The sequence below is a fragment of the Bos javanicus genome, chromosome 4 (genome assembly GCF_032452875.1).
Source record: "Bos javanicus breed banteng chromosome 4, ARS-OSU_banteng_1.0, whole genome shotgun sequence".
Lineage (NCBI taxonomy): Eukaryota > Metazoa > Chordata > Mammalia > Artiodactyla > Bovidae > Bos > Bos javanicus.
In genome coordinates, this window is record NC_083871.1 from 113,677,604 (window position 1) to 113,798,671 (window position 121,068).

The 121,068-nt window shown below is 43.0% G+C and overlaps 3 protein-coding genes, 1 long non-coding RNA gene and 2 pseudogenes across 16 annotated transcripts; 1 reads left to right on the forward strand and 5 right to left on the reverse strand.

Annotated features, from left to right (window-relative positions):
• Positions 1–1,340: 1,340 nt before the first annotated feature.
• Positions 1,341–8,482, reverse strand: LOC133246618 (GTPase IMAP family member 5-like). 8 transcript variants are annotated; one of them, XM_061415101.1, is made up of 5 exons: positions 7,663–8,329; positions 5,811–5,866; positions 3,102–3,149; positions 1,734–2,238; positions 1,501–1,597 (listed from the first exon to the last, which is right to left on the reverse strand). In XM_061415101.1, exons 1-5 carry the CDS (start codon positions 7,914–7,916, stop codon positions 1,582–1,584), a joined length of 879 nt encoding a protein of 292 aa, XP_061271085.1. In that variant the 5' UTR covers positions 7,917–8,329; the 3' UTR covers positions 1,501–1,581. The 8 variants fall into 8 exon arrangements, with proteins under 8 accessions (XP_061271077.1, XP_061271082.1, XP_061271081.1 ...); XM_061415093.1 differs by having other exon boundaries at positions 1,341–2,238; positions 7,663–8,328; XM_061415098.1 differs by lacking the exon at positions 7,663–8,329 and adding an exon at positions 6,531–7,656 and having other exon boundaries at positions 1,341–2,238.
• Positions 8,483–17,448: 8,966 nt separating this feature from the next.
• LOC133246619 (GTPase IMAP family member 7-like) lies at positions 17,449–56,469 on the reverse strand. Of its 6 annotated transcripts, none has more exons than XM_061415106.1 (3): positions 51,993–52,046; positions 20,425–20,464; positions 17,449–19,684 (listed from the first exon to the last, which is right to left on the reverse strand). In XM_061415106.1, the coding sequence occupies exon 3, from the start codon at positions 19,645–19,647 to the stop codon at positions 18,754–18,756; it is 894 nt and encodes a 297-aa protein (XP_061271090.1). In that variant the 5' UTR covers positions 19,648–19,684; positions 20,425–20,464; positions 51,993–52,046; the 3' UTR covers positions 17,449–18,753. The 6 variants fall into 6 exon arrangements, with proteins under 6 accessions (XP_061271090.1, XP_061271088.1, XP_061271091.1 ...); XM_061415104.1 differs by lacking the exon at positions 51,993–52,046 and adding an exon at positions 27,292–27,518; XM_061415107.1 differs by lacking the exons at positions 20,425–20,464; positions 51,993–52,046 and adding an exon at positions 56,386–56,469.
• A 13,895-nt stretch (positions 56,470–70,364) lies between these two features.
• LOC133246882 (asparagine synthetase domain-containing protein 1-like) lies at positions 70,365–72,321 on the reverse strand (annotated as a pseudogene).
• Positions 72,227–72,631, reverse strand: LOC133246883 (ASNSD1 upstream open reading frame protein-like; annotated as a pseudogene).
• Positions 72,632–73,618: 987 nt separating this feature from the next.
• On the forward strand, positions 73,619–77,132 carry LOC133246628 (uncharacterized). Its single transcript, XR_009736092.1, has 2 exons — positions 73,619–75,023; positions 76,487–77,132. It is a non-coding gene; the product is annotated as an uncharacterized LOC133246628 (long non-coding RNA).
• Positions 77,133–82,173: 5,041 nt separating this feature from the next.
• On the reverse strand, positions 82,174–84,320 carry GIMAP6 (GTPase, IMAP family member 6). The gene has a single exon (XM_061415130.1). It carries the CDS (start codon positions 83,963–83,965, stop codon positions 83,186–83,188), a length of 780 nt encoding a protein of 259 aa, XP_061271114.1. The 5' UTR covers positions 83,966–84,320; the 3' UTR covers positions 82,174–83,185.
• Positions 84,321–121,068: the final 36,748 nt, after the last annotated feature.

The following is a 121,068-nucleotide window of genomic DNA, read 5'->3' on the forward strand; positions in this document are numbered from 1 at the left end:
TAAACAAGGCTGAGCGCCAAAGAATTGATGCATTTGAACTATGGTGTTGGAGAAGACTCTTGAGAGTCCCTTGGATTGCAAGGAGATCAAACCAGTCAGTCCTAAAGGAAAGCAGTCCTGAATATTCTTTGGAAGGACTGATTCTGAAGCTGAAGCTCCAATACTTTGGCTACCTAAGAGCTGACTCATTAGAAGAGACTGAAAAAAATCTTTCAAAAAATCTTTGCTGGGAAAGATTGAAGGCAGGAGAATTCAGAGATGACAGAGAATGAGATGGTTGGATGACATCACCAACTCAATGGACATGAGTTTGAGCAAGCTCCTGGAGATGGTGAATGACAGGGAAACCTGGTGTGCTGCAGTCCATGGGGTTGCAAACAGCCAGACAGGACTGAGTGACTGAACAACAACACGGGTCAAAAAATAAAGAGAAGCATAATGTTTCATCACCACATATGAAAAGTCCATGCAATTCAAATTTCATAAACTTGTAGGGAATGCAGTCTTGCAGGTCACTTCCTTCTTCTCCAGGGTGGCTTTCATGCTACAAGGAGATGGTTGAATGTTGAAGGAGACCAGATGGCCGGCTAAGCCTGAATTCCTACACTCACCATCTGGCTCTTGTCTAGCCCTGCTCTAAGGATTAAGGTTCTCTAATTTCCCAGTGGCTGACTATGCAGAGATTTTCCTCCCCACCCCGTCTCTAGGGCCTTCCTCCTTTCTCCCCCAGCCTCTTCACACCCCAGAGATATCCCAGAACACCCTAGTCTTTCTCTTTTGTGTGGTGTCTTATTATTACTATTTTTTTTAAACCTACAAGGAAGTCAGAGTATGTTTCTGAATAAAATAAGGAATTCCAACTGTAAAAAGGGGGTCCCCGGTGAGACGCTCGCTCACACAGCATGTCAGTCCATTCACTTTCCTCTCTGCAAGCTCCACAATATTTCTTGATGGTGTGCAGTTAGTTTATTATTTGTCTTCACCATTTTTTTGAAAAGATTTTGCTCTTAAATTTATTTATTTGCTTTAATTTTTGGCTGCACAGCATATGGGATCTTAGTTTCTCAGCCAGGGATTGAACCTGCACCCTTTGCATTGAAAGCACAATCTTAACCACTGGACTGCCAGGGAAGTTTCCACCTTCACCATTTTTAACACAACAGAAAGCGGAAATTTTTTTTCCTTTTGGATTTTATTCCTAAAAAGGAACCAAAGAAAAGGGATGGTGTGTCTGATGCAAGGAAGCAAAATTGAAAATGAAATTATGTAAAAAGCAAATAAAGTTTCTGACCAACACAGACAGGTATGCCGACTGAAAAAATGGAAGCCAAGGACAGGTGTCATCTGAAAATGCTCAATGTTGATGCGTACTATACAAGCTAATTACAATGGCAAGAAAAATCAAAAGGCATAGGACAAGAACAAATATTTTGGCATGAGAAACGATCCAGGCTTTGAGTCGGAGGAGCGCCTTGAAGGCAGAGTTTCTCTCCACCTCTTTCAGGTCTTGCTTTTGCTTTGCAACCTGCAGCCGTACCTTGTCCAGGTAGCGCCTCTGACCTTCTCCATGGGCGCCACCCCTCATCTGCTGGAGCATCTGTGCATCAAAGAAGAGCTCGTTGGTGAGGAAGGCACCCTGGTGCTCCCGCTCCAGCCCCTCAATCACAGCCATCAGCTGGGCCAGCTGCCCTCTCTGCTCGTCCCCAGAGGCCCAGTTGTTGAAGGCGCAGTACCTCCGCCTGCACTTCTGGACCAGGCTCCTCAGCCTGAGGTTGTCTGTGTTTGCCATGTACTCATCCAAGGATCCGCCCGCCAAGTCCTCCTTGTGGGTGAAGAGGATGACCATGTATCTCTCAGCTCCTGCCCCAAAGACCTCCTTCACCCTGGTCACGGCCACTGCATCCTGCTTGGTGAAGTGCCCCAGCTGGGTCACCAGCAGCAGCACGTGGGGCCCTGGCACTGACAGCAGGTAACAGGCTCCGATATTCTCATACACCTCTTGATCCTGGGCTCTGGACTCAAAGATGGGGGGCATGTCCACCACCAGGATGCTCCTCCCATTCCACGTGCCTGTTGCCCTCTGACACTTCCTGGTCACCGACTGGGCCCCCAGCTTGGATTCAAACATGGGCTGGGAGAGGATGCTGTTCCTGGTGGCACTCTCCCTGCTGCCTGTTTTGCCTACCAGGATGATCCTCAAGGAGGAGGAGGGTTCAAAGCCCTGATGTTCTATCCTGCCTGTAAAAAAAAAAAAAAAAGAATTTTTCCGGTTTTACTAAGTTTGTGATTCTTTTTTAAAAGTTTTTATTTTATCTTGGAGTATAGTTGATGATAGGCTTCCCAGGTGGTGCTAGTGGGAAAGAACCCACCTGCCAATGCCGGAGACATGGAACACAGGTTTGATCTCTGGGTTGGGAAGATTCCCTGGAGGAGGACATGGCAAGCTGATGCAGTATTCTTGCCAGGAAAAGCCCATGGACAGAGGAGCCTGGTAGGCTGCTGTCCATGGGGTTGCAAAGAGTTGGACATGACATAGTGACTAAACAACAACAGACAACAACAAGAGTTGGCAAGGGTGACACTGTGCCAAGAGCTAAAATTTTCAAGAGATGGAGTGAGAATCCAAGGACTTCTGGAGTTCTAATGAGCCCATGTGAATTAGGTTCATTCCAGGCTCCTAAAATCTGTTATTTTGTTCCTTTTACTCTGTGTCGGTTCTTCCCTTACTTAAGTATTCTGAAATTTTATTTTTCAAACATGATTACTAAATCTCTATGTGGAACTTTTCCTCTTTTCAGCTGAGCACAGGCAGGGGAAGATTTCATTTTCACAATTTGGTTCCAAATCCACTGACTTCTGACTTGAAGTTTTGTTTCCACATTTCCCATACATCACCACACGGGTCAGAGTGTCATACTCGGGTGTGTAGGGTGTGATGACAGTAGGGAAGATAAAGAACGTGATAGCTGCCTTTTCCTCCTGCAGTTTAAAGTAACTGGGTTTCTCTTCTGTCTCAGTTTTTGAGGTCAGGGAGTGGAGGAGGGAAGACAGTAACTGTCGCCTGGTGTCCAGAGTGCTTGAGAATTTGGAGGGTTTCTTACCTTCAGCCATGGTCCATATCTGCTCCTCTGCAGCGCTTCCATTCACTTCTAGAATAAAAAGAAGGAAGGAATAAAAACAAGTGTCCTTATAGGAGTTGGTATAGACCTGAGAACACCTCCAATTCAGACAGCTGAGAACAATTATCCTTAGATGAGCCATTTCCATTGCTAATTTTCTAACACATTTTATTTTCAAATATCCATATAGAACTTTAAGCAAGCCAGGTGATGCTAGGTTATGTTAACACAGTGAACTCTTGTTTTCTTCCTCATTCTGCAGGAAAGCAAGAAATGTTTGAATACATATCAGTTGATTATCTCCCTTCAAACTGAAAAGGCATGAAATAAAGAAAGCCTTCTTATATGGAATAAGAAGCAAGACTTTAAAATTATTTGTTATTATTATTGGAATCAAAGCAAACTTGCTAGACTAGAGAATAAAAGTTGCCTTACTGTAAATGAATAGTGGTTTGTTTGAAGTACTGGGCATTTCCAGTCCCAGAAACTCTTTGTATCAGATGGACATCCCAGTGGCAAAGGGGAAAGTACAATGCACCTTCCAGTGGGAATGTTGAATTGGGGTCCAGGGCTCCTTTGAGGATGCACATGAGAGGGAGAAGGGGAAGAGGCCCGAGTGTGGTCACCACCTCCTTCCCTCTGAGCAACTGGGGGAAGAGAAACTGGTGCCTTGACTGAGGGACAGCAGCAACATTTGGGACAAATTCAGGATAAAGTCCTTTCCTGATCTGTTTTAAATCAAATGTCTTTCCTTGTGGGTCTCCCAATAACAACTTAAGAAAAATCCCAGTAGACATAAGCAGAAATCGGCAAAACCATGGAGATAAATGTTTCATTCAGATGAGGCATACTATTGCGTCATTCTTGGTGCTAGAAAAGGTAAGCATTCATTGGAAAAGGCAAGTATGCACTCTGCAATTACAATTAAGATGAACTCTGAGCCTGTGGGCTTCCCTCATAGTTCAGTTGGTAAAGAATGGGCTTGCAATGCAGGAGAACTGGGTTCGATTCCTGGGTTGGGAAGATCCCCTGGAGAAGGGAATAGTTACCCACTCCAGTATTCTTGCCTGGAGAATCCCATGGGCAGAGAAGCCTGGCAGGCTATAGTCCATGGGGTCACAAAAGTCGGACACAACTTAGCAACTAAACCACCATCACTGAGCCTATATTTTATTTATTCAGTTTTAAAGATTATGCAGTTATGAAATAAATATTTTAAGAAGAGAAATAAATACACTGAGTAATGAAACAAATTCCACAATGTGCAATGAACAAATCTCAGTATTTTGGCATTTTTATTACTGCTGTTCAGTTTGGTTGAGAAAGTTAAAACTTTACACATATAGTTTCCTTTATTTACTTTTGGACTCCCCCAACCCTGAGTCTCATTCTCCCTCTCCCTTTAGAGGCAAACAGTATTCTGAGATGTTTATGTGTCTATCTCACTTGTGTATTTACACTTGTACATACATATCTATCTATAATTAAGATACAGTACTTTTTGGTATTTTAATCTTTTACAGAAGTGACATTATTTATGTAACATTTTATCCAGTTCTTTCTTAACGAACATTTGGTGTTCCAAATGCATCTTTGTTACTGCCAACAGTAGTGCTACTACCAACATGACAATCTCTCTGGAATGTCCAACTTCCTCCTGACTGCTGCTGCTGCTGCTGCTGCTGCTGCTGCTGCTGAGTCGCTTCAGTCGTGTCCAACTCTGTGCAACCCCATAGATGGCAGCCCACCAGGCTTCACCGTCCCTGGGATTCTTCAGGCAAGAACACTGGAGTGGGTTGCCATTTCCTTCTCCAATGCATGAAAGTGAAAAGTGAAAACGAAGTCACTCCGCCTGACTAGATGTTGCCAAGTCTGACTCCATGAAACTTGTGCTGAGTCGTGCTGGCAGCAGCCACGTACCAGCATCCTGCAAATCTTCTCCTACACTTGGTAATACTATATTTTTAATTTTTTGGTCACCCTGTTGGGCATACAGTAGGATGTCTTAATTGGTTTAAACTTGCATTGTATTGATTAACATTGAGTTAAAAATGATTTTCATAGTTGATTTGCAATTCAGCAAATTTCTTATTTCTACCTTTACACATTTTTCTATTCACTCAGTCAAGATGCATAGAAATGGTCCTCATTAAGGAAACCATCCCCTGTCACACTATCAGAATATACTAAAATAACTTCTTTCCTTTCCTTAACCCTTGAGAAGAGCATTTTCCTTACCACCTTCTCCCACTTGGTGTACTTGCCTCTGGTAAATTATACTCCAGCCTCTGCTAAAATTGCTCAAATTCTCTGACATCTTTTCTGTCTCAGATGACATTTTCTATTGGAACCAGTATACTGAAGTAGTAAAGACAATGACGAGTCATGACAATGTTGATGATGAACTTCACCATCATAATAACCCTCTGTGCAGCCATTTGTGATTTTCAATTTTGCTTTCATATCCATTATTTTAATTGTTTGCCCTAATTCCCTATGAAGTGATTGAGATAGGTATTAAAATTTCTGTTAAAATATTAAGAAACTGAGTCTCAACTAACATGCCCATGTTCACACAACTGTCATGGAGCTAAGAACAAAAACTGGCTCATTTTGCCTGCATATTCTCCTAGGTTCATTGGGGAGGAGAAGTGACGATAAAGTCATTGAGCCTCTTGGAACACCACATACCATGTTGCCATCCATGGTCAGGACATAAACTGAAGCAGTTAGGCTGGAAGCTTGCCCTAAAACCAACAAACAGAACTGTATTGCAAAATCTTGAAATCTTGGGTGCCTTTTTTTTTTTTTTTAAAGACTATTCAAACATAATATCGTAGGGGACAGAAGTTGCTCAGAATGGAAAGATTTCAGTTTAAGTAATCTGGTGTTTTTACATGACTTGATGATCAGTGTGACCCAAATGGGGCTCTGTGGCTGCCACAAAACACCATCAAAGTCCCGAATTGGGGAGCAGAGGTGCAGCACCGTCCTCCTGAAGCGTCTTCTGAGTGGGTCAGGTTGCCAGGGGGAGACATGTCTCACCGAGGAATAGATTTTTGGGGGTGGATATTAACAAATATTAAAGTGTCCAGAGGCTAGTCAAAAAGGATATTGATGGAAATGCTGAAATGAAAGGATATTAAAAGGACTGAATCAAGCCTAGGAAGACATCCGGAAGCATTGTAAACCTGAAGCAATGTGACACGTGTCAATTGCAGAACAGACAAAAGTGGGGGAATGAAGAGTGGAGGCAGATTTCTTCTCCACAAGGAAAATCCGAATCTTCCCCACATGCGATCAGGAATCATGAAAGAGCTGGTGTGGGAGCAGAGATTATACGGGTATCTGACAGGAACAGCAGGTGGATCTAGCTTATGGAGGAGGTTGAAGCAAATGAATGTCATATACCTTTGGATCTTTAAATTGGATGAACCTGATGTTATCTTGATCCTATCTCATTTTATCAAATCAGTAGAAAGTAGGCTCTTTCCTGCTGTTTTAGGAAAGGTAAAACTGTTTTTTGTCTGCCTTATTCATGAGTCTTTCCTTCCCCATTTGCTTGAGTCCCTCTGTTTCCCGGCATCACTTGGTTTCACAGTTTAGTCTCAGGACTTCATAACACGGCTTTCACAGGGGGTTGACAACAGACCAAGGGATGGTTCCTGTACACGCTGGGGTCTCTCTGCCATAGTGTCGAATTCTACATCGTGTGGTGGGAAACGTGGCTATCTGGGGAAGAATGGGGTGGCTTTCAGAAGATCAAGGTCTATGGAACAATGTCCACTGAGAGGTTTCGTTGTGAACGTGGCTCAGTGAGGGTTCTCGTCGTGTGGAGCCCTAGGAGTGGATTCCTGCACCAGGCTTCTCTGGGAGGTGGTGCTGGTCAGGGCCCGGGTGGTGCTGGTCAGGGGGTGGTATGGGTGAAGTTACGAAGGTAAAACTTAAGATGTTCGCTCTACTTAGTTAGGGCTTACTTGTGAGTTTCAGTTTTCTCATCTGTCAAATTGTTGTTCAGTCGCTCAGTCCTGTCCAGTTCTTTGCGACCCCACGGGCTGCAGCACGCCAGACTTTCCTGTCCTCCACTATCTCCCGAAGTTTGTTCATGACCAATGAGTCCGTGATACTATCTAACCATCTCATTTCCTGCAGCCCCCATCTCCTTTTGCCTTCAATTTTTCCCAGCGTCTGAGAATATTAGCGAAGCTTTGTGAAATGCTGTGAAGCTTAATGAAAATCAAAAGAGCTCAGAAGTAGGCAACTAGACATAAAAGACTGCAGCACTGTGGAAAGCGATGGGCGGGAACGCGGGGTAAGCGGTCCGGTCCCCAAATCCGCCTGGTTCGCACTGGGAACCTGCTGTTGTCCATAAGCTTTCCACCGGCGCCCGGTTTCACTGACAGGAGACCCCAGAAGCATGGAACCGGTTAGAGGTCCCACCAGAAATCAGTAGCCCTGACTCAACCGCGGCCTCCAGAACCCTCCCTCTTCGCCCGGCTCCCAATCCTCCAGGACGCAGGGACCCCCGCAGGGGTCCCCTTACCAGGCTCGGCTCTGCGGGCTGGATGCCGGCGGGTCGGCGGGAGCGCGCGGCCGAAGGCTGCAGGGCACGACTGCTGGGCTAGAAGGAAAGCGGCACTGACCGAGCGCGCGCGCCTCCTGTCCCCGCAGCTGGGGACACCCCTCCGGGCAGGGCGAAACTGCTGCCGCGGAAACCGGAGAGCGGCGAGTTCGCAGCGTGCGCACCCCCAAGGGATGTTTGCCCTCTGAGACCACGAGCGCCTCGCCCCCTCCCATTTCCTCTTTAAGAAGGGTGAAAAGAGACCACTCTGATCCCAGTCTCCCCGTGAAAGCACGTCTGCTGCTGCTGCTAAGTCACTTCAGTCATGTCTGACGTTGTGCGATCCCATAGACGGCAGCCCAACAGGCTCCACCGTCCCTGGGATTCTCCAGGCAAGAATACTGGGGGTTGTCATTTCCTTCTCCAACTCATGAAAGTGAAAAGTGAAAGTGAAGTCGCCCAGTCGTGTCCAACTCTTAGCGACATGGACTGCAGCCTACCAGGCTCCTCCAGCCATGGAATTTTCCAGGCAAGAGTACTGGAGTGGGTTGCCATTGCCTTCTCCGTTAAAGCACCTCCAAAGAGATCAACTTAGAAAGCTAGTTATTTTCTTTGGCGCAAGAAAGAATCACAGACTTTTCACGGAGGACTTCTCTACCTTCGTGCAAAGCTGGAGCCAGGTGTGGAGCAGGTTAGAGTGGAGCCCTCCTCCTTTCCAGAAACTCCGCAGAGCTGGGAGCCAGAGAGCCACTGTTCTTTGCCTTTTGTCTCTTGGGGTTGAGGTGTCTGTTCTTAGGAGGCGTGTATGTGTATGATTTCTGAGGAGTGATACGCAGTTCTCTTTGGTGTATCCTTGAGCTATTTCACCAGCGCGTGGAAGAACAGATCTTAGATGTTTTCAGACGTAATAAGTCAAGGGATATACACGATTTAAGTCTATTTTTGAAGTAAAAAGGAGTGCCTAAACTTCATGGGATAAAGTGTGAAGGGAAATACAAAATAAGAATTGGACCAAGAATGAGACTGAATGTAAGGTATAAAAATAATTATGACCCAAAATAATAAAAACAAAACACTACATCATTCGGGAAGATATTTAAAAGAGGTAAAAGACAACTTTAGGGGGAAAAAACCTCAAAATATTTTATTGCTGGAATAAGCAAATACTTATTCACTTGTATAGAAAAGGCAACATTGTCACTATCATATTAAGGCTCCTAGAGCAAAAAAAAAAAAAAAAAAGACCTAACGTCATTACACAACAATAAAAGACCTAACTGTAAGGCCCAGAAGTATAAAACTTTTAGAGGAAAACATAGGCAGAACACTCTTTGACATAAATCGCAGCAAGATCTTTTTGACACACCTCCTAGAGTAATGAAAATAAAAACAAAGATAAGCAAATGGGACCTAATTAAATGCAAAAGCTTTTGCATAGCAAAGGAATACATAAATGAAATGTAAGGGCAACCCTCAGAATGGAAGAAAGTATTTGCAAATGAAGCAACTGACAAAAGATTAAACTCCAAGATATACAAACAGCTCATGCAACTTCATATCAGAAAACCAAGTAACTCAATAAAAAAAATGGGCAGAAGACCTAAACAGACATTTCTGCAAAGAGAACATACAGATGGCCAGGAAACATGTTCAGCATCACTAATTATTCAGGAAATGCAAGTCAAAACTAAAATCAGGTATCACCTCACACTGAACAGAATGGCCATCACCAAAAAAATCTACAAACAATGAGTGCTGAAGAAGGTGTGGAGAAAAGGGAACCTTCCTACACTGTTGGTGGGAATGTAAACTGGTACAGTCACTATGGAGAAGAGTATGGAGGTGCCTCACAAAACTAAAAATAAAACTATCATATGAGCCAGAAATCCCACCCCTGTGCCTGATTTGAACAAAGCCATAATTCAAAAAGATACATACACTCCAATGTCCATTGCAGCACTGTTTACAATAAGCAGGACAGGGAAGCAACCTACATGTTCATCAGCAAAGGAATGGATAAAGAAGATGTGGTACATATACACAATGGGATGTTACTCAGCCATAGAAAGAAATGAAATAGTACCATTTGCATAGACGTGGATAGACCTAGAGACTGTCACGTAGACTGAAGCAAGTCAGAAAAACGAATACTGTATAATATCAATATATGGAATCTAGAAAAGTCATGCAGATGAATTTATTAGCAAAGCAGAAATAGGGACACAGATATACAGAACAAACTTATGGATACCAAGGGGGGATGGGGGAGTAGGATGAATTGGGAAATTGGGATTGAAATATACACACTACTATGTATGAAATAGACAACTAATGAGAATCTACAGTATAGCACAGGGACTCTACTCAAGGCTCTCTGTTGACCTAAATAGGAAGGAAATCTATAATAGATGGGGTGTATGTATAAGTGAAGGAGGAAACAGAACAGACTCTCTTGAGGGCGGGACTCCATCTTGGGCTGGACTGTGGACTTTGAGCTATATGCCCAGTATCTATGGAAATGACATACCAACTGGAAAACCAGGCCCCTGGCAGGAAGAGCCCCAGGGCTCTCTATCGTCTAAAAGAATACCCTAATTATCTGTGTAACCCAATAGAATCATACATTCAGTTATGCTTATTGGGGTATGACCACAGGCCTATTGATAATTGCCCACTGTTAACTACCTAGGCTTAAGGCATATGATCATGGGTTAACTTTGATTGTATCTTTCTTTTTCTTTTGTTCAGACTAGTTTCAGGGAACCTTATACACTTAGGGTATATAAGCTTTTCACAAAAACTGGTCAGGGTCCTTGGCTAAGAGAAGACTCTGCCTTGGACCCACCGGTGTAATAAACTTCACTCCACTATCTGCATTGTCCTTCTGAGTGAGTTTGTTTCCCGGAACGCGTGGCTACAACATACATACAAGTGATTCACTTTGCTGCACAGCAGAAACTAACAACACAACATTGTAAAGCAACTATACTCCAATAAAAATTTTTAAAAATAAATTCAAAAAAGCTTAAAAAAAAAGTGAGTCTTAGATCATAGTCTAGCTCTGGATTCCCCACGAATTTACAGGTATTCCTCTTCTAGGGAATTCAACCCACATGGTATTCACTGGAATGAGTAGTGGCTTCTGTCCAGCCAGGCAGATGAATATTGTACATTGTACAATACTGAATATGGTACAAGACTATATAAGAGGGTACGGATTGTTTGAAATCTGCTCAGAAATCTGATCATGGCCAAAAACAACTCTCAGAAGTAAGCCAAAGATGAACCTCTTTGAACAGCTGATCCAGGCAGCAGGACACGAAAATATGAAATAAACTTCATCAACACACAATCAAAGATGTTCACAAAGAGAAAAGGTGAGAGAAGACATACCTAGTTGGTATGAATTTATAGATTCACTTAAATAGACAGCTTTTGAGAAGTTATAATATTTTGACCCTGTGTCTGGTGACTCAGTGGTAGAGAATCCGCCTGCCAGTGCAGGAGACGTGGATTTGATTCCTGGATTGGGAGGAGCCCCTGGAGGAGGAAATGGCAACCCACTCCTGCATTCTTGCCTGGGAAATCCCATGGAGAGAAGAGCCATAGGGTTGCAAAGAGTCGGACATGACTGAGCAACCAAACAACCACAACTCCTTAAGGAAACTCTTCCTATCAGTTCAGTTCAGTTCAGTTCAGTCATTCAGTCGTGTCTGACTCTTTGCGACTCCATGAATCGCAGCATGCCAGGCCTCCCTGTCCATCACCAACTCCCGGAGTTCACTCAGACTCACGGCCAACGAGTCAGTGACACCATCCAGCCATCTCATCCTCTGTTGTCCCCTTCTCCTCCTGCCCCCAATCCCTCCAAGCATCAGAGTCTTTTCCAATGAGTCAACTCTTTGCATGAGGTGGCCAAACTACTGGAGTTTCAGCTTTAGCATCATTCCTTCCAAAGAAATCCCAGGGCTGATCTCCTTCAGAATGGACTGGGTGGATCTCCTTGCAGTCCAAGGGACTCTCAAGAGTCTTCTCCAACACCACAGTTCAAAAGCATCAATTCTTCGGCGCTCAGCCTTCTTCACAGTCCAACTCTCACACGCATACATGACCACAGGAAAAACCATAGCCTTGACTAGACGAACATTTGTTGGCAAAGTAATGTCTCTGCTTTTGAATATGCTATCTAGGTTGGTCACAGCTTTCCTTCCAAGGAGTAAGCGTCTTTAAATTTCATGGCTGCAGTCGCCATCTGCAGTGATTTTGGAGTCCAGAAAAATAAAGTCTGACACTGTTTCCACTGTTTCCCCATCTATTTCCCATGAAGTGATGGGACCAGATGCCATGATCTTCGTTTTCTGAATGTTGAGCTTTAAGCCAACCTTTTCACTCTCCTCTTTCACTTTCATCAAGAGGCTTTTAGTTCCTCTTCACTTTCTGCCATCAGGGTGGTGTCATCTGCATATCTGATATTGATATTTCTCCCGGAAATCTTAATTCCAGCTTGTGCTTCTTCCAGTCCAGCGTTTCTCATGATGTACTCTGCATATAAGTTAAATAAGCAGGGTGACAATATACAGCCTTGACGTACTCCTTTTCCCATTTGGAACCAGTCTGTTGTTCCATGTCCAGTTTGGTAAATAAAAAATAGGTTCAAGTTCTGATTTGCCGCCTTTTCCCCTTAGAGAGTCACTAGGCTCTCGGTAGATTATTTTCCTCTTCAAATAAAAGGCTGTTAGTGATAATTATCCTTCAACCTCATCAGGTAGCTTTCATCATAAAATATTAACCAATAAACCTGTCATCCAGAACTGGTCCCTATTTGACAACTTAAGGAGCCTCTGCCTTTTCCCCCAGATATTCTTCTACCAAAGAAAGTTGGGGGAGGGGGTGGTGTGGCAATAGGCGTGGCCATGAGGGCTGCCTGAGGTACCACACCCCTGGTTCATAGCCCCACTCTCTGTCAGCTCTGTAATCCTGGGAAGCTGTTTAATCAAAGTGTTAAATCTCTTCTGCACAAGTGAGATCAATACTGTAAGTACTGTCCTCGTTGGCTATCAGAAAAATAAGAGGAGACCATCTCCCTTCCTTCCCTCCCTCCCTCCCTCTTCCTCTCCTCTCTCTTAAACCTGCTGCCTAATAACCTCCATCCGTGTTCCCTAACACCTTCTACCTGGTGCATCATGTTCCCTCTAATACATGATCTGATGCCCTCTACATCCCTTTCTGTTTATTCATTTTACTTTGGGAACAGAGCTGCAGGTTAGTCAAAGAACTTAATATCTCACAGCAGGGCAGGAGTAAAGATCCAGGTGAAGTGCCAGCCCTAGGCCTCTTGCTGCTTCACCCCAGCATCGAGTCACCTCTTGGCTTCTCTCTGTTCAGTCTTGAGTGAGCCCTTCCCCCTACTACCCAGAGCTCATACCTGGGGGCAAACATGCATTATGAGATGTGTTCTTACCATAGGCATTTTCTTCATCTCTTGCCACCTTCTGTCTTCCCATGATTAACTGAAAGAGTCCCAGACACTGTTCATTCATTCATTCATCAAATAGGTATAACTGCCTACAATGTATCTGGCCAAATCCAAAGAGCTGGTGACCCCACTCATAATTTCTCCTCTCCCCTGAGCATTGGAATTTAGGGAAAGCATTGGAGGAGCCTTATCTGAGTTGGGATGATGCTATGAGAACACCTGGTGAGCTCGACTTTGTCTTCTTTGGATCTCCAAATGCAAAAAGCAGACGGGAGATGATAACATTCCATGCCAATGAGTAAGCTTTTGGTTCAGTTCAGTTGTTCAGTTGTGTTGGACTCTTTGCAACCCCATGGACTGCAGCGTGCCAGGCCTTCCTGTCCATCACCAACTCCTGGAGCCTACTCCAACTCATGTCCATCACATCGGTGATGCCATCCAACCATCTCATCCTCTGTCGTCCCCTTTTACTCCCACCTTCAATCTTTCCCAGCATCAGGGTCTTTTCAAATGAGTCAGTTCTTCACATCAGGTGGCCAAAGTATTGGAGTTTCAGCTTCAGCATCAGTCCTTCCAATGAATATTCAGGATTGATTTCCTTTAGGATGGACTGGTTGGATCTCCTTGCAGTCCAAGGGACTCTCAAGAGATCTTCTCCAACACCACGGTTCAAAAGCATCAATTCTTTGGCACTCAGCTTTCTTTATAGTCCAACTCTCACATCCATACATGACTAGTGGAAAGCCATAGCTTTGACTAGATGGACTTTTGTTGGCAAAGTAATGTCTCTGCTTTTTAATATACTGTCTAGGTTGGTCATAGCTTTTCTTGGATTACTGTGATATTGAATGGTTTGCCTTGGAAACGAAGAGAGATCATTCTGTCATTTTTGAGATTGCACCTAAATACTGCATTTCAGACTCTTGTTGACTATGAGGGCTACTCCATTTCTTCTAAGGGATTCTTGCCCACAGTAGTAGATATAATGGTAATCTGAGTTAAATTCACCCATTCCAGTCCATTTTAGTTCGTTGATTCCTAACATGTTGATGCTCACTCATGCCATCTCCTTTTTGACCACTTCCAATTTGCTTTGATTCATGGGCCTAACATTCCAAGTTCCTATGCAATATTGTTTTTTACAGCATCGGATTTTACTTCCACTACCAATCACATCCACAACCGGGCATTGTTTTCACTTTGGCTCCATCTCTTTATTCTTTCTGGAGTTATTTCTCTACTCTTCTCCAGTAGCATATTGGGCATCTATAGACCTGGGGATTTTATCTTTCAATGTCATATATTTTGCCTTTTCATACTGTTCCTGTGGTTCTCAAAGCAAGAATCCTGATGTGGTTTGCCATTCCCTGCTCCAGTGGATTATGTTTTGTCAGAACTCTCCACCATGACCTGTCCTTCTTGGGTGGCCCTACACTGCATGGCTCATAGTTTCATTGAGTTAGACAAGGCTGTGGTCCATGTGATCGGTTTGATTAGTTTTCTTTGATTGTGGTTTTTGTTCTGTCTGCCCTCTGAAGGATAAGGATAAGAGCTTATGGAAGCTTCCTAATGGGAGAGACTGACTTTAGGGGAAACTGGGTCTTGTTCTGATGGGCAGGGCCCTTCTCAGTAAATCTTTACTGAACAAGGGAAGCAGAGTGGGCAGAGTAAGGAAAAATAATGGGAAAGTGAGAGAAAAACAGGAGTTTGTGTGGATAGATGGTAATTTCCCTCTTGTCCCTGTTTTGCTTCTTTAATCACCGCTTACCAAATCAAGATTATGCAGCTCACCCATGTCTGTTGCTCAAGAGACTCCCTCTGTATGTCACAGATCATACCCATTGGTTGGAATTGACAGATTTATCCATTCACCTGTTGATGGATATTTAGGTTCACACAATGTCTTTTTTAACACTCTTGACTCCATGTCCTTGCCTCACTACATCAGGGAGTCTGAAATACCCAACCCTATGAGAATACTGTTTCCTTCGGTTCTGGTTTTGGGTCCCAACAGATTCCAGAACTGATGAGTCTGAGGGTCCCAAAGAGTTGAGCAGAGGCACTAGCTTTTGGGATATGGCATTGCAAACTGCATGCTATCACTCTGTGATGAGAATACCCATATCTTGATCTGTGATCAGGAAAAGCCATGGGTGAACTCTCTAGAACATCTGGCTTATCTTCTCATCCTCCTGTGTGAGATTCTATTCTGGAGGGCAATGTCTCATCTCCCAATCTTCACCCCTGGAAACCCAGAGCTCACAAGCTCCCTTTTGGTGTCTTGGTTCCCAAAGAGAGAAGGTGTGGAAACCACTGTTGGTGTCTTCTTGGCACACCTCGTGTAGCCCTTCTAGATGATCTGGCTCTGGAAGACAGAGGGAGCCTGGTCAGGAGGTCCTGAGGCTTTGGTCAGAAAAACCTGGATGCTGAGGACAAGAAGGGACCTTAATGCATCACTCAAACCTCAGCTCAAGAAGCCCCAGGGACCTGAAGCAGTGAGAGAAGAGGAGGCCCGGGGGATGTCTGTCAGGGAAGGGGTCCTTGTTAGATTGTAAGGAGGGATGGGGTGTGGGTGTAGTGGGGGCAGCCCAAAGAACAGGATCCACGCTCAAGACCCGTAATTCTAACAATTTTTTTTTGCCCGTGGCTACTCTTTGTCAGCAAGTTTATATCTCATAAGGGACATGGAGGGCATGGTGTCCGCACCAGAGTCCTCATGAGCAAGGGGCTCCCTGCAAGAGTTCGTGGAAAGTCCTGCCTCTGCTCATGTACTGGACAGGCTCTGTCCATCCCCCCCTTTCCTCCTCTTTCCATTTTGTTCCATTTTATCTCATTCCTTCACACCAGTATTCACTGCACACCTGCTATGTGTTCAGCTCTGGGCAGTGGTGTTTATAAGAGGAGATCTCAGCCTGGTCAGGGGGAGAGTCTCAGCACAGGACATAGAGGGTAAAATAAAGCAGCGATTTGTGTGGGACCCAAAATGCATGAAACAGAAGTCAGGGGCTAGGGGAACAGAGCAGCAGGAAGCCGGCCTGTATTACGGGGACCGGTGATGTGAAAAGGCAGCTGATAGTTCTTTAGGGAGTAGGGCCCTGCTGGGGGTTCTGAGAATCTCAGACTTGAGATTCTCAGACCTATTGCCAACTTGAGATTCACCCCACCCCCCCTTTTCTGCTTCTCTGCACATCACCCTGCCCTGGCCCTGCAGGGAAGGCTGAAGGAAGACCACCCAGTTAGAACAGGTGTGAAGTCCAAGTCAGTGCCATGTGTGGATAAACCAGGGTTCCCACCCCATTTTGTGCCTGCCCGCCTTCACCCCCTGTGTATGTCCTTAAACTACCTTTATATCTCCTGCTCATTGATACACTTCTCACTGAAATTTCAAAGATATAAGTGAAAATGGAGTAGAGGGAATTCATGTTTTATTAGAAATCAGAGCAGAGTGGTTTGTAATTCCCTTAAAGAATACAACTACATGGAGAACTGAATAACAATGAAATAAAACTTTTGGATTAAGCTACAGCAGTATTTAGAGGGAACTTAATAATCTTAAGTATGTATACTCAAATATAAGAAGCCAATTAAAAAAAGAAGAGCTGAATAAAACCAAAGAACTCAAAAAAAAAAAAAAAAGGAAATAATAAAGGAACAGAAATTAATGAACTATAAGACAGCACAAATAAGCATATCAAAATTTAAAAACTAAGCTGATTCTTTGGAATGAATCAGTATGATTCAATTGAAATAAAAAAAAGTGTATAATGAAAATACTAAACATTATAAAAGGATTATAACTATATATTCAAAGGAGATTTAAAATTTTTTGAAGAATTTAATGAATAAATTTATGTCAATAAATTTGAAAATACAGATAGTAGATAATTTTTAAAAATAAACTATACAATTTTAGGTAACAAGGAAACCAATAGCATTATTAATCCCATAAGAAAAAATACTTTCTCACTATTTCCCAAATTTTATCCTTTAAATATCTGACTCCTTTATGTTTTTCTAGAAATCTAGACAGACCTATTGCAAACAAGACCATTGTGCTAAGAAACATACCAGAGGAACTTCTCTGGTGGTCCAGTGGTTAGGACTTTGCCTTCTAATGCGGGGGATGTGGGTTTGATCTCTGATTGGGGAGCTAAGACTCCACATACCTCCTGGCCAAAAGGCCAAAACATGAAACAGAAGCAATACTGTAACAAATTTAATAAAGACTTTAAAAATGGTCCACATTAAAAAAAAAAATCAAAAAAAAAAAGAAACATACAGGAAACTAGGCATACATTCTCAACAATTACTTTATTTTAACAAAGCTTTGTTTTGTTTTGTTAAATTATTGCCATCATTCAAATTCTCCCCCCTTTGAGCTAAGGCACGTATTCTAAGCCTCTTTCCACATTTCACAACACAACTGAAACCTTTCCAGAAGCATTGACTTTAGACTTAAGGATCCTATTTTATGACTATCCCTTACAACTTTACCATTTACCCTAATCACCAGATTGGGCATTTTTGAAAATTAAAATTCATTCTTGGATCAAGCTGTGATCTCTGGAAACAGTCAAAAGTTTTGTTTTAGACACACTACAGGTACAACAGGACTCCTATACAGGTGTATTCTACTGGTCAGATCTGAGAGCCCCCAGTGCCTGTGGCTGGACCTTTGGTTGAAGGTGACAGCTGGTCAGATAGGACTGAGCAGAGAGGCATCCAGAAGACAAATGTCCTCATATAATTCTCTGGCTCCCATAGATCCTCTGTTGGCCTTCTCACTGGTGGTGTCTGAGAGAGTCAGAGAACATTGCACCCCAGGATGCAGGCCCCTGGCAGGGCCAAAGGACCAAAAAGGGAAGACAGTGGATCTGCAGGGGGAAATGGAACATTCTGGCACAGAGCTATCTGAATTTATAGGCAGAAGAACTTTAAGCCAGCACCTAGAAAAGGAAAGTGAAGACAAATAAGACAATTGTTTTTGAGATGGCCCTTTGGAATTATTGTTTGTTGGAGAATATTACAAATGTTATTATTTATCTCTTTGTTCATTGGTTGAATAAACAATATGCTGAAGTGGATCAAAGAGTATATAGTGAAAAGTAAGTTTCCTTCCACCCCTGATTCTCAGAAACTGAAAGTTCCCTTCCCCAGAAGCAAGTGGCCAGTATTTAAAGAAATATTTTATATATATGTATTAACATACATCTTGTACTAGTTATCTACTGCTGTGTAACAAATTACCACAAAGTTTAGTGGCTAAAAACAACAAACGTTTATTATCTCATCTCTCATGAACCAGAGAATGATGCTGCTGGGGGGACCGGAAGCTTTGCTGACAGTCACACAATGTTCACAAGGGGCCTGTGTAATGTGTTTCACAGGCAGTGGTAAGGCTCAATGCAGGATGCATTTCAGCCTTGAAATTCCTTTCATTTGAGTCTTTACCATGTGTAATGAGCTAGCACTCAAACTTGGCAATTTTGTAATTTCTTAAACTGGCTGATGTCTGTTGGTGGGGAGGCAAACATGGAGAGGGTAGGGAGTGAGCCGGAAAGATGCTTTGCTAACCATAGTAAACTGAGAGAAAATAGTTAATTCTTAAACCAATTACTTATTCTTGAAAGAAAATTCATAGGTCCATCATGTTTATCTCTGAAGATACTGTTTTGGGCCTCCTCCCTAACACATCTTAGTTTTTCTTCGTATTCCATCTTTAGTAACTTAATTTTTCTCTCTTTTTCCTGTATCCTATTCTTGTACGCCTGAGCATACTTCACTTCCACTTTTTGGATATCTCCTTTTAATTGATCATCATAGATTTTCTTCAAGACTTCTTCCCGCCTCCTCAGTCTTTCCACTGTGTTCTTGTATATGGCATCAAAGAAGTAAGTCCCTTGGTTGTTCTGCACCATGTTCTCTATCAGCTCTACCAGCTCCTGTATCTGAGCTTCCTTCTCAGCCTGGTTTGTGTTTTTGCTGTTACTGATGGCACAGCAGCGCTCCCCACACTCCTGGAGGAGGCTTCGTAGGTTTACATCCGCATTGTCCAAAAAGTCGCTCAGGCTCTGGTCCTCCAGCTCCTCCTTGCGGGTGAATAAGATGATCATATACTCCATGGCTGCTTCCCCAAACAAAGCCTTGATCAACGCCACGGTTTGCTGCTCTTCCTGTGTGTAGCGGCCCAACCTCAGAACCAAGACGATGGCATGAGGCCCAGGACAGGAGGCGAGGACACATAGGCTGATTTCCCTGCAGGTGGTGTTCAGGCTGTCCTTGGTGTCGAAGAGCCCTGGGGTGTCAACAACAAGAAGCTCTCTCCCCTTCCATTCCCGGGACGCTTTCTGACAAGTTTTGGTAACAGCTCGGGCAGCAATCTTAGACTCGAATACTTTGTACCCGAGGATGGTGTTTGCAGTCGCACTTTTCCCACTTCCGGTCTTCCCTACCAGCACTATCCTCAGAGCGTTGTTAGGGGTGGCAGCCATGTTAACATCAAGAGGCTCTGGGGTACCCAGACTCCACCTTAAGAAAAGGAAGGAGAGGGGAAGAGAGTCAATTTAGGCAAATAGGAACCATTCTCAAGTCTTTTTTTAACTTCCTTTGCCCCCCTGAACGGAGAAGGCAATGGCATTCCACTCCAGTACTCTTGCATGGAGAATCCCAGGGATGGGGGAGCCTGGTGGGTTGCCGTCTATGGAGTCGCACAGAGTCGGGCACGACTGAAGCGACTTAGCAGCAGCAGCAGCAGCAGCCTCCCTGAAATTTGTAATATTCTATTACCAACATTGTTTGCAAAAGAAACAGAAAAATTAAACAGTTTAATTGCTGTGGATAAAACAGCAAAGTAGTTCCAGTATCCCCACAAAGGAGCGTCAGGTCTGTTACCAAGCCCAAGCTGTTCTGCTCACCGAACAACAGGCCAATAAATCCGGATACGAGTTGTTGGGGCAAGGAATGATGACTTTAATCAGAAGGCCAGTAGACCGAGGGGATGGCAGTCTAGCGTCTCTAAGAACCCTCTCATCTCACTCAGCATTTAGGGTCCTTTTATATACAATAGAGAGGGGGAAGGGACTCTCAGTGGCCTCACCAGTGGCAGAAGGAGGTTGTTAACTGGTCGCTGGTTACCAGTTGCTCACGTGCTTGGGAGGAGGGACCCACTCGGATGCCTGACCAATGGCTGAACAGGCCTGTTATAGCTGGTGTCAGTCTGAATGAAGTGTGCATGGGGAGCCAGGGAGGGAAAGCCCCTTATGACTTACCATCACAGTTTCTATCATTAAAGCAGTATGATGTTGGTCCCTGAATAGAGAGAACAGCAAAGCAAAAACAGAAAATTTGGAAACAGACCAAATTAACCACATTGTATTTATTCATATTCAATTCATTTACATTATGCAACATTTATATTCAATAATGTAGCATCTCACATCAAGAGGAAGAAAGATAGACTAATAAGCAACATGGAGACAATCATATACAAAAAGACAAAACTGTATCCATTTCCTGATGCCTTTCAAACTCCAAATAGGGTAGAATTTCCAATGTTGAAAATTCCGTGTAAATAATAGAAGAAACATGGATAAATCTTTGTAACCTAGAGGTCAGGAAAATATTTCTAAAATTTGAAATAGAGTAAGGAAAGAGACAGGCTTCCCTGGTGATTCAGTCGGTGAAGAATCTGCCAGCAATGCAAGAGACCTGGGGTTCAATCCCTGGGTCAGGAATATCCCCTGGAGAAGGAAATGGCAACCCACTTCAGTATTCTTGCCTGGGATACCCAATGGAGAGAGGAGCCTTGTGAACTACAGTCCATGAGGTCACAAAAGAGTCAGACAACTTAGCTACTAAACCGCCACAAGGAAAGAGACTCCTAAATTTGGTTATATAAAAATCAGAAACATAATGTGGGAGAATAATGCCACCATACACAAATTAAAACACAACTGTCAAACTAGGGGAAATTTTTTTCCTGGTTATGTAAAAGAGGGGTCATTCACTTTTATACAAAGACTATCTGTACAGATGGCCAATAAGCACATGAAAAGATGCTCAGTATCATTAACTATTCAAGAAATGCAAATGAAAACTATAATGATATATCACCTCACAGTGATGATTTGATGGCCATGATCAAAAAATCTACAACAAATGCTGGAGAGAGTGTGGAGAAAATGGAACTCTCCTACACTGTTGGTGGGAACGTGAATTGGTAGAGCCTCTATGGAGGATACTCTGGAAGATCCTCAAAAAATTAAAAATAGAGTTGCCATATGATCCAACAATCCCACTCCTGGGCATATATCCAGACAAAATTCTAATCTGAAAAGATGCATTCACCTCTATGTTCATAGCTGCTGCTGCTGCTAAGTCGCTTCAGTCGTGTCTGACTCTGTGTGACCCCATGGACAGCAGCCCACCAGTCTCCTCTGTCCCTGGCATTCTCCAGGCAAGAATACCAGAGTGGGTTGCCATTTCCTTCTCCAATGCGTGCATGCATGCTAAGTCGCTTCAGTCGTGTCCAACTCTGTGCGACCCTATGGACAGCCGCCCACCAGGCTCCTCTGTCCACAGGATTCTTTAAGTAAGAATACTGGAGTGGGTTGCCGTTTCCTTCTCCTCTATGTACATCAGTTCAGTTCAGTTGCTCAGTCCTGTCCGACTCTTTGCAATCCCATGAATTGCAGCATGCCAGGCCTCCCTGTCCGTCACCAACTCCCAGAGTTCACTCAAACTAACGTCCATCAAGTTGGTGATGCCATCCAGCCAGCTCATCCTCTGTTGTCCCCTTTTCCTCCTGCCCCCAATCCCTCCCAGCATCAGAGTCTTTTCCAATGGGTCAACTCTTTGCATGAGGTGGCCAAAGTATTGGAGTTTCAGCTTTATAACAGTTCTGTTATAGTAGCCAAGACACAGAAACAAACTAAATGTCCATTGACAGATGAATGCATAAAGAAGATGCAGTTCATATATACAATGGGATATTACTCAGCCGTAAAAGAGAATGAAATAATGCCATTTGCAACTACATGTATGAACTGAGGTGTTATCATATTGAGGGAAGTTAGAGAAAAACAAATATTACATGATATCATTTGTATGTGGAATCAAAAATAAATCAAGTAAACTTACTTACAAAACAGAAACAGACTAACTGACACAGAAAATAAACTTACGACTACCAAAGGGGAAAATCAGGAAAGAGGGATAAATTAGGTGTATGGGGTTTATGGATACATCGTAGCTGTTCAGTCCTTCAGTCCTGTCAGATTCTTTCTGGCCCCAGGGACTGCAGCATGCCAGGCTTCCCTGTCCTTCACCATCTCCCAAAGCTTGCTCAAACTCATGTCCATTGAGTCCGTGATGTCATTCAGCTATCTCGACCTCTGTTGTCCCCTTCTCCTCCTGCCTTCTATCTTTTCCAGCATCAGGGTCTTTTCCAATGAGTCAGGTCTTCCATCAGGTGGCCAAAGTATTGGAGCTTTAGCTTCAGCATCAGTCCTTCCAGTGAATATTCAGGGTTGATTTCCTTCAGGATTGACTGGTTTGACTTCCTTGCAGTCCAAGGGACTCTCAAGAGTTTTCTCCAACACCGCAGGTCAAAAGCATCAATTCTTTGACACTCACCCTTCTTTATGGTCCAATTCTCACATCCATACATGATTACTAGAAAAATTGTAGCTTTGAGTAGACAGACTTGTCAGCAAAGTAATATCTCTGCTTTTTAATATGCTATCTTGGTTGCTCATAGCTCTTCTTCCAAGGAGCAAGCATCTTTTAATTTCATGACTGCAGTCACCATCTGCAGTGATTTTGGAGCCCAAGAAAATAATGTCTGTCACTGTTTCCATTGTTTCCCTATCTATTTGCCATGAAGTGATGGGACTAGACGCCATTATCTTCATTTTTTGAATGTTGAGTTTTAAGCCAGCTTTTTCACTCTCCTCTTTCACCTTCATCAAGAGGCTCTAGAGTTCCTCTTCACTTTCTGCCATAAGGGTGGTGTCATCTACATATCTGTTATTGATATTTCTCCCAGCAATCTTGATTCCAGCTTGTGCTTCACCCAGCCCGGCATTTTGCTTGATGTACTCTGCATATAAGTTAAATAAGCAGGGTGACAATATATAGCCTTGACATACTCCTTTCTCAATTTTGAACTGGTCTGTTTACATGTCCGGTTCTAACTGTTGCTTCTTGACCTGTGTACAGGTTTCTAAGGAGGTAGGTAAGCTAGTCTGGTATTCCCATCTCTTGAAGAATTTTCCACAGTTTGTTGTGATCCACACCATCAAAAGCTTTAGCATAGTCAATGAAGCAGAAGTAGATGTTTTTCTGGAATCCTCTTGCTTTTTCTTTGATCCAATGGATATTGGCAATTTGATCTCTGCCTTTTCTAAATTCAGCTTGTACATCTGGACGTTTTTGGTTCATGTACTGATGAAGCCTAGCTTGGAGGATTTAGAGCATTACCTTGCTAACATATGAAATGCATGCAGTTGTGCAGTAGTTTGAACATTCTTTGCCATTACCCTTATTTGGTATTGGAATGAAAGCTGACCTTTTGTTATATATAGTGGTATGTTACATATACATATACTTTACATATACATACCACTATATATAACATAACATAAACAACAAGAATTTAGTGTATAGTAAAAAGGAACTATATTCAATATCTTGTATTAACCTATAATTGAAAAAATCAGAATATACATATATATACATTATATATATTATATACACATATGTATGGGCTTCACCAGTGACTTAGCAGTAAAGAATCTGCCTGCAATGCAGGAGACACAGGAGACGTAAGTTTGATCCCTGGGTTAGGAAGATCACCTTGAGGAAGGCATGGCGACCAACTCCAGTATTCTTGCCTGGAGAATTCCATGGACAGAGGAGACGGGAGGGTCACAGTTCATGGGGCCTCAGAGAGTTGGATATGACTGAAGCGACTGAGCATGCACATACGCATGGACACATGTATGTGTAAAACTGAGTGGCTTGGCTATAATTATAATAAATCAACTATATTTCAATAAAAATATTTTAGCAAACAAACAATATCTAAAAGTAGAGAAACAAAAGACCAACAACTTGATAGAAAGTGGAGTAAGAGATAAGAATAAACAGTCCAAATAAAAATGTAAATATCCTTTGAACATGTAAAAAGATATCAACATCCACTCATAATAGAGAAAAACATATCAAAACATAGAAAAACTAAAGTTAATTATTTAATATTGCACTAGGATACAATTTCTCACCTACAGGTTTGAAAAAACCCAGAAATTAGTTGGCATAATCTGTTGATAAAAGGTATAGCGGAAGGACTCCCTGGTGACCCAGTGGTTAAGAATCCACCTTGCAATGCAGGGGATGTGGGTTCAATCCCTGGTCAGGGAACTAAGATACTACATGCCACGGAGCAACTAATCCCTCCACAACTGGAGAGTCCGTGTGTCACAATGAAAGATCCCACACGAGGCAAGGACGATCCCGCATGCTGCAACTAAGATGCAATGCAGCCAAATAGATAAATACATGTTTTTTTAATAAATAAAAGATGTAGGGGAAAGAGATCTTCTCCTGCATGGCTGTTGGGAATAAAAGAACAGTCTAAAACAACTGGAGGAGAAGTTAGCAAGGTCTTGTATATGTGCATTTACATACGCCTTTACCCTTTTATTATCAATCTCAATTTTAGGATTTATTCCAAAGTACCCAAAAAGAATATGGAAGAAAATTATGCAGAAAGCTCTGTGTGTGTGTATGCACACGTGTGTGCTCAGTCATGTTCAACTCTTTGTGACCTATGGACTGTAGCCTTCCAGGCTCATCTGTCCTTGGGATTTTCCCAGCAAGAATACTGGAGTGGGTTGCCATTTCCAAGGGATCTTCATTACCCAGGGGTTGAACCCACGTCTCCTGCATCTCCTGCATTGGCAGGCAGATTCTTTACCATTGGGCCACCTGGGAAGCCCACAGAAGTCTGTTAACTGTGCCACTATTTGAATCTCAGGACACCAAAAACCTATCAAATGCCCATCATTAGGGTAGGGACCCAGTTGAATTAACTAAGGTATATTCACACAGTGAAGCACCGGTCAACTGTAGAAAAAATGAGGTATATCTTTATATCCTAGTATGGAGACATCTCCAGGATATAGCATTAAGAAGAAAAAGCAAAGAAGAAAGTAATGCACAGTTTACTAGCATTTCTCTAACCAGGAGGAATATGATCTATATATATATAAAATGTGTAATACATATATTTTTCATTCATCTGTAAAAACAATGGCTGAATAATCTGAAAGCTAAACAAACAAAAAAGTTACTTATATGGGTATGGGAAAAAGAGGAGGGAGAGGACAGGGACAGAAACTGGGAATCAGACTTGTTTGGATATACTTATATTTCATTGATTTGATCTTAAAACCATATAAATAGTTACATAATCATACAGCAAAAATTATATTTAAAATCCTAGTAAAAATCAAAAGCAAATGTAACAAACAGGCTTAATTGTATTTTGTGTGATGAATGAACCACACAAAAAATTGTTCCAACAGACTTGATAACACAGTCATTTCTCTGTCCATCTCCAGTGGGATGTACTTTAAGTCTCCCGAAACCTTGCCCCAAAATATCTGCAAAGACTTTTCAGGAATCTTATTCTTCATTGTGTGTATGTGTATGTGTGTGTGTTTGTATAGTTTTGAAGCCCATTGGAAAGACATCAAAACAATGATAAGCCCAGTAGAAATGAGTACCCTTAGTGCCAGACTGCAGTCTTCAAATGCCCATTTCCTGCCAAAACATTAGTTGATTTACACATACTGCAGTATGAGCTTCCCTGGTGGCTCAACAGTAAAGAATCTGCCTACAATGCTGGAGACCCGGGTTCGATCACTGGGTCAGGTAGATCCCCTGGAGAAAACAGCAACCCACTCCAGTATTCTTGCCTGGGAAATCCCATGAACAGAGAAGCCTGGCAGGCTATAGTCCATGGGGTCGTAAAGAGTTAGACACAACTTAGTGACTAAACAACAGCTGTCAGATTAGATCAGTCACTCAGTCATGTCTGACTCTTTGCGACCCCATGAATCACAGCACGCCAGGCCTCCCTGTCCATCCATCACCAACTCCTCGAGTTCACTGAGACTCACATCCATCGAGTCAGTGATGCCATCCAGCCATCTCATCCTCTGTCATCCCCTTCTCCTCCTGCCCCCAATCCCTCCCAGCATCAGAGTCTTTTCCAATGAGTCAAATCTTCGCATGAGGTGGCCAAAGTACTGGAGTTTCAGCTTTAGTATCATTCCTTCCAAAGAAATCCCAGGGCTGATCTCCTTCAGAATGGACTGGGTGGTCTCCTTGCAGTCCAAGGGACTCTCAAGAGTCTTCTCCAACACCACAGTTCAAAAGCATCAATTCTTCGGCGCTTAGCCTTCTTCACAGTCCAACTCTCACATCCATACATGACCACAGGAAAAACCATAGCCTTGACTAGACGAACATTTGTTGGCAAAGTAATCTCTCTGCTTTTGAATATGCTATCTAGGTTGGTCATAACTTTCCTTCCAAGGAGTAAGCGTCTTTTAGTTTCATGGCTGCAGTCACCATCTGTAGTGATTTTGGAGCCCAGAAAAATAAAGTCTGACAGTGTTTCCACTGTTTCCCCATCTATTTCCCATGAAGTGGTGGGACTGGATGCCAGTGCAATATAAAATAACAATTAAATTAAAAAAAAAAAAGATTTACACTGAGTGGTCTCTAAATTGCCTTCCAAATCTAAAGACCTTGGGGACACATTTCCTACTAAAAGAAATGTCTGGCTTATCAAGTGTACTCAATGTCTATCCCAACAACAACTGGATGGAAGGTGCAATATTCAGCAAAATGTTGTCTTGTTAAAATGAGAGTGCATGGACAATGTGTTAACAGACATCCTTATTCCCCTCCCTACCGCCACCTCCCCTGCTCTGGTAGCATCCTCCTGACTTGTTTGCACAGCACCAGGTCCCTTCTCAGGCCAGAATCCACACCCTCCCCAGACTCCCCTACCCTACTGTCCTTGCAGCTCTGTCTCCCTGGGATCTGTTCTCAGCCAAGCTCACCTGATTTAAGGACTTGATGAGCTGTCTGGTTTCCTCCAGAGAAGCTGTTTGAGCCCCTGCGTTTGCTCTAACTGCTGCACCTCTGAGACCTCGGAGCCAGGAAGCAGATTGGGTGGGGCCAGTGAAAAAAGTGTTTTGTTTTTAAAAAGACAGAAATGTTGCCCCATAATTTGATGGGTGGTTCAGTTTGGCCTGGTGGTTCAGACGGTGAAGCATCTGCCTACAATGCAGGAGACCAGAGTTCGATTCCTGCATCAGAAAGCTCCTCTGGAGAAGGAAGTGGCAACCCACTCCAGTACTCTTGCCTGGAAAATCCCATGGATGGAGGAGCATGGTAGGCTACAGTCCATGGGGTCACAAAGGGTCAGATACCTTTGAAGTGAGTGACTTTACTTCAGTTTTGCCAAGTTGAAAGCTTATTCTCCATGTGCCTGCTATGACACCAGAATTTTGAAAATTTTACTTGTTGTTTGGGGTTAATAAAGTGAAGTGAAAGTGAAAGTCACTCAGTCATGTCTGATTCTGTGACCCCATGGTCTATACAGCCCATGGAATTCTCCAGGCCAGAATACTGGAGTGGGTACCCTTTCCCCCTTCTCCAGGGGATCTTCCCAACCCAGGGATTGAACCGGGGTCTCTTGCATTGCAGGCAGATTCTTTACCAACTGATCTATCAGGGAAACCTATGGAATAGTATCAACTCTAATATTTAAGCCTTACCCAATGAGAACAAATCCCCAGATTCCCACTGGCAGGAACCAGTTCGCACCAATGAACCTGGTGTGCTTACTCACACGAATTCTCAGATGTACGTGGTTATAGTTATAAACCTCCAGCAGTGGAACAGAGAGCAGTGGTACTAAAAGGGAGACTACATGGAAGGGACCATTCATAGGGCCCTTGGCTCCAGGAGTCTGGCATAAGGAATCACTGTTAGTCCAGGCTCACTCCTCCCAGTGTTCCTGAGTCCTAAGGGTCATCAGAGCCATGGATGGTTACAGATAGTTACAGATATAAGCTTTATTTGCCACTTGGTTTCAACAGCCAAAAAAGCAAGAAGCAAGGAAATGGGTTTTTCTCCCACAGTTTTCTATTTCTTTCAGGAAATCCACAGTTCCTTTCCTTATATGCCTACCTAGGTTTCTAGCCCCACACCTCCAAAATCCACAATATTTGCTTAGCTATCCCCTGAATTCTTAGCCATTCCGTGATCCTAATGGTGGAAGAGGTTGATTAGGATAACAGGAATTCAGGAAAGAATGTGGAGGCTGCCATAACCATCAGACATCATCCCATAACTTGCCTTCTTTCTGGGGTTTGTCATTTGGTTTGCACGATTTCTGCTATTATTTTCATTACTTCCTTTTGGTTTCAATTTGACAACTGTTGTTGCTTTGTTTCAATCCTTCCCCAAGGAGAATGTTCTTCAGTGCTTTCTTAGTAAAGACAGATGCTATAAGTAAAACTTTAACAAGTAGTAAAGGAACAACTGGGCTTCCCTGATAGCTCAGTTGGTAAAGAATCCGCCTGCAATGCAGGAGACCCCGGTTCGATTCCTGGGTTGGGAAGATCCCCTGGAGAAGGAAAAGTCTATCCACTCCAGTGTTCTGGCCTAGAGAATTCCACGGACAGTCCATGGGGTTGCAAAGAGTCAGACACGACTGAGCCACTTTCACTTTCAAAGGAACAATTGCAATGTACACCACAGTATATCACAGCACAGACTTCTTTCTGTTTCTTGTAAACCCCTATATTTTCAAGAAATGGGCAACTGGGTGATTTATTGTAAATTCACTTGTGCAGAGAAAAATACACATCCTGCCTCAGAAACTACACTCTCTTATTTGGCACTTGAAGGTCACAGCACACCTTCATCACCACGAGGTCATAGCACAGGCTAGACAGCCTAGGTTACAGGCCTGGGTCCCCCTGGTTATACCTGCTGAAGTGTTCAGAAGGGATAGGAGGAGAAAGGCTGGGCCAGGGAGAAATCTCATCATGAAAATTGCACTGAACTGTCCTTAGAATCCTTTTCAGACCCCTCCTCAGGCAGACCTGGCCTGAGGATGAAGTGCAAGGGCTTTCCTGGAAGTCTCCAAACCCACATCAGGACTCATTCAAAGCAGGCCCAGCAGGCAGCACTTCTGAGTTCCACATGAATGAAACGAAATAAACTCTATTGTAAACTGGAATAGTGTGTGGATATTTCCATCTTTCAAGATCCTAACAATGAAGTTCTCAAAGCCTAAGATAAATAATAAATAAATAAATGAGATGGATAATAAATAGTTGAGCAGCCTCGTGGCTTTTGACTGTTGTTTATCATGAAAAAAAAAAAAAACCCTCTAGAATGGTACTTAAGTGTCATTAAGGTTTGAGAGGTCACAGGTGACTATTTGGAAATGAAAAGTGACACTAGCATTTCTCTTATCCTCTGCAAGTATAACATATTTGTGTTTAGTGGAGAGTCAAAGATTCCCGAGAAAATAGCAATCTGGAAGACAGTGCCACCTAGGTCCCCATTAGCTCTGTTTCATTCAACTACAATGAAGGACAGCAAGAAGGGGAAACTAAACTGGCCAAAGCCCAGGCACACTGCAGGAAGGAAGAGGAGGGGAGCTAGCAACATGGCCAATGTTTAATTTCAGCTACTGACAGGGTCTCCTCCAAAACATTGAGAGGAGCCCTGCAAACTTACACTGATGAACATCCATAACTGACAAACATTATTTAAAGAAAAAAATTAAAAAGTCTCTAAACATTGTCCTATGTTCATATAAGAAATGAAGAAACATTTATTCAGAAAAAAATATACTGACTCTTAGAAAGAACAGTGAGCATCTGCATCATACTTGAACCATGACCTACTTCCTCCCTCCCCAGCCCAGCCTCAGTTTGACAGAAACTCCATTCTTGGCAGGGGTGGCCAAGAAGATGAGGCTCCCTTTCCCCACAGTTAATCATTGAGAGTATAGTATCTTACCAATAGGGGTAGCATTTCTGATCTGCAGAGACTAAATGTCTGATAAGTAAGATTAGGCAATAGTTTCTAATGGTGGTGGTGGTTTAGTCACTAAGTTGTGTCCCACTCTAATATATGACACCAAAACACCAAAGAAAACCAGATAATTTATATTTAATCAAAATTTAAAACTTTCCCATCAAAGAGCACTATCCAAAAAGTGAAAAGACAACCTGCAGAATGAGAGAAAATATTTGCCAACCATATATTTGATAAAGATCTAATATCCAGAATATATAACGAACTCTTGTGCTGTGCTTAGTTGCTCAATGGTGTCTGACTCTTTGCGACCCCATGGACTGCAGCCCGCCAAGCTCCTCTATCTGTGGGGATTTGCCAGGCAAAAATACTGGAGTGGGCTGCCATGCCCTCCTCCAGGAGATCTTTCCAGTCCAGGGATCAAACCCAGGTTTCCTATATTGCAAGCAGATTCTTTACTGACTGAGCAGCCAGGGAAGCTGTAACTCTAAAAACTCCACAATAAAAAGACAAATTGCCTAATTTTTAAATGGGCAAAAGATTTGAATAAGAATTTCTTCAAATAAGATACACAGATGACCAATAAACATAAGAAAAGAAGATAAACATCATCAGTTCAGTCAGTTCAGTTGCTCAGTCATGTCCGACTCTTTGCGACCCCATGAATTGCAGCACGCCAGGCCTTCCTGTCCATCACCAACTCCCGGAGTTCACTCAGACTCATGTTCATCGAGTCAGTGATGCATCCAGCCATCTCATCCTCTGTTGTCCCCTTCTCCTCCTGCCCCAATCCCTTCCAGCATCAGAGTCTTTTCCAATGAGTCAACTCTTCGTGTGAGGTGGTCAAAGTACTGCAGTTTCAGCTTTAGCATCATTCCCTCCAAAGAAATCCCAGGGCTGATCTCCTTCAGAATGGACTGGGTGGATCTCCTTGCAGTCCAAGGGACTCTCAAGAGTCTTCTCCAACACCACAGTTCAAAAGCATCAATTCTTCGGCGCTTAGCCTTCTTCACAGTCCAACTCTCACATCCATACATGACCACAGGAAAAACCATAGCCTTGACTAGACAAACCTTTGTTGGCAAAGTAATGTCTCTGCTTTTGAATATGCTATCTAGGTTGGTCATAACTTTCCTTCCAAGGAGTAAGCGTCTTTTAATTTCATGGCTGCAGTCGCCATCTGCAGTGATTTTCGAGCCCCCCAAAATAAAGTCTGACAGTGTTTCCACTGTTTCCCCATCTATTTCCCATGAAGTGATGGGACTAGATGCCATGATCTTCGTTTTCTGAATGTTGAGCTTTAAGCCAACTTTTTCACTCTCCACTTTCACTTTCATCAGGAGGCTTTTAGTTCCTCTTCACTTTCTGCCATAAGGGTGGTGTCATCTGCATATCTGAGGTTATTGATATTTCTCCCAGCAATCTTGATTCCAGCTTGTGCTTCTTCCAGCCCAGCGTTTCTCATGATGTACTCTGCATTTAAGTTAAATAAGCAGGGTGACAATATACAGCCTTGGCGTACTCTTTTTCCTATTTGGAACCAGTCTGTTGTTCCATGTCCAGTTCTAACTGTTGCTTCCTGACCTGCATACAGATTTCTCAAAAGGCAGGTCAGGTGGTCTGGTATTCCCATCTCTTTCAGACTTATCCACAGTTTATTGTGATCCACACAGTCAAAGGCTTTGGCATAGTCAATCAAGCAGAAATAGATGTTTTTCTGGAACTCTCTTGCTTTTTCCATGATCCAGCAGATGTTGGCAATTTGGTGTCTGGTTCCTCTGCCTTTTCTAAAACCAGCTTGAGCATCAGTAAGTTCACAGTTCATGTATTGTTGAAGCCTGGCTTGGAGAATTTTGAGCATTACTTAACTAGCATGTGAGATGAGTGCAATTGTGCGGTAGTTTGAGCATTCTTTGGCATTGCCTTTCTTTGGGATTGGAATGAAAACTGACCTTTTCCAGTCTTGTGGCCACTGCTGAGTTTTCCAAATTTGCTGGCATATTGAGTGCAGCACTTTCACAGCATCATCTTTCAGGATTTGAAATAGTTCAACTGGAATTCCATCACTTCCACTAGCTTTGTTCATAGTGATGCTTTCTCATCAGTCATCAGGGAAATAAAAATCTACATCAAATAAGATACCACTTCATACTCAGTGGGATGATTATAATCTTTCAAAAAGAAAAAATAACAAATACTGATAAGTATGTGGATAAATTTAATCTTTATACCCTGCTGGGGAGGATATAACATGACACAGCTGCTGCAGAAAACACTTCAGTGTTTCCTTAAAAAATTAAAACATGGATTACCACATGATGTAGTGATTCCACTCCCTAAGTGTCCATCCAAGAGGACTGCCAAGACGTGTTCATACCAAAGATTCTACATGAATGGTTAAGCAGCATTATTCATAATAGCCCAAAACCAGTGGAAACAACCCAAGTGCACATCAACAGATGAATGGATATATGCATACAATGGAGTATCATTTAACCATAAAAAGGAATGGAGTCTGGCTACATGCTACAATGTGAATGAACCTTGACAGCAGTATACTAAGTGAAAGAAACCAGGAAAAAGATACATAAAGATATGATTAATTTACATGAATGTCCAAAAATGACAATGAGCTCATAATAGTGTCCTTAGGAAGGTTTTAGCTTTAGTTTCTTCTACTCTATTAACGTTTATATGCAGCTTCACTTTTTAAGCCTTTCTTTTCGCTTATGGTTTGAATTGTGTTCCCCTCCAAAAGATACTGAAGCCCTAACCCTACAAATGTGACTTGCTTGGAAATAAGGTCTCTGTAGATTTGATTGTTAAGGTAAAGCTGCTGAGATGAACCTTAATCCATACAATTGGTATCCTTATTAGAAGGGAGATATTGGACACAGACACGTGCATTGGGAAGACAGTCATGTGAAGGCAGAAGCAGAGGTTAAAGTAAGGCTCCCTGAGGCCTCTAGAAGCTAGAAGAGGCAAGGAAGGTTGTCACCATGCGCCGTGAATGACACCAGGATTCTTGACCTCTGGAGGAGAGGAATTCGATCCAGGGCCAGTGATGAGGCTTGGTCACTCAGAACTTTTGTGTGATAAAATTTTATTAAAGTATAAAGGAGATAGAGCTTCTGACATAGACATCAGAAGGGGGCAGAAAGAGTGCCCCCTTGCTAGTTTATAGTAAGGGGTTATATACCTATTAGCAAGATGCTAACTAGAGAAAGGAAATGCCTCAAAACTGAGAGAGTTGCACCAGATCCCTTACCCATAACATGCATTTTGAGATAGCATTGGCACCAGGTGAGTCATCCCGGGCCATGAAACAATTGACATGAATCTTGAAGAAAGGCAGATTCTAGGGTAAATACATAGTTCATTAACACAGCTTAAGAAAAACATTTCATGAAAAATGCATTGGTTAGCTCAAGGTTTGAGAAATGTTCAGGGGGAACCAGGTGTCATCAGGGCAACATAGAATTTTAAAAGAAAACTCCTTTTAATTTTGTTAAAATTAAAAGTCCGTTTAATTAATAGAAAAGGAATAAAAATCTGACACTTGTGGTTTGTTTCCTCCTGCCTCTTAAGAGAGAGGAAAAACCGTCTGACACTTGCAGTCTATTTCCTCCCCTTGGGAGGACCTCTAGGCTTCCTGCCTGTTACCCTCTCAGAAGGATCCTCCCTGACAGCATGCAGGAGGAACATGGCCCTGCCAACACCTTTATTTTGGACTTCTGGCCTCCAGACTTGAGAGAGAATAAATTATTATAAAAATGATTTATTATCTGTTATTATAAGCCACTTCATTTGTGCTACTTTGTTATGACAGCCCTGGGAAATGAACATGTCCCTCTCTGGTGATTTTCTCTAGTTATCCCCAGTCAACACACAACAATTACATCTTGTTGCCATTCAGGGAGATAAAATGGCAAGTCTTACATAGGTCTGGGTCAGCAGGGCACTAAAGGGGAATGCAGGCTGCCTCCACATTAGTCTCCCCTGAGAATAGCATGGTGGTGGCAGCAATCACCTAGGGAGGACATGGATCCTGGAGGTCAGCTGCTGACCAAAACCAAATCAAGCTGAGACTCACTCCAGAGCTGAGTGACATTCAAGTAAACCGTGATCATGAAGTAGCTAATGTGCAAGGCCAAACTCAGAAACAATAGGAGACTTTTATCCCCAACCCTACTTACATAGTGGGATGGGGAGTAGTGCCTGGATCCTACTGTTCTTTAGACAGGGAGACAGAAATGGCAGATGCTTGAGAGACATGTCATGCTCTGCCTCTATGGTGGTTCAGAACCATTTCCAGACTGTTCATCAGAAATCATGGGGGCCAGAAGGAAGTGACACAATATTTTCCAAGTGTTGAAAGAAAAGAACTGTCAACCCAGAATTCTATAACCAGAGAAAACATCCTTCAAGAATGAAAGGACAGAGGCCATCAGGGATACTCCAATCTCAGTCACCATCTTATTTCAACCTCATGAGAGACTTCAGCTGATGCCAACATGAAGCAGAAGAACCATCCAGTCAAGCCCTGTTCAAATTTCTGACCCATAGGATTGTGAGCAAATAAAACACTTCTTTTGGAAAACAAAAAAAAATGAATGGAAGGACAGAGACTACCCTGGTGGTCCACTGGCTAAGAATCTACCTTGAAATGCAGGGCGCATGGGTTCGATTGCTGGTTGGGGAACTAAGATCCCACATGCCTCAGGGCAACTAAGCCCACCCACCTCAATTAGAAGCCCACATGCTTAGAGGTTTCCCTGGTGGCTCAGATAGTAAAGAATCCGCCTACAATGCAGGAGACCTGAGTTCAATCTCTGGGTCAGGAAGATCTCCTGGAGAGGGAAATGGTGACCCACTCCATTGAAAATTCTTGCCTGGAGAATTCCATGGACAGAAGAGCCTGGCAGATTACAGTCCATGGGGTTGCAAAGAGTTGGACACAACTGAGCAACTAACATATTACATTACATTATGCAACTAAGACCTGATGCAGCCAAATAAATAATAAAATAAAAATAACTGCACGCATGTACAGTCAAAGTTGGGCAATTATGAACAAATAAGATACACTTCTGAATAAAGTACTGCTCATGATCACTGTGCCCAGCACCACCAAGAAGGTGGGCAGACCACCTAAGCCGCCCCTATGGTCAACCTGCTGATCTGCCCCCACCCTCACTCCTTTTAGGAACCAGACTGTCCTCCTCAGATAGTGAGCCAGGGCACCTGTTTTCTCTTATCACTCCCCCCTACTATAGCATAGGTCCCAGAAAATCTGTGCCTGAATTTCTCATCTGACTTCTTACCAGTTTCTATTGATTAAAGTGTCCAAGGACTTGAGTCGGTAATTGTGTCATCTTTGTTTTGTTTCTATTTTTTAGTTTTAGTCTCTGGTTGAGCCCTTGTGATGAATAATTTAAATGAGTACATTTTGGATGAGAGGGGGAAAAAAAAAAAAAGCACAAATTTGCAAATTTTCATCCAAAGCGCAGAGCTTACTAATGCTGGGGTGAAGAAATGCAGCAGGAATCAAAGGTAAAAATGCCGTTTTCCAAACCTCCCTTAACAGAAATGGATTCCCTGGTGGCTCAGACAATAAAGAGTCTGCCTGAAATGTGGGAGACCCGAGTTCAATCCCTGGGGTGGGAAGATCGCCTGGAGAAGGAAGTGGCAACCCACTTCAGTATTCTTGCCTGGAAAATCCCATGGGCAGAGGAGCCTGGCAGGCTACAGTCTATAAAGTTGCAAAGAGTCAGACCCGACTGAATGACTTCACTTTCACTTTTCTGTTGCTCAGTTATGTCTGACTCTTTGTGGACCCATGGACTGTAGTCCACCAGGCTCCTCCATCCATGGAATTTTCCAGGCAAGAAAACTGGAATGGGTTGCCATTTCCTTCTCCAGGGAATCTTCCCAACCTAGGGATTGAACCTGCGACTCTTGGGTCTCCTGCATTGGCAGGAGGATTCTTTACCACTAACACTATCTGGCAAGACATATTAGATTATATTTTACACATAAAATTAAAGAGCAAAAAGATCAATACTTTTGTATTATCCCCAGGACCTCAACCATACAGTCAAATGTGTATGTTCCTAAAAATAAGGGTGCACCTTATTTTATTAGAGTAAATCTGTACCTTACTGTGATAGGTATCATGAAACTTTAGCCACAAATCTGTCTATAGACAATAAAAATTCAGACATATAGAATGTAAAGCTACTACTATAATACCTAGTACAGATGTCAGCAAAACAATAGTTTCCAACTGTGGACAAGAAACATCCTTCTACATTGGAACAAATGAAGAAAGTGCCTTGGGGCAACTACCAAAAATGACACCATTGGCGGTCCTAAGATGGTGAAGGAATAGGACGGGGAGACCACTTTCTACCCCACAAATTCATCAAAAGAACATTTAAATGCTGAGTAAATTCCACAAAACAACTTCTGAATACCAGCAGAGGACATCAGGCACCCAGAAAAGCAGCCCATTGTCTTTGAAAGGAGGTAGGAAAAAATATAAAAGACAAAAAGAGAGACAAAAGAGGTAGGAATGGAGTTCTGTCCCTGAAAGGAAGTCTTAAAAAGAAAGAAGTTTCCAAACACCAGGAAACAATCTCACTGCTGAGTTTGTGGTGAGCCTTGGAACGACAGAGGGCAACATAACTGGGAGGATAAATAAATAAATAATTAAAACCCACAGATTACGTGCCCAACGATAACTCCCCCAGAGGAGAAGCAGCACAGATGCCTGCACCTGCCACTAGCAAGCAGGGGCTGCATTGCTTAGAGTAAAGACCGGGCCTGAATGCCCCAAGGGCAATCTGAGGGAACTAACTTGGGCAAGCAAACCAGACTTTGGGATAGCTACCACATGAAAAGCCCTAACATAAGACACTGCCAGGCCCACTCATAGAACAAAGGACTGAACAGAGCTAGCCGGCAGCAGACCATTCCCCTCCGGTGATAGGCAGCCAGAACCAGAAGTGGGCAATCGCAGCTGCAGAGGCATTATCTACCAAACTGCAAGCAGGCTTCTTTGCTAACTAAGACTTCTTGGGCTTCTGGACAGTCAACATCCGTCTGAGAAGGTGTGCCAGTTGTACACCCAGAAAACCAAGCGTCAGGGACGGGGGAGGCGATAAGTTGCAGCGATGGCGCTCAGCAAACACTTCATCGCCTGAGCTGCTCGGACCTGGGAAGGGCACAAAATGCAGGTCCAACCAAGTCTGCGCCTCTGAGGACTATCTGAGTGTCTGAACCTGAGCGGCTTAGACCTGGAAGGGGCATTCAGCCCAGGGCTGGCCTCGGATGGTTCCCAGCAGAGCAACCTAGAGCCTGAGCAGTGTGGGCAGAGAGGGCACATGCCCCGTGAGCGGGGGCAGGCCCACTGTGGCTGAGACACTGCAAGCACATGCCAGTGTTATTTGTTTGCAGCGTCTCTCCCTCCCCACAGTGCAACTGAACAGGTGAGCCTAAAAAAGTGTCCACCACCGACCCCTTGTGTCAGGGCAGAAATCAGACACTGAAGAGACCAGCAAACAGAAGAAGCTCAGAGGGAACCACTTTGGAAGTGACAGATGCAATAGATTACAACCCTGTAGTTAGTACCGACTACATAGGAAGGGGCCTATAGATCTTGAGAAATATAAGCCGGACCAAGGAACTATCCGAAAATTAACTGACCCCACACTGCCCACAACAACACCAGAGAAAGTCCCAGATATATTTTTACTATTTTTACTATCATTCTTCTTTAAAAAAAATTTTTTTTTAATTTTTAAGTCCTCTATTACTCCTTTAATTTTCATTTTTATAACCTACTATTACTTTGCAAAAAAAAAAAAAGGCCCTATTTTTAAAGCAAACTTCATATATATTTTTTGTTTATAATTTTTGTCTTTTGTTTTTCCTTTCTTTTCTTTAATATTGTATTTTTGAAAATCCAACCTCTACTGTAGATTTTTAATCTTTGCTTTTTGGTATTTGTTATCAATTTTGTACCTTTAAGAACCCAATCTTCAGTACCCATTTTTACTTGGGAGCGAGATTATTGGCTTGACTGCTCTCTCCCCCTTTGGACTCTCCTTTTTCTCCACCAGGTCACCTCTATCTCCTCCCTCCCCCTTATCTTCTCTACCCAACTCTGTGAATCTCTTTTTGTGTTCCAGATGGTGGAGAACACTTAGGGAACTGATTACTGGCTGGATCTGTCTCTCTTCTTTTGATTCCCTCCTTTATCCTCCTGGCCACCTCTGTGTCCATCCTCCCTCTTCTCTTCTCTGTATAACTCTGTGAACATCTCTGAGCAGTCCAGCCTGTGGAGAGCACATAAGGAAGTGATTACTTGCTAGCTTGCTCTCTCCTCTTTTGATTCCACCTCATCTCATTCAGGTCGCGTCTAACTCCCTCCTCCCTCTTCTCTTCTCCATGTAACTCTGTGAACCTCTCTGGGTGTCCCTCACTGTGGAGAAACTTTCCATCTTTAACCTAGATGTTTTATCAACGGTGCTGTATAGATGGAGAAGTCTTGAGGCTACTATAAAAATAAGACTGAAAACCAGAAGCAGGAGGCTTAAGTCCAAATCCTGAGAACACCAGAGAACTCCTGACTCCAGGGAACATTAATTGACAGGAGCTCACCAAACGCCTCAATACCCATACTGAAACCAAGCACCACCAAAGAGCCAACAAGTTCTAGAGCAAGACATACCACACAAATTCTCCAGCAACACAGGAACACAGCTCTGATCTTCAATCTTCAGGCTGCCCAAAGTCACTCCAAACCCATTGACATCTCATAACTCATTACTGGACACTTCATTGCACTCCAGAGAAGAAATCCAGCTCCACCCACCAGAACACCAACACAAGCTTCCCTAACCAGGAAACCTTGACAAGCCACCCGTACAACCCCACCCACAGCAAGGAAACTCCACAATAAAGAGAACTCCACAAACTGCCAGAATACAGAAAGGACACCCCAAACACAGAAATATAAACAAGATGAAGAGACAGAGGAATACCCAGAAGGTAAAGGAACAGGATAAATGCCCATCAAACCAAACAAAAGAGGAAGAGATAGGGAATCTACCTGATAAAGAATTCCGAATAATGATAGTGAAAATGATCCAAAATCTTGAAATCAAAATGGAATCACAGATAAAATAGCCTGGAGACAAGGATTGAGAAGATGCAAGAAAGGTTTAACAAGGACCTAGAAGAAATAAAAAAGAGTCAATATATAATGAATAATGCAATAAATGAGATCAAAAACACTCTGGAGGGAACAAATAGTAGAATAATGGAGGCAGAAGATAGGATTAGTGAAGTGGAAGATAGAATGGTAAAAATAAATGAATCAGAGAGGAAAAAAGAAAAACGAATTAAAAGAAATGAGGACAATCCCAGAGACCTCCAGGACAATGGTAAATGCCCCAACATTTGAATCATAGGAGTCCCAGAAGAAGAAGAAAAAAAGAAAGACCATGAGAAAATACTTGAGGAGATAATAGTTGAAAACTTCCCTAAAATGGGGAAGGAAATAATCACCCAAGTCCAAGAAACCCAGAGAGTCCCAAACAGGATAAACCCAAGGCAAAACACACCAAGACACATACTAATCAAATCAACAAAGATCAAACACAAAGAACAAATATTAAAAGCAGCAAGGGAAAAACAACAAATAACACACAAGGGGATTCCCATAAGGATACAGTTGATCTTTCAATAGAAACTCCTCAGGCCAGGAGGGAATGGCAAGACATACTTAAAGTGATGAAAGAAAATAACCTACAGCCCAGATTACTGTACCCAGTGAGGATCTCATTCAAATATGAAGGAGAAATCAAAAGCTTTACAGACAAGCAAAAGCTTAGAGAATTCAGCACCACCAAACCAGCTCTCCACCAATTGCTAAAGGATCTTCTCCTCAATGGTGAAAAATTGAAAGCATTTCCCCTAACTGCAGGAATAAGACAAGGGTGCCCAATTTCACCACTACTATTCAACATAGTTTTGGAAGTTTTGGCCACAGCAATCAGAGCAGAAAAGGAAATAAAAGGAATCCAAATTGGAAAAGAAGAAGTAAAACTCTCACTGTTTGCAGATGACATGATCCTCTACATAGAAAATCCTAAAGATTACACCAGAAAACTACTAGAGCTAATCAATGAATGGAGTAAAGTTGCAAGATATAAAATCAACACACAGAAATCCCTTGCATTCCTATACACTAATAATGAGAAAATAGAGAAATTAAGGAAACAACTCCATTCACCATTGCAACATAAAGAATAAAATACTTAGGAATATATCTACCTAAAGAAACTAAAGACCTATATACAGAAAACTATAAAACACTGGTGAGAGAAATCAAAGAGGACACTAATAAATGGAGAAATATACCATGTTCATGGATCAGAAGAATCAGTATAATGGAAATGAGTATACTACCCAAAGCAATTTATAGATTCAATGCAATCCCAATCAAGCTACCAAGGGTATTCTTCACAGAGCTAAAACAAATAATTTCACAATTTGTATGGAAATACAAAAAACCTCGAATAGCCAAAGCAATCTTGAGAAAGAAGAATGGAACTGGAGGAATCAACCTGCCTGACTTCCAGCTTTACTACAAAGCCACAGTCATCAAGACAGTATGGTACTGGCACAAAGACAGAAATATAGATCAATGGAACAAAATAGAGAGCCCAGAGATAAATCCACGCACCTATGGTCACCTTATCTTTGACAGCGGAGGCAAGAATATACAATGGAGAAAAGACAATCTCTTTAACAAGTGGTGCTGGAGAAACTGGTCAACCACTTGTGAAAGAATGAAACTAGAACACTTTCTAACACCATACACAAAAAATAAACTCAAAATGGATTAAGGATCTAAATGTAAGACCAGAAACTATAAAACTCCTAGAGGAAAACATAGGCAAAACACTCTCTGACATAAATCACAGCAGGATCCTCTATGACCCCACTCCCAGAATATTGGAAATAAAATAAAAAATAAACCAATAGGACCTAATTAAACTTAAAAGCTTCTGCACAACAAAGGAAACTCTAAGGAAGGTGAAAAGACAGCCTTCAGAATGGGAGAAAATAATAGCAAATGAAGCAACTGACAAAGAACTAATCTCAAAAATATACAAGCAACTCCTACAGCTCAATTCCAGAAAAATAAACGACCCAATCAAAAAATGGGCCAAAGAACTAAACAGACATTTCTCCAAAGAAGACATACAGATGGCTAACAAACACATGAAAAGATGCTCAACGTCACTCATTATCAGAGAAATGCAAATCAAAACCACTATGAGGTACCATTTCATGCCAGTCAGAATGGCTGCTATCCAAAAGTCTATAAGCAATAAATGCTGGAGAGGGTGTGGAGAAAAGGGAACCCTCTTACACTGTTGGTGGGAATGCAAACTAGTACAGCCACTATGGAGAACAGTGTGGAGATTCCTTAAAAAACTGGAAACAAAACTGCCTTATGACCCAGCCATCCCACTGCTGGGCATACACACCGAGGAAACCAGAATTGAAAGAGACACATGTACCACAATGTTCATCACAGCACTGTTTATAATAGCCAGGACATGGAAGCAACCTAAATGTCCATCAGCAGATCAATGGATAAGAAAGCAGTGGTACATATACACAATGGAGTATTACTCAGCCATTAAAAAGAATACATTTGAATCAGTTCTAATGAGATGGATGAAACTGGAGCCAATTATACAGAGTGAAGTCAGCCAGAAAGAAAAACATCAATACAGTATACTAATGCATATATATGGAATTTAGAAAAATGGTAACGATAACCCTGTATGTGAGACAGCAAAAGAGACACAGATGTATGAAACAGTCTTTTGGACTCTGTGGGAGAGGGAAAGGGTGGGATGATTTTGGAGAATGGCATTGAAACGTGTATAATATCATATATGAAACGAATCGCCAGTCCAGGTTCGATGCAGGATACAGGATGCTTGGGGCTGGTGCACCAGGATGACCCAGAGGGATGGTATGGGAAGGGAGGTGGGAGGTGGGTTCAGGATGGGGAACACGTGTACACCCGTGGTGGATTCATGTTGATGTATGGCAAAACCAATACAATATTGTAAAGTAAAAGAAATAAATAAATAAATCAAAAAAAAAAAAAAGAAATGCCAATGGCTTTACTGTCTGACTGTCTTGGTGCAGTGAGAGGTGCCTGGGTTTGTTGAGGTCCCAATCTTTGTTCTTTCTGCTTTTTCAGCCTTTGTGTCTACTTTCCCATCAGTTCTTTGCTCAGACCAATACTTGCCAACACAACCATGAGCAAACCTGGCAAATGGACTGTTGGTCAAACTGGAAGCACAGGTTCTAGAATATTTTGAGCAACACTGGTGGGGCCACTTGTCATCAACTCCAGAGGCAAGCAAAGAGCTCTCTGCCTACTTCTTCCTTCCTATCAGATTACACCTTTGAAACAGGCCCTGGCTGTTAAAACTCCATGAACTTGTCAGTATACCCAAGGTTCTCTAAATTAAAAAATAAACTCTGCCACAACAACAACAACAAAAAAGACACCATTGATGATGAGCTTGGCCTTCTAGCCAAACTCTTGTCAAAGCAAAAATTTGCTTGTTGCCACTTGTTATGTGGTTGTAAATTTCACTTTGGACCTGGTTCTTGATATGCAGTCTATTGAAACTTTCATACAGCCATATTAGTACTGTTTGGGTTTGGAAATCAAGGAGACTAAGGAAGGCAAGGGGTGTTAAAAACAGATATTTCCAAACCAGTGGCCTCTACTTACACAGACTTTCCTTGGTACCCAAATACAGAGGAGCACAGTGTAAACGGCTACGTGTGCTGCCAGGTTACGTGTCAATGACTACACAATTGGATTCTACCGGCTTTATTCTTCACAGGCACGACCTGCCATCAAATACAGAAATATGGCCATAGTATTAGTAGAAATTTTGGGGCATAGTATTTCCAGCGAAATCAGTAATTTACAAAGCAGTTCTAAGTAAAGTACCCAGTGAGGAGCCAAGATTGGAAAGACTTTTAGAAATCCAGCGGTAAGAAACAAACAAGTACTGTTCTCAAGCTGTATGAGAAATCACCCCAGAATATGAAACCACAAGGGAGAAATATTACGCCATTATCATAAACAGCCCCTACAAAATAAAGGGCAAAGGAGGCCAAAATCTGCAAAACAGGAAGTGCATCATCAAGTATCTTCGCTCAGTCAACAGCAGGAGATCCTGAGACACAGGGGAAAATCAGGAACGTAGAGAAGACATTTTCAGTGCTTTCAGCACTCAAACAGCCTGAAATAACAGGCAGCAAACAGCTGGAGGAGGAAAAACAGAGAAAATTTAAAAAGAGACAGATCTTCTCCAGGAGCTAAAAGATTTAGAATTGAGTCTTTTAAATATTCATAGAAAACAAGTTGCATACCAGAAATCAGTACAAATATATCTTCTTGTTAAACCTGATTGAGTGTTCTGAATATTCTTTGGCCCACATTTGTTGTTCACCTGTTATTTATTTAATATTCTGAATACACAGGAAAGGTTCTAATGTTTGTTCAATTGATTTTTTTCCAATGTGGGGAAGATGAGGAGTAAGGTGTGTTGTTGTTTTTTCAACCAAAGCTTGTTGAACTAAAAGAGAGATATTACTATCTACTCAGGGACAGGATCTCATACATGAGTTAAAACATCTTAAAAAGATTTTGTAAATATCTGCTTATTTAGCTGTGTTGAATCTTAGCTGTGGCACGCAGGATCTTTGCTGTGGCTCATGGGCTTAACTGCCTCACTAAACATGGGATCTTTGTTCCCTGACCAAGGATCGAAACTGCATCCCCTGCATTGGAAGGAGGCTTCCTAACCACTGGACCACCAAGGAAGTCTCTATTTGTTTTTTTTTTTTTTCTTTTTCTTTTTCTATGAGAGGAGAGCAAAGAAAAGTGAGTGACCAAAAAGGGAGAGGAATCCTGTGTGCTGACTCTTGTACTCTGCAGAGTCTCTGGTAAATTGTCTAAAACTGAAAAAAGAAAGAAAAGGCTGAATATGAATAAATGTGTGTGAATGCTGGTTTTTAAAAAACAGTGAAAACTCTGCATTAGAGTCATAGGCTGAAATAGAAACAATGCTTAATTTCATAGGAATGAGGAAACAGAAAAAGCTGAGGAAGAAGTAAAAAGAACTCAGAAATTGTGGGAAGGACTTTGAACTCTTACATTTGTGGTAATTTCAGCCTGGATCAAATTTCACCAATTCATCAAGGAGTAGGGGATCTCAAGTGACATCTGAGTGACAAATCATAAATTAAAGGTCTTGGACATATTAAATATCAGGATATAATTCAAAATGGAGTCTTCTGTCACCAAGGATTTTACAATATACTTGGAGATACAGACAAGAAATATGCATAGCAAGCCTGATCTGGGTGTGCAATAAACGTGATAGAATCAAATAGAGGCACTTCAGTCAGTCTTGGATGAGTCAGAAAACTTTCCTTTAGAATATGAGATTTAAAGGACTTCCCTGGTGGTCCAGGAGTTAAGACTCCATGCCTCCATTGCAGGGAGCACGGGTTCAACCCCTGGTAGAGGAACTAAGATCTCATGTGACACATGGCAAGGACCAAAAAAAAAAAAAGTGAGATTTAAAATGAATATTCCATGATGAACTGGGGTCGTAGTCATCCACAGCATGTGTGTGTATGTCTGGGAAGGTGGGGGGACTGGGAGAAGTGTGAGAGCTGCTGTAGGAAGCAATGCAGGCAGAAGGGCAGGAGCCTCGAGTATGACTGCAGGACTAAGAATAGTGGAGATCTGAATGGATGCCCCACCATGAAGAACTTTGCTTAAAATACCAAGGAGTCTAGAATTTGTAAAACAGTTGAGAAGCATACAAGGATAATAAGTGAAAGGATATCATGACTCTGTTTCTTCCTAGTTTATAGAGTGTTTTTTTCATTAAATGGGTCTTGGATTTTGTCAAACTTATTTCTGTATCTATTGAGATGATCATGTGATTTTTGTCCTTCATTCTACTGATATGGTGGAACACATTGACTGACATTCATGTATTGAATCAATCTGGCTTTCCTGGGGTAAATCCAGGAATATACTTGCTCTTATAAGTTGCTGTACTCTATTAGTATTTTGTTGAGTGTTTTATGTCTATATTCATAAGGTTATTAGTCTGTAGTTTCCTTTTCTTGTAATATCTTTGTCTGGATAATACTGAGCTCATACAAAAGTTGTGAACTACTTTCTCCTCTCTTACTTTTTGTTTGAGAAGTATTAGTGTTCAGTCAGTTCAGTTCAGTCGCTCACTCATGTCTCTTTGCGACCCCATGGACTGCAGCATGCCAGGCCTCCCTGTCCATCACCAGCTCCCAAAGCTTGCTCGAACTCATGTCCATTGAGTCGGTGATGCCACACAACCGTCTCATCCTCTGTCATCCCCTTCTCCCACCATCAATCTTTCCCAGCATCAGGGTCTTTTCCAATGAGTCAGTTCTTTGCATCAGGTGGCCAAAGTATTGGAGTTTCAGCTTCAGCATCAGTCCTTCCAATGAATATTCAGGGTTGATTTTCTTTAGGACTGACTGGTTTGATCTCCTTGTTGTCCAAGGGACTCTCAAGAGTCTTCTCCAGCACCATAATTTGAAAGCATCAGTTCTTCAGTGGGCCCAACTTTATGGCCCAACTCTCACATTCGTACCTGACTATTGGAAAAACCGTAGCTTTGACTATATGGACCTTTGTTGGAAAGTGATGTCTCTATTTTTTAATAGGCTGTCTAGGTTTGTCATAGCTTTCCTTCTAAGGAGCTAGTGTCTTTTATTTTCATGACTGCAGTCAATGCAGTGATTTTGGAGCCCAAGAAAAGAAAATCTGTCAGTGCTTCCACTTTTTCCCCTTCTATTTTCCAGGAAGTAATGGGACCTGATGCCATGATCTTAGTATTTTGAATGCTGAGTTTCAAACCAACTTTTTCACTCTCCTCTTTCACCCTCATCAAGAGGCTCTTTAGTTCCTCTTCACTTTCTGCCATAAGGGTGGTGTCATCTGCATATCTGAGGTTATTGATATTTCTCCCAACAATCTTGATTCCAGCTTGTGATTCATCCAACCCAGCATTTCTCATGATGCACTCTGTGTGTAAGTTAAACAAAAAGGGTGACAATATTTAGCCTTGTACTCCTTTCCCAATTTTGAACCAGTCAGTTGTTCCATGTCCAGTTCTGTTGCTTCTTGAGCTGCATACAGGTTTCTCAGGAGACAGGTAAGGTGATCTAGTACTCCCATCTTTTTAAGAATTTTTGACACTTTTTTGTGACCCACACAGTCAAAGGGTCTTGTGGTTGAAGAGCCCCCCATGAAACAGCATCAGTCTCATATGGTTTCACAGGAGAATTCTGCTAAACCCTCAGCAATCAAAGAATCCCACTTTTAACTAAGTTATCCCAGAATATAAGGAAATAAGGGAAAACTTCAAATTCTAAAAAGTAAATGTAACTTTGAGCTGCAAAGCTGATAAAGTCTGTATAAAAAAAATCTAGTTATATATCTCATTTATGAATGTCAGTTCAAAAATCTTAATAAAATATTAACAGAATCTGACATTTTTAAAAGGGTTCAATCTTTACCAAGTGGGATTTATTCTAGAAAACTAGAGTGAGGGAGAAGTTTCAATAAGAGGAAAATCATTAATATAATCTACCAATAGTCATTCATGGTAAAAACATTCTACAAAATGTGAATTGACATGTACTCTCTTATCTATTTCTATACTCACCTACTTACTTAATGGGGAAATACTTTGTTACTAAAACTAAAACCATCTCCACCTCACTTTCCCATGGTATTTGAGAAATCTGTCAATGCAAAGAGAAGAAGAAGTAACTATAGGAATGAGAATTTAAAAAAAAGAACAAAGAGGGAAGCCAGAATATAAATAATATGGAAAAGCCCCTTAGAGTTCTGGCACACAAATAGAAAAATCAGTGGAAGAAAACAGAAAATCTAGAAAAATACTCATTTGCCTAGGAAAATTTAGTATATACTAAAGGCAATATCCTATATCAGTGGAGAGAAGATGGACATTGTAATTAAATAATCGTTTTAAAGCATATAAAAGTGGATTCATCCCTTGTGTCAACCAAAGAAATGTACCAAATGCATCAGATATTTGTTAAAACATTAAATATGTACTTTTGGAAGAAAACAGACAAATTCTTTCAAAACCTGAGAGTGAGGAAAACTTTTTAACTTACTGAAAGCACAGATGGAATATGGAATCCAATTGACAAAGTTGACCTCAAATTTCTAGTTACAGGTCCAGAGCTTGGAAGTCACTACTCCATTCAAAGAATTAGTCAAAAGCTGAACAGACTGAAAAATCAACTCTTAAATCCTTAACAGATTCCTTTAAGGACACAGGGCAAAGTGCTGCCCCCTAGACTGGAGAACAGACAGGCAAATACAGGGAGTCATGGCTTAGTTGAACAGAGACTGACTCACCATGGACACTGTGCTGGGGCAGGAAAACCTAGGCTGTGATTGACCAATTGCTTGACAGTCAGGATGACCCATTCATAGAGTGACCCCACACTTTTGTGTGTTTTAATCCTGGAAGCCCCACTAGGTTCTGATAGTACATATCCAAAAAATCCCCTGGTGCTTCCTGCAGGGGAGGGGAAAAGAAACCAGTTTGATACAGGACAGGGTATCTTGTTCTTCTCAAAAGGCCTGCCTTCAGAGGAAAGCAGTTAACCAGGCTTTGACCTTCTGTGGTTTTATCAGAGCCTAACTCACCATTAACCACAACACAGAGCTGCCAGAACTTACACAGGACTGAGAGATAAACTCTTGGAGGGTACAAACAGAAACTTGTATGCACCAGGACGCAGGAGAAAGGAGCAGTGACCCCACAAGAGACTGATCAAGACTTGCCCAGGAGTGTCTAGGAGTCTCCAGCCAAGTCATGGGTCAGTGGTGGCCTGCTGCAGGGTTGGGGGCAGTGTACTGCATGTGCATGCATAGGATCTTTTAAAGGAGGTCGCCATTATCTTCATTACCTCCACCATAGTTTGGCTCCAGGTAAATAGCAGGGAGGGAACACAGCTCCACCCATCAACAGAAAATTGGATTGAAGATTTACTGAGCATGTCCCTGCCCGTCAGAACAAGACCCAGTTCCCAACCCATAGTCAGTCTATCCCATCAGGAAGCTTCCATAAGCCTCTTATCCTCCTCCATCAGAGGGCAGACAGAATGAAAACTAACCAATCTGATCACATGGACCACAGCCTCATCTAATTCAATGAAACTACGAACCATGCCATGTAGGGCCACCCAAGATGGACTGGTCATGGTGGAGAATTCTGACAAAATGTGGTCCACTGGAGAAGGGAATGGCAAACCACTTCAGTATTCTTGCCTTGAGAACCCCATGAACAGTATGAAAAGGCAAAAAGATAGGACACTGAAAGATGACCTCCCAAGTTGGTAGGTTCCCAATATGCTATTGGAGATCAGTGGAGAAATAACTCCAGAAAGAATGAAGAGATGGAGCCAAAGCAAAAACAACACCCAGTTGTGGATGTTACTGGTGATATAAGCAAGGTCTGATGCTGTAAAGAGTAATATTCCATAGGAACATGGAATGTTATGTCCATGAATCAAGGCAAATTGGAAGTGGTCATACAGGTGATGGCAAGAGTGAACGTTGGCATTTTAGGAATCAGCGAATAAAATGGACTGAAAGACAGTGAAAGTGAAGTCGCTCAGGAAACAATAGAATGGGAAAGACTAGAGATCACTTCAAGAAAATTAGAGGTGCCAAGGGAACATTTCATGCAAAAACGGGCTCAATAAAGGACATAAATGGTATGGACATAACAGAAGTAGAAGATATTAAGAAGAGATGGCAAGAATACACAGAAGAACTGTACAAAAAAGGTCTTCATGACCCAGATACTCACGATGGTGTAGTCACTCACCTAGAGCCAGACATCCTGGAATGCAAAGTCAAGTGGGCCTTAGAAAACATCACTACGAGCAAAGTTAGTGGAGTTGATGGAGTTCCAGTTGAGCTATTTCTAATCCTAAAAGATGATGCTGTGAAAGTGCTGCACTCAATATGCCAGCAAATTTGGAAAACTCAGCAGTGGCCATAGGACTGGAAAAAGTCAGTTTTCATTCCAAGGGTTCAGGATGGGGAACACATGTATACCTGTGGCGGATTCATTTTGATATTTGGCAAAACTAATACAATTATGTAAAGTTTAAAAATAAAATTAAATTTTAAAAAAGTCAGTTTTCATTCCAATCCCAAAGAAAGGCAGTGCCAAAGAATGTTCAAACTACCACACAATTGCACTCATCTCACACGCTAGTAAAGTAATGCTCAAAATTCTCCAAGCAGGCTTCAACAGCATGTGAACCATGAATTCCAGATGTTCAAGCTGGATTTAGAAAAAGCAGAGGAACCAGAGATCAAATTGCCAATATCCATTGTATCACAGATAAAGCAAGAGAGTTCCAGAAAAACATCTATTTCTGCTTGATTGACTATTCCAAAGCCTTTGACTGTGTGGATCACACCAAACTGTGGAAAATTCTGAAAAAGATGGGAATACCAGACCACCAGACCTGCCTCTTGAGATATCTGTATGCAGGTCAGGAAGCAGCAGTTAGAACTGGACATGAAGTAACAGACTCTTTCCAAATTGGGAAAGGAGTATGTCAGGGCTGTATATTGTCACTCTGCTCATTTAACTTCTATGCAGAATACATCATGAGAAATGCTGGGCTGGATGGAACACAGGCTGGAATCAAGGTTGCTGGGAGAAATATCAATAACCTCAGGTATGGAGATGACACTACCCTATGGTAGAAAGCAAAGAAGAACTAAAGAGCCTCTTGATGAAAGTGAAAGAGGAGAGTGAAAAAGTTGACTTAAAACTCAACATTCAGAAAACAAAGATCATGGCATCTGGTCCCATCACTTCATGGGAAATAGATGGGGAAACAGTGGAAACAGTGAAAGACTTTATTTTGGGGGGCTCCAAAATTACTGCAGATGGTGATTGCAGTCATGAAATTAAAAGACACTAGCTCCTTGGAAGAAAAGTTATGACCAACCTAGACAGCATATTAAAAAGCAGAAACATTACTTTGCCAAAAATGTTCTGTCTAGTCAAGGCTATGGTTTTTCCAGTAGTCATGTTTGGATGTGAGAGCTGAACCATAATGAAGGCTGAACACCAAAGAATTGATGCTTTTGAACTGTGGTGTTGGAGAAGACTCTTGGGAGTCCCTTGGACTGCAAGAAGATCCAACCAGTCCTTCCTAAAAGAAACCAGTCCTGATTATTCATTGGAAGGACTGATGTTGAAGCTGAAACTCCAATATGTTGGCCACCTGATTCAAAGAGCTGACTCATTTGTAAAGACCCTGATGCTGGGAAAGATTGAAGGTGGGACGGAAGGGGATGACAGAGGATGAGATGGTTGGATGGCATCACCGACTCAATGGACATGAGTTTGCATAATCTCCGGGAGTTGGTGATGGACAGGGAAGCCTGGCGTGCTGCAGTCCATGGGTTCTCAAAGAGTCGGACACCACTGAGTGACTGAACTGAACTCACTTGGAGGAAAAAAAGTATACAACTACAGTCAGCTCTAAGCTGTTCACATAGGAAAAGGGAAATATCCACTTCCAGTCTACTTGAACTCTCCTGTCCCACCTGGGGTGGGGGAGAAAAACACTTGTGAAGCTCACATTCCAGAGGCAAAGGCTCACTAGAACAGAAATGCACTCGTAGTACAATAGACTATGTCCCCTCCCCAACCCTGTCACCACGTTACTAAAGTCTTTACAGCAGCAGTTCTGTTTACCCAGTACATCAGGTCCAGCTGATGAGAAAAATGAACAGACATAATAAAGAGCAAATAATAATAATAATAATAATAATAATTTGAGAAGACAGAGCAAGAATTAGGACCAGACATGACAGGCATCGACTGAACAAAAATGCACAACCTAGAAGTTGAGAAAAATGTTGTATTTGAGGAATTACTGAGGACTATAGCTTGGGAGACACTCTCTCAGATGACTCTGAGGAACTGTTCCAAAGAAGTAGTGGAGGAGACAGGATATATAGGAGTCTTTTTGAAAACAAAACAAAAGAAAAGAAAATGCATGGTCAAACATCAGAAGATCACTTCTCATCACAAAAAAACCAGACACTCAAGTTAATGATTGTAGAGCTTTTGTATATATGGGAAGATGTAAGAGTCTGGGCTCATTGAAACCACTCCTTTGATATGCATGTTAGCTATCTAGGGCCAGTATCCTCTTTTTTTCCATTCTAAATTCCCCTCAGGGCACACTATCAGAGGCTGCAATGCTGATGACCTGATGGTGGGCAACATTCATTGCTTATTGAGATGGCAGGCAAGCTTTCTTTGTCCACAGAGGGATCTTGGAATGATTAGACCAGGAATTTAAAACAACTAAGATGAATATTCTAGGGCTCTAATGTAAGAACAGATGGGCCATATAAGCAGAGACAAGAAATCCTAAGAAAAAAAACAAAAATACATGCTTTCAATTAAAAGTAATATAACAGGAAAGAAGAACATACCTTTGATGTTCTAGTTAGACCAGTCCAGATTATCGTCTTCAGGACCAGTTACTGCTGAAAAAACCAAGCCAAAATGACTGGTTGGAGAAATGAGTGATTCATAGTCTGAGGCAGGAAATACATAAAGTGACCTGGGGTCATCTTATTCAACTTATATTTGCATCTTGATGCAAACAAACTAAACTGTAAATAAATCATGAGATAATCCATGAAATCTAATGAAAGGATAGTTGACAATATAAAAAATTTATACTACCTTTTAATTTGTAGTTATATTTTTCAACCTTTTTGTTTTAAATATGCATCCTAAAATATTTATAGGTAAAATGATACAATGTCTATTATTTGCCTCAAAATAACCCAGGATTAGGATGGAAAGTATGTTGAATACACATGAAACATGAATGGTCAGGAGTTGATAACTGTCAAAGCTTGATGATGGATATATGGAGGTTTTTATACTATTCCTTTGTAAATGTCTGAAATGTTCCTCAGTAAAAGATTTAACATGTATGTATGCCTTTGTAACTACTATTAATATATATTATATTCCAGATACTCCTATATGCATTTTTTACAGGAATATTTATTCCTTATAAATACTCTAGAATGAAGGTACTATTATTCTGATGTTATAAGCAAGGAAACTGTGGTTCAAATACTGAGAAACATGCCCAAGGTCATCATATTGGGCCAAACAGTGATGCAATTCAAAGTACATCTGACTACCATGCTCATTCTTAACCACTACACACTACAGCCTCTCCTAGGTTCCTTCTCAGCTCCATCCATTCTGTAGTTTATACCAGGTCAAAGGTAGATGAGAGGAAAATAGTTCACTCTTTTTCCCAAATGGTGAATGAGTAGCAAGCCTGCAATTAGGGAAGGCAAGGAGGATGCTTTCAGACTTCATGGATCTTATTTAGTCTCTGTCCAATATCGGGAAGCCAAACATGGGAGACATAGTCGGGGACAAAAATCATTTAAAAAGTTTCTCCAGTGGTTTTAAGATGTCAAGCACCCCCAGCTGAAGGAAAGGCTATAAAGTGAAAAAACCCAGTGCTTCAGGAAAGAAGTGACTTACGCCGTGAGCCCAGATCCACCACTTCTAGAAAATTCCTTCAGCTACCCAAGGTTCAGTTCCCTTTTCAATGAAAAGGGACAATAAAACCAATCTTGCAGGCTTGTCATGAGGCTTTTGTAGAATGATTTCTACAAAGATCTCTTGGGAATGGCAGCCACTCAATAAGCAGGCAGTGCTGCTAAATGCATTGAAATATTGATATAAGAAAACTGTGGACTGAAACCTAACAGCAATAGATTAGAACACATTGTAGTTTAACGATCCAGCTGCAGTTACAGGTTATATTCTTTCTTCAGAGTAGCTCATCTGCTCCCTATAGCCACCCCTCCTTCACCCCATACCTTGCGCCTTGAGGGATACAGGGTTTCTTGTGAAGTGCTGGGTGAATCAAAACAGGAAGTCAGTAGGGAAGGTTCTAATCCTCTCTTGTCAACCTCTACGAGCCTTGGAGAGTCAGTTGTTCTCTGGAATTCGGTTATTTTTCAGTGTAAAGGGAGTTAGAATAGGTTTAATGGAATGTTGTTTAAATTGTCTTCCAGTTCTGAAGGTCTGCTGTGGGGTCACTAACGTGTCTTAAAGGAAAACCACAGGTTTCTAGGTAACGTTATCACAACAGACACTGGCTAGAAAGTTCACTGTTAAGACAAGGTCAGCCCCTCCTAACAAAAGAGTAAATGTACAGTACATTACCCATCCCACAGCCTCTGCCAACCACCATTCCACTCACTGATTCTGTGACTTTGCCTAATTTGTATATAAGTGGATTCATACAGTATTTGTATTTATGTGACTGGTTTATTCAACTAAAGAATAATGTTCTCACATTTCATCCATATTGTCTCATAATGGCATGATTTCCTTCTTTTTTAAGGCTGAATAATATTCCACTGCCTGTCAATACCACACTTTAATCCACTCATCTGTCAATGGACATTCAGGTTGTTTCCACCTCTTGGCTAGTATTGGCTAGGTCTTGGCTAGTATTGCAAGCTGCCACTTGGAACAGTGCTGCAATGAACATGGAAGTGCTAATATTTCTTCAAGATCCAGTTTTCAATTTTTTTGGATAAATGCCCAGGAGTGGAATTGTTGTATCATATAGTACTTCTAACTTTAAGTTTTTGAGGCACCTCCAGACTGTTTTGTGGTTAGATCTCATCTTAAGTAGTCTTACCACAATAAAATAAAATTTAAAAATTTGAAAACTATGATGGTTTATGTAGTGGTTATAGGAATGACTATAAAACCATAGGCCTGTGAGACAAACAGATCACAATACTATGTAATATTGGGTTGGCAAAGAAGTTTGTTTGGGTTTTTCTGTAAGTATGGAAATCCTCCAATGAACTTTTTGGCTAATAGAAAACAGAAAGTTATCATGATGAAAAAAAAAAAAAATCCCAATGCATCAACTGGGCAAACACCACTCAAAATATGAAAAAGGAAGAAGTTAAGCAAAATTTGTGTGTACACCTACACACATGTACACGTGCATCTCTCTCCACATACATGTATATGATACATAAAATGGAACCAAATTACAGAGGCCATAACCAAAAGTAGAGAACACTTTCGTAAGTGTTTTAGACTATGAAACATTATAATAAGAACACAAACTCAAAAACACAAAGTTCCAAGAGGAGATGGTAGAACAAAGAAAGAGAAGAAACTACAAACTTGAAGAAACAAAGTGAAGACAAAAGGTATTATCATTACAGGATCCATCAAAGAGTTAGAAGCAAAGTGGTCAGAAAACATATAAGTCAAAAATAGATGTCTTATTAATAGGAAAAGCTTAATAATAAACACAACAGATACAAATCTGAAAGGCTAGAAGATACAACAGTTAGAGAAAAACTAAAACATGAGTAGAACCGACCATAAATTCTACTTAAAAAGGACTGGTGTTGCTAGAGTAAACAAATCAATAAATACAACTGAGGAAGCATAATCTAATAACTTCTCTGAAATGGGAAAAATATCCCAAACTAAAATCTAACTCTCTAGAGAAAAAGAGCACAGTTCATTCCTGGGAAACTTGATACAGAATATTCAATATTGAATTTTCATCTGATATAACATATCACATTCCAAGCACAAAGAAGAAATTCTTAAGTTATCCAAGAAAAATGCAAATGAGGAACTGTGAAAGGGGGTCAGGCTAGCTTCACAATTTTCTATAATCAACATAGAAACAGTAGCACTGGTGGTTTCACAATAGAATGTTAATATTCTACACCTGAAAAAAGTAAAAATAATACATAGCAAAAAGTGGGAGGTTGGAGAGAGGAGATGGAAAAATATCTGCAGCTTTTTCTTTGTATAACGTCTAAACGGAAACCACTTAGTGTTTTGCATAAATTCTTAATCCTTGAAACTTCTTTCTGGAATAAATAAATCATCAACTTACCAAGGACCAAGGTCTGGCTCTGAATATAAATGTGTGTGTGGTACAAACTAAGGATGAGCTATAGCTTGCCCTGTTCCTTTTGAGTTACATTTGCTTCCAGAATATGCATGTGAAACTGGACATATTTTCAAGAAAAAGAAGTTGATTATCACTTAGTATAAATCATTTATTAGAGTTGCATTTATTACTCTTAAACAGGAGTTGGCAAATTTGAAGAGGGCCAGCAGTTAGACTTTTGCAGTCACAGCCTCTCAGCCCTGGTTGGAACACAAAAGCAACCTCAGATCACAGTAAACTCGTAAATGGATTAGATAACTGTGTTACACTGAAACAGGTGGCAGGCTGTATATGACCCATGGAAGGTAGGTAGTTTGTGCACTCTTGCTCCAGAGGAGAATCTTGTGTGTATTGTGCCATCAAAAAAAATTTTTTTAAGTGTTAAATGTTCTAAAAACACAAACTTTTGTCTACCTTTTGTGATAAATGTTCATCACTAAAATAGGGGCACATTGTTGAAATAACATAGAGACAAGTTTGTGACTAGAATAAAAATTATATATAGTCCCACCCCTAAATTAGAGGCTATTTTACATGAAAATCTTTCCTTCTTTTTGTGTGTCTTGTTTTTCTAGTGGTAACATATTAATGATTTTATATCTTGACTCTTATACATAACATTATATCATAGAGAATATTGAGAACAACTAAAACTTTTATAAGCATGAAAAAGGCCTGTCCTATTAAATATGAGATGTATGGCATCACATGAATAAATCCCTCAGCTTCCCCTCCTACAACCTTTCCACTCCCATGCGGGCGGCCCTGTCTATTCCTCTTCCATCTGCCCCTTCCCGTAGCCCTCTCATAAGCTCCATTGGCCTTGTCTTGGCCAGTCTCACCTTCTCTGGCAGAAGTGGTGAGATCTCAGCTCCTCTCCAGGAAAGCTACCCGATCTGGTATTTGCTTTATTTGAAGAAAATTGTGTTTTCTACTCCTGCAGTCTCTGACCACAGGAAGGTGAGGCTGGGTGGAGTGAAGACTACATTTTGTGGTTAAATAGAAACAGAAAGCATTTCCCAGTAATTTGCTTGGTGCTTCAGTGTTGCTCTCTGAAACCTTTACCCCCATGCACCTGCTGAACCACTAAGATTCCAAAATCTTAGCCATTGCTTTGGATTATAGCCCTGACTCCAGAAAGCCCTGTGAAATGGTCCCAATTTTTTTTTTAAATCACAATTAGCATTGATTTATAATTTTTGTTACTTTCAGGTGTACAGCAAATATATATATATATATATATATATATATATATATATATGTATCTTCGAGGATGGTTGGATGTCATCACTGACTCGATGGACACGAGTTTCAGCAAGCTCTAGGAGTTGGTGATGGACAAGAAAGCCATGGTGTGCTGCACGCATGGAGTCGCAAAGAGTCGGACACGACTGAGCAACTGAACTGAACTGAACTGGTGACTCAGAGATAAAGAATCCACCTGCCAATGCAGGAGACATGGATTCAATCCCTGGGTTGGAAAGATCCTCTGGAGAAGAAATAAAAACCCACTCCAGTGGTAAAGAAACTGCCTGCCAGTGCAGGAGACGTAAGAGATGTGGGTTTGATCCCTGCATTGGAAAGATCCACTGGAGGAGGTCACTGCAACCCACTCCAGTATTCTTGCCTGGAGAATCCCATGGACAGAGGAGTCTGGTGGGCTACAGTCCATAGGGTTGCACAGAGTTGCATATGACTTAGCAAATAAACAACAGAATATATATATATATATATATATATATTCAGATTCTTTTCCATTATAGGTTATTATAAAATATTGAATGTAGTTTACTATACTATGCAGTAGGTCCTTGCTGTTTATCTATTTCATATACAGTAGCTTGTATCTGTTAACCCCAAAGTCATATTTTATCCCTCCTCACTTCCTCTCCCCTTTAATAACCATTAGTTTGTTTTCTATGTCTGTGAGTCTATTTATGTTTTGTAAGTAAGTTCATTTGTATTTTAGGTTTCACATATAAGTGATATTAATATTCATTTTTCTCTGACTTACTTCACTTCATATGATAATTTTTAGCTCCATCCATGTTTCTGCAAATGGCTTTATTCTTTTCTACTGCTGAGTAATATTCTATTGTGTGTGTGTGCATATATATATATCACATTTTCTTAAACCATTCATCTGTTGATGAACATTTAGGTTGTTTCCATGTCTTGCCTATTATAAATAATGCTGCTATGAACACAGGGATGCACATATCTTTTTGATTTAACATTTTTATATTTTCCAGATATATGCCCAGGAGTGGGAGTGCTGGTTCACATGACACATCTATTTTTAGTTTTCTGAGGAACCTCCATACGCTTTTCCATTCAGGCTGTACCAATTTACATTCCCAACAACAGTGTAGGGTTCCCTTTGCTCCACACCCTCTCCAGCATTTGTCATTTGTAGACTTTTTGAAGATGGTGAAATGGCCCAAATTCTGCTCAGTATAGTATCTGCTGTCGTCTGCCACTGAGATCCACCCCCACCACAGTTTCAGGACTGAAGCCTCCAGTCTCCCTGCTGACAGGAGTGTTCAGTTCAGTCGCTCTTCGCCTTTTCATACTGTTCATGGGATTCTCAAGGCAAGAATACTGAAGTGGTTTGCTGCCAGGAGCCGGCGAGAGACATTCCACTCGTGACAAAGGTCATGAGGAAGGAGGCTCGGCATACGCAAAGGCGGGATCGAGTCTCAGGAGTCCCCCTGGATATTCTCGAGCATCTACCCCCAAAAAACCAGAGTCTGCCTACTTTATTGCTTTGTGCTCTCACCTCTGACTTTACTGGAGGCTGTCCCCCACCACCATCTTGCTCTCTCTGTCAAAGAGTTAACTTAGAGCTCCAATTAATAAAGTTCCTGGGCAACTAGGAGTGTTTAAATCCAAACCCCTCAGGTAGCTCTCTAACTCGCCTGACAAGTTTACCCGGACTCCTACAGCTATGCATACGATTGTTTACTGTCTCCCAGCCTCGAGGGGCACGGGAAGCTTAAGATATTCAAATAGCTTAGAGCCTCTCAGAGAGTTAGAAACTGTCAGAATAAAACTAGTAAAAGATTTCATTGATGAGCCAATGCTTGCTGCCAAGTTTTCACATCCCCTGTATTGTATCCTTGAATGTGTATTAATTAATATAGTTGGTATGTAGAAAAAATATAGGTAGTGGCCTTGGTGTTAGCAACTTTAGACCTTTAAGGTAATAAATTCTTTCCTTTGTTGTAAACCCATTACACATCCGCCTATAGGAATGCAATTTTATCTAACACCTTCAGAAGATGGTGCCAAACCTTAAAATAATTACTCTTAGAGAAAATAAGTCTTTGTCAAGAGTCATAAAATGTTAATAGGCCTTCTGGCCAGAAGATGATGTAAATCACCTAAACCATTTGTATACGATAAATTTGCAGGAAAGAAACCCTGGTTTTTGATAAGGATCAAAGACTGCTGACTTTGCATCCCCTATTATCCTCTATGTGTAACTTAGGCTATATAAGCCCCTGTTGAAAATAATACGGGCCTTGCTCGCCAAAGCTTGGTCTCCCCATGTCATTCTTCCCCTCAATTTCCAGCTGAGTCTCCATCTGGAGCGTGGAAATCCTCTGCGACCATTTATTTGACTGGGCTTCTAAGACCTACTCAAGAAAGTGTCTAAGGTGGGGCACCTTCCGCTATTCGAGTGGGCGCCTGCGGCCTCCGTGGTCAGAGCTAACCTGGTGTCACAGGTTATATTGATTTTCCGCGTAAACCAAGCTACTCAGCTTCTTTTCTCCACTGAATTTTCCTACTGAGCTATCCTCATTCTATTACTCTTTATATCTCTAATTAACATTTGAATAGGTCGCCGAAGTCGTCTTTCCTTTGAATACCCTGGATCAGCCGGGGCTGGACCTTGGCAGTTTGCCATTCCCTTCTCCAGTGGACCATGTTTTGTCAGAACTCTCCAACATGACCAGTCCTTTTTGGGTGGCCCTACACAGCGTGGCTTATAGCTTCATTGAGTTAGACAAGGCTGAGATTCATGTGATGAGCTTGGTTAGTTTTCTGTGATTGTGGTTTTCATTCTGTCTGCCCTCTGATGGAGACAGCTAAGAGGCTTGTGGAAGCTCCCTGATGGGAGAGACTGACTCTGGGGCAATCTGGGTCTTTTTCTTATGGGCCAGCCGGCACCCTCCCACAGCCTTATGGCATCCCCTCAGGGTTATTCTCAGCTGAAGAGATTCCTCTCTTCCGAGATGGACCCCCCTACTCCCACAGCACTCACATTTTAGGACGGGTCCCTGCAGAGGCACAAGGATCCCAGTTTGGGACCCCTCTGCCTCACCCTCCAAGCTCCAGAACCAGGTGATGCGGTTGCAGCCTCTTGTGACTCATCACAGCTCAGCGTCTCCTTCCGCCCTGTCCTACATCCTTCAGGGTCGCACAGGTTTCCATCCCAAGAGCTCTCCTAAAGAAAGTTCACTCATGCAGCATTTTTATCTCAGAATCTGCTCCTGGTGAACTCAGCCAGTGACACCCGTGCAAGCACACAGTGTGATCTTCCTCCCCCAGTTGAGCAGGAAGCGGGGAAGACCTGGGGAGGTGGGGCCTGGCTTAGCATCCTGCGGACCCTGTTGTGGACTCTGTGGTGGAACGTAGGGCTTGAGGCATTTTCTGGTGACTGCATCCTTTGAGATTATTTTAGTCCTTCTGGAAGCTGGCTATCCTTACAAGTGTACTTTCATACTTCAGAACCAATGTCCCTATCTAGTATACAAAACCAAAGTTACAGAGGACTTAAAAAAAAAAAATCAGAATTGAATTAAATGCATTCGTATACCTAGGAAGGTGTACCGACAGTTTCATGATAGTTTTCTTTCCAGGCATGTTGCTTTTTTTTTTTTTATTCTGCGCTCATGTGTGTTCATCAGTAACTTTCTTCTTTTTGTTTTTAATCTTAAGTTGTTTGTGAAATATAGTATTAATAAAGGAAAGGGCTCATATAAATTTCAGTTCAGTTCAGTCTCTCAGTCGTGTCCAACTCTTTGCGACCCCATGAATTGCAGCACGCCAGGCCTCCCTGTTCATCACCAACTCCCAGAGTTCACTCAGACTCATGTCCATCGAGTCAGTGATGCCATCCAGCCATCTCATCCTCTACCGTCCCCTTCTCCTCCTGCCCCCAATCCCTCCCAGCATCAGAGTCTTTTCCAATGAGTCAACTCTTCGCATAAGGTGGCCAAAGTACTGGAGTTTCAGCTTCAGCATCATTCCTTCCAAAGAAATCCCAGGGCTGATCTCCTTCAGAATGGACTGGTTGGATCTCCTTGTAGTCCAAGGGACTCTCAGGAGTCTTCTCCAACACCACAGTTCAAAAGCATCAATTCTTCGGCACTCAGCCTTCTTCACAGTCCAACTCTCACATCCATACATGACCACAGGAAAAACCATAGCCTTGACTAGACGGACCTTTGTTGGCAAAGTAATGTCTCGCTTTTTTTTTTTTTTTAATTTAATTTTATTTTTAAACTTTACAATATTGTATTAGTTTTGCCAAATATCGAAATGAATCCGCCACAGGTATACCCGCGTTCCCCATCCTGAACCCTCCTCCCTCCTCCCTCGTCTACCCTCCCTCTGGGTCATCCCAGTGCACCAGCCCCAAGCATCCAGTACCGTGCATCGAACCTGGACTGGTGACTCGTTTCATACATGATATTATACATGTTTCAATGCTATTCTCCCAAATCTCCCCACCCTCTCCCTCTCCCACAGAGTCCATAAGACTGATCTATACATTGGTGTCTCTTTGCAGTCTCCTACACAGGGTTATTGTTACCATCTTTCTAAATTCCATATATATGCATTAGTATACTGTATTGGTGTTTTTCTTTCTGGCTTACTTCACTCTGTATAATAGGTTCCAGTTTCATCCATCTCATTAGAACTGATTGAAATGTACTGTTTGTAATGGCTGAGTAATACTCCATTGTGTATATGTACCACAGCTTTCTTATCCATTCATCTGCTGATGGACATCTAGGTTGCTTCCATGTCCTGGCTATTATAAACAGTGCTGCAATGAACATTGGGGTACACGTGTCTCTTTCAATTCTGGTTTCCTCAGTGTGTATGCCCAGCAGTGGGATTGCGGGATCATAAGGCAGTTTTGTTTCCAGTTTTTAAAGGAATCTCCACACTGTTCTCCATAGTGACTGTACTAGTTTGCATTCCCACCAACAGTGTAAGAGAGTTCCCTTTTCTCCACACCCTCTCCAGCATTTATTGCTTGTAGACTTTTGGATCGCAGTCGTTCTGACTGGCGTGAAATGGTACCTCATAGTGGTTTTGATTTGCATTTCTCTGATAATGAGTGATGTTGAGCATCTTTTCATGTGTTTGTTAGCCATCTGTATGTCTTCTTTGGAGAAATGTCTCTGCTTTTGAATATGCTATCTAGGTTGGTCATAGCTTTCCTTCCAAGGAGTAAGCGTCTTTAAATTTCATGGCTGCAGTCACCATCTGCACTGATTTTGGAGCCCAGAAAAATAAAGTCTGACACTGTTTCCACTGTTTCCCCATCTATTTCCCATGAAGTGATGGGACCAGATGCCATGATCTTCATTTTCTGAATGTTGAGCTTTAAGCCAACTTTTTCACTCTCCACTTTCACTTTCATCAAGAGGCTTTTTAGTTCCTCTTCACTTTCTGCCATGAGGGTGGTGTCATCTGCATATCTGAGGTTATTGATATTTCTCCCGGCAATCTTGATTCCAGCTTGTGCTTCTTCCAGCCCAGCGTTTCTCATGATGTACCCTGCATATAAGTTAAATAAGCAGGGTGACAATATACAGCCTTGACATACTCCTTTTCCTATTTGGAACAAGTCTGTTGTTCCATGTCCAGTTCTAACTGTTGCTTCCTGACCTGCATACAAATTTCTCAAGAGGCAGATCAGGTGGTCTGGTATTCCCATCTCTTTCAGACTTTTCCACAGTTTATTGTGATCCACACAGTCAAACGCTTTGGCATAGTCAGTAAAGCAGAAATAGATGTTTTTCTGGAACTCTCTTGCTTTATCTGTGATACAATGGATATTGGCAATTTGATCTTTGGTTCCTCTGCCTTTTCTAAAACCAGCTTGAACATCAGGAAGTTCACGGTTCACATATTGCTGAAGCCTGGCTTGGAGAATTTTGAGCATATAAATTTACAGCACACTAAATTTTCAGTTGTCACAAACTGAACACTCCCAAGTAACGAGCACTCAACTCAAGACACAGAATATTGTTGGCAAACCAAAACCCCTTATGCCCTCTATGGGTGACCTCTCACTGAACTTGTGATAGCGTAGATTAACATTAGCTGTTTTTCTACTTTATAGCAATGAAATCATGCATGAGGTATTCTGTTGTATCTGGCTTTTTTTTGCTTACCATTGTATTTTGAGATGTATCCATATTGTTATATGTAGCAATAAGTTGTGTATTTTCACTGCTGTATACTATTTCATTGTATGACTATAACCCAACATATTTAATTTGTAATATGAAGGTATTTATATAGTTAACCCCATTAATTTGGACCATACTGTTTTGCTTTTTCATTTTAAAAATCAGCTTTTTTCCCCCCAGATGTTTTACTTCTCAGGTTTTATTGGGGGTAAAATTGGCAAATTATAATTGTATATCTTTAACATATATACAACTTGATGGATTGATATGTACAATGTGAAATAGTCAACACAAGCTAATTGACATATCCATCACCTCACATAGTTAACATTTTCCTTCCTTCCTTTCTTTTCTTGTGGTGAGAGCATTGACACTATGTCCAGTGGTTTGCTATTCTGGATATCCTGCTATAAATACTGTGGACATTACCTTTGGTTGACAAGCACACATTTCTGTTGGCTATGAACCTTGTGGTAGAATGGTGAAGGTGGCCTGTGTGTAATATTCAGGTTTCTGAGATACTCCACAGTGTTTTCCAAAGTGGTTCTATTAATATTTATTGTTATTCAGTCCCTTGGTTGTGTCTGACTCTTTGCGACCCAAGGACTGCAGCACACAAAGCTTCCCTGTCCATCACCAACTCCCAGAGCTTGCTCAGACTCATGCCCATTGAATCAGTGATGCCATCCAACCATCTCATTTTCTGTTGTCCCCTTCTCCTGCTGCCTTCAATCTTTCCCAGTATCAGGGTCTTTTCCAGTGAGTCAGTTCTATTCATCAGGTGGCCAAAGTATTAAAGCTTCAGCTTCAACATCAGTCCTTCTAATGAATATTCAGGGTTGATTTCCTTTAGGATGGACTGATTTGATCTCTTTGCAGTCCAAGGGACTCTCAAGAATCTTATCCAAAACCACAGTTCAAAAGCAGCAACTCTTCAGCACTTAGCCTTCTGTATGGTCCAACTCTCACATCCATACACGACTACTGGAAAAACCATAGCTTTCACTAGACAGATCTTTGTTGGCAAAGTAATATCTCTGCTTTTTAATACACTGTCTAGGTTTGTCAAAGCTTTTCTTCCAAGGAGCAGGCATCTTTTATTTTTTATTTATTTATTTTTGTGTGTAATAAAGTTTTATTAAAGTATAAAGGAGACAGAGAAAGCTTCTGACACAGGCATCAGAAAGGGGAAGAAAGAGTACCTGCTTGCTAGTGTTAGCAGTGGAGTTATATACTCTCCAATGAATCCAAAGAATGTCTGGAGGTTGTAAAGACCTCACCAGACCTATTCCCATAATTTACATTTTAAGATAACAGAATTAGCCAGAAGGTTTAATCCAGAGACTGTCCTTAGGCAGAATACATTACTGTTATATAATCTTTGTAAAGACCAGACCTATTCCCATAATTTACATTTTAAGATAACAGAATTAGCCGGAAGGCTTAATCCAGAGACTGTCCTCAAGCAGGATATTTTATTGTTATATAATCCTAAGGGATGTAGAGGGAAAAAAAGGTTTGTCCTTTCTTCCTCCTTGAGAATTCCAGACCCCTCTCTCCTTGGGGACCCCTAGATTTCTTATCAACATGCCTAGGTAATGACTCTCATTCCCCCCTTTTCTTTTAGGAGAATTATGTTGCCAAGGGAAAGGGGCATCGTTTTCATTCCATAACTACTTCCTGTTGTTTAGGAGTGTAATCCCTAAATTGTTGAGGCAACATATTCTCCTAACACTCATATTGAGGGTCTCTGACCCAGGGGGCCCAAGTAATAGTTGGAGGAGGCTGTGGCACTCATAGGAGCTTGGACAATCATTTGTAACTTAAAAGCTTTTAGATGGTTAGAAAACCCCATTATACAGTTACAGACGTAAGGCAAAATAGTCATTAAACCAAGTTAAAATCAAAATGAAAAGTCACATTATGTCCGTAGTTACATCAGTCCATCTTAAGGTTGTTAGATGTCATCAGTTCAAGAAGAGGCATCACATACGATTGTTGTTGAAGGTATTTGCAGACTTGGAGAAAGTCTTTTCCTTGAAGTGGAGATGTCCACCACGGGGAGCCTTCCACTGACAGAGGGGAGCACTCCACAGACCCAGCAGTTAGACTGATTGTGGAATTCAGCGTAGGAGTGAGCCCAGGACAGGAGGGCATTGTTTTGAATATCAAACGGCAGACTCAGGATTTTTGGAGTCAGCAGAAGTAGGCTCTCATAGATTATCAGGCCCATCTTTTGGCTCATCCAGTTCAGTTCAGTTCAGTCGCTCAGTTGTGTCCGACTCTGCGACCCCACGAATCGCAGCACACCAGCCTTCCCTGTCCATCACCAATTCCCGGAGTTCACTCAGACCCACATCCATCGAGTTGGTGATGCCATCCAGCCATCTCATCCCCTGTCATCCCCTTCTCCTCCTGCCCCCAATCCCTCCCAGCATCAGAGTCTTTTCCAATTAGTCAACCCTTCGCATGAGGTGGCCAAAGTATTGGAGTTTCAGCTTCAGCATCATTCCTTCCAAAGAAATCCCAGGGCTGATCTCCTTCAGAATGGACTGGGTGGATCTCATTGCAGTCCAAGGGACTCTCAAGAGTCTTCTCCAACACCACAGTTCAAAAGTATCAATTCTTTGGTGCTCAGCTTTCTTTACAGTCCAACTCTCACATCCATACACGACCACTGGAAAAACCATAGCCTTGACTAGACGGACCTTTGTTGGCAAGGTAATGTCTCTGCTTTTGAATACGCTATCTAGTTTGGTCATAACTTTCCTTCCAAGGAGTAAGTGTCTTTTAATTTCATGGCTGCAGTCGCCAATGCAGTGATTTTGGAGCCCCCCAAAATAAAGTCTGACACTGTTTCCACTGTTTCCCCATCTATTTCCCATGAAGTGATGGGACCGGATGCCATGATCTTCATTTTCTGAATGTTGAGCTTTAAGCCAACTTTTTCACTCTCCTCTTTCACTTTCATCAAGAGGCTTTTTAGTTCCTCTTCACTTTCTGCCATAAGGATGGTGTCATCTGCATATCTGAGGTTATTGATATTTCTCCCAGCAATCTTGATTCCAGCTTGTGCTTCTTCCAGCCCAGCGTTTCTCATGATGTACCCTGCATATAAGTTAAATAAGCAGGGTGACAATATACAGCCTTGATATACTCCTTTTCCTATTTGGAACAAGTCTGTTGTTCCATGTCCAGTTCTAACTATTGCTTCCTGACCTGCATACAGGTTTCTCAAGAGGCAGGTCAGGTGGTCTGGTATTCCCATCTCTTGAAGAATTTTCCACAGTTTATTGTGATCCACACAGTCAAAGGCTTTGGCATAGTCAATAAAGCAGATTGGCTCGTCCAGACAGTCCCATTATGGAAGTGGATCGGGAAGAAAATGGGCCAGGGGCTTCAGTAAGCACGGAGTAAGTTGCCCCAGTATCTAAAAGGAAATCAATGGATTGCCCCCCCCCCCCCCCCCCCCCCCGCCACACACACACACAGTTATTGATACCCGGGGTTCCTCAGGTGTAATTAGGACAGGAGCTTGCGTGGGGCCCCCCAAGCACCTTCAGTCCTGGTTGTCTTGAGAGTCCGACCCCTGAAACCTACGCCTCTAGGGGCAGTCTCTCTTCCAGTGTGGTCCTTTGCAGACCGGACATGGAGCTGGGGATGGCTTAGATGCCTGAGGGCAATTTCACTTGAGATGCCTCTCCTTTCCACAGCAATAGCAAGCCCATCCCTTTTCACGTGGGTCCCTGTGGGCATTTTTCTCAGGCTGTATAAGAATGGTTCTCATAACCATTGTGAGGGCTTCCGCCTGTTCCTTTGTCTTTTTCTGCCTTTTTTTCTTTTCCCCACATTCCCTACCATAATAGACTGTCTGAGCCAGTTGTAGCAGAGTATCTAAAGACTGATTTGGTCCATACTCCCGTTTTAATAGCTTACAGCGGATATCTGGAGCCAACTGAGTGAGAAATCTATCCTTTAAGATCACTTTTCCCTCTTCACTTTCGGGATCAATCTCGGTGAATCTGTGAAGGGCTTCTTTCAGTCTATCTAGGAATTTACCAGGAGCTTCCATCTCCTCCTGTTCTAAGTTTGCCAATTTGCCATAGTTCACAGGCTTAGCACGTGCCTGCATGAGTCCTTCAAGAATACATCTGATGTGGAAACAACCTAGATGTCCATCAGCAGATGAATGGACAAAAAAGCTGTGGTACATATACACAATGGAGTATTGCTGCTGCTGCTGCTGCTAAGTCACTTCAGTCGTGTCCAACTCTGTGCGACCCCATAGACGGCAGCCCACCAGGCTCCCCGTCCCTGGGATTCTCCAGGCAAGAACACTGGAGTGGGTTGCCATTTCTTTCTCCAATTCATGAAAGTGAAAAGTGAAAGTGAAGTCGCTCTGTCATGCCTGACTCTTAGCAACCCCATGGACTGCAGCCTTCCAGGCTCCTCTGTCCATGGGATTTTCCAGGCAAGAGTACTGGAGTGGGGTGCCATTGCCTTCTGCCAATGGAGTATTACTCAGCCATTAAAAAGAATACATTTGAATCAGTTCTAATGAGATGGATAAAACTGGAGCTTATTATACAGAATGAAGTAAGCCAGAAAGAAAAACACCAATACAGTATAATAACGCATATATATGGAATTTAGAAAGATGGTAATGATAATCCTGTATGCAAGACAGCAAAAGAGACACAGATGTATAGAACAGTCTTTTGGACTCTGTGCGAGAGGGCGAGGGTGGGGTGATTTGCGAGAATGGCATTGAAACATGTATATTATCATATGTGAAACGAATCTCCAGTCCAGGTTCGATGCATGATACAGGATGCTCAGGGTTGGTGCACTGGGATGACCCAGAGGGATGGTATTGGGAGGGAAGTGGGAGGTGGGTTCACGATGGGGGAGGGGGAAGAATACATCTGGCAAAATGACTCTGATCCCATCTTCCTTTAGCTGTGTTGTAGTCCCAGTCTGCTTCTGTAATTGGGACCGCCTGATTCCCAGTGGGGAGGGCGGTTATCTCCTCCTCCCTCTTCACTACTGATTCATTACCAAACCATTCATCTCCATAAGCAACCGCTTTTCCCAAAACTCAAGTTTTTGAGTCAGAAGTCAGCGTTTGTCCCAAGATATATATCACATCCTTCCAAGTAAGGTCATAAAGCAGAGTAACACCTTTAAAAGCTCTAATATATTTTTTCTGGGTCCTCTAAATAGTCTCCCAGATCCTCCTTGATTCTTTGTATTTCTTGATAAGAAAAAGACTTATTAACTCTCATAGACTGATTATTTCTCCCGGTGGATGCTTCATGAAGAGGCAACAGCTTGTGTGGCTGTTCCTCAGTCTCTCTGGCTGCTCTGCACATATAATCCCAGGGGTATTTGGAGAAATCTGCTTTTCTTTATCTCTTTGTCTCCTGTCTTCCATCTCATCTCACAAAGTAGGAGGACAGGAGGGAGCTGAAGGAATCACACCCAAATCTATACCCTTAGGACATAGGTCTGGCATATTTCGCAGAGAGAAAAAGGGCAATACATATGCTACTTCTACCCATTTCCCTTGTTTTCTACAGAACCGGTCTAATTGTAAAACAGTATTATACTTAAGAGACCCTCCAACCGGCCACCACTCACCATCCTCCAATGGATAACTGTGGCCATGCAGTATCACATAGGAAGACCAGGTGTGTCTTCTTTAAACCCTGGGGATCAAATCTATCCCAGGTTTTCAGGATACAGTTCAAAGGAGTGAGGGTGGAATTGTTAGCTTCCATCTGTAAGAGATAAAAAAAAAAAAAAAAGCAACCAGTGCCATCTTTCTATCGGAGGCATCCCTCCCTGCTCTAGACGGGGGTGTAGACAGACTTTACACCAAAGCTTTCCTTCCCTGGTCGGACTTAGTCTGTCCCTTAGTGACACAGGCGACATACTCGTCCCTCCAGGTTCTACCATCGAGATGGGGTGGAGATGCACCAGGGGTAGACCTGATGGCATCCCTGACTGCTGTCCAGCTCCTCACCATTAAAACCTTGCTTACCTCTCATGCCACCCGGGGTGCAATCAGAGTAACCTTCCAGAATGCCTCCCAGGCTAAGCCACTGGGGGAAATATTTGTCACCTGAGTGCCTGTGCATGACCCTGAGTATATTTCTGACCACAATAAGACTGATAGGAACATAAAACTGAGATGTTTCTTCCAAGCGTCACCACACCAGTATAAGAGCCTCCTCTGGTCTACTAAGAGCCAGTGTTACCAAAGTGGGGGGGGGGGGGGGAGGGACCATTGTAGTTCCAATCTGAGTAACCTTTAACCTCAGAGACGCTGTTGTAGCTAAAGCTCCATCTAACCTCTGAACGTTCGGTTCCTAGTGAGGCTAGGCGCTTCCTGACTACCAATCCAAGTTTGGGACCTAAGTCACAGGACACAGTAACAGCACATATCACCAATCCCTTGAAAGTCTATGATCCGATAGATTAGGTTAGTACTTCTAATTTCCAAGGAGTTATGAAATAGTCAAAGAGACTGAAAAGTTTGACCGAGAAAGGAGAGTTCGGTCCACATACTTTGTCCATTTATGCTCGGGCCAAAGGAGACATTGGGTGCCTCTTGGCATTGGCAAGTCTGTATAAACCCCCAACAGGTTTCTGCCATAAGCCGTATGAGGTCACCGCAGAACTGCAGAGCAGGGCTCCTCACTTGCTTCATGCAGGGTGTTTCATTCACTCACACAAACACACCATAGAGTTAGTAAAGTACAGCAGAAAACGTGTTCACTAGGAGAACAAAGAACTAGAGCTCCAAGCATCCTTACCTTGTCCAGAAGGATCCTGGACAAGCCCCCAAGATGAAAGGTTGTTGCTGGACCATGCAAAGATGCCAGGATTCTTGGCCTCCAGGGGAGAAAAATTCAATCCAGGCCAGAGACGAAGCTTGATCGCTCAGAGCTTTTGTGTAATAAAGTTTTATTAAAGTATAAAGGAGATAGAGAAAGCTTCTGACATAGGCATCAGAAGGAGGCAGAAAGAGTACCCAGGCATCTTTTAATTTCATGGCTGCAGTCATCATCTGGAGTGATTTTGGAGCCCAAGAAAAGAAAGTCTGTCACTGTTTCCATGGTTTCCCCATCTATTTGCCATGAAATGATGGGACCAGATGTCATGATCTTCATTTTTTGAATGCTGAGTTTTAAGTCAGCTTTTTCACTCTCCTCTTTCACTTTCATCAAGAGGCTCTTTAGCTCCTCTTTGCTTTCTGCCATAAGTGTGGTGTCATCTGTATATCTGAGGTTACTAATATTTCTACCAGCATTTTTTTTTAACTGAAAGCAGCAGAGTATTTTATTTTATTTTTTAAAAAACCATCATTCAGTAAATGTTGTTACACTATAAAACATCTAGTTTTCAACTGAAAGGTTTTCTAAGGAGATTATTTGGAGCCTTCCACATTTATCATATGCCTTTTCATTATTGTTTTCCATTTTTGCAATTCTGGATCCAAATTGCATGGCCCACTTTGGCAGAAGAACAGAGGCTGTTTGACCAAGTTCCACTGCTGCAAGACGCAAAATTAGTTTTTCACCAATCCCACAGGGTAAAGTCAAGTTTGCCTTTTCCCAGACTGGTAGGGAATTTAGGAAGGAGACAACATTTTCATCCAGGAAAGAAAATCTTGCTTCTTTTCCGTGATCACTGATACCTCTATCATCATGACCAAGATTTCTAGAAGAAATTCAACCCAGTTTCATTTCAATTTCCTTATTCAGTCCTTCCAGCCAATGTGTCAGGAAGCAGACATGATGACAAGAATAACCTGCAAGCTGCTCATCTGCACCAATTCCAGTAAGAACTACCTTTGCACTGCTCTGATACAGTTTTGCTCCATCTTGGGTCACTAACCAACCAGCTCCTCTGGAAGCAAACCAGACTGCACAGCCAATGCTATCATCCAGGACTGTATCCAAGGGCTAGATTAAGTGCGATATTCGAGTTATTCTTAATCTTTGCAGTTCTTCTAGAGAAACATTAATTTCAACAAAATTTCAAATCTGTTAAGGTTGGCAGCTTGCAGTTCCTTCAGTCCCGCTCTTCCTGTGACTCGATCTGGTACATTGAACTGTTCACCAGGGCTAGCAGCAGCAGCAACACTTTTGGAGAATTCTTCAGAGGGTATTTCACAATGATTTTTCTGTTTTCTTTCTTTTTTGTTAAAATTAACTGGTATGGTCATTTCTTTAGTCATGAAAGCCACACTGAGAAGATCAATTGGTTCATCTAAAGGAATATGATGGTCAGCAAGGACTGTGATGACCATGGAATCAATCCTTCCAGAAAACAGAATTGCAACATTTGCTTTCCTATTACTAGTTTTCAAAACTTCGCTTGGCGTCAGGTTTTCATCCCTAGGTAAACACAAGACACGTCTCTTGACTGCGATACTCAGGACACCAATGAACTGCTGAACTACTTCCTTCATGTGTCCATCAGTAAGAAAGACCTGAAGTGTCTCTTGTCAGTGGCCTCCTGGAAATGCTGCTGCAATGGGTCTCAAATGCGGCTTGTGGCAATGCCATACTTAAAGGGACAACAGGTTCTTTAAGATACAGTTTGGCTTCATTTGCTGCCACCAAGACAAATGTTGGCAAGTCTGCTGAAATCTCAGTCAGGCTATTAACACATTCTCTGATATCATTCCATCCCCGCCCCCTGCCCCCACCCAGAATTGTACTTCCAAGGATACAACTTTTAAACTACAGATTTGGAAATGGAAACAGACTTGAGATCAATTCTGAAAATTCCAGATGCTGGAACATCCTGCGACTGACCAGCCACTCCAGATGCTTGAGCGCCAACTGAAGAGAGGCAGAAACTCTTGCCCAAGTTACTAAAATGCCAAAGCAAGCTACGATGACCAAAAAAGTTTCTACTAAACCATAAAGAATGGCTAGATGCTTGATAATATATAAAAGACCAAGGACCTTGGACTTTTGAGAAGAGCGACAAAATATCAGATTCATTCTTACAAGAGGAAAGATAATGAAACATGATTTGAGTATCATTCTCTTCAGCTTAGACCTTGATCCCACTAAAGACTTCTCCATTCCACAGGAATACATTGCCTCTTTCATCTTCCACAGGCTGGGCAGTCAACACACCTCTTAAGTAAAGGACACAGCCAGAGAATAGTTAACATTGTTAACTAACAATAGTTAACATTGGACCTTAACAACTGTTTACTACTATTGGGCCCCCGTCGTTTAAGATTACACAGTAAATCCTCTTTCAAATCTTTGCAAAATGCTCAACAGAAAAGCTTACTGCACAACAAATGCCACACATTGCTATGTAAAATCAAGTTGACTATTTCTTGATTTTGGTCTTCTCTGAGTTTTCTATTTCTTGATATTCTTTCCTTAGCTCATCCAATATATTTTTGCTTTCAAAAAGCATTTCTGTTCGGTCTGCAAGAAAGAATATGTTGCTATTCTGTTGCTGCCTATGTACTTTCCTGTTCTTCTTCAGGTTAGAAAGTTCATCCACAACAACTTTTTGTTCTTTAATCTTTGTTGAGCTCTTCCTTGTGCAGGATCGAGCTCTCAGCAGGGACCAGCCCAATGCAGTCCTCAGGTCACTCACCCCGGCTGGGCATCTCCGAGAAGAACCAAATACTCTCCCAGCAATCTTGATTCCAGCTTGTGCTACATCCAGCCTGGCATTTCACATGATGTACTCTGAAAATAAGTTAAATAAGCAAGGTGACAATATACAGCCTTGACATACTCCTTTCCCAATTTTGAACCAGTCCGTTGTTTCATGTCCAGTTCTAACTGTTGCTTCTTGACCTGCATACTAATTTCTCACGCAGCAGATAAGGTGGTCTGGTATCCCTATCTGTTTAAGAATTTCCCACAGTTTGTTGTGATCCACATAGCAGTCAAAGGCTTTAGCGTAGTCAATGAAGCAGAAGTAGATGTTTTTCTGGAATTCTCTTGCTTTTTCTGTGATACAATGGATGTTGGCAATTTGATCTCTGGTTCCTCTGCCTTTTCTAAATCCAGTTTGAACATCTGAAAGTTCTCTAGTTAATGTATATTTTCACTAAACATGGGAGAATTCAGTTTGCTTCATAGTCTCAGAAGTTTCTCAGGGTTTTCTCTATTATATTTTTAAAACAATTTTTAAATTATTCTTGGGCTTTTAATTTTATTTTGTATTGCAGTTGTTTTAAAAATCACAAGTTATTTGTACTTGGCTATTGTTTGTAAGACAAATTTTATGTTTTTTTTTAATTTTGCATCCATCGGTTTACTAAATTCTATTGTTTGCATAGTTTATTAATTTATTCTCTTAATCTTTCCCAGATATATAATCAAAGCACCTACAAATAATGATAATTTCACATCCTTCTTTACATTTTTATACATGCAGCTTCTTTGTCTTTTATGGTTTCAGTATATATTTCCTCTAGAAAAAAGTTTAAAATAGCGTTAATAGTGAACATTTGAATCCTCCAAAGCACCACTAAACCTCCAAAATCTTAATTGAAATCTTTTTATTAATAGAATACACTCCCTGAAAAATCTTTTAGTACCAGCTCTTTGCAGCAGTTCCAGAGAATAAAGGTGGAAATGAAGCATTCAAGTAACCAAAGATGTTCTTGAAGGCCAGACCATCAAAGAAAAGAAAATCTTAGGATAAAATAAGGTGAGAAAGGTCAGAAGTGACCAGACATGGCCAGTAACACTTAAAGGGGGAAAAGAGGAGGAAAAGAAAAAACAAACAAACAAAAAAACACTGTGATGCCCACAGCCCAGGAACACAGACCCACTGAAAGAGTGAGATTCAATCCCCAAATAATGCTTCCCTCCTCACTCCTCCCCACATCACAGGACACAGGATGAAAACAGTGAATAAAGAGGAGTGAACAGCAAGATACAAGTTCTATTTAAGAAGGGCTTTTAGGGAAACCCACAGACAACTGGGGAGACAAACAAGGGCACCAGAGGAGAATGAAGCTCCAGCAAACGTTAAACACAGCCCAGCTCCCAGCCAGGTCAACATAAACTCTCACACCACAGGCCTATTCACCTTAATTCCTCATATCTGATATTATCATGTCTGACTTTCAACAACATTACAGCATGTGCTAAAGGCAGGAGAAAACACAGAAAGCAAACCTTAGACCCAGACTCTGATGTGACACAGATCTTGGAATGTTCAGGCACAGAATGTGTGTGGATATACACAAGTATAGAGAGACACTTATTGTAAAGAATTGGCCGGTGAGGCTCATGGGATGATGGAGGTGATGAATCTCAAGATCTAGGGTCAGCAAACTGGCAACCCTGGAGCCAATGGAGCAGCTGAAGGAGGAGCTGGGGATGGAAGAGAGTCAGGGAGTATGTGTCATGATGGAGAAGACAGAGGATGTCTGCAGGAAGGGGAATTCTCAAAAAGGGAGGAAATCAGTAAAAAATCATTCTGCTGGCAGCACGTTTTCTGAAAGATCTGCTGCTTTGGTTTAAGCCTCTGAGTTCCACTTGTCCTAATTCAGGATAAAAGTAATGACAACACTCGTGTTCCTATTTCCCCTGCTGATGTTACCAGTGAAGTCACTCAGTCGTGTCCCACTCTCTGTGACCCCATGGACTGCAGCCTGCCATGCTCCTCTGTCCATGGGGTTTTCCAGGTGAGAATACTGGAGGGGGTTGCCACCAGGGCTTCAGGCAAGTGCAGCCTGCAGAGCTTTCTGAGTAGGGGGCCTTGCTGGGGGGCTCCGCCCACTTCCTCTTCCCTCTTCTCACGGCTGATGGCTGCGCTCTCAAGGGCAGTTCTTGAGCTGAGCGTCTGGATCACATATTACTGAAAAAATATCCCCCATGTCCTCTATGTGTGTGTACGTCTGGGGCACTGTCACTGATCTCCTCCATTCGGCCTGCAGCATGTTAACTCTCAAAGGAGAAACAGAATGTTCAGGAGAGCACACGGCCCCAGGAGACACAAGACACGGGCATTCCTCCTGTCCCACGGACAGCAGGGCGGTAAGTCCAAGGCCGTGGTGACCGTGCCTGTGTGTGTGAGTCTGTGTGTGTGTATTGTGCTTGAGAGTGTGTTGTGGGGATGCTGTGCATAGTGATTTTGTGTGTATATGTGTATAAATAAGTGTGTGTGTTATGTGTGTATGTGAGTGTTGTGTGTGTCTATTTGTACATAGATGAATATATGTGTGTTTTCTGTGTGTGTTATGTTTGTGTTGCATGTATGTTTATACATGTGTTTGTATGTTTGTGAGTGTATGCATGAATGGTGTATGTTGTTACTATCTATTGGTTGTTTGAATATATGTGTGTGAATGGTCTCTGTGTCTTATGTTTGTGTGCTGTGTACGTATGTTCATATGTTTGTGAGTAAATATGTGTTCACGTGTGTCGTACGTGTGTGCTATGTTTCTACTTCTGTAAGTGCATGTGTGTAGTGTCTGTGTTGTGTTTATATTTATATTTTGTTTGTATGTTTGTGAGTGTATGTGTGTGTGTGTTTGTGAGAGTGTCTGTGTGTGTGTGCCTATTTCAGGAGCAATGGGAGGAGCCAGGGGAATCAGGAGGACCTTGCAGCCTTTGGGCTCTGCCTGGTGCTCCCCATTTACCCTTGGGCAGGATGCTCTATGAGTCTCACTTTTCTCCTGAGAAACCTCACAAGGTGACAGATCTGCTCCATGTTGGAGACAAACAATGGCGCGTGGTGCATGTGTGGTGATGCCCCATCGGGCAGGGTCTGGGGTGAGGGGGCCGGGGGCTGGGCAGACAGCTCTCTGGGCTTGAGAGTGGATGACAGGAGTTCCTGGTGGGTGACAATGCCCTCCTTGGCAAAGAGGACTGGGAATTGCTCTAGAAAACATCATAAAATGTCCTCGAATATTCCAAGGGGACAAGATCTTAGGAATATGTAGTTTGGACTCAGCATCCACATCTCCGGGGACACGGAGGCCCCAGCAGTGTGACCACCCGAGTTGGTGCCCTGGAGCTGAGCGCTGAGGACCCGGGGCTCCCAGCAGGACTGGACCCCACGTGGAGAGGGAGCCTGTGCGTGTCTGCCACCCTCCTCACCACCCAGCACTTGGCCTCTGCGGCCCTCACTGCCAGGCTCCCCCCACAGATTGTTCTGGCCCCATGAGCTCCTCACCAGCCCCTCCAGCAACATCCTGCTCACGTCCACCCAGCACCCTGGCCACTGCTCCCAGGACAGTGTCTGTCAGGACACGTCTTTGGTCATTTCTCCCCATCACAGAATCCCCCCCACTCCCCAAGTGGAGAACAAGTGCAGGGGAAGGAAGGGGGAAACAGGGTCCCTAAAGGAGGTAGTGGGTATCTCAGACACCCTCTTATGCAGTCCCATGCCAACAAACCAATGCAAACAGCTTCCATGGGCAAGAGAATGACAAAAGTCAGGAGCCCCTGAAAGCTCAGAGGAAACATCAGTAAGACACATTGTGGTTTTTTTCTAGATTGAGGAAGAAGAATTCAAAATCCTTTTCCTGGAGTAACCTGAAGAAGGCGCATCTCAGGATCCTTCTCCAGACGGGTCAGGAGGTAAAACAACCTTCTAGCAGACATGAACTTGAGAGAGGCGGGCCTGGGGCCTGAGGGGCAGGTGGTGTGCTGGGAGGGGCAGCAGGAGTCTCCCCAGTCAGAGATTCGCCCACCGGGGTGGCCATCACTGGGCATTTGGGTTGGGCCTCCCTTCACCCCAGCCAGACAGAAGGGAAGAGTCCCTGATGGTGCTCTGGGTCAAAAGGGATGACAGACCACAGCCACTGCCCCTTCACTGAGTGTCAGGAAGGATGTGTTCGTGGGTGTGACAGATGACTCGCCCCAGGCCCCTGGTGGGTGTCGTGCTGGCTCTGCTGTGAGACTGTCAGGACCACGGAGGCTGCAAAGCACCAGTGAACACATAGGATGCAATCAAGGGCCCACAGGTCTGGGCTCTGTCTTCCCAAGGGGCTCCCTCCCTCCAAAAGCTGTTTCATCAGGGTCAGGGGCTTCACTTTCATGGGCTCAACTTTCCATCTAACCTGGAGAGACAGAACTTAGGAATTTAGGAATGCTGGAAATCCATCACTTTCCTGGATAAAGGAATTGATTGGCAATTTATTATGCAGTTCCATGCACCTATGTTTTTATTAGACAAACTTCAGTGGCCTGAGCCATTGCGAGAAACCCATAATATTAAGCTGCATAGAAAGTGACAGTCCCTTGTTCACACCTGATTTACCCTTTTTGCAGCAATCGGGGTTAAGTATTACTTTAAAATTCCTCTTCCATGCTCAGTGTATTTGGCTTTTAAGTCCAAAGGCGTGGCATCAGTGTCTCCAGGCTTGCCCAGGCAGGAGACCACTGTCTTCCTCCAGCTTTGCATCTGAGAGTACAGACGGACATTGCCCTTTCTTCCTTCTGTGGAACTCCCAGTCATTCAGGTCACCTGCAGAAGCTGGAGGGAGCCCAGATCTTCCAGTCAGAGTTGGTGGGTGGGTAAGTCCACCAAGGCAGAAAGGTAGGAGAAACCACACCCCTGCTTGGGGAGAGCTGGAAGAAGACAGTGCCAGTCTTGGCTTCAAGAGGCTGAGGGCTCTGCACTGAGACACAGCAGTGTTTTCCCTGGGAACAAGTTGGAAATCAGCTAGGTTTTGGTGCTTCTCTATGTGTTGTGGGTCCTGATACCTGCAAGGCCAGGAGAAGGGAGTTACCTTCGTGCCCTCCAGCTGCAGTCATTTCTAAAATCTGGATGTAGAGTCCTCAGTATTAGATGGGCATGAAACATCTATTCACAGCTGATGGTTCTGATATTCTCCTGGGTGAGGGTGTCCAGCCCAAACTTCAACAGTGGTGCTTAGGACTGTGACCCCAGTGTGAGCTGTGCTGTGGAGCTGGAGGTCTGGCTGAAAGGACCCCACCCTCACAACACTCCTTGACGGGAAAAGTGAAGGTAATGTGGTGTGTTCAATTATGGCAGGGAGAGGATGGAAACAGAGGGTGTGTGCTTCCAACTTCACCCTCTTCCTGGGAAAGGTCTCCAACCAGAGGTGCTTGAGGAAGCTCAGACTCCCAGTTCATGAGGGGATGATCCCACCTGGTGGGAATAGGTGGCTCGAGAAGAAGTTTCAAAACAGAAGCATAAAATGTGGCATTCTACCATATGATCCCACAATTCCACTTCTGGGGAATATACCCCATAGAGTTGAAACAGATACTGAATATATGTGCGCTGAGATGCACAGCAGCATTATTCACAATAGCAAAAAGTGGAAACAACCCCCTAACTCCATATCATATATATATGAATATGCATTCATATATACACCCACACCTAAGTAAGTGAAGTCGTTCAGTTGTGTCCAATTCTTTGTGACCCGTGGACTGTAGCCTATCAGGCTCCTCTATCCATGGGATTTTCCAGGCAAGAATAGTGGAGTGGGTTGCCATTTCCTTCTCCAGGAGATCTTCCCCACCCTGGGATTGAACCCGGGTCTCCCTCATTGTAGACAGACGCTTTACCATCTGAGCCACCAGGGAAGTCTACACCTCCACCTACAGTGGAATATTATTCAGCCTTAAAAAGGAAGGCAATTCTGACACTTGCTCCAACATGAATGAAGCTTGAACACATTATGCAAAGTGAATAAGCCAGACAAAGTAGGGCAAAAATGGCCTGATTACAGCAATGTGAGGTCCTTAGAATAGTCAAACACATGGAGACAGAAAGAGCAGTGAGCCGGGGCTTTATTCTGATTCTCAGTATATTGTCAGGTTGTTTCCACACATTGAAACTGTGGTTTTTGTCTAAAAATAAAACTACCATATTTCATTTGTTAACTAAATTACAGCAACAAATTTGGAAAAGAAATAAAATATTTTTCACTGGACACATTCGGGCTCATTCCGGATTGCCCGGCCCTTTAAATGCCTTTAATGATTTGGCTGACCAGAAATACAGTGGCTACTGTGATTGAGGAGGCCAGAGCCTCTCACTCACTTCATCATCAATATGCTACTGCCTTAAGATATCAATTCCAAATTCCCAGAGAAACTGCTAGGGAGATTGTGCGTTCTTGCTTATATTGCCCCACTGTTTATAATAGTCTACCTATGGGAGTTAACCCTCGTGGTCTCAAACCTAACATACTCTGGTAAATGGATGTAACTCATGTCTCTTCATTTGGAAAACTGTCCTTTGTTATACCTTTTCTCATGTCATTATTGCAACTTCTCGTACCGGAGAGGCAGTTAAAGGTGTTATACAACATCTCTTTACTTGTTTTTCATATTTGGGCCTACCAAAAGCTCTGAAAACTGACAATGCTCCTGCTTACACTTCTAAGTCTTTTCAGGAATTTTGTTTACAGTTTCAAATTAAACACAATACAGGCATCCCTTATAATCCCCAGGGACAAGCCATTGTGGAAAGAGCACATCAAACATTAAAGCTTCAAATTCAAAAATTAAAAGAAGGGGAGTTTAAGTATAGCTCTCCCCATCAAATCTTGCAACATGCTCTTTTTGTAATAAATATTTTAAATGCCGATTCGGCCGGAACTACTGCAATGCTTCGCCATTGGTGCCCGGAACAACAAATACAAAGCCGTTGGTAAAATGGAAGGACCTCCTCTCCAGACAATGGAAGGGTCCTGACCCATTATTAACTAGCGGTCGAGGATGTGCTTGTATTTTTCCACAGGATGCAGATTCACCAATTTGGGTTCCAGACAGGTCAGGTTCGCTGCGCGCACTCGCTCGCCCCGCACCCTCCTCACTGCACCCCGCGACCTAGAGCAAAGAAGTTTGTGCAGCGAGTGAGGGCCAGAGAAGAGAGTGCACCCACAAAGTGCCGTCCAGACCAGCGCGGCGCCGGCCAGCAGGGGAGACAAGATAAACATCGAGATCCCGGCGAGGCTGACAGGGCTGCTGCAGCGTGAACTCCAACCAGAAAATAATTCTACTTATTCTGTTTTAGCTTGTCCACACTCGCCTTATGTTTTCCTTTTTACTAATGACTCCAACAAACTTAATGTAGGCATGAATTATTCAGGTGGACCTAACGTAGTGACTTGTGAACAATGTATGCTTTCATCTTGTTTAAACCCTCAATGTAATGTTTGCTCCTTTGTGGTGTTACAATGCCCATTCTATCTTATGGTGCCTATATGATAGCTATGGTCTTACTGTGTTAACAACAACTGCAGGATTTAATGCGATCGCGACGGTTTGTGGTCTTACTTATTTTAGGAATATCAGCTTTAATAGCAGCAATTAGTTCTGTTACTGTGGCAGCAATATCATTGACTCAACAAGTGCATACTGCCCAATATGTTGATACCATGTCTAAAATTGTTTCTTTAACTCTAGCAACTCAGGAAGCTATAGATAGAAAATTGGAGATGAGAGTAGACGCCTTAGAAGAAGCAATTATGCATATTGGGATTGAGTTACAGGCTTTAAAGGTGAAGATGGCGTTGACATGCCACGCTGATTACAGGTGGATATGCGTGACATCTTTGAAGGTAAACGAGACAGATTATGAATGGGAAAAGATTAAAAATCATATCTCAGGTGTTTGTAACAGTTCTGATATTGGCCTGGACTTAGGGAAACTTCATAATCAAACACAGACCTTGGAACACTCTCGACTGGATTTTACCACCACTGGAGCAGCTAATGATTTTTTTTTAACACCTTCTCTAACTTTATTTCTGGAAAAAATATTCTGTCTAATATCCCTAGTCTCTAATTCTACTTCTCATAATCATTCTTCCTTGTATTGTCAGGATTCTTCGGCAGAGCATTTGGAGGCTCGCGACTGAGCTGCATCTGGCTGTTTTAAGAAATAAAAAAGGGGGAGATGTTGGGGGCCAGAGTGAGGTACTCCGCCCGTGACAAAGGTCATGAGGAAGGAGGCTCGACATACGCAAAGGCGGGATCGAGCCTCAGGAGTCCCCCTGGAAATCCTCGAGCGTCTACCCCCATAACCAGAGCCTGCCTACTTTACTACTTTGTGCTCTTACCTACACCTCTGACTTTACGGGGGGCTGTCCCCCACCACCTCTTTCGGAGAAGGAGTTAACCTAGAGCTCCAGTCAATAAAAACTCTTGGGTGTGACAAGAGTGTTTTAACCTACAAAGTCCTCTGAAGGTTCTCTAGCCTGCCTGACAGGCTCGTCGGGCCACATGTGATTGCTCACAGCCTCCCAACCGTGAGAGGCACGAGATGCTTTAAACCCTCTAAAAACAGGTTCTTTAGAGAAGTTAGAAAACTCTAAGTATAGTGGGCTAATTAGAAATTGTGTTGGTGAAGGGTTTTTCATTTGTTGAGCCAATGTTTGTTGCTAAGTCTCCACATCCCCTGCCCTTACACACATTAATGAATATATAGAAGAAATAAGTATTAACCTTTGATATTAATCACGTTAGACCTTAGGCTAAGTAAATTCTTTCCTTAACTAAAACCCACTACACCCTCACCCTGTAGGAATGTAACTTTATTTGGGTGGCGTCTGTTTTGAGAATAATCAGCCCTGGAGAAATAAGTGTCCTGGTTGACTGACCGCTGTCACAAGGAGAGGGTCGTAAATTGTCAGCAGGCCCCCCTGGCCAGAAGATGATGTAACACCCCTAAGACCTCTGTATACATTTGTGTGAAGCACCTGACTTTAATAAAAGTCAGGACTGCTGTCCCCACGTGACTTTTGTATAACATCTCAGTGTATAAAAACAGACTCTGGAAAATAAAGAATTGGGATCAGTTTCTTGAAATACTGGTCTCCCCATGTCGCTCTCTCTCTCACTCTGGTTGAGTCTCCATCTGGAGCGCGGAACCCACCAAGCTTACTAATTTTGCCTGGGCTTCTAAGATCCGACCGGGGAGGCCTCAGTGTCTCCTCTCCTTCGGGAGAACGGAAGGACGCCTGCGGCCTACGTAAGTGGTGCAAGCTTCTTGTCTTGAAGTTTTATTGGTCTCCCGCGTAAACCAAGCTACTCAGCCTCTTTTCTCCACTGAATTTTCCTACTGAGGTATCCTTATTCTATTACTCTTTATATCTTTAATTAATATCTAATTGAAGCTATTGTATCCTGATCCTCGCCTATGCCGTCTCTCCTTCGAATACCCTGGATCAGCCGGGGCTGGTCCTCGGCAGGTCCTCTGGGTGAGGACGAGATGACACCCCGAGTTGCAGGACTCTCGGAGGCCCATAGGCTGCTCCCAAGGAGGTTCACATGGTCTCCTGCTTCTTTCTTTGCAGCTTCCCTTTCTTCCTTCCTCCCTCCATTCTACACCCCCAAACACCTGGCTGGGGAACCTGGGTACACGCCCATACACCCCACGCTTTCTCCCTTCTCTCAGGGGAGAAGGGACGGGGTTGCAGGTCAGGCAGAGGCTCTGTTCTCCATGCGGGAGGGTGGGCATCAGAGGGGCAGTATCAGGTATATGACCTCCCTTGTCCAAGCCTCCCTGGGAAGAGCTCCTCCACTGCCCAAGTCCACTTGGACCTCCAGGGGGGTGCGTGTCCTGCAGCCAGGTCTAGGCCCCATTCCCTGAGCAGACCTGGCCCCTGGATACCCCTGCCCTGCTTTGCTCCTTCCCATGGGGTCCCTTTGCTGCAGGTGGTGGCCTCTTTCAAGAGCGAATCAAGAGCAGCTCCTTGTGGCCCTCCCCCATTTCTAGTTGCCTTCTCCTCCCCAGTCCAGAGCCTGTCCTGCCCCACTGGCACAGGGCTTTAAAAACCGTTGTGCCTTTCTCTTAACAGGCAAGGACACAGCCCAAGAGATGCAGAGTTGCCCGGTCCACAACCATGCTGATCTGCTGCATCGAGTTTTAAGCCAAGACTCCAATGGCCGGGATGCTGCCGGGGTTCTACGACAGAAGGGAACACAGGCCTGCCTCAGGAGGCTTGGCTTCTCTCAGAGTTCTGTTGCAGAGAGGGAACCCTAGAGATACACGAGGAATGGCTGGGGGTGCAGAGCAGGAGGGCCCCTGTGTTCTGGAAGGTGTGATGAAGGACCTGAGAACTCAGGAGCCCACTCACCTCCTCTCGCCTGACCAGAGGCTGCCCTGGAGACAGGAGGGGCCAGGGACCCCTGGGATGGAGCCAAGTGAGGGGCCTGGGAGCCAGACTCCCCAGGGAGGCAGGCAGGAAGCCGCGGAGGACTGCACCTCAGATGGGCACGCTCTGCGGGAGCTGGCGTCCAGCTTGCTCGGGCTCCTTCAGTATGCGGTGCAGGCCCCACAGCCAGGCCTGGTCCCTGTGCCCCTCCTTGGCGCCCAGCCACCAGAGGCCCCAGTTCTCATGGGGCGCGGTGCGGGGCTGAGGGGCGGCCAGGGGGCTGTAGGCGAGGCCCTCGTGCTCCCACAGGACCCCTTCGACGTGCCGCATGAGCTCCCTCAGCTGGGCCTCCTGCTCGGCTCCGTCCCGCTTGTTGTTGGAGCCGCAGTGTCGCCTTGAGCAGACCTTGTCCAGCTTGGCCAGCGCCCTGTTGTCGGTCTCCCGCAGGTACGTCCCCAGCGAGCAGCCGTCTATGTCTTCGTTCCGCGTGAACACCAGGATGGTGCGGGCCAGGACGCCCGCCCCGAACACCTCCTGGAGGCGCCCAGCCATCCACTGGTCCTCCTCGGTGAACCGGCAGAGCTGAGTCACCAGGAGCACCGCGTGAGGCCCAGGTGGGAAGTGGGCCCCGGCCTCGCCTACGCCCTGAGTGGTCCCCCGCGGGGCCGCCCAGCGGGACAGGATTTCAGGTGTGTAGATGACCTGCAGCTCCCTCCCTGCCCACGCGTGGCGCCCCTGCTGGAAGGCCTGGGTCACCAGGCGAGCACTGAGCTTGGACTCTAACATTCTCCTCCAGAGGATGGTGGCGCTTTTCCCGCTCCCGGATTTTCCCACCAGGATGAGCCTCAGCATCTGCGGAGTCCCTTCATCCCCCCGCAGCCCTGGAAGCATCAAGAGAAGGTGGAGGGCCGCGATTAGAGCCTGTCCCCCACTTTAGCCTCCCTGGGGCAGACGTCTGGGTGCGGGCAGGACAAAGGAAGACCAGCGTCTGCATCCGAGATGTGCCCTAGGTTCACATGCTTTCCTTCCTTTTCTTTTTTCTGAATTTTGTTAGGGGAAAATAAGGTAGAAAATACATAATATAAAATGTACTGTTTGAACCACGTTTAGGTGTAGCCTTCGGTACATTCACATTGCTGGGCAGTCATCACTTGAGCATCTCAAGAACTTTCTGTCTTCCCGAATGACACCCTGTCCCATTAAACACTCACTCCCCATCCTTCCTCCCCACCACCTGACGTCCACTGCTGTTGGGGGCCAGAGTGAGGTACTCCGCCCGTGACAAAGGTCATGAGGAAGGAGGCTCGACATACGCAAAGGCGGGATCGAGCCTCAGGAGTCCCCCTGGAAATCCTCGAGCGTCTACCCCCATAACCAGAGCCTGCCTACTTTACTACTTTGTGCTCTTACCTACACCTCTGACTTTACGGGGGGCTGTCCCCCACCACCTCTTTCGGAGAAGGAGTTAACCTAGAGCTCCAGTCAATAAAAACTCTTGGGTGTGACAAGAGTGTTTTAACCTACAAAGTCCTCTGAAGGTTCTCTAGCCTGCCTGACAGGCTCGTCGGGCCACATGTGATTGCTCACAGCCTCCCAACCGTGAGAGGCACGAGATGCTTTAAACCCTCTAAAAACAGGTTCTTTAGAGAAGTTAGAAAACTCTAAGTATAGTGGGCTAATTAGAAATTGTGTTGGTGAAGGGTTTTTCATTTGTTGAGCCAATGTTTGTTGCTAAGTCTCCACATCCCCTGCCCTTACACACATTAATGAATATATAGAAGAAATAAGTATTAACCTTTGATATTAATCACGTTAGACCTTAGGCTAAGTAAATTCTTTCCTTAACTAAAACCCACTACACCCTCACCCTGTAGGAATGTAACTTTATTTGGGTGGCGTCTGTTTTGAGAATAATCAGCCCTGGAGAAATAAGTGTCCTGGTTGACTGACCGCTGTCACAAGGAGAGGGTCGTAAATTGTCAGCAGGCCCCCTGGCCAGAAGATGATGTAACACCCCTAAGACCTCTGTATACATTTGTGTGAAGCACCTGACTTTAATAAAAGTCAGGACTGCTGTCCCCACGTGACTTTTGTATAACATCTCAGTGTATAAAAACAGACTCTGGAAAATAAAGAATTGGGATCAGTTTCTCGAAATACTGGTCTCCCCATGTCGCTCTCTCTCTCACTCTGGTTGAGTCTCCATCTGGAGAGCGGAACCCACCAAGCTTACTAATTTTGCCTGGGCTTCTAAGATCCGACCGGGGAGGCCTCAGTGTCTCCTCTCCTTCGGGAGAACGGAAGGACGCCTGCGGCCTACGTAAGTGGTGCAAGCTTCTTGTCTTGAAGTTTTATTGGTCCCCCGCGTAAACCAAGCTACTCAGCCTCTTTTCTCCACTGAATTTTCCTACTGAGCTATCCTTATTCTATTACTCTTTATATCTTTAATTAATATCTAATTGAAGCTATTGTATCCTGATCCTCGCCTATGCCGTCTCTCCTTCGAATACCCTGGATCAGCCGGGGCTGGTCCTCGGCAAGGACCCATGAGAAAGCTGGAGCAGGTCTTTAGCTAAAAGGGTCTGGAGTCAGAACAGAGACACATCGGAGTATGCTTAAGATAGCCTTTGTGCCAGACCATTTACTAAGTCGGTGATCATCTCCTGCTGAACTGAAACAGCAGTTATCATATGGTAAATTTTCAAATTCCCTATGATTTCTGTGAGAATTTTTGCCTCTCTTCTTGTCTTCCATCTTCTCAACTCCTATGTGAATAAAATATTGACTTGATTCCTGTGGCTTTGATTGTAATGTCAACTCACCCCCTCCACTTCCGATTTCCTCCCCAGTCACCATTTTTGTATTTCTTTTGTTATTTTCAGGCATTTCTTCTTCTGTGTGAAAATTAAAATTACTTGTTGAATTTTCTAAAAAGTACATTTTTGGTATTCCAGTTAGAGTTGTCTTATGTTTATGTATTGAATTTGGGAGAATTGGAAGCAAGATAAGTCAAAGAAGGACAAGTACTGTGTAATATGTGGAATCTAAAAAGTCAAACCTGTTTTAAAAAGGAAGAGAATGTTGGTTACCAAGACGTGGGGGCACAGGGGATAAGACTGATGGTGTTCCAGGCACAAACTTGTCACAAGCACTAAAAAGCCATAGAGGTCTATAGTACAGTAGATTGAATGTAGACAATAATATTGTAGTATAAGTATGTGATGTGCTAAAGATTGTTAAAATGAAAACCAACTACGATATACCAGTCTACCAAAGTAAGACAGAGCACACCTTAAATTTACACAATGAGAAAAGAAAAAATTTAAAGTCACATTAAAAATCTGAAACATTAAAAAAAAAAAAAAAACTGGGAGAATCTGTAAATTCTTCAAGGATAAGTGAAATAAAGTCATTTTGTTTCTAAGTGAATAGACCCATTACTTCATAGCCACTAAACTAACAGCTAAAATCATTCGCATTTCCTTTAAGATAAGAAGATAAATATCTTTAACTTAGGTACTTTTGTTTTAACCCTGTTGGCTTAATTGATCTCATCCTAGAAAATAAAAGTATTGACCAAATGACAGGCACTGTCACTCACAAAATGTCAAGTCACTAAATGGCAAATGGCAAGTCACTCAAAACACGTCATTCATTAAAAATTCTAAAGGAATTGCTTAAAATTTTTCGGAATATGGGGTTTTCTCTCCTTTACTACTAAAAATCAAGGAAAATCCCTCCCATGACATTTCAGAAGGAAGGGGAGCTGTTGCTTCACACCATCACTCCCTGAGCATCAGAGAACAGGGAAAGCATGGAAATCCCATGGTCTGGGAACCAGAAAGAAAGAGGTGCTGAGGATGAGGTCATGGGTAGGGGGAGGAGAGGGGGTTGTCTTGGCCAAAGCTGTGAAAATAGTGACCTTTGGAATTCATTATTCTCAAAAAAACCCCTACACAGGAGCAAAGCATGAAAGAGAGAGATCTGGAGAGTCCGAATTGACCAGTGAGTCCACAGGCTGCTTCCTCCTTGGTGGTCAAAGCAGTGGCTAAAAATCTCAGGGAAGCTTTCCAGCTTTGAATTATCCTGTAATAACTTTCATACACTCTGTAGAAAATTCAAAATAATGAGAGTTTTAAACAATTGTTGGAAGACCCTGAGAGGTGACCAAGTACAGGGAGAGGCTATAGGGAACTTGACACAGAGGCATCGACCAGTAATTTAAGTGCCTGCTGGAGCAAACCCAGGATCCTTCAGAAGAGCATAATAATATCCCGAGTCTCTACAACATGCTATGGACAATATCCTGTAAACTATTAAAAGTTATTATTTTCTAACACGAAGGTAGAAAGTTATAAAACTTCCCTCTACACATGCTTATCTGCATCTCATTATGTTTTGTGTGTTCTCTTTTCACTATCACTCAGTTTATGATATTTTGCATATTCTTTGTGATATCTTTTGTTACTCATGGATTATTAAGGAGAACATATTTAATTTCCAAATATTTGAGTATTTTCTAGAAATTGCAGTATCCAGTATGGTAGACACTAGCCATATGTGGTTATTGGGAATTTGAAATATAGCTATACCTGGGAAACTGAACTTTTATTTCATGATAATTTGCTTGAATTTAAATTTACACTGTAAAATATTTTACTATTCAACACAGTTCTGTTGTTTGGGTAGAAATACACTTCACTCTAACTGTTGTATCACATATTATTGTTGTATTGCAATGTAAACCTTGGGCACATTTACCGTTTCTAGTGTCAGAACATAATAAGCACATCATCACCGATTTAGTCGATGTCTGAAGACTGTTTCCCTTTGAACAATCTTCCTAATGAGTGCTGTGGTACTTTTATGAACACTTTGTGTAGACAACATGGGTTACAGTGACACAGAGCTACATTTATTGGTTATTAAATTTAAATCTTGATGATTATTTACTTATAATAGATTCAGATTAAGTTTTAGTTAAAAGTAAGCATGGAGAAAATTTAAGCTTCAAAATGAAGGCATGATATTGGTGCAGAATGAATGGAGATGACAAAGCAGGTACCAAACTGGAACAGGAGAGAGGAAAAGAGCCAGGAAGATGTTTCACAACATTCACGATGAGTGGTAATTGCAGTGTGCTGCAGTGCAGTGAATCCAAGAAAAAAGAAACCAAAAAAAGGTGTTAGAGATCTTTTCAGTAAATACATACAGGGTTAGATAAGAGGTTTCCTCTTAGCCATCAAAAACAGACTTGACAAAACTAGTAACGGAAGCCAGAATTGAATGGCCAACAAAAAACACTCTGGATGGCTTTTAATAGACTCAGCGCTTGGAACTTGGGCCAGATATAAAACAGCTTGGATTATTGGGTGAAAAAAAGAATTTCAATCGGAGAGATGATGAAAAATATTATTACTTTGGTTATGAAAAGTTTTCTTGCAAATTTTTAAAGAAAAAACTAAAAATTCTAATGTATACAAAACATGAAAGACCTTTTACCAAATAATTGCCCAGAGAAGACCTTTACAATAATAACAAAGATTAATGGACTTAAAGTTTTAAAAATTGCAAGTCTTTTTCTTTAGAGCTACATGAGAAGTGTGACTTTAGACAAGATTGATGTAACACTTTGCGTATGTCTTGATTTTTTAAAGCCTTTCTCCTCTTTATTTTAGCAATGGATGGAAATGTGTGATTTTCTCTTGACATGAAAATATTTTCAATGCACAGTGATCTTGCCTGATGGGTTTAGTATTTTCTGCATAACTGATACAGGAACTCCTATACGACTCTCCTCCATCCTGCTTTAAAAGTCAGAGAAAAAAAAAGCAGCATTTATTGCTTGTAGACTTTTGGATCGCAGCCATTCTGACTGGGGTGAAATGGTACCTCATAGTGGTTTTGATTTGTATTTCTCTGATAATGAGTGATGTTGAGCATCTTTTCATGTGTTTGTTAGCCATCTGTATGTCTTCTTTGGAGAAATGTCTGTTTAGTTCTTTGGCCCATTTTTTGATTGGGTCATCTATTTTTCTGGAGTTGAGCTGTAGGAGTTGCTTGTATATTTTTGAGATTAGTTCTTTGTCAGTTGCTTCGTTTGCTATTGTTTTCTCCCATTCTGAAAGCTGCCTTTTCACCTTGCTAATAGTTTCCTTTGATGTGCAGAAGCTTTTAAGTTTAGCAAAAGAGACACTGATGTATAGAACAGTCTTAGGGACTCTGTTTGAGAGGGAGAGAGTGGGAAGATTTGGGAGAAGGGCATTGAAACATGTATAATATCATGTATGAAACGAGTCACCAGTCCAGGTTCAATGCACAATACTGGATGCTTGGGGCTGGTGCACTGGGACGACCCAGAGGGATGGTATGGGGAGGGAGGAGGGAGGACGGTTCAGGATGGAGAACACAGGTATACCTGTGGCAGATTCATTTCGATATTTGGCAAAACTAATACAAAAAAATAAAATCAAATCAAAATTAAAAAAAAAAAAAAGCAGCAAACTGGGAGGGAAATAGCTTATCCCCAGAGTAGTAATGTTTGAAGGCTTTCAAAATGTGTTAGTTTTTCCCTCCTTCCAACTGCATGTCTCCATTTTCTTCTTACAGCTCACAAAATGTAAGGGTCTTATTGTTGTTATCAGTCATTCCTTGTAGGTTTTTTTTTCTTCTCTCCCCAGATGAAAGTCCTATCTCTCCTTCTCTATGCAGTATTTGACTTGCTCAGTTCTTGCCTGATTGCGTCAATGAGCTCTTCTTTAGCTGTGCTTAGTCGCCCAGCATTTCGCATGATGTACCCTGCATATAAGTTAAATAAGCAGGGTGACAATACACAGCCTTGATGTACTCCTTTCCAAATTTGGAACCACTCTGTTGTTCCATGTCCAGTTCTAACTGTTGCTTCAAGATTGCCAGGAGAAATATTAACAACCTCAGATATGCAGATGACTCCACCCTTATAGCAGAAAGTGAAGAGGAACTAAAGAGCCTCCTGATGAAAGTGAAAGAGGGGAGTGAAAAAACTGGTTTAAAACTTAACATTCAAAAAACGAAGATCATGGTATCCAGTCCCATCAGTTCAGTTCAGTTCAGTTGCTCAGTCCTGTCTGACTCTTTGTGACCCCATGAATCGCAGCACGCCAGGCCTCCCTGTCCATCACCAACTCCCAGAGTTCACTCAGACTCATGTCCATCGAGTCAGTGATGCCATCCAGCCGTCTCATCCTGTCATCCCCTTCTCCTCCTGCCCGCAATCCCTCCCAGCATCAGAGTCTTTCCCAATGAGTCAACTCTTCGTATGAGGTGGCCAAAGTACTGGAGTTTCAGCTTTAGCATCATTCCTTCCAAATAAATCCCAGGGCTGATCTCCTTCAGAATGGACTGGGTGGATCTCCTTGCAGTCCAAGGGACTCTCAAGAGTCTTCTCCAACACCACAGTTCAAAAGCATCAATTCTTCAGCACTCAGCCTTCTTCACAGTCCAACTCTCACATCCATGCGTGACCACAGGAAAAACCATAGCCTTGACTAGATGGACTTTGTTGGCAAAGTAATGTCTCTGCTTTTGAATATGCTATCTAGGTTGGTCACAACTTTCCTTCCAAGGAGTAAGCATCTTTTAATTTCATGTCTGCAATCACCATCTGCAGTGATTTTGGAGCTGAAAAAAATAAAGTCTGACACTGTTTCCACTGTTTCCCCATCTATTTCCCATGAAGTGATGGGACCAGATGCCATGATCTTCGTTTTCTGAATGTTGAGCTTAAGCCAACTTTTTCACTCTCCACTTTCACTTTCATCGAGAGGCTTTTTAGTTCCTGTCCACTTTCTTCCATAAGGGTGATGTCATCTGCATATCTGGGGTTATTGATATTTCTCCTGGCAATCTTGATTCCAGCTTGTGTTTCTTCCCGTCCAACATTTCTCATGATGTACTCTGCATATAAGTTAAACAAGCAGGGTGACAATATACAGCTTTGACGTACTCCTTTTCCTATTTGGAACCAGTCTGTTGTTCCGTGTCCAGTTCTAACTGTTGCTTCCTGACCTGCATACAGATTTCTCAAGAGACAGGTCAGGTGGTCTGGTATTCCCATCTCATGAAGAATTTTCCACAGTTTATTGTGATCCACACAGTCAAAGGCTTTGGCATAGTCAATCAAGCAGAAATAGATGTTTTTCTGGAACTCTCTTGCTTTTTCCATGATCCAGCAGATGTTGGCAATTTGATCTCTGGTTCCTCGCCTTTTCTAAAACCAGCTTGAACATCAGAAAGTTCCCGGTTCATGTATTGTTGAAGCCTGGCTTGGAGAATTTTGAGCATTATTTTACTAGCATGTGAGATGAGTGTAATTGTGCGGTAGTTTGAGCAGTTTTGGCATTGCCTTTCTTTGGAATTGGAATGAAAACTGACCTTTTCTAGTCCTGTGGCCACTGCTGAGTTTTCCAAATTTGCTGGCATATAGAGTGTAACACTTTCACAGCATCATCTTTCAGGATTTGAAATAGCTCAACTGGAATTCCATCACCTCCACTAGCTTTGTTCATAGTGATGCTTTCTAAGGCCCACTTGACTTCACATTCCAGGATGTCTGGCTCTAGGTCAGTGATCACATCATCGTGATTATCAGGGTCATGAAGATATTTTTTGTACAGTTCTTCTGTGTATTTTTTCCACCTCTTCTTAATATCTTCTACTTCTGTTAGGTCCACACCATTTCTGTCCTTTATCGAGCCCATCTTTGCATGAAATGTTCCCTTGGTATCTCTAATTTTCTTGAAGAGATCTCTAGTCTTTCCCATTCTGTTGTTTTCCTCTATTTCTTTGCATTGATCGCTGAGGAAGGCTTTCTTATCTCTTCTTGCTATTCTTTGGAACTCTGCATTCAGATGCTTATATCTTTCCTTTTCTCCAGTCCCATCACTTCATGGCAAATAGATGGGGAAACAATGGAAACAGTGACAGACTTTATTTTTCTGGGCTCCAAAATTACTGCAGATGGTGCCTGAAGCCATGAAATTAAAAGACACTTGCTCCTTGGAAGAAAAGCTATAACCAACCTAGACAGCTTATTAAAAAGCAGAGACATTACTTTGCTGACAAAGTCTGTCTAGTCAAAGCTATGGTTTTTCCAGTAGTCATGTATGGATGTGAGAGTTGGACTATAAAGAAAGCTGAGCGCCAAAGAATTGATGCTTTTGAACTGTGGTATTGGAGAAGACTCTTTTTTTTTTTAATTTAAATTTATTTATTTTAATTAGAGGCTAATTACTTTACAATATTGTGTTGGTTTCACCATACATCAATATGAGTCCACCACGGGTGTACACGTGTTCCCAATCCTGAACCCCCCTCCCACCTCCCTCCCCATACCATCCCTCTGGGTCATCCCAGTGCACCAGCCCTAAGCTTCCTGTATCCTGCATCCAACCTGGACTGGCAATTCGTTTCATATATGGTATTATACATGTTTCAATGCCATTCTCCCAAATCATCCCGCCCCCTCCCACAGAGTTCAAAACACTGTTCTATACATCTGTGTCTCTTTTGCTGTCTCACATACAGGGTTATCGTTACCATCTTTCTAAATTCCATATATATGCGTTAGTACACTGTATTGGTGTTTTTCTTTCTGGCTTACTTCACTCTGTATAATTGGCTCCAGTTTCATCCACCTCAGTAGAACTGATTCAAATGTATTCTTTTTAATGGCTGAGTAATACTCCATTGTGTATATGTACCACTGCTTTCTTTATCCATTCATCTGCTGACAGACATCTAGGTTGCTTCCATGTCCTGGCTATTATAAAACAGTGCTGTGATGAACATTGTGGTACACGTGTCTCTTTCAATTCTGGTTTCCTCAGTGTGTATGCCCAGCAGTGGGATTGCTGGGTCATAAGGCAGTTCTATCTCCAGTTTTTTAAGGAATCTCCACACTGTTCTCCATAGTGGCTGTACTAGTTGGCCTTCCCACCAACAGTGTAAGAGGGTTCCCTTTTCTCCACATCCTTTCCAGCATTTATTGCCTGTAGACTTTTGGATCACAGCCATTCTGACTGGCATGAAATGGTACCTCATTGTGGTTTTGATTTGCATTTCTCTGATAATGAGTGATGTTGAGCATCTTTTCATGTGTTTGTTAGCCATCTGTATGTCTTCTTTGGAGAAATGTCTGTTTAGATCTTTGGCCTATTTTTTGATTGGGTTTTTTATTTTTCTGGAATTGAGCTGCAGGGGTTGCTTGTATATTTTTGAGATTAGTTCTTTGTCAGTTGCTTCATTTGCTAATATTTTCTCCCATTCTGAAGGCTGTCTTTTCAGTTTGCTTATAGTTTCTTTTGTTGTGCAGAAGCTTTTAATTTTAATTAGATCCATTTGTTTATTTTTGCTTTTATTTCCAATATTCTGGGAAGTGGGTCATAGAGGATCCTGCTGTGATGTATGTCGGAGAGTGTTTTGCCTATGTTCTCCTGTAGGAGTTTTATAGTTTCTGGTCTTACGTTTAGATCTTTAATCCATTTTGAGTTTATTTTTGTGTATGGTGTTAGAAAGTGTTCTAGTTTCATTCTTTTACAAGTGGTTGACCAGTTTTCCCAGCACCACTTGTTAAAGAGATTGTCTTTTCTCCATTGTATATTCTTGCCTCCTTTGTCAAAGATAAGATGTCCATAGGTGCATGGGTTTATCTCTGGGTTTTCTATTTTGTTCCACTGATCTATATTTCTGTCTTTGTGCCAGTACCATACTGTCTTGATGACTGTGTGGAGAAAACTCTTGAGAGTCACTTGGAGTGCAAGGAGATCCAGTTAATCCTAAAGGAACTCAGTCTTGAATATTCATTGGAAGGACTGAAGCTGAAGCAGACACTCTAATACTCTGGCCACCTGACATGAAGAACTGACTCATTGGAAAAGACCCTGATACTGGGAAAGGTTGAAAGCCAGAGGAGAAGTGGATGACAGAGGATGAGATGGTTGGATGGCATCACTGACTCAATGGACATGAGTTTGAGCAAGCTCTGGGTGTTGGTGATGGACAGGGATGCCTGGTGTGCTACAGTCCATGGGTTTGCAAAGAGTTGGACACAACTGAGAGAATGAACAGAATTGGACTGGGCTCTCTTCCATTTCCAGGAGAAGGAGGACTCCTAACTGTGGTTTCTGTTATGTCTCCACTTCATCTTTACTAGGGAGTCCTAGGATATTGCTAACAATATGGTGTTTTGCTTTATTAGATTCAATTCTTTGTGCGTATACTTTTCCTTCAGAATCCTGAAGAGGAGAAGGGTCTTTGGCACCCCGGATCTAGCTGGTAATACTTGGAGCAGAGGAAATGCTTTGAAAAATTTTGAAGCCACTGTCCCTTGCTTTGTCAAAAACAAGATATTTGCTCCAGTGTAATCACTTCCAAATCACTGTTGAGGACCAGCCGCATTGGCAATGCCAGGGAAATGTTAGGAGTGCAAATTCTCAGGTCTACGCACTCAGTAACTTTGTATGTTAACAAGTCTTCCAGGTGACTCGGATGCATGCTAATGCTTCCCAAAATATGGAAAAATCTGAATGATCAGATTGCAATATTTTAAAAAATATTAATCGATTTTTTTTTTCAAAAGATGATGGCCTTGTCAACCAATGGATTGTCCACATCCTATCACTTCTCCAATTTTCTGAAAAAGGTGTAGTCACTAGACACTAACATTTTACACAGTAGTTCAGTTCAGTTCAGTCACTCAGTTGTGTCCAACTCTTTGTGACCCCACGACTGCAGCATGCCAGGCCTCCCTGTCCATCACCAACTCCCAGAGTTTACCCAAACTCATGTCCACTGAGTTGGTGATGCCATCCAACCATCTCATTCTCTGTCCTCCCCTTCTCCTCCTGCCCTCAATCTTTTCCAGCATCAGGGTCTTTTCAAATGAGTCAGCCCTTCACTTCAGACGGCCAAAGTATTGGAGTTTCAGCTTCAACATCAGTCTTTCTAGTGAACACCCAGGACTGATCTCCTTTAGGATGGACCAGTTTGATATCCTTGCAGTCCAAGGGACTCTCAAGAGTCTTCTCCAACACCACAGTTCAAAAGCATCAATTGTTTGGTGCTCAGCTTTCTTTACAGTCCAACTCTCACATCCATGCATGAGTACTGGAAAAACCAAAGCCTTGACTAGACGGACCTTTGTCAGCAAAGCAATGTCTCTGCTTTTGAATATGCTATCTAGGTTGGTCATAACTTTCCTTCCAAAGAGCAAGTGTCTTTTAATTTCATGGCTGCAGTCATCATCTGCAGTGATTTTGGATCCCAGAAAAATAAAGTCTGACACTGTTTCCACTGTTTCCCCATCTATTTGCCATGAAGTGATGAGACCGGATGCCATGATCTTCATTTTCTGAATGTTGAGTTTTAAGCCAACTTTTTCACTCTCCTCTTTCACTTTCATCAAGAGGATTTTTAGTTCCTCTTCACTTTCTGCCATAAGGGTGTTGTCATCTGCATATCTGAGGTTATTGATATTTCTCCCAGCAAACTTGATTCCAGCTTGTGCTTCATCCAGCCCAGCATTTCTCATGATGTACTCTGCATATGAGTTAAATAAGCAGGGTGACAATATACAGCTTTGACGTACTCCTTTTCCTATTTGGAACCAGTCTGTTGTTCCATGTCCAGTTCTAACTGTTGCTTCCTGACCTGCATACATATTTCTCAAGAGGCAGGTCAGATGCTCTGGTATTCCCATCTCATGAAGAATTTTCCACAGTTTATTGTGATCCACACAGTCAAAGGCTTTGGCATAGTCAATAAAGCAGAAATAGATGTTTTTCTAGAACTCTCTTGCTTTTTCCATGATCCAGCAGATGTTGGCAATTTGATCCCTGGTTCCTCTGCCTTTTCTAAAACCAGCCTGAACATCTGGAAGTTCACGGTTCATGTATTGCTGAAGCCTGGCTTGGAGAATTTTGAGCCTTACTTTACCAGCATGTGAGATGTAGTTTATTCCAAAGTTTATCTGTAGGATATTTAGTATGTTACAAGACTGGTTTTTTTTGGAACCAGACTTGGGCACTGAGGTTCTATTTTCTTGTTCTTTCCTTGGTTCATGTGTAGAATGAGGAAGAGTTTAGGACTGTAGGAAAGTTTGGTTGGGAATCGTCAAAATAATTCACCATACCGTTGAGAATGAGGTCTCTCTAGGGCGAGATGTGTACAGCAAATTCACCCCAGCTCATAGGACAGGTGCTGCTAGTCATCAGCTCACTAGCATTTGTCCCTCCTCATTACTAACAAAACTACAATTTTTCTTGTCACAGCAATGTACCCACATGAAATGCTGAGGTGTACTGTGTTTCTCATAGCTGGGGTAAGCATATGACCAAGAGGTGGTAGAAGAAGCCCTGTGGGTTGGCTTTGCTTTTGCAGTAGAAGTGTCATCCTGTCTTCCTTCTTGTGTCTGTGTTCTTTCTGCCTGCAGTTCTGACATGAGGCTGAAACTGAAGCAGCCATCTTGCCACTCTGAGGACAAAAGATACCAGAATGGGTGGAAGAAAAAAATCAAGTTCTTTGGATAGTTACATCAGCTCTGGAGTACCAGCTGTAAACTCCTTGTATCAAAATTGAACCTTTGTTAAACTACTTTGGTGAAGTTGTATTTTCTGCAACCACATGAAATATCACCCTCTAGCTGATATTCCAGGGCTGAGTGAGAGCCACTGCCTGATCAGCCACAGAGAACATAGACAATCTGGAGCTGTGGTCAAGTCAGTTGAGGAGCCCCTGGAGTGGGAAATCCACTCACTTGGTGCCTTTACACCAGCCTGTGAACTTTCTTGTTCAGGACCAGCAGGCCTTCAGAGGCTTGACAGACATGAGACATCGCCCAGCAAGTAGGGGAGACAGAGGCTGAGGCTGGAGACCCCATATGTACATGCATGTGTGTGTGTGTTCAGTTGTGTCTGACTCTTTGTGATTCTATGGACAGTAGCCCTCTGTCCATGGAACTTTCCAGGCAAGAATACTGAAGTGGGTTTCCACTTCCTTCCCCAGGGGATCTTCCCAACCCAGGGATCAAATCTGTACCTCCTTCATTGACAGGCAGATTCTTTACCACTGGCACCACCTGGGAAACCTGGAGAATGCCATCTTTCTCCACAAACCAGTGTCCCATAAGGCATCCAAAGTCCATGGGAGGAAATAAATACAATGGTTGCAGAAACTGTCTGAGTCACCTACATGGAGAGTGAACACTATCTAAAGGGGCCATTTCTCCACCCCTCCGCCGCCCCCCCCCCTCCCCGGCAAAGTCTTTACTGAATTTGTTACAGTATTGTTTCTGTTTTCTGTTTTGGTTTTTTGGCTGCAAGGCATGTGGGATATTTAGCTACCCAGGCAGGGATCAAACCCGCACCACCTGCATTGGAAGGCAAAGTCTTAACCACTGGACCACCAGGGAAGTCCCTAAAGGGGTTCTTTAACACAGCAGATTGGACTGGTTTTTACACGAGAGCAGACATTTAATTATGTGTTTTCTCTGGAAATAATGGATAGGACCTAGGAAAGACAATGAAATTATAGACAATGTGAACATGTAACTTTTCTCTGTATTCCCTAAGCATAGTATATGTTTAATTTTGCCACAGAGGCCGTTTCCAGTGGATTCAAAATTGTTCCACAGGGAGTGACTGACTTATAGTCTCAGAGGACTCCTTTCTGTACACTTGTTCAAAACTTTAGGTCTGTAAAGGTAAGTATTACCTCAAGAGGAATTAAATATAAACAACATTTTCCCATCTCATTATCCTTTCTTCCAAATCCTACATCTACAATACAAAGCTTAAGAAAAGTTCAGTTCAATTCAGTTGCTCAGTCATGTCTGATTCTTTGTGATCCCATGGACTGTAGCACACCAGGCTTCCCTGTCCATCACCAACTCCTGAAGTTTGCTCAAACTCGTGTCCATCAAGTTGGTGATGTCATCCAACCATCTCACCCTCTGTCATCTCCTCTCCTCCTGCCTTCAATCTTTCCCAGCAACAGGGTCTGTACCAATGAGTCAGTTCTTCGCATCAAGTGGAGTTTCAGCTTCAGCATCAGTCCTTCCAATGAATATTCAGGACTGATTTCCTTTAGAATTGACTGGTTTGATATCCTTTTAGTCCAAGGGACTCTCAAGAGTGTTCTCCAATACCACAGTTCAATAGCATCAATTCTTTGGCACTCAGCTTTCTTTATAGTCCAAATCTCACATCTTTACATGACTACTGGAAAAACCATAGCTTTGAGAAGATGGACCTTTGTTGGCAAAATAATGTCTCTGCTTTTTAATATGCTGTATAGTTTGGTCATAGCTTTTCTTCCAAGGAGCCAGCATCTTTTAATTTCATGGCTGCAGTCACCACCTACAGTGATTTTGAAGCCCCCCAAAATAATGTCTATCACTGTTTCCATTGTTTCCTCATCTATTTGCCATGAAGTGATGGGACCAGATGCCATGATCTCAGTTTTCTTATTATTATTTATTTATTTATTTTTGGGTCCTCATATTCTTTTTATTTTTTTTAATTTATTTATTTTAATTGGAGGCTAATTACTTTACAATATTGTAGTGGTTTTTGCTATACATTGACATGAATCAGCCATGGGTGTACATATGTTCCCCATCCTGAACCCCCCTCCCACCTCCCTCCCCATTCATTCCCTCAGGGTCATCCCAGTGCACCACCACTGGGCACCCTGTCTCATGCATCACACGTGGACTGGTAATCTGTTTCACATATGATAATATACATGTTTCAATGCTATCCTCTCAAATCATCCCACCCTTGCCTTCTCCCACAAAGTCCAAAAGATTGTTCTATACATCTGTGTCTCTTTCGCTGTCTCACATACAGGGTTATCGTTACCATCTTTCTAAATTCCATATAAATGCGTTAGTATACTGTATTGGTGTTTTTCTTTCTGACTTACTTCACTCTGTATAATAGGCTCCAGTTTCATCCACCTCATTAGAACTGATTCAAAGGTATTCTTTTTAATGGCTGAGTAATATTCCATTGTGTATATGTACCACTACTTTCTTATCCATTTGTCTGCCAGTGGACATCCAGGTTGCTTCCATGTCCTGGCTATTATAAACAGTGCTGTGATGAACATTGGGGTACATGTGTCTCTTTCAATTCTGCTTTCCTTGGTGTGTATGCCTAGCAGTGGCACTGCTGGGTCATATGGCAGTTCTATTTCCAGTTTTTTAAGGAATCTCCACACTGGTCTCCATAGTGGCTGTACTAGTTTGCATTCCCACCAACAGTGTAAGAGGGTTCCCATTTCTCCACATACTCTTAAGTTTTAAGCCAAGTTTTTCACTCTCTTCTTTCACTTTCATCAAGAAGCTATTTAGTTCCTCTTTGCTTTCTGCCATAAGGGTGGTGTCATCTGCATATCTGAGGTTATTGATATTTCTCCCAGAAATCAAGAAAGTGTATGCACCACATAACATAGCATTGTGTTTATGAAGGAAAATCTACAAAAAGGTAAGGGGATATGGATTAACGGTCCTAAAAAATATAAGACTTTAATATACCATTTTCAGAAAAGACAAATCAAGTATACAAAAAATAAAGTAAGGAGACAGAAGAATAAATATAATGAAGAAAGTAGTTCTCTTGAATTTATAGAGAATACATTCTTTTTTGCATAATAGTGGAGAATACATCTTTTGGAGATAGATGCGCATAGAACAGTCACAAATACTGATCATATATTAATAAATATCAGCAAACATCAGTGAGTTGCATAAAGTAAAAATATGATAAACAATATTTTCTGATCATAATGAGATAAAACCAGAAATTACTTCTGGGAAAACGTGCTTCCATCTAGAAACTGAAACACATTGTATTAAACAACTCTTGTTGAAAACAAAAATACAAACTGAGCCTTTAGAATTTCTTAAAGATCACACTAATGAAAACATTAAATATCAGAAGCTGTAGGCTTCATTGGAAGAAGTGATCAGAGTAAAATGCATTGCACTAAAAACTTCTTCAATAAAATATAGAAGAAAGAAAGGGCTTCCCTGGTGGCTCAGCTAGTAAAGAATCTCCCTGTGATGTGAGAGACCTGGGTTCAATACCTGGGTTGGGAAGATGCCCTGGAGAAGGAAAAGGTTACCCACTTCAGTATTCTGGCCTGAACAATTCCATGGACTATACAGTCCATGGGGTTGCAAAGAATTGGACACAAGTGAGCTACTTTCACTTTCACTTTCAAAAGAAGGAAAATAAATTCTCACTTAAAAAAAAAAAACTGGAAAAAGTGAAGTAAAGTAAATTAAAAGTAAGTAGAAGTACAAAAGACAAAACTTAAAGAAATAGAGAATAGATGCCAACACCACCATTAAGAATGTGATACCTCATGACCAAAAAGGATAGAAAACAAAGAGGCTGGTTGAATATTGGGAAATCTGTTAATGTCATTCATTCAATTATTTTCACAGATAATTTTTTAAAAGTCTTTAATAAAATTCAATGGCCATTCGTGATAAAAAAATAAAAAAAAAACAAACAAGAAAATAGTGATTGAGGAATACTTGCTTAATTTGATTACACACACACACACACACACACACACACACAAATACTTGTAATACCCTGCTGTAGTTCAGCCACTATCTCACTTGCTTAATTGGTAAACACTCAAAGTGGGTTCAATCCCTGGGTCTGGAAGATCCTTTGGAGTAGGAAATGACAACCCACCCAAGTGTGCTTGCCTGGAAAATTCCATGGACAGAGGAGCCTGGTGGGCTGCAGTCCATAGGGTTTCAAGAGTCTGACACAACTGAGCAGACACGCACGCATGCACAAATGAAGACATTTCCAGGAAGAAAGCAAGCGTTCCCACCCACTACTATTCAACGCTATAATGGAGGTTTTAGCAAACAATGAGCAATCAATTAGGGGTGTAAGAATACATGGAGCCATGCATGGCCCTGTGGGGCTCCTGGGCCCAAGGCCTTTGTGTCCCCTCTTTCTCTGACCACAGGAAACAGCCTTCACTCAGCCTCCATGACCTTCCTTGAGCTCCAGTGGGCAGATTCAAACAGTTGTCAATTAGGGAAGGAAGGAATTGGGAAACCAGAGAAATAGTCAAGAGGAGCATTGGGGTAAGGTCTTGCTTCCCCATCAAAGGATACACACAATAAGGCTTTGCGCTTGTTTACAGATACTGAAACCCCTCCTGGTGGCAGAAGTTAACGATTAACCATGGTATGCTCCCCACAGCGTGTAGACCCTAGACCAGTTGGACCAGAAGGATGATGATGCTGACTCTTGCCTCACCACCAACCCACCAGAAGATTGTCCAAGAGCTGATCACACCGTCTTTGGACAATAAAAGTTCTCACTGTCTTCCCCAAGTGGGGATAGAGGACTTTGAGGGCATGAGCCCACTGTGTCCCCTTTTGCTTGGCAAAGCAATGAAACTCTCCTTTTCTACCCAAAACTCTGTCTCCAAGATTTGACTCAGCATTGGTGGACAGAGAAGCTGAGCCTTCTGTGGTGACCCAAGGACAACAGAGTAGATAAAACCAAGGCAGGTCTTGGAATGCAGGAACAGAAAAACAAGACCCTGATCATCCTTCCTTCTCCCATGTGGTAACTATTAATGGATTTCAGGTCCTCCTGAGCAGTATAACCTGTCTCCCCTCCTACCCCATAGGGAGAAGGCATTTGCCTTACTCTTTCCCCCCATCTAGTATACGTGACTCACCCAGTCAGCAAATGACCCGCAAGACCCCTATCCCACCCCTTGCACTCTGGGTATAAAAGCAGACTAAGGACCCCTGTTTAACATCAGTTCTCCCTCGAGGTGGCCTGCTGTTCTAACAGCGTCTCCCACTCTAATAAACTTTATTTCCCTCTCATTCTGTCTCATGTCTGAAAATTCTTGTCCAACCTGTGCCCAGACCATGGCACCTTCTGCATCATAAGTGAAGGAGAAGTGAGAAGCTGGGATACATGTAAGGTATAGTTCGGGCCGACGCAGAAAGAGGAAAGACGACCTCAACAGAAGTAGTTTACCTTTATTCAGGCAAGGAGGGGCGAGAGTCGGCCTAACGACCAGGCTGAGCATGGAGAGGAATCAGGGAGGCTCCATATGTATAGGGAGGTTTGTGGAAGCGATAAGGAAAACATTAATCAGACAGGATGTTTTGGGTATTCTTTAGTTGAGATGGCATTTGTACTTGGGCAGGGGGTGATTAGTCTTCTGGGCAGGTGTAGGTAGTGCAAGGTTTCTGGACAGGGGGTGATAAATCTTCTGGGCAGGTGTAGGGGTGGAAGGTTTCTGGACAGGGGGTAATAAGTCCCAGATAGATGCAACCGGCCTGGAGCATCAGGGTGGGACCTAAATTCTGTTTTATTTTCTCCGAAGTACGATGATTCAGCAAGGGCCTTTGAAACTGTTGTTTTCTTTTCTAGGCCCAAAAGACTCCTTCATTCCAGATGCTGAAATCATAAAAAAAAAAAAAAATGGGGAAAAGGGCGCCGTATCTCTCTGGCTACTTCCTGCTGGATAGGGGCAATGATTTGGGGTCTGGAATGGAGGATTGTCTTAGGGCCCAGGGTTTTTCTGAGCTTGGGGTGAGGCTCTTAAGAAGAAGAATGGTATTGACCTGAAATTGAGAGATGATCTGAATCCATTCTTGGAGAAACCTTTGAAAGAGATTGAAGAGACAGGGTCCAAATAAAAGGAATAGAATGATAAGTACCAGTGGTCCCAGGAAAGGGAGCAACCAAGGGAGGACCTGTTGGAATAGGTTTTGGGGACTGTAAAGGTTTTGTAACTCTTTTCTGCTGCATTCAATTCTGTCTCTAAGTTCTTTGACTCTGCCCTGGACTATGCCCATTTTATTAACAAAATAGCAGCAGTCCTCTCCTAGGAAAAGGCAGGCCCCTCCCTTTTCTGTGGTGAGAAGGTTCAGGGCTTGCCTATTTTGTAGGGCCACAGAGGCTAATGAGTTAATTTGTTTTGGGATTGAAACGAAGGACTCCACTACCTGCTCCGTGTCTTCATTAAGTTCTTGGGACAGCTTGTAGTAGAAATAGACAGAGGTCGAGAGGCCTCCAAGCCCGGTGCCTAGGGCTGCTGCTATGCCAGTCCCGATCAGGAGGGGGGCTATGACAGCTCGTCTTTTCCTGTGGCAAAGTTCCCCTTAGGGGTAGACTATTTGTTCTACCTCTTCTTTGAGGAATGTTAGACCGGGGTCAGGAAGACCAAGATGCAAGGTCCAGCGGGGTCCAAGGGGAGACATGAATATGCATAGGTCCCGCAGAGAATGAAGATTCCCAGATTGGTGCAATTATTTGTGCTGTTCCAGAGGACCCCAGTGGAACAGAAGGAGGGAGCAGAGTTTGTAAGATCAGTGTAGTTGGGACTAGAGTAGTTAATACAGGTTAGGTTTGAAGAGGTTGAGAGTAGGACATTGTCAGAGACTGGCCCAATGAGTTGTGTAGTTTTTTGTTGGGAAGGGGAAGTATAGTTGCCCTATAACAGCCAGGTTGAAGGTAAAGGAATTGCTATGTGTGGTGAGGGAGACAGTGACATGCATATCCAACACTGGGATATGTGTTGTGTGTATTGGAAGAATTGGAAGGAAGAGTTTAGAAGGTGGGTAAGGTGTTGGTTGCCAGAGGGAGGTTTTAGGAGAGGCCATAATTGGGAAAGAAGGTCTAGGCATTTATATGTCTCAGGGGTCACCTGTAACCAGGAAATTATATTCTTTATGACTTGTTCTTGTTTCTTTTCCCGATTTTGATCTAGTACCCCGCCCCCGTCTGAGTACCCCCAGTGGGTAATGGGATAGAAACATATGTTTCTTCCATTTGGCTTATGGCAGGTACTCATGTAACTCCCTTTCTTTTGTACTTTAACAGTGAGTAGGGATTTGGACTTCCCACACCCGAGGTTCATGGTGCATGGTTTTGGAGCTGTATTATAACATGAGGAATGTACATAGGAATAAATGTCACAGCAGGGGCAGGGAGTAGCCAGAAGGCTGGGGAGTGCAGCAAAGATAAGGAACAGAGGAGTCATGGAGCTGTTAGTTAGGCAGTGCAGAGGAAATAGCACCCTAGGAGTAGAACACAACTAGCAATGTAGGCAATACCCAAGGAAAGACGAAGGATAGGTGGCCAGTCCTGAGGGGAGACAGTTACTAAGGCCTATAGCAAGGATTAAGATTAAGACTACTATTATAGTTAGAGAAACAGGGAGAGGCTAGTCAGGGCGAGGGGAAAAAGGCCCCAAGTTGGTGGTTGTTTGAATCTGAGGGAGAACAGTGTTCATTAGGATGTAGAATGATGTAGAGAATGAGAGTAAAGAAATCAATTTCGTCTAGAGTCAGGTTGTAGGAGGTTCCCTGGAGCCACAGTTGAGACGCCAGTGTAGTCAGATCTTTGAAGGAGGGTCTGTCAGGGCACTGGTCCAGAGGTCTTGTAGTAGTTGGGTCAGGAACAGTTGTAGGTTGAAGAGAGTCCAGGTCATTCAGTGTCCTCTCGGATGGTTGACAGAGGTTGTCGCTGGGTGAATTTTAAGGAGGTGTGTCCTGTGAGGGAGACCTGATAGGGGTCAGTTAAGGAGGGCAGCACAGGATCAGAGGTGACCCGTTTCAGGCAAGACAGGTGTACCCAGGAGGTGACCTTCTCGAGTTTTGCTGCAGTTGGAGTAAGGAGGATGATTTTGAATGGTCCCTGCTACTTTGGGGTTAGGTCACTCTGGGGATTATCAGACAGATAGACCATGTCCCCAGTTTGTAAAGGGGGCAGGGAGGCTTGGGGGTCAGGGGCAGGCAAGTTGTGGTTGACATATTTCCAGAGGGCATTGCGGAGTTCCACCAGCAGAAGGGAGTGTAAGAAGCTTGGTATGGGAGGAGGTTCAAGGGGGCGTCCAGGAGGGAGCATGGGCCTTCCATACATCACCTCAAAGGGGCTGGGCCCAGGGGCTTTCTGGGCAAAGCCCGTATTCTGAAGAGAACAATTGGCAAAAGTTTAGTCCAATCCAGATGTACTTCGAGGGTTAGTTTGGTAAGTGTTTCTTTGATTATTCTATTCCTCCTTTCTACCTTTCCTGAGGACTGGGGACGGTATGGAATGTGAACTTTCCAGGGTATCTGTAAGAATTGGACAAGTTGTTGGGTGACCTTGGATGTAAATTCCAGGCCATTATCAGACCGTAGGGATGAAGGCAGGCCAAACCTGGGATAATTTCTGTGAGGACGATTTGGGCCACGGTATGGGCTCTTTTGTTTGTAGTGGGAAATGCTTCTACCCATCCCGAAAAGGTGTCCACAAGGACCAGGAGGTATCTGACTCTCCTGACCGGGGGCATATGAGTAAAGTCATCTGCCAATCCTGTGCTGGGAGGCTGCCTCGCATTTGATGGGTTGGAAAGGATGTCAGTTTAAGGTTGGAATTGGGGTTAGTACGTTGACATGTTTGACAGGAGCAGGTAAGATTATCTAAATATTGTTGGTCAGCATTGGATATGGGGACGTGGTTATGGAGGAACTGTTGGAGTGTCTTGGATGAGGGATGAGAAAGTGAGTGTAGACAAGAAAGGATTTCTCTGGTGGTGGGAGGGTCGGGAGGAGTCAGAGCTAAGATGACAGGGGACTGGAGGGAAGGATGGGACAGGGCTATCTCCTTTGCCTTCTGGTCTGCCGCATTGTTGTAGGCTGATATGAGACTTCCCTTTTGATGTCCCCTACAGTGGAGGATGGCAGCTTTGTTTGGTAAGAGTGCTGCCTCTAGAAGTTTGTGGATCAGGTCTGAATTAATAATGGGGGATCTCTTTTGGGTTAGGAAACCTCTTTCTCTCCATATTAGGATGTTTGAGTGAAGTATGTTAAAGGCATATTTGGAGTCTGTGTGGATGTTAACCCTTAGATTTTTAGCCAGAGTTAAAGCTCTGGTGAGAGCTATCAGTTCTGCCTGTTGGGAGGTGATGTGAGGTGGCAGAGGTGAAGCTTCAATTGTCTGGGTTCTGTGATTGTGACAAAGGTCCCCCTGGATGATGGCATATCCTGCTGCAAAGGGTGGGGATTTTTGAGAACTGCCATCAATAAACCAGTGTGGGGTGTCTGGGTCTAGGATGGGCTGACCTGTTAAATGTTGGAAGGGGTTTTGGGTAAGATTGAGAGGGTAACAGGTAGGAAGGCCAGGGGTCTCCAAATGGAGGAAATAGCCTGCAAGTGTCAGACATTTTTATCTCTCTTAAGCGGCAGGAGGAAACAAACTAGCAATATTTTTTCCTTCTCTATACAAATTTAAAGGGAGGTTTCTCTTAAAATACTGTGTTGCCATAATGACACCTGGTTTCGCCTGAAGTTAGCTATTCTTGAGCCTAGAGATAACCAATGCCTTTTTCTTATGGAAATGTTTGTCTTAAGCTATGCTAATGTACTATGCCTTTACCCCAAACTCTGTCTCCAAGTTGGTTCCCCTCTTGGCCCAGAACCTACTTGACAAACCAGTGTGTTATACTCAGATATTGTTCCCCTAATCTATGTAAATGAAACTATATGGTGGTCTGCCCTTCTTCAAGATTCAAGTTAATCATTTTATGGCCCAGGATAAACCATTTGGTGCCAAGATTATCCCAAAATGCATCTTATGGGTGAGGGGCCTGGTGCCATTCTGAATTTTAAGACATTCCTTTCTTTCATTAACAGACTGCTAGTGACTATATAACATCCAGCTGAAGACTAGCAGGGGGGTACTCTTTCTGCCCCCTTCTGATGCCTATGTCAGAAGCTTTCTCTATCTCCTTTATACTTTAATAAACCTTTATTACACAAAAGCTCTGAGCGATCAAGCCTCGTCTCTGGCCCCAGATTGAATTCTTCTCCTCCGGGGGCCAAGAATCCCGGTGTATTCACGTGATTCAACAACAACCTTTCATCTTGGGGGCTCGTCCAGGATCCTTCAGGACAAGGTAAGGATGCTTGGAGCTTTAGTTCTTTGTTCTCTTAGCGAACACGTTTTCTGCCGTGCTTTACTAACTCTACGGTGTGCTTGTGTGAATGAATGGCATGCCCTGCATGAAGCAAGTAAGGGGCCCTGCTCTGTGGTTCCACGGTGATCTCATACGGCTTATGGCAGAAACCTGTCGGGGCGTTATACCGACCTGCCAATGCCAAGAGACACCCAATGTCTCCTTCGGGAACCGACCAGAAATGGGCAAAGCGTGTGGACCGAACTCTCCTTTCTCGGTCAAACTTTTCGGTCTCTTTGACCATTTCATAACTCCTGGGGAATTAGAAGTACTAACTTAATCTATCGGATCATAGACTTTCAAGGGACTTGTGATCTATACTGTTACTGTGTACTGTGGCTTAGGTCCCAAACTTGGATTGGTAGTCAAGAAAGTGTCTAGCCTCGCTAGGAATCGAAAGTTCGGAAGCTAGATGGAGCTCTAGCTCCCAGAACATCTCTGAGGTTAAAGGTTACTCAGATTGGGACTGCAATGGGTTTTTTCCTTTGGTAATGCCGGCTCTTAGTGGATCAGAAGAGGCTGTTATACTGGTGTGGTGATGCTTGGAAAGAACATCTCAGTTTTATGTTCGCGTCGGTCTTATTGTGGTCAGGAAATACTCAGGGTCGTGCACAGGCATTCAGGTGACGAATGTTTCCCCCGGTAGTCTTAGCTTGGGAGGCATTCCAGAAGGTTACTCTGATTCACCCCAGGTGACATCAGAGGCAAACAAGGTTGAGGGTGAAGAGCTGGACGTCAAGTAGGGATGCTATCAAGTCTACCCCTGGTACATCCCCACCCCATCTTGGTGGTAGAACCGGGAGGGACTAGTATGGCGCCTGCGTCGGTAAGGGACAGACTAAGTCCGACCAGGAAGGAAAAACTTTTGGTGTAACGTCTGTCTACACCCCCATCTAGAGCAGGGAGGGACGCCTCCGGTAGAAAAAATGGCGCTGGTCGCTTTTTTCTCTCTTACAGATGGGAGCTAACAATTCCACCCTCACTCCTTTGAACTGTATCCTGAAAAACTGGGATAGATTTGATCCCCAGGGCTTAAAGAAGACACACCTGGTCTTCCTATGTGATACTGCATGGCCACGGTATCCATTGGAGGACGGCGAACGGTGGCTAGTTGGAGGGTCTCTTAAGTATAATACTGTTCTACAATTAGACCGGTTCTGTAAGGAACAAGGGAAATGGGTAGAAGTAGCATATGTGTTGCCCTTTTCTCTCTGCAAAATATGCCAGACTTATGTCCTAAGGGTATAGATTTGGGCGTGAAATCTTCAGCTCCCTCCTGTCCTCTTACTTTGCCCCCGTACCGGGGACTCCAAACTGGGATTCAAACTGCCCACATGGAGGTCCAAACAACTCCTGTCTCAGTACGACCTCAGACTACTCTGGTTTCAGTAGAAACTCAGACCATCGAAGTAAGAGATGAGATGGAGGACAGGAGACAAAGAGAAGGGGAAAAACAGGTTTCTCCAATCTATCCCTGGGATCATATGCGCAGAGCAGCCAGAGAGACTGAGGAACAGCCACACAAGCTGTTGCCTCTTTATGAAACACCCACCGGGAGAAATAATCAGTCTGTGAAGAGTTAATAAGCCTTTTTCTTATCAAGAAATACAAAGAATCAAGGAGGATCTGGGAGACTATTTAGAGGACCCAGAAAAATATATTAGAGCTTTTAAAGGTGTTACTCTGCTTTATGACCTCACTTGGAAGGATGTGATGTATATCTTGGGACAAACGTTGACTCCTGAGTCAAAGACTAGAGTTTTGGGAAAAGCGGTTGCTTATGGAGATGAGTGGCTTGGTAATGAATCAGTAGGGAAGAGGGAGAACGGGATAGCGGCCCTCCCCACTGGGAATCAGGCGGTCCCAACTATAGAACCAGACTGGGACTACAACACAGCTAAAGAAGATGGGATCAGAGTCATTTTGTTAGATGTATTCTTGAGGGACTTAGGCAGGCACGTTCTAAGCCTTTAAACTATGGCAAATTGGCAGATATAGAACAGGAGGAGAAGGAAGCTCCTGGTAAATTCCTAGATAGACTGAGAGAAGGCCTTCGCAGATTCACTGAGATTGATCCTGAAAGTGAAGAGGGAAAAGTGATCTTAAAGGATAGATTTCTCACTCAGTCGGCTCCAGATATCCGCCGTAAGCTATTAAAACAGGCGTATGGACCAAATCAGTCTTTAGATACTCTGTTACAACTGGCTCAGACAGTCTATTATGGTAGGGAATATGAGGAAAAGAAAGAAAGGCAAAAAAAGACAAAGGAAAAGGCGGAAGCCTTAGCCATGGCTATGAAAAAAGTTCTTAAACAGCCTGAGAAAAATGCCCAGAGGGGCCCAGGTGAAAAGGGATGGGCTTGCTATTGCTGTGGAAAGGAGGGGCACCTCAAGCGGGATTGCCCTCAGGCATCTAAGCCGCCCCCGGCTCCATGTCCGGTCTGCAAAGGACCACACTGGAAGAGAGACTGCCCCCGGAGGCGTAGGTCTCCCGGGTCGGACTCTCAAGACAATCAGGACTGAAGGTGCCCGGGGGTCCCCACACAAGCTCCCGTCCTAATTACACCTGAGGAACCCCGGGTATTAATAGTTGTGGGGGGCCAATCCGTCGATTTCCTTTTAGATACTGGGGCAACTTATTCTGTGCTTACTGAAGCCCCTGGCCCACTTTCTTCCCGATCTGCTTCCGTAATGGGACTATCTGGATGAGCCAAAAGGTATTATTTCAGTTATTCTTTATCTTGCAACTAGGATTCTGTGCTGTTTTCACACGAGTTTCTGATTGTGCCAGAATCTCCCTCACCCCTTTTGGGAAGGGATATACTGAGCAAGGTCCATGCCTCTGTTTTCATGAATATGGAGCCCTCCCTTTCTCTCCCTTTAGTTGAATAAAATGTAAATCCTAGAGTATTGGCTGATGGAAAATCTGTGGGTCGAGCACAAAATGCTATTCCTGTAGTTGTTAAGCTCAAAGACCCACACATATTTCCACATAAGAAGCAGTATCCACTGAAACCTGAAGTTAAGGCAGGGTTAAAACCCATCATCGAAAATTTAAAGGAGCAGGGACTATTAATTCCCTGTAACCGTCCTTGCAACACTCCTATTTTGGGTATAAAGAAATCGAATGGTAAATGGAGACTAGTTCAAGATTTACAAATAATAAATGAGGCTGTAGTTCCTTTACACCCCATGGTGCCTAATCCTTATACTCTTGTCTAAAATTCCTGAACGGGCCAAATATTTCTCAGTAATTGATTTAAAGGATGCCTTCTATTCAGTGCCTTTGGCGGAAGAAAGTCAATTCCTATTTGCCTTTGAAGACCAGCCAGCTTCTCAGTTAACCTGGACAGTTTTGCCCCAGGGATTTCGTGACAGTCCTCACTTATTCAGACAAAGTTTGTCACGGGATCTACAAAACTTTAATAGCTCTGAAGCAGTGGTGTTACAATATGTAGATGATATTTTGCTCTGTGCTGAGACAGAGGAAGCTTGTTCGCGAGCCTCAGAAGATTTCTTAAACTTTCTGACAGACTGTGGTTACAAGGCATCAAGAGAAAAGGCTCAGCTTTGTCAACAATCGGTTAGATATCTGGGCCTAATCATATCAGAAGGGACTAGAGCCATAGGCCCTGAGAAAATTAAACCTATACTAAATCACCCCCTACCTATGACTTTAAGACAACTGAGAGGATTTTTGGGAATCACAGGTTACTGTCGCATTTGGATTCCGGGTTATGGGGAACTTGCCCGGCCTTTATATAAACTTACAGCTGAAACTCAGCAGGCCCAAACCGACAAACTGGTTTGGTCTCCAGAAACTCAAAAGGCTTTTAAGGTTCTTCAGACTGCTCTCCTGCAAGCTCCAGCTCTGAGCTTGCCCACAGGGTCAGAATTTAATTTGTTTGTCACTGAAAGAAAAGGTGTGGCATTAGGAGTTTTGACACAACCCCAAGGGCCTCACCAACAACCTGTTGCTTATCTAAGCAGAGAATTAGATGTAGTTTCACGTGGGTGGCCCCACTGCCTAAGAGTAATTGGGGCAGCGGCTTTATTAGCACCTGAAGCTTTAAAAATAATTAATGGATGAAACCTTACTGTACTGACTTCTCATGATGTGAGTGGAATCTTAAATTCTAAGGTTAATATTTGGATGACAGACAGTAGGCTTCTTAAGTATCAGTCATTGTTGTTAGAAGGACCAGTAACTAAGCTTAAAGTTTGTGGAAATTTAAATCCTGCCACTTTCCTTCCTGAGAAGGAAAATGAAACACCTGATCACGATTGTTCTCAATTCCTAACTTTGAACTATGCAGCTCGGGAGGATCTAAAGGATACCCCATTAGACAATCCTGACATGGAAATATTTACAAATGGCAGTTCTTTTGTTCAGGATGGAAAGCGTAAAGCAGGTTTCGCCGTGGTGACTGCTGAACAGGTTTTAGAAGCAAAATCTCTCCCCCAGGGAACCAGTGCTCAGTTAGCGGAGCTTGTGGCCCTGACCCGAGCTCTAGAGTTAAGCAAAGGGCAGCGGGTAAATATGTACACAGATTCTAAGTATGCTTATTTGACTTTACATGCTCATGCTGCAATATGGAAAGAGAGACACTTTAAAACAGCAACAGGAGAACCTATTAAGCATTTCAGAGAGATCAAGAGACTTTTAACTGCTATATATTGTCGTAAAGAAGTAGCTGTTATGCACTGCAAAGGGCACAGCAGGGATGGGAGTAAAATAGCCGAAGGTAATCATCTGGCTGGCTGTCAAGCCAGAAAAGCGGCACTTTACAAAACCCTTCACTACAGACGCCTTTGATCTGGACAGGTCCTGTGGAACAGGAAAGACCACAATATACTGAGGAAGAATTAGAAAGATATGAGAAACGAGGAGCAAAGATTACTGATAAAGGATGGTTACAGTCTGAGGATGGACGATTAATAATTCCTGAAAATGCTCAGTGGAAAATTCTTAAGGGTTTACATCAGAGTTTTCATTTGGGTGCTGAGAGTACTTACCAAATGGTTTCTCATTTGTTTGAAGGTAAAAATGTAATGAAAACTTTAAAGAATATTATCAAAAGGTGTGAGATTTGTCAAAAAAAATAACCCAAAGACTGAAAAGCTAGCAAAATCTGGATTACAATGAAGTGGGAAGTATCCTGGAGAGGATTGGGAAATTGATTTTACTCATATGCCAAAAGCGAATGGATATTCTTGCTTACAAGTTTGGGTAGATACCTTTACTGGATGGACTGAGGCTTTTCCCTGTCGTAGTGAACAGGCTAAGGAGGTTATAAAGATTTTAATCCATGAAATTATCCCCAGGTTTGGGCTGCCACGGAGCCTTCAGAGTGACAATGGCTCCGCCTTTAAAGCTGCTGTAACTCAGGGGGTATCTAAAGCTCTAGGAATAGAATATCACTTACACTGTTCCTGGAGACCCCAATCCCCCGGAAAAGTTGAAAAAGCTAATGACATTATCAAAAGACATCTGCGCAAATTAACTCAAGAGACACAGGACAAATGGATTAAAGTCCTACCCATAGCTTTAATGAGGGCTCGAACTACCCCCAAAAAGGAGGGACTGTCCCTCTTTGAATGTATTTATGGAAGGCCTTTCTTACACACAGACATTGTTATAGACCCTGAAGCCTTGGAATTAACTAATTATGTAACTCAGCTCTCAGCTTTTCAACAGACATTAACAGAACTCCGGGAGATGACTCCTGACCCAGCCTCCGAGACAAGCAAGCCTCTATTTGAGCCAGGAACCGAGGTCCTCATAAAAACATTGGGATCTGGGGGCCCATCCCTCGAGCCTCTCTGGGAAGGTCCTTACCAGGTTATTCTTTCTTCTCCCACAACTGTCAAAGTGCCAGGAATTGATTCGTGGGTACATCATACTCGAGTTAAGAGGTGGCACCCTGACCAAAATTAAGTGACTTCATTTTATGTCTTTACTTTCTATGCTCTGACTTTGTACCTTGTAGATGGGCCTGATAACCTATGTGAGCTTACTTCTGCTGACTCCAAATATCCTGAGTCTGCCGTTGGATCCTCAAGACAATGTCTTCCTGTCCTGGGCTCACTCATATGCTGCATTCCACAATCGGTCTAACTGCTGGGTCTGCGGAGCGCTCCCCTCTTTGTCAGTGGTAAGGCTTCCCGTGGTGGACATCCCCACTTCAAGGAAAAGGCTTTCTCCAAGTCTGTGAATACCTTCGACAACAATCACATGCGATGCCTCTTCTTCATCTGATGACATCTACCAACCCTAAAATGGACTGGTGCAACACTTTGTACTCTAACTATGGACATAATGTGACTTTTAATTTTGATTATACATTGTCTCTGTTCAACGACTATTTTGCTACATATAAGGTAAATAGGTCTAGATCTAATGGTTTTTTACCTGACGTTTATCAAATAGGGGATGAGGTTACATGGCTAATTCCTGAAAAAGGACGTTTAATATCTACTGCCTCTATATGCTGGGAACAAACAGAGCCATCCCCAAAAGTTAGCCAACAACTTAATTACAATGATTGGAAACAAGTGAGATATTTGTCTCAGGAAACATGCAATGTAATCATTCCCGTGTTTTCCAATCCCAGTTCAGGTTCTCCCTTTGTCTGGCCAGGCACGAATTGGGACTGGATATCTCAGTCATGCTGGCTTGCTCCAAACGGGACTTATTGGACATGTGGCTCTTACCTATGGGCATGGCTTCCCCCTGGTTGGATAGGGAGATGCACCCTGGGTCTAGCCTTTACTCATGGCTTTATATTTTCAGAGCTTCCAGAAAAGCCTGCTAATTTACCCCACCTTAGAACTCGGTGGGCAAGGTCTGTATTTTATTGGTATGATTATTTGGCTGCAGCGTTTGTTCCCTCTTTGGGAACCACAGATGTTAGGAGTGGATGCTTTGACTAATTTTACTTAACAGGCATTACAAGATTCTCAAAAGGCTATTTCAGCTCTTAATGCTGAACAAGCACAAATTAGAAAGGTGGTTTTACAAAACAGATTGGCTCTAGACATTCTGACAGCTGCACAAGGAGGAACTTGTGCCATTATTCATACCCAATGCTGTATATACCTGATATGAGCACGAATGTTACTCATTTTACTAACCACATGAACAAGATGATTAGGGCCTTAGACACTCCTGAAGCCTCAATTGCCTCACTTTGGGAAACGTTAACTAGTTCCCCATGGTGGACAACTATCTTAATTACAATAATTCTCGTTGTTTTGTTCTTGCTGTTTGCTCCCTGCATCTGTAATTGTATAACTGGATTTGTTTCTAGCCTCATGAAAGCTTTTAAGTTACAAATGGTTGCTCAAACTCCTGCTACTGCTGTAGCTTCCTCCAGCTACTATTTGGGGCCCCTGGATCAGATATCCTCAATATGAGGATTAGGAGAATATGTTGCCTCACCAATTTAGGGACAACGCCCCTTGTTCAGCTCGGAAGTAGTTATAGAATGAGAACGATGCCCCTTTTCCCTAGGCAACATAATTCTCCTAAAAGAAAAGGGGAGAATGAGAGGGTAACAGGCAGGAAGGCCAGGGGTCTCCAAATGGAGGAAATAGCCTGCAAGTGTCAGACATTTTTATCTCTCTTAAGCGGCAGGAGGAAACAAACTAGCAATATTTTTTCCTTCTCTATACAAATTCAAAGGGAGGTTTCTCTTAAAATACTGTGTTGCCATAATGACACCTGGTTTTGCCTGAAGTTAGCTACTCTTGAGCCTAGAGATAACCAATGCCTTTTTCTTATGGAAATGTTTGTCTTAAGCTATGCTAATGTACTATGCCTTTACCCCAAACTCTGTCTCCAAGTCGGTTCTGCCTCTTGGCCCAGAACCTACTTGACAAACCAGTATGTTATACTCAGATATTGTTCCCCTAATCTATGTAAATGAAACTATTTGTATGGTGGTCTGCCCTTCTTCAAGATTCAAATTAATCATTTTATGGCCCAGGATAAACCATTTGGTGCCAAGATTATCCCAAAATGCATCTTATGGGTGAGGGGCCTGGTGCCATTCTGAATTTTAAGACATTCCTTTCTTTCATTAACAGACTGCTAGTGACTATATAACATCCAGCTGAAGACTAGCAGGGGGTACTCTTTCTGCCCCCTTCTGATGCCTATGTCAGAAGCTTTCTCTATCTCCTTTATACTTTAATAAAACTTTATTACACAAAAGCTCTGAGCAATCAAGCCTCGTCTCTGGCCCCGGATTGAATTCTTCTCCTGTGGGGGCCAAGAATCCCAGTGTATTCTTGTAATTCAAAAACAACCTTTCAAGATCTACTGTTAGGCTGCAGCTATGTAGAAGGGAGTCTGTTGCAGAGGACATAGGTAATAAGCTGGCGGGGTTAAGGGGAGAGCAGGGGGAGAATGAGAGCCGAGGGTCTAGGAGAAAGGCAAATAGGACCTGTACCCTGGAAGGGGGAAGGGAGAGGAAAGCCCGATGTGATAGTAAGTCTCGGAAGGTGTGTGGAGAACAGATGGTTAAAGGGGCATGTCTAAAGAGTTTATTTGCTTCAGGTATGAGGGCTGCGACAGCAGCCATGGCCTGTATACAGGGAGGCCACTCCTTGGTCACTATGTCACGGTGTTTTGATTGATAGGCTTTGGGAGCCCAGGTGTCTCCGGTCCGCTGACACAGAAGTCCCAGGGCCTGTTCTTGGTTGGAATGTGCAAAGAGAAAGAATGGTCTGGTGTGATCTGGCAGGTGGAGAGTTGGCACTCGAAGGAGGCTCTGGGTGAGCTGATGAAGAGGATTGGCCAGTGAGGAGGGGTTAAAGAGGGGCTCATCCAGACATCCTTTAGTTGCCTTATAGAGCGGCTTTGCAATGAGGGAGAAGTTAGGGATCCAGATATGGAAAAAGTTTAGGAGGCCGAGGATTGACAGGAGCTCCCTTTTCGTTTTTGGAACTGGACAGTTAATTAAGGCCTGGATTCTATCTGGGGGAATAGTTCTTTGTTGATGGGATATGGCGAGCCCCAGGTAGGTGATGTTTGTCTGGGCTATTTGGGCCTTAGATTGGGATACCCAGGGCCCCAAGGAGTTTGGCAGTATGTTGGAGGCAGAGTTTTTGGGTTGGGCTACAAAGGAGGAGGTCATCTACATATTGAAGGAGATGACTCGGGGCTAGGTTGAGTGTCTGTTGGTCCTTTTGTAAAGCCTGTCCAAAAAAGTGGGGACTGTCTCTGAACCCCTGGGGGAGAACTGTCCATGTTAGTTGTTGGGAAACGTGAGTGTCAGGGTCTTGCCAAGTGAAGACAAAAAGGGGTTGGGAGTGGGGGTGGAGGGGGATGGTGAAAAAGACATCTTTGAGATCTAATACCGTGAAGTGGGTGCAGTCGGGGGTATGGTAGACAGAAGGGTGTAAGGGTTAGGGACTACTGGGAATGTCGATGTGATGGCCTCATTGACTTTTCACAGATCCTGGACCAGTCTCCAAGAGTTTGGTCCCTCCCTTACTGCCAGAATAGGGGTGTTGTGTGGTGAATGGGTAGGAATTAGGCTACAGGCCTGAAGAAGACGGTCTATGATAGGCTTACGTCCCTTGTGGGCCTCTGGGGTGAGAGAGTACTGTTGTTGGGTGATTATAGTCGAGGGGTCTTTTAGGGTAATGTGGGCTGGGGGTTGATGTTTGGCTATGGATGGGTGATCAGTGTCCCAGAGTTGGGGGTCTAAGGCGGGTAGATCTAAGGGAAGGTCAGGGGTGAGGGATAGGGACCATCTAGGTGTCATCTGCATGCAGAATATATAGACTGTATCAAGGTGGGGTATGGTAATAAAGACCCCTAATTTGGATAACAAATCTCTCCCTAGGAGTGCCATTGGGTACTGAGGCATTATGAGGAATGAGTGTATAAGGGTCGATTTTCCAAATTGACAGAGTAATGGAGGGCTGATTTTTTGCCTTAGGGGAACTCCAGAGACCCCCTTGATTGTGAGTTCTGAGTCTTGAGTTGGGCCAGAGTAGGAAGTTAAGAGAGAGAAAGTGGCTCCAGTGTCTACTATAAAAGAGGTCTTTTCCCTGGCCACTACCCCGTCTACCCTAAGTTCCAAGCTCGTGTTCAGGACACGGGCTTGGGGGGCTGGAACCCAGCCCCTGTCATTGCAACAACTCTCGTAGGGTTGGGCTGGGGTTCTGGGGAGAAGTGGGGATCTCCCCAGGGGCACCAGGGTGTCCCTGTGGACATTCTACTCTCCAGATCTGGGAGGTGGGACCTCCCCAGGGGTGCCAGGGCATCCCTGGGGACAGTCCATCTTCCAGTGTCCCCATTGGCCACAGGTTGGGCATGCTTTTGCCCAATGTCCTGACTGGTTGCATCGGAAGCAGGGTCGGGGGGGAGGGGGTCTTAAGCCCCGTTCTGGGATGACTTGGGCCAAACTGATCTCATCCCTTAATTGCTGCCACCAAAAAGGCATATTTAGCTTTTCTCTCACGTTCTTTTTCTCTCTTAGCCTCCTCCTCCCTATTATTGAACACCTTGAAGGCTACTTCTAGAAGGTCTCTTTGGAGGGTCTCAGGGCCCTTTTCTAGTTGTCGAAGCTTGTGTCTCATGTCAGGGGCAGACTGGCTGATGAATTGAACTTGAAGGTAGAGTAACCCAGCAGGGGTGGTGATATCTAGGTTGGTATACCTCTGGACTGCCTCTGTGGGGCGTGCCAAGAATAAGGCTGGATTTTCATCTGCCCCTTGGGTGATTTCTCTGACTTTATCATAATTGACATGGACATGCATCCTTCTAGAATGCAGGTAATCATATGATTGAGTCTCCTGATACCTGGGTCACTGGGCTGGTAAGTCCAGTGGGGATCTAATTGAGGCATCACCTCATCAGCCACTGGGCTATCCCAGTCTTGGTTATGGAAATGATCACCGTGGGCTTTTGCCACTTGCCAGATATGGTCTTTTTCGTCAGGGATGAGAGTGGCATTTAGGATATAATAGACATCACTCCATGTGAGGTTATAGGCCTAGGAGAGTCTCAGGAATTCTCTTCTGTATCTGGTAGGATTTTCAGAAAATGATCCTAACTTTTCCTCTATCTGGCTCATATCTGACAATGAAAATGGAACATGGACTCGGGTGGGGCCCTCTGGTCCTGCCACCTCTCTCAGGGGAAATATGTGTTGGGTACGTGACCATGTGGCAGGGGGGGAAAAGGGGAGGGGGAGTCGGGGAGATGGGGTAGCGGGGTCAAGGGGGAGTCAGGAGAGGTTTCCTGGCCAGTAGGTGAGTTGGATGAAGGGGAAGGAGAGGGTTGGTGGGGTAGCGGGTAGGGAGGGGGCTCGTCCGTCGGGTCGAACTCCGGGGGTGCAGAAGGTCACAGTCTGTGGTTAGTTGAGGAAGAAGAGCCCTTTTGCTTGGGAGGCAAGGTGCATAGAAGGATCTTGTGGGTGGAGCAAGCCTTGCATAGGGAGGGCCTGCTCCAAAGGGCCCAAAAGGCTTGGCATAGGGCACCTCCGACCACTTGCCATTTCGTTTAAGGAAGTCTGTGAGATTTTGAAGAATGTTAAAATCAAATGTGCCAGCTTCAGGCCAGCGGTCTTGATTGTCTAATTGGTATTGAGGCCAAATCTGTGTACAGAGTTGTTTTAAATGGTTAGCTTTGAGTTCAGTGAGTGCAAGTGGTTTGAGATTTTTGAGAACACAGGTCAGAGGGGAATCTTTTGGGACAGATTGGCCAGACCCCATAATTGAAAGGCAAGCAGAGGCTCCTATTGAGAGCTTGAGTCATCACCCGTAGTTGCAATAGGAGTTATGAGAAGAGAGCTCTGTGTTGAGGTGGAGCGTCCCCCACCGTCGCCTACAGAGTGGCCCTGGGCCAGGGGTCCCTGGGACCCAGAGAGGACTGAGTTCTAGGGTGCCTCTAGAACACCGTCCGGATCTTACCTTAGTCTAGGGGCCGGCTTGAGTGGAGTGTTGCATGTAGAACAGTCGAATGGCAAGAGTTCCCTATTCCGGAGGTCGTCAGAGAGAGAGAGAGAGGGAAAGAGGGTAGAGCCGAGGCCTACCCTGGAGAAGGGAACAGCTACCCACTATAGTATTTTGGCCTGGAGAATTCCATGGACAGAGGAGCCTGGCAGGCTTCAGTCCATGGGGTTGCAAAGAGTCTGACACGACTGAGTGACTTTCACTGTTACTTTTCAGTTCTCTGCTAAAAGTTCAGAGTTGTCTTTTATTTATCCTATCACAGAAAACAAAATTGTTTTTTGGTCTACATCTGATAATTCCGATTTCTTAAGTTATTTCCTTACCCCCTTTTCCTTTTTGTTGTTTCAGATAATTCTTATTCCTTTTTAGTTTCCTGTGCATTCCATTATCTTTATCTGGGCCTTGAATACTACATTTGAAAAGTTAAGAATATTTTTTGGGCCATAGAGTATATACTTAGGAAATTTACATTTGCTTTTGACAGACACTTTGGGAGTATTGCAATCCAGGATGCAGTTTATAACCCAGGTTTACAGTTTGAGAAAAGCAGTTTGACCCAAAGTTGTTATCTGCTTTGGGTTATTCTCACTTAAGGTTGTATCTCTTTGGAATTCCAGCTTCTTATGAGAGGGGCTTAGGCCCTCAGTTTTATTTCTGTATCAGTCACCCTGATAATCAATAAAAACAAAGGTTCTAATTTTTCAAGATCAGCAAGGACCCTTCAGAGGAAATGTGGCTTTAGAATTTGCTTTCCATGCTGAATTTTCATTCCCATTTCACTTAAAGGAAAATTGTGGTAAAATATACATAATGTAAAATATATAACATAAAATTTACCATTTTAACTGTTTTTAAGTGTATAGTTCAGTGGCATTAAATATAATATATTACCATTGTTGTACAAACATCAGCACTATCTGTCTCCTGAACTTTTTCATCATCTCATACTGAACCCATTACACAATATTCTCCTTATCTCACTCACCTCAGCCCCTGGTAACTGCTGTTCTACTTTGTATGAGTTTGATTATTCTAAGTACCTCATATTAGTAGAATCATGTAGTAGTTGTATTTTTGTGTCTGGCTTGTTTCACTTAGCATAATGTCATTAAGGTTCATGTTATAACATGTGCCAGAATCTCACTCCTTTTTAAGGCTGAATAATATTCCTCTTTCTGTGTGTATGTTTGTGTGTACTCATACCACATTTTGATTATCAACTCATCTACTGATTGGAAACTTTACTTGTTTCTACTTTTTGGCTGTTGTTTATAATGTTGCTATGAACATGGGTGTACAAGTATCTGTTTGAATCCTTGCTCTCATTTCCTTTGGGTATATACCCATGGGTGGAATTGCTGGATCATATAGTAATTCTATTTTTAATTTTTTGAGGAATCAATGCACTATTTTCCACAACAGCTGCGCCATTTTACATTTTCATTAGCAGCACACAAGGGTTCCAGTTTCTCCACATGCTCATCAATACTTGTTGTTTCCTGTTTTTTTTTTTTTTTAAATAACTTTTAATGGGTGTGAAGTGATATCTTATTGTGATTTTAATTTGCATTTCCCCAGTGATTAGTGATGTTGAGCATCTTCTCTTATGCTTATTGGCTAGTTGTGTGTCTTCTTTGGACAAGTGTCTATTCAAGTCCTTAGCCCGTTACATTTTTTTTGTTTGTTTGTTTTTGGCTGTGTGGGGTCTTTGTTGCTGCATGGGCTTTGTCTACTTGTGGTGAGCAGGGATTCTCTCTAGTTGCAGTCCATGGGCTTCTTATTGCAGTGGCTTTTTTTATTGCAGAGCATGGTCTCTAGGGTGCATGGGCTTCAGTAGCAACAGACTCAATTGCTCCATGGCATGTGAAATCTTCCTGGACCAGGGATTGGGCTCATGTCCCCTGCATTGACAGGCAGACTCCCAACCACTGGACCACCAGGGAAGTCCCTTAACCCATTTTTTAATTTGCCCTATTTTAATTT

What these genes read in the sequence shown, in the direction of transcription:
- LOC133246618 (XM_061415093.1), bottom strand. Translation starts at nt 7,916, where the DNA reads ATGGGAGGGGGCGAGGCGCTCGTGGTCTCAGAGGGCAAACATCCCTTG. An exon ending in AGCCCGCAGAGCCGAGCCTG is followed by an intron (nt 5,867 to 7,662) that starts GTAAGGGGACCC and finishes TGTTGGTTTTAG; the next exon opens with GGCAAGCTTCCAGCCTAACT. An exon ending in GATATGGACCATGGCTGAAG is followed by an intron (nt 2,239 to 3,101) that starts GTAAGAAACCCT and finishes TTTTTTTTACAG; the next exon opens with GCAGGATAGAACATCAGGGC.
- LOC133246619 (XM_061415102.1), bottom strand. Translation starts at nt 20,389, where the DNA reads ATGCACACTTCATTCAGACTGACACCAGCTATAACAGGCCTGTTCAGC. An exon ending in ACAACCTCCTTCTGCCACTG is followed by an intron (nt 19,685 to 20,252) that starts GTGAGGCCACTG and finishes CCTTTTCTTAAG; the next exon opens with GTGGAGTCTGGGTACCCCAG.
- GIMAP6 (XM_061415130.1), bottom strand. Translation starts at nt 83,965, where the DNA reads ATGCTTCCAGGGCTGCGGGGGGATGAAGGGACTCCGCAGATGCTGAGG.